Raw genomic sequence first — 144,179 nt, 5'->3', positions numbered from 1 at the left:
ATATCCAGCAATTAGTAGCATTGCTGGTCTGATGGGAATGGTGTAACATACGGATGAAAGAATTATTACGCAGTGCAAGTCGATATGAGAGTTCGTGCGGAGGCAGATCACTAAAGGTGTGGTCTGCAGTGTCATTAAAAGAAGAATGTGCTTGTATAGGAAGGTATACATGTAAAACATAGCTTAGGCATACAATCGTAAGACTCAGAAAAAACATGACAATTAAAGTAACGATACATCTACTTCGGAGATTCTTGCAATATTTCTGTTTCTTGATCTCCTGTCTATCTCTCTCACTATGGGGGTCTAGCTTGTACATGTCAGGAACCTGTCTAACCGCTTCACCCAGGGGGGGACTTAAACAATTAAACTGTCTGACTTACTAGACCTCAACTTTGATCGGTACTTCTGGGACGGAGTTTTCTCTACCAGGGGGAGTTTAGTATCAGTCTCTGGAATGTGAAAGTCCTGGGAATCTGTTTTTGGCGGAAGTCCATAGCACTTTTTTACGTGGCTCGAGTGGAGCCAGTTTTTTCTTCCTTCTAGCTTTACGGCGGTCCTCGTTGTCATCAGAACGATCTTCGGCTCCTTCCAGCGGGGCTCCAGAGGGCTCGACCGGTCAAAATTACGTATATATACAAAGTCACCAGGGACGATCTTGTGTGGCTTCACCTCGGTGTTGTCTGGAAAGGCTGCTGCGACCTGTGAACGACATGATTGTAGTGCAGACATCAAGGAAGCAAGGTAATCTGTCAGCATATTACTGTCAACATCGGTTAACTTACGGGGCAGAGGCGTCCCCCACATATTCGGTGGCCGGCCAAAAACCACCTCATACGGGGATAGCCCTGTCCTAGAATGGGCTACCATTCGCATATAGAAGAGAGCAACTGGAAGGGCTACTATCCAGTCTACCCCTTTTTCTGCACAGATCTTGGCAAGACGTGTTTTCAGAGTCTGATTGTGTCTTTCTACTAATCCAGCTGCTTCGGGATGCCGAACACAGTGGAACTTCCATTGATAACCTAACAGAAGGGAAACCTGCTTCATGAGCTCGGACGAGAATGGCTGTCCGTTATCTGAATACACGACACGAGGCAAACCATACCTCGGGAAAAATTCACGAACCAACTGCTTGGCAGTGGTCGGGGCAGTGTAATCTGGGACTGGATATGCTTCTGTCCATCGGGAAAGTGCACATACAACTACGAGGACGTACTTGAATCCTCGACAACGGTCCATCTGGATATAATCCATCTGGAGGACTTCAAAAGGGTGATCAGGAGGATGAAATCCACCTTGCTCGACGGGAATGCCTTTGCCTGGGTTGAACTGACAACAGATCATGCAAGTACGCACTTTCTGTTTTGCTGCTGCTCGTAAATGTTTATTGAACCAAAGGTTTTGAATACTGTCTAACATGGCCTTTTCTCCTAAATGTGCAGGACTATGTGCTGTGTTAATGATAACTTGAACCATAGAGTCGGGGAGAAACCAGGTGGCTTTTCCCTTCGTCATCCATCCCTGTTCTGTCTGGATCCCTCCTAGTTCTGTCCATTTCTTGATTTCATCTGGGGTAGCATGTGTCTGTATGTCAATTACATCTAGTGCGGGATCCCTAACTGTCATACAATGTGTTGGAACTACTGTCTTTGTCATATCAATCTGAGTATGAGTCTGAGCTGTATGTTTGGCTGTTCGATCTGCCCGGTCGTTACCCTGGGAAATGGTATCTGTGACTTTCGTATGTGCTTTACATTTCATGATGGCTATGGCTGTAGGCAAATGTATTGCTTCTAACAGAGCTTGAATGAGGGGACCGTGCTGTATCTTGGCCCCGTGTGAAGTTAAGAAACCTCTCTCTTGCCAGAGGACTCCGAAGTCGTGTACAACTCCGAATGCATAACGGGAATCTGTGTATATGTTAACTTTCAAGTTCTTGGCTCGAATACAGGCTTGGGTCAGAGCGATGAGCTCTGCTGCCTGGGCAGACAGGGTGTCAATACGATGTGTTTCTATGACTTCGGTTTCAGTGGTCACGGCATATGCGGCCACTAACTCTCCTGTACTTGTTCTCATTCATGAACCATCCACATAAAGTGTCAGGTCTGGATCTGGTAATGCGATATCTTTCAAGTCTTGTCTGGGCTTTGTCATAGTGTTAATGACTTCCACACAATCATGGGACAAAGGGTCTGTTGTACTTAACGGTAAGAGTGTAGCAGGATTCAATGTATTGCAACGTCTGATTTCTATGTGTGGCTGGAACAATGTCAATTCATAACCTGTCAGTCGTGCTATAGTCAAGTGCTGAGTCTGTGTACGGTTTAAAAGAACTTCCACGGAATGTGGAACCTGTACTGTCAAATGATGTCCTAATACTATGGAATCACTTTGTCTGATTGCTAGAGCTGTTGCTGCTACTGATTTCAAGCACGCAGGCAGAGCCTGGACCACTGGATCTAATGTACTGGAAAAATAAGCACATGGTTTGTGTGAACCAGCTTGATCTTGGGTGAGTACTGACAATGCAGTACCTTCGCGTTCTGTGACAAAAAGTGTAAAAGGCTTGCTGTAGCATGGTGTCGCTAAAACAGGTGCTTGACATAGGGCTTTCTTCAAGTCGTCAAAAGCTTGTGTATGTTCCTGAGTCCAAGGGAGGACAGTCGATAACGCTGCCTCCTGGGTTGTCAACTGTATAAGGGGCTTGGCTAGATATGCATACTGAGGGATCCATTGTCTACAGTAAGAGGTGAGGCCTATGAAGGCCCGTACCTCCTTTTGTGTCTTGGGCTGTGGCATGTGTACAATTAACTGGATGCGATCAGGTGTAAGCTGTCTCCCCCTCTTGGACAGCAAGTGACCAAGGTACACAACTTGCTGAACACAGAATTGCAGCTTCGAAGGAGACACTTTGTGTCCCTTGTCGGCCAGAAAATATAGGACTGTCAGAGAGGCATGTTCACATTCATGTTCACTTCGGGCGGTGATCAATAGATCATCGACGTACTGAAGTAGGGCAGTGTTAGCAGGCATGTGAATACTGTCAAGTTGTCTTTTCAATGCTTGGCTATAGATACTCGGGCTTTCCACGAACCCTTGAGGTGCACGTGCAAATTTAAAGCTTCGGCCATTTAAACTGAATCCGAAAAGATACTGGCTCTCCGGATCAATGGGAACACTAAAGAAGGCATTCTTGAGATCTATTACAGTGAAGAACACCGCTTCAGAATCAATAGCTGTCAATAGGGATGAAATATCTGGGACTACTGGAAACTGGGGTATGATACATTTGTTAAGCTCTCTGAGATCAATCACTAGACGATATACTGGAGGTGAATTTGGATCAGTATGTTTGAGAATCGGTATGATTGGAGAATTACAAATATTGGAGTCAGTTTCTACAACTACTCCTTGAGCAATAAGTTCGTCAATGATTTTCAATAAGGCTACTACAGCCTCAGGTGGCAATTTGTATTGTCGGATTCTGGGCAGAACAACTCCTGGCCTGAGTGTGACACGATATGGTGTAATATGCATGCAACCTACATCAGTTGGACCTTGTGCCCATAAATGCTGTGGTACATTCTGTAATCGGGGATCAAAATCTCTCAACACATAGTGACCCTTGAAGTCACGTAAAAACAATCTCACTCCTTCCGGAGAACAACATATTACAGCTCCTAGAGCCTTCAGCGTTTTAATACCTAACAGGTTTTCTGGACATGACTTCGTAAGCAATAAGTCTGTAGTACGGGACAATGGACCAACTGCAAGGGGAACTGGTTTCGATACTTCATTAACAATAGGTTTTCCTGAAAATCCAAGGGAAACATTCTGTGAGCCTGAGAGGGGTGCCCCTGGAACCTCGTCATGACTGATGGTAGTTCTGCTTGCCCCTGTATCAATCAAAAACTTTCTGTCTCTACCTAATACCTGACTGTGTACATAAGGACCTTCTTGATCTACAGGAATCTCGATGAGAGGCAAACCCACTTCCCTCTCTAGGCTATTTCATGAATACTGTTGGTAATCTGGATACTCTGACTGTGCATACTGGTACATCTGCTGTGTGACGTGTTGTGTGCGGCAATAGGTTGAGATTGCGGAACAGCTACTGTCTGTTGCTGTGCATGTTGTGGAGCAGGTTGCGGATTCTGTTGAATATTCTGTTGAACATATTCTGGTCTAGGCTGACGTGGTCTGTCTTTCGTTTTGCCTGTAGCAATATTGTGTTTCAGAACGGCACAATCACTAATAAAATGACCTGGCTGTTTGCAATAATTGCAATTTCCTTTAACAGGACCTGTAGGACGACTAGTCTGTGTGTTCTGCATGTTACCCCTCTTCTGACCATCTGCTGGAACAGACTGGGCAACTAATACTTTCATTTTCGTGTCTTTCATGCGACTTTGTTCATGATCGTGTTCCTCTCTGATTCTATTCTGGTGGTACTGTAACATCTGTAACATTTGGGAAGGAGTATTTGCTTGCCATGTACTCTCGACTTTCAATACTCTGTTCTTAACCTGGGGTAAGGAATTCTCAACTAATTTAGTTACAAAAAGATGTGGAAATGACTCGCTACTTGTTTTCAGGCCACTATTAATAATAAAACATTTCTCGAATCTAGAATAAAAATCACTGGTGTCTTCGTCTGGTTTCTGTTTGCAGGCTGAAATTGCATCCCAATCTTCCTTTTTAACTGTCAATAATCTGGGCAGAACTTGTACTAACAATCCTGGTAATGCTTTGGTTTTATCCCCAAGACCTAAACCTGGGGTACGTCCTTTTTCTTCGTCCTCTAATTCGGTCCACTTAATCTTTTTATCTCCCACCTCCCAATCCTTCTCTTTCAATTTCTCGTAAATCCCTGCTGGCAACAATACTTTTAACATTTTAAGAATGTCGGTATATGTGTAATCACCCATCAGTAACATGTCTTTTAATTCACGGTGAAACCCTGCAGGGTCTTTATCGTGACAAGGTACAATTTTCTTCATTTCCAATAATTCCATTTTAGTCAAGGGAGTGTATACGAATACACATTCAAGCGTATCATCTGGCTTTCGGATTGGATGTACTTCTCGTAAGGGATTCTGTCTGTCTGGGTGATATAGCTGTCGAACTGAAACGTGACGTGGAGTCAGGAATGTACTATATTTGTGGCGTTGTTCTAAAATGATATCAATCAAATCGGTACCTAGGCCTCTCCATCTTCTCAGGAGTAAGTCTTGCAGTAAATTATACAGCGGACCTGGATCAGACTGATTGTTTTCATACTGAATGATGAGATGTTGGGTCATATATATACCAGCTAATCGCTGTTCTTCTGGAGTAAGACTTAAAAACGTCTGCACTACTAGTTCATCTTTATATATACTGTCATCCTCGGCCCATTGGACTGCTGACCGGGCTAGTTCCTGATCACGTAAGGTAGTGAGTTCATGATAACCTACTCTTTCTTTCAGGACTTTATCAGTAACTTGGAAGATATGTTCAAGAGAACATAGCTCTGGTATCGGGGAAAGGTAACGTTTCTTACTTTCTGGGCGAATGGGTCTGTCAAAAGGATTACCTAGAGGGTACTGTTTAGGGAGTTTCGCTCTATCTACATACGCTATCGTCTCTTAAGTTGCTGCTGGATTCTCTGGTTCTTCCTCCTCTGAGGAGTCTTTATCGTCTGACTCTACTGCCCTATCGGCATTCTGTCGGGTATGCATGGCTACTATTTCTTTACGGATTTTTCTAGACATGGCCTCTATACACTTCTCTCTGTCATGCTTACAATCTGCAATATTCTGACTCCATTTTGTCAATACATTCATCTCTTCTGGATCAAAACCTGGTCGATCTCATTCTCTTATTTAACAATTAATCAAGAACCGTAATTTTAAAGCTTGTGTATCAACTTTCTGATATGCCATGGCTTCACGAACACATTCAGGGCCTTCTCCTGTTTGGATAAAATGATATATCCTGTCTAATTGTTCGGGCATTCCTGGTAGTGTAACCAAAAAGTCTGCTACACGTCTTAAACGTAACGAGGCTAACATCATGGGTCCTGTCTTGCCAGGTAGTGAATCATATCTACAATCTGTAAGATATTGTTTAAGCGTTTCAGAAGGGGTCGCTTTCGGGGTACGCAGTGTGGCTAATTCTCTCATTGTCAGTCGCTGTACTTGTGGCGGGGTGTGATGGGGACCTCCTGTGGCACCTCCTGAGGCGGAAGCATGGGCATGACCCAACGGTGGTGTAGCTGTGCCAAACGGATTATGCGGACCAGGAACAGGAAGAACAGTAGGGGAAGTGACAACAGGTGCGGGTAAATGCTGACGTGGAGGGGTCGTAGCTTGGGCCTGATCAGCAGGAATCTGCTGTGGCAGATTATTATTGGCAGGACGTACGGGAACATTGGTATATGCGGGAGCTATATCATCTAAATAGGAAGAAAGGAAAATATCTGCTGCGGTCTTATGGTGACGTACTTTAATCGGAACCAATGGTGGGGGCAAGTTACTGGGTACTTCCGGGGTCGCCCTAGGCAGGTCCTCGGCAAGAACTGGATACATGCCTGTAATAAGTGCATTTCTTTGACGGTCTAATTGTTCTGATCTGACCTGTTCTCCTTCTTCTAGTAACTCTTTTTCTTTGGCTTTTTCGGATTCTTCTCTACTTCTATCTGCTTTTCTGAGTGCTTTTTCTGTTCTTCTATGCGATTCTTTACGCCACAATTCTATGGCATCTTTCTGAGATTGTCTGGCTTTCTTTTTCCATAATGCTTCTTCTACTCTCATGATGCATTCAGCATCCCATGTCCCTGAGACAGGCCATCTAAACTTCTCTTCTAAGTGCTTGGTGTAGTCCACCCATAAATCTAAATACAACACAGCGTTTAGGCCGTGCTTTGTGGTACATAAAATATCCTGGAGTGTCCCTAGGCGGGACAGGAACTGCTTCTTCAAGTATCCCTTTCCTAGTTCCTATCTGACGTAATTTTGTGAATAATGGCATTATGACTTTGACTCGAACACGATAGACACAGCAATGAAAAGCAAACAGTCATTCATACCACGACATAAAACACATCAAAACATTTCGAATAGATGCTGTCTAGTACATAAAACACAATACTTGGAATTACGTAAAATGATGCTTGGAACTTGAATACTGAAACACTGAATCACTGAATTACTAGATGCACTGCTAAACAGTACAGACCGGTCCCATAAAGAGACACGTCATACCGCGCTCACCTAAGTGAACACGTACGGACCAGGACTGTGTACCCAGACCTGTCTTGACCGGACACAAGCTAATGCACCCGTCTAGATGCGTCCCTAGCAACGGTACTCACCGGGAGCAATACTTGAACTTGAACTTGAAGGCCTCGGACTGGACTGGACTTCTACTGGTACTGCTACTACGCATGCGCCTCGTCACATCGGAACAGGTAGGCCTCTGGATACCTCGGACACTGTTACTCTCGGCTGGGCTCTGATCGGGATCCTCCGCACTCCTCACCGCCTCGTCTGGATGTCGACCGCAGTCTCCGTCACCTCCGTAGGCCTGAGGGAGATACAGGAAAACCTGCAGATGCGCATGGATGTCCGTCACGGCTGTGGCAGGGGACAAGGCCTGCAACGCATCGCCGGCGCGTGGGGTGGGGGAGGGGTCCCTGTTCGGGCGCCAAATTATGTGGTAAATATTTTACCTAAACTATTTTTCCATATAATTATCATTACAAGACAGCTCATAAAAATAAGAGGCAGAGTCCGTGGTATCTGAGTCTTACGGGGTTTATTAGAAAAACCTCGAGGTTGGAGATCATGTTCCGTCACCACTAGGGTTCGGGAAGGGATAGTCAACGTTTTTATTAACATTACACATTATATATAGTCATTGAATCCAATACAGTAGGCGTAACAGGTGAAAAAGAGAAGATAAGAACACATGTGCGTAACAGGAGGCGTGAAAGAAGGTGTGTAATAGGCGTACACGGAGGCGTGCACTGTACATGTCAGAGAAACGTCACATGTAGACGGGTGCATAGAGAAAGTTGCAGAATCAGCAGAAAGTGCGGATGCGCGCGCAACTGGCATGACGTGACATGGATGTGTAACTGGGGAGAACTTTAACACTAGTAGAAGAGACAGAAGTCTGGGATGTCAGAACGACCTGGACCTATAGCATATCTGGGATCTTATGTTTGGAGGACGTATTATCTGGAGTAAAAGGTCTCTCGGGCAGAGGCTAATCTATACTGAATACTAGTGCGTGCATATGTATCTACGTGTCTACGTGCAGGGGCCATGAGCCTACTATGGCAACGGGAACTGTAAGTTACTTGCATGGAGACAGGAAGGCTTGCTCTTTGCTCTGCAGACGGGGAGATGTTTACCTAAATCACTAGACAGGAATGTATTTTCGAGGAGGCTGAACAGATAACTTGAAGGCAAAATACTGTCTTGGCAGGCAGGCCAGGTTGAGCCAGGCACCGCTTCGCTTGGCAGGAAGTAAGGCAGAGGTCAGGGATACGTGTCCATGCTGCAGCTTTCAGAGGCAGAAGGCAGAAAGGGCTCGGAGACAGAAATCAGGGCTTAGCTCGGCAGAGCAGGGAAAAACGTAAAAGTGTACCATGTAAAGACGTTGGCATGGTATGGTTAGGAACTGAATTATCGATCCATTCATGGTGGATCTGAAAGAGGACATGTTAACGTTGGACGCAAATGTATTTGCGTCTTCATATTTGGTCATGGAGGGAAATTACATGTACTTAAAGCACGTACATGGAGCCGTTGGGGTACACGATAGGGGACATACTTGACCATAAAATTTCAATTACCTCAGAGGCGTGGCTCCGGCGTAAGGGAGGTGTCAAGGGCCTGGGATATTGTGCGCATGACCTGTTGCCAATACCGAACAATGAATGGGCAATCCCACAGTGTATGTAACAACGTACCATCCTCCCCGCATCCCCTGAGACAGTGAGGGGTTTCAGCCCTATGTATTCTATGTAGGGTGGTTCTCGTGTAATATACTCTGTGCAGTATTTTTAACTGTATAAGCCTGAACCTGGCCGACACCCCTGCCTCCCTTGGAGACGCCATAGCAGCATTCCAATCCGTCTCATCCATAGCTCCTAACTCATTTTCCCACTTTTCTCGTAGTTTCTGCAGGGGATCCGGGAGGTTATTCAGCAGTTTGCGGTATGTGAGTGAGGTGGCACGTGTCTGTAGAAAGTCTGTAAGAAGCCGGTCTTCTAGGGGTGAGGACTCCGGGATGGTGGTCTCTGGTTCCAACACCGACAGCAGAGTGTGCCTTATCTGGATGTACCTATATGTTTCAGTGGGGCCTAGGGCATACTGTTGTTGTAGTTGCGAAAAGGGGAGCACCCCTGAAGACGTCCAGAGATCCCCCACCGTTGAAATGCCTATATTATCCCACTGGGTGAATCCCTTGCTGGACCTAAGGCAACCCAGTTTTTTGGTGTCCCAAAGCGGGGTGAGTTTCGTGATGACCCCCTTCCACTTCAGCCGAGTGAGCGCCCTGTACCATAAGGCAACAGTATGTTTAGTAGGGCCAATCAGTCCTTTAAGGAGACTCGGGTTATATAATGGGGCTAACAGACTTTGCGTCCCCAATTGGGCCCTATCAGCCAGATATGCCGGGTCATCATGTGGTGCGTGGAGCCATTGGTTAAGTACCTTAAGTTGAGATGCCCAGTAGTAAAGTTGTACATTCGGTAACGCTATTCCCCCATCGTACCAACCACGGTTAAGTTTAAGGTGGGAAATTCTCGGTGGACGCTCACCCCACAGCAGGGTAGTCACAACTGCGGTGACTTTACGGAAATAGGAGGGCGGAATTACATCTGGGGTGTTTTCCAGAACATACAGGAGGCGCGGAAGTGTCATCATTTTAAATAAGGCAGCGCGCCCCAATAGTGTGAGTGGCAGGGTTGTCCAATGTCGGGCGTCCGCCTTCAGACGAAGGAGGGGGGGCGCCAGGTTCCGATCGTAAAACATGGCCGTGTCGCCGGTGACATGGATGCCCAAGTATTTAAAGGAGACATCGGTCAGCACCAGAGGACAGTGTTCAGGGAGGACCGGCATAGGGCCCTTCAGGACATAAAGGACCGACTTCGTCCAGTTAATGGTATAGCCGGAGGCCGAGCCATGCTTATCGCATAGTGCCAGTAATATCGGGACACTCGATTCGGGAGCAGATAAGTAGACCAACATATCATCAGCATACAGTGATACTCTGTCTTCCCAGGCCTCCGTCCATTTAATACCTTTCAGTAGTGGTGTCCGTCTAATGATAATAGCGAGTGGTTCAAGGACCAGCGCGAACAGTAGCGGGGATAGGGGGCAGCCCTGACGAGTCCCACGCGCCAAAGGAATTGCTCGTGAGATGTGGCCATTGGCCGCCACGTGGGCTACCGGGTCCGTGTAGAGAAGTCGAACCCACGATAGAAATTTCGGTCCGAAACCCATCCGGGTCAGAACTGCAAACAGGTAGTGCCACTCTACCATATCAAAAGCCATTCTGGCGTCTAAAGACAAAATGGCCGCCGGCTCCTTCAGTAAGTGTGCTCGAGCCAGTGCGCCGTGCACCCTACGGAGATTCAGTGCCGTGCTCCTATGCGGCATAAAGCCCGATTGGTCCGGGTGGATCAATTGGGATAGATGCGGAGTCAGCCTATTTGCAATCAATTTCGCCAAAATCTTCGCCTCCGCGTTAATGAGCGAAATTGGGCGATAAGACGTACAGTCCTCAGGAGGCCTGCCGGGTTTTGGGATAGCCACTATCGTCGCCAAGCGCTGGTCTAAAGGCAACGTCCCGGCCCCTCGGCAGTTCTCAAACATGGCCAACATAGGTGGGCCCAATGCATCCGACATCGTTTGAAACCATTCGATCGGTATCCCGTTGGGGCCCAACGCTTTACCTGTACGCATCGCACCTATCGCCATACGGAGCTCCTCCACCGTGAGGTCTGCTTCCAGCTCAGTCACCGCCTCCGGCGACAGCGTCTCTACTTCTACATCCTGGAGAGCTAGCTCCGCCGCCTCTGCCGTGACCACCACCTCTGGGGTATAAACTTTCTGGAAGTGGTCCGCTAAGAGGTCAACAATTTTGGAAGGGTGCGTGTGACACGTCCCTTCTTGGTGCCGCAATTGTAGAATGTGCCTGCCACCGTCCTGTTTCTTGTCTAACCAGGCCAGTAATTTATTGGCCTTATCGCCCACATCATAAACCCTGCTCGCAGTCGACTCTATATGTTCTAATGTCCGTCGTCGGAGAAGGTCGTCATGCCTCTGCTGGCAGAGATGCAATGCGTGTCGAGTGTCGTCCGACGGTGCATCCATATGAGCTACGTTAGCCTGTTCTAACTGCAGTTCCAACTCTACCAGTTCCTGTTTTTGCTTACGTTTATGGTCGGTTATAGCCGCGATCGCCTGACCTCTCAACACTGTCTTATACGCCTCCCATAGTATCGTCGGGGAGGACACCGAGCCGGAATTCTCCTGGAAGTAGTGCTTGGTGGTTGTTTTAAGGGATTTTCGAACTGGGGGGAGTTTAAGATAACCAGGGTAAATAGGATAGAGCCGTTTGCGAGCCGCGGTTGTGCAGGACAGTGTAGCAGTCAGGGGGGAATGGTCCGATATACCCCGGGGCTTAATCTGCACGTCAGCAATCGTGAGTCTGCCACCCCCCAGTGTGAGAAAGTAGTCAATGCGAGATAGGCAGTCATGAGTGGATGAGTAGTAGGAATAGTGGCGATCAGTAGGGTGGAGCTGCCTCCAGATATCGACCAGACCCTGCGCCTCCAGAAAGTCCCCGAATTTCGTTGGGCCAGCGGGGGGGGGTGCGGACCGGGAATCTATCCATATCAGTATTGGCTAGTGCATTGAAATCTCCGCCCACCATCAGGTCCCCATCCGGGAGTTCCAGAAGAAATTTGCCCAGGTCCGGAAATGCCGATGAATGTAGCGCTGGCGGGATTTACACAGACACCACATTAATGGGCACACCTTCCCATTGCCCACACACTGCCGCGAAGCGGCCATGTTGGTCTGTTTTTGTGGAGTGTTGTATAAAGCGCGACGTTTTTTTCACCCAAACACCCGTCCCCCGGGACCCTGAAGTTAAGTCCGAATGTACTACCATGTGATAACCTCTCCTATCCAGAGCTTTAGTAGCCGCCCCCACCAAATGTGTTTCCTGAAGAAGGGCAATGTCGCAGTTCAGTCGCCTAATACATTGCAAAACCAGTCCCCTCTTCACTTTGTCCCCCAACCCCCGGACATTCCATGACATTATCTGTAGCGGCGGCACAGACCCCACCCCAGTGTCAGTTGTTACGTTATTTGGTCGTGGAAGGTCCGCCATTGTGTAAACGCATGTGTAAGTCGGTGTTCCATGGGATGGGACGGAGCTATGGTGGCTGAAGAACTTCCCTGCCCTGTGCAACCATTCGCATGTCGGTGTCTTCGTAGCGCTAGAAGATCAGAGGTGGCACACCTGGTACAAGGAATGCGGGCATGTGTGACTAGTAATGATTCCCAGACGATGAATAGAGCCAAACAATTCAAACAAGCAAACCAACGAAAACCCCCGTTCCCAAAACCCCCACCCGCCCTGCTTCCCTGCTACACGGACTCCAAACTGCCCGCCACCCCAATTTAGCAGAGTGCTTAGACCCATACGAAAGAAAACACACAGTTACTTGCTCGTTGGGGGTGAGGAGTACTCCGGAATTAGCGACCCCTCATACCCTCTGCAGAGGCCCTCGGCCCAGTGTCCATGGCGGTTCCAGCCGCAGTCCCAAACAATAATGTCTCGTGCCTGTCGAGTGTTCATGAGTCTACCTCCTGATTCAGGTCGCCATTGTCTCTTACTGGCGAGCTTCTGCCACTGTTCGTACCAGCTTCTCCAGTGTCGTCTCGGTCATTTTGATGTGAGCCATTCTTAGTCCGTCCAGGGCGGCGAGAGTGGGAGGCAGGACGCCAGCCGTCCAGCCAGTCTCGTGCGGTCTCAGGGTTATCGAAAAACCAGGTCCTGTTCTCCGCCACCACCCGGAGCCTGGCAGGAAAAATCATGGAGTAAGGGAGTTCTCGTTTCCTAAGTTCCTTTTTAATGTCCAGGAAGGTCTTCCGCCGCCTAACCACCTCCGCCGTATAATCCGGGAAGAACGCCACCGTAGAGTTGAGGATTTTCACCGGCGGTGAAACCCGCGCCGCTTGAAGGATGACATCCCGGTCGCGGTAATTAAACATTCTTGCTAGGATCGGCCTGGGCGAGGCCCCTGGCTTAGGTTGACCCCCCGGAACTCTTATGTGCCCGCTCGACTGAGAAGAAGGCCGACAGTCCTTTAGGTTGAAGGTGTGTTTTAATGAGGTCTTCCACGTACAAATCCATCGCTCTTGTGCCCTCCGACTCCGGAACACCAAGAATGCGTACATTGTTCCGCCTGGAACGGCCCTCCTGGTCGTCCAGCTTATCTTTCAGGAGTTTGTTTTCAGCCATAACCGCTTCCATGGCCGTCTGCAGTTCCGAGACATCCTCAACCAGCGATTTCGTGACCAGTTCCAATGAACCTACTTTTTCGGCCATCTTGTGGAGATCCGCTCTGATAAGGGTGATTTCGGTCGAGATTGAGCCCACCGTCGTTTGGACCTGCGAGAGAGCCTTCATAACATCATCCAGCGTCGCCTTCTTCGTCCCCGCAGGCTCGCCTGGTTTTGTGGAGGAATGTTTCCCATCCGCCGGAGGGGAAGCGGTTCTGTCATTCGTATATCGTTCGATACGAGTCTGGGTCGTACCGCCTTTAACACCTTTCCCGGCCATAGTTCGATCACGGAGATTATACAGTTCGCCGGCACAATGGGTCACCAGGAGTAACCACCGTCACAGCGCGGCTCTCAGTTTAGTTCAAAGAGGAGCTTTCGCAGCAATGAGGGAAACGCCCCGATGATCTTAATGGACCAGATGGCAGGACATTATTCTTATGGTTTTTCTGAAAGTCCTCGGGCACCTCCTTCGATTAACATCCGTCAGTTATGGCAAACATTCTGTCCCTAGACAGGGAACTCGCCCGCCGGCCGTCACTCGGGGTAGCCCCCCAGCACCGATTACTTCCTGTCTGTGGTAGCTGAACAGGATGCACTTCCGGTCGGCTTCACTCGCCAATAGAGTTCCCGGAGGTAGGCCTGTACTTCGATCGGATCAGCACTCGACGATAACTCCGTCATCCAGCCCTCGATTTCTGTCCGGGTACTTGCCGCCAGTTCCGCCCGGTCTCGGGCGTTCGGTGCCTCCGTCTGAGGTAAGAGTTAGCCACGGATTAACGTGCGGATAGATGGAGAGGCCGCTTCCCTGCCGGAGCTAGTCCTCTATGCTGCCGCCATGTTCGGACGCTAGCCACGCCCCCCCCCTGCTAGGAGATTTTTACTTCTATGACCCGGCCCCATCCTTTGACCCTGAGTATCAGGAGATGGGTGGCGAGGAGGATTGGGAGGGGTCTGAGGACCCTCTGGCACGTGAGTGCCAGCCTTATCAGGACTGGGCAGGTGAGCTTGGGGATGCCAGTGGTCTGGACACTTCGCCGGACGCTGGTTTTGTCTCCCCTCCTACCGTGGCTACGTGGCTTTCCTCCTGTTCCTTTCGTGATGCCTCAGTGGGACTTTAACCTTGTTCCGACTTATCTGATGTGTGCTCCTTTCGAGCCACTTCATAACTGTCCTCTTCGTCTCCTTACTCTCAAGACTGCATTCCTGGTTGCCATCACCTCTGCCAGGAGAGTGAGTGAGCTCCAGGCTCTTTCCTCTAAACCTCCTTTCCTTTCTCTCCATCCGGATAAAGTTGTGTTGCGGACACGACCCTCTTTCCTGCCAAGGTAGTCACAGCCTTCCACATCGGGCAGTCCATCACCTTGCCCACCTTCTTTCTGCCTCCGCATCCCTCAAAAGAGGAAGAGAGGCTCCACCGTCTTGACCCAAAACATGCGCTCTCATTCTATTTGCATCACACACGCGGCGCTAAGAAAGGTCGGGCGGTGCACAAGCGGACCATCTCTCGGTGGGTCATGTTGTGCATCAAGGTATGCTACTATTTAACTAAAAAAGAGCCTCCAGTTGAGCTGAGGGCCCATTCCACTAGGGCCACGGCGGCTACTACTGCCCTGGGTCGGGGAGTCCCCTTGCAGGACATCTGTCAGGTACATGGGCCTCGCTGCACATGTTCGCAAGATTAAGGTCATCCCCTTTCAGGACCCTAGTTTCATGGCACCAGTTTTGGTTTTTATCATGGCTCTGCGTTTCTGGCGCGGAAAGGCTATGTATAAGAACTGATGTCAGCGCGCGAGGGCGGCGTCTAAGTACTCCGACGACGTCATCCTGGCTCCAACGACGCCGACGACGGACGCGGAGCCGCAGGCGACACCTACCGACGCGCAGGGGTACTGCTACGCAATATTTTCCGGATCCAGTATGAGGCCTGGGGATATTCTAAGGTAAGGAATCTAATACTAACTACTGTTTCTTACAGATATATTGTTACCAAAGGTAAGTAACAGGTGCTTCCGGTTAAGAAACTAGACAGAACCAGAGCAAAAAATTTATTTTCTATGTTGATAAATGTGTTATGAGTTGTTTGTATCACTAAAACATTTGTATGTTATATAATGTTTAATGTTGTTGTGTCTTCAGTGTATGTTATATTTAAGGCTCCCTGTTTTCTGTTTTTACTGATTTTTACAGATAAATACAGACAAACAATGTGTTTTCCTTCTACATTTATTTTGAAAAGTGGATAAATACAGAAAATCATGCTTCTTTTAAGTGAATCTGTGCTGTCTTACATGAATTATAGGCCTGCAGCTGAACAGATGGACAGCATGGGAAATAAAAAAACAAGCATTTGCAATGCAATAGGTCTCGCATTAGGAAAGTGTGAGCTATTGGTATTGTAAATGACAATTGTTTTTAATATGTGTTGGCTTTGAAAATATATAAATTAATAGCATTGTTATTCACAAAGCCAATAGCTTACACTTTCCTAATGCGAGTCCTATTGACTATGGCAATGCTTGTTGGTAGCAAGCAAGGACAGTGCTGTTGTGTTGCTGAGTGATGATGTGGTTGGGCTGAGTGATGTGGTGGTGTATAAGAGTGATGTGGTGGTGTCCCAGAGTGATGTGGTGGTGTCCCAGAGTGATGTGGTGGTAGCCCCGAGTGATGTGGTGGTGTCCCTGAGTGATGTGGTGGTGTCCCCGAGTGATGTGGTGGTGTCCCCGAGTGATGTGGTGGTGTCCCCAAGTGATGTGGTGGTGTCCCCGAGTGATGTGGTGGTGTTCCTGAGTGATGTGGTGGTGTCCCTGAGTGATGTGGTGGTGTTCCTGAGTGATGTGGTGGTGTTCCTGAGTGATGTGGTGGTGTCTCTGAGTGATGTGGTGGTGTCCCTGAGTGATGTGGTGGTGCCCCTGAGTGATGTGGTGGTGTTCCTGAGTGATGTGGTGGTGTTCCTGAGTGATGTGGTGGTGTCCCAGAGTGATGTGGTGGTGTCCCCGAGTGATTTGGTGGTGCCCCGAGTGATGTGGTGGTGTCCCCGAGTGATGTGGTGGTGCCCCGAGTGATGTGGTGGTGTCCCTGAGTGATGTGGTGGTGCCCCTGAGTGATGTGGTGGTGCCCCTGAGTGATGTGGTGGTGTCCCTGAGTGATGTGGTGGTGTTCCTTAGTGATGTGGTGGTGTCTCCGAGGGACGTGGTGGTGTCCCTGAGTGATGTGGTGTTGCCCCTGAGTGATGTGGTGGTGTCCCAGAGTGATGTGGTGGTGTCCCTGAGTGATGTGGTGGTGTCCCTGAGTGATGTGGTGGTATCCCCAAGGGATGCGGTGGTGTCCCTTAGTGATGTGGTGGTGCCCCTGAGTGATGTGGTGGTGTTCCTGAGTGATGTGGTGGTGTTCCTGAGTGATGTGGTGGTGTCCCCGAGTGATGTGGTGGTGCCCCGAGTGATGTGGTGGTGAGCGAGTGATGTGGTGGTGTCCCCGAGTGATGTGTTGGTGCCCCGAGTGATGTGGTGGTGTCCCTGAGTGATGTGGTGGTGCCCCTGAGTGATGTGGTGGTGCCCCTGAGTGATGTGGTGGTGTCCCTGAGTGATGTGGTGGTGTTCCTTAGTGATGTGGTGGTGTCCCCGAGGGATGTGGTGGTGTCCCTGAGTGATGTGGTGTTGCCCCTGAGTTATGTGGTGGTGTCCCAGAGTGATGTGGTGGTGTCCCTGAGTGATGTGGTGGTGTCCCTGAGTGATGTGGTGGTGTCCCCGAGGGATGTGGTGGTGTCCCTTAGTGATGTGGTGGTGCCCCTGAGTGATGTGGTGGTGTCCCTGAGTGATGTGGTGGTGTTCCTTAGTGATGTGGTGATGACCCCGAGGGATGTGGTGGTGTCCCTGAGTGATGTGGTGGTGTCCCCGAGTGATGTGGTGGTGTCCCTGAGTGATGTGGTGGTGTCCCAGAGTGATGTGTTGGTGCCCAGAGTGATGTGGTGGTGTCCCTGAGTGATGTGGTGGTGCCCCTGAGTGATGTGGTGGTGTCCCCGAGTGATGTGGTGGTGTTCCTTAGTGATGTGGTGGTGTCCCCGAGGGATGTGGTGGTGTCCCCGAGGGATGTGGTGGTGTCCCTGAGTGATGTGGTGGTGCCTGCCCCCACAATAGTTGTGAATGTCTACATACTCATCATGAGACATTCATGTAGAATTCCTCCAATGGTTGCCAAAGTGGTGTCTGGGAGGCGGTAGAGCAGTGTTGTCTTCATCCAGGTGGGAGTCTACCAAGGCTTGCACTGTTGTTGCGGTTCGAAGTTAGTTTCTGGAAGGTAGTGTTCCTCTTTCTTTAAGAAGATGGCTGGGACCAACTTGTCTTTGCTTTTCTGGTGATGTGTTTGGAACGTTAGGTCTGTGTTGAGGGTAAATCTAAGGGAGTCCAAGGGGATCAGCTACCTCATGAGTAAGTATCATCCGCATATTTATGGATTTTGACCTCAGTGAGTATGGATCTGAAGGATTCAAATGTGTTCTGGGTAAAGGTTGAGGATGATGGGGTAGAGGATGGAACCCTGTGGTACTCCAGAGGGGGCAGATAGTTTCTGGAATCTTGCACTTCCTGTCTGTTCAAGTTGGTGTCAGATAATGAGGTAGGAGGTGAAAGCAAAGGTGGTAAACTTGTTGAATGGTCAATGTCACAGTTATTTTTGTATGTCTTCAAAAATGAGTATGTGCCAATAATTTTTCATTAGCCTTCATTTATTTTCAAAATCCACGTGCAATATATTGTGCATTGCAGTTTTGATTCCTACGTTAGATAAGGCTATTGAGGAATTACTTTGATTCACATCCGAATGCGGGCATTAATGCATTTCTAGGGGAGCTCTACCTCAGGGGCTACTTTCTGAACATTTGTGTGAAATAACAATTGTTGTAGAAGTCCATTCTTCTTTGTGCTCTAGCATCTCCGATGGCATGAGTGACACGTTCAGAGGAAGGAGGTAGACCGTTGTCTCAGAGAAACCTATGCGTGTGTCAGGGGAAGCGGGGGAGGTAATCAGTGCGTGATGGTCAACTGTGTCAAAGGTTGAGGAGAGATTGAGCTGAATCAGGTGGCAAGCACAGTTTGTGTCATTGGTCAGGAGGGCGTCATCTCCTTGCTGCAGCTCTGACTGAGGGCGGATTGGTAGTCCTGTAGAAGGCTGTTCTGGCTGATCTGTTACTGTGTCTGGATGAAGACTTGATGAAGACTTCCTTTTGGATAATCTTTGCTATGACGGATAAACTGGTAATGAGGCAGAAACTGGCCAGATAACCCAGGGCAGGCCCAGGGCCACTTTCTTCATCAGGAGGAGAAATTGTCCTGTCTTGAGGGCACCCGGTAAGATTCTTCCGATGAGTGAAGCACTGAAGATGTTGAGAAGGGATAAGACGTCATCTCCTCAAAGTGATTTGGCACAATGATGGTACTTTGCTGAGAAATAGAAAACCTAAAAGATGCAAATCAAGTTCGAAGGATAGAAATTTCCAAAAGAAATCTGATTTTAGGTGTCACATGTTATTGGAAAAACGAACTACAATGATTACAGATAAAAATAAGCTTTGTGTTGAAAGAAATGGATCGGTTCCTCAAATCAGCCACAGAAAGTATTTTCTTTATTTGGCGCTGCAGGGAAGCAGTGTACCTCCCAGCAGCTTCTTTTTGATAAATAAGGTGTATATAGAAACGATGTATTTAAAAAGAAAAAGTTCTGCTCACTTGCAGCAGAACTATCCAACTTCCTGGAAAATGTTCTTTCTTACAAAGTACATTGATGATAAGTCTTCAGATCTTCAGCATTGGCTGATCTCACTCAGGAAATGTTGGCTTCATGAAAGATGTCTAGAACTAGTCTGAACCCTAGTAGGTCTGTGGGGGCATAGGGCTGGCACAGAGATGCAGGCAGTGCTATAAGTGGGATGAAAAATGTAGAGAGTTCCTAAAATGGGCGTAGGCCAAGGAAGCATAACTAGGAGTTCTTTGTGAGAGGTGTGGCCTCTCTAATAGAGGTCCCGATTCACAGAACTAACTTAAGACAAAATCCTAAACTTACTACTTTTGGTATTCAGAAGTTAGGATTTTGTCTTAAGTTTGTCTTAAGACAGACTTAAGACAGACTTAAGTCAGGATTTTGTCTTAAGTCTGTCTTAAGACAGACTTAAGACAAAATCCTAACTTCTGTGAATCCTAAAAGTAGTAAGTTTGGGATTTTGTCTTAAATTAGTTCTGTGAATCAGGCCCTTAGGGTATAGCTTAACACGTGTAAACTAGAAACCTGTGTTTGATGCATCATGCCACCTACCCAGTACTTGGGTGCCTTTTTGAGAGTGCTATGTTGTTGCATCCAGACATATCACACAACAACAAACATTACACCTAAAAGAAGCCAGGCCTATTGACTTTGCCAATGCTTGTTATTAGTAACAGGTAAATGAGCAAAATCAGTGATATCGTTATGGATAAATAAAATTGATAAGGTTTCAATTCTGAAAATATGAGACTGGAAATTAAACATTACAACAATCTGTGGAAGAGTGGGTCTTGGGAGGGTCTCAATCACTCCTGGTCTTTCCTTATTACTACTTTCTTCTAAAATCTCACACTCTGTTAGACATGTGCTCCTACCACATCTGTATAAAACCCTCTATCTGCAGGTATCACATGTTATCTCCTTCCTCTCTATCAATTTATTTTCACTCTGTCCTTCTACATGTACTTTCTTGTGTCATCCCTTCACCAAATTCTATTCTTGTTTTACACAAACCATTTTGTTACCTTTGATTGCAGTCAATATTTCAACAGCTGCTTACACATTAAATAGTAATTGCAGTTGACACATGTGGCAAACTACTCCTCTGTGCACTCTGCTAAGAGGCCAAGAATTGGATGAGCATTTAGCATGAACACCTTTATGACTCACAGTCACTAATAAAACTCGCCTCAACTTCAGACCTTTCAATTGTCCCCCATCATGAGCACCCACCCCCAGCGTGAAGTCACCCTGGCATCTAGAGGCTACTCAATTCACAGTATGGACTATAAAGGAGCATATGCTACATCAAAACAAACCTACAGAAACACGCCACCTGCAAAAAAACAAATGCTCTTGGGGAATGCAAGAAGAAGTAAAATGTGGAAGGTAGAGAGGGACTGCCTCGATTACGTGGATTTCACATTAAGGGTTTTTACAGTAATTGTTGAGAAATTCTGCAGTTTTTTTTTGCCTGTAAAGTTTAGGGACTATATATAGGGCCTGATAGGAACCGGTTTTAAAGTCCGCTTTTAATTGCTTTCGAGTCTGAGCACTGGAAGAACCCACCCCACTTAAAGCCCTGGATGCAGGAATCAGCTGAGCCAGGCAGTAGCTATGCCACCTGGCTCTTTCATTTCTAGTGCCACTCTGAAGGGGAATTCTTAGCTAAGTACTAATAATGCTGGCACTTGGGCACTGGTGGGCGCATCAGCACATCCCCTCCGGGCGGATCTCAGGATCCTCAAGTCGGAGTTGGAGAGTGTCTTTCACTCCAATAGGGCCCGAACCCCCCAGAATGCTCCCCTGCCCCGCCCACCAAGTCAAGTGATACAACCCACAATCAAATTTAGTACTACCAGGAAGTGGGTGTAAAACGGCCATGTTTAATTTTCAACATTCATAAACATGACCAAAAACATTACATATTATATATTGACGAAATTAATATCACATTTTTAATATCGACATTCAAAATATCATAAACATCAATTATGAATAATTACTTTTATCCCAGCACCAAGGGGCCCTCTGGTTCGGAACTCCAAATATGATAACCCACGCAAGGGGCAACCCACCTGCGTCCTTGAGTGTTGGGCCCCAGCCCTCTGGTCCTTGTCCGCCATATTAGGGGCCCACCGCTCTACCACTAGGCTGCCCAGGAGGTTTGTAGGGAATACCAAAGGGCCGCTGCCCCCTGCCCGAATTCGTGACATGGCGCCCTTGCCTCCCCAGCCGGTGGCCCCATTCTCCCTGCGGAGAGCTTACTGTCTCTCCCCTCAGTGCTGGCCTATGGAGTACGTAAGGAGGACTCCTGTTAACCTTGTAAATCAATGTCAATGTTCTGTGGTCTCTTTTGCTCCAAAGACCCCCTCAACCATCAATCTAAGGGACGGGTGGGTAGGAGTCAGAATCACGAGGCGCAGTCTAGGGATCAGTCCGGTGCTGGAGTGAAAGAGACAGAGCCCAGGATTCCCGGGGCTAAAAATGCCTACGTCTCCGCCCTCTCCTGCACCGGACCTACGTCACTTCTGACCCGAAAGGACAATGCAGCCGGTCGCCCATTTGGCTAACCCGGCTGTAAAGAGTTGAAGGGGCGTGGCGAGGAGCCAGTGGGCGAGGCCCTCAGGGCGCGCTCTTCCAGCCTCGCGCTTTGCATAGGGCCCGAACCCCCCAGGATGCTCGCCCGCCAAGTCAAGTGATACAACCCACAATCAAATTTAGTACTACCAGAAAGTGGGTGTAAAACGGCCATGTTTAATTTTTAACATTCATAAACATGACAAAAAACATTACATATTGACGAAATTAATATCACATTTTTAATATCGATATTCAAAATATCATAAACATCAATTATGAATCAATACTTTTCACCCAGCACCAAGGGGCCCTCTGGTTGGCATCTCCAAATATGAGAGCCCACGCAAGGGGCAACCCACCTGTGTCCTTGAGTGGTGGGCCCCAGCCCTTTGGTCTTTGTCCGCTGTATTCAAGGCCCACCCCTCTACCATAGGCTGCCCAGGAGGCTCGTAGGGAATACCAAGGGGCCGCTGCCCTTTGCCCTAATTCGTGACCTGGCGCCCTTGCCTCCCCAGCCGGTGGCCCCATTCTCCCTGCGGAGAGTTTACCGTCTCTCCCCTCAGTGCTGGCCTAGGGAGTACGTAAGGACTCCCCCCGTTAACCATGTAAATCAATGCCAATGTTCTGTGGCCTCTTTTCCGCCACTAGGGTGACCAGGGCCCATAGGTCCTTCACCCTCCCCACCACAGAACAAGTTCTGCACGAAAGACCATATTCCTCTGATCCAAATATCTGTGCCAATGTCTGATAAATGCACACCATCCTGATGGAGCATCACATCTCGCGTGATCATCCGGTGCAGAATATGACACAAGCGGCCCTTCACTGAGCACAACTTGGCCAATTCCGCATTGAGCCGCCTGACTGAAACTTTCAAGGCTCGCGACCGTACTCGAGTATTCCATGTCCGGCGTGGGATCATGCAAGACCAAGCTATCCGAGCCTGTGGAAAGGCCCGTCCCAGCCATGCAAACTCTGTCAAGAGGGCTTCCTTGACCACCAGGTGTCCCGATCCACCATGCAGTTGCCGCCCAAGTGAAGAATGATTAAATCCGGGGACTTCTGTCCCACGTGCGCCCTAATCTCCTCCATGAGCGGCCGCAGCTGTCGAATTCGCAGGCCCCCGACACCCCGCCATAGAAACTCCGTCCCTTTCAAGCCTGGTGGTTTTTCACCCGCTGTTGCTGCAAACGCACTTTGGCGCGCCGTACAAACGAGTGCCCCAACACCCACACCACCTTCGCAGGCATACTAATGAACAGGAGAGAAATGGAAAAGTCAGGAACGGTCATGTCAAAATTGTGAGCATCTCTTCACAGTAACTCTGGCCATATGTAGCGTTTGAAACATTCTGATGACCAACGCCCCACCCTTTTCACTGTTTCAGCTGGTAAGCCCGCATCAGCTGCAAAGGTTGCCGCCCCGATTCCAAAAGAGTCTGATGAATAGCCAGCTGAATTCAATCCCAGTTTAGCCAATGCCAGCCCCAAGACTGCCCTGAATTGAAACTGCGACACGCAATCCCCCTGCTCATGTATGAACAGGACCTGCCCCATCCCTGCGGGGCGAATGGACAAGTATGACCGCATCAGATTTACCAGGCAGATTGTTATCCCAGGAGCAGGATGAAGGTGGATTGTTGCACCTTTTCCCAACTGGTCAGTTTTAGATTTCTTAAGGGTCACTACTAATCCCCCCGGTACCAGCTTGGTGTCACGAAATTGAAGGCCCCGCGACTGATCGGCTCTGGAGGTCCCTACCAATTCCCCCATTTGGAAAGCCCCATAAAAGGCAAGGGAAAACACAGCCCCAAATAATCTGCTCTCAAATTATGAGCAGCAGACCATAGGTAGTGACCGCAAAATGTCGCCCAGAGTCCTAACATCTAAGGGCCTCCTGCAATCCCTCTAGGCAGCTTCCAACCTGGCCCACCCAGACAAGGCTTTCTTAACCACACGTTCACTGTCACTATGATTGGGAATAACTCCAAGAAGACTATGTTTCTAGTCAAACCACTCTCATGCCACTCAGCCGGCCAATCGCCCCTGCACCATTGGGACCTTAGAATAGCTCCAAAGCCAATGCTACCTGCCGAGTCTGTGAGCAAGCCAAGTTCAGCACTGGACACCGGCGGCGCGGGCCAAACCACCTTACCATTGAAATCGCTCAAGATACTGCGCCACACTCTCAAATCCTCCCTCACCTCCGCCTGTAGGCGCACATGGTGATGCTTCTGAGTTAATCCTACCATTGCCCTAGCTATAGACCTTGAGAAGGGGTGCCCCATCAGGATGATACGAAGGGCGAAGTTCAGCTTGCCCACCAACACCTGTAATTGGTGTAGGGTAACTTTAGCCCCAGCCAATGCCGTGTCAATTGCTTGGGAAAAGGCCTGCACCTTGTCTAGTGGCAATCTGCATTCCCCAGCTACCGTGTCAATCTGAAGTCCCAAAAAGAACATGCATGTGTCAGGGCCTACAGTCTTGCCCGGCGCCAAAGATACTTTAAATTCATTAAACATAGCTACTAGTTGCGCCAGTGCCTGCGCACACGCATCTGATGCTGCTGGGCCCATGACCATAAAGTCATCCAAGTAATGTACCACTTCTCTGCAACCTGTCCTGAATGTAAACAACCACTGCAGCATAGAACGAAACGTCTCAAAGTATCTGCATGAAACTGCACAACCCATTGGCATGCACATGTCATAGTAGAACTGGTGATTCAACTGGAAGCCCAGCAAATGATAATCTTCCGGGTGCACCGGCAAGAGGCGAAAGGCTGATTTGATGTCTGTCTTTGCCATATTGGCATTTGGCCCAAGGTCACGCAGTTTCTGCAGTGCCATGTCAAAGGAGGAGTAAGTCACAGAGCACAAGGCTGGGTCAATGGCATCGTTCACTGATGCCCCCTTTGGCGCAGACACGTTGTGGATCATCCTGAACTGACCTGGCTCCTTCTTAGGAACCACCCCCAGTGGTGAACACACATAACCCGGCAACGAGGGAGCAGGGAAAGGGCCAGCCACCCGACCCAGAGCCCACTCCTTCCAAACCTTCTGAGACACTACAGTGGGATGCATGCGTGCTGATAGCAAGTTATTGCAGCAATCCACAGGGGGAACCCCTAGAGCTGGTATGCGAAAACCACTAGCAAAACCCTGATATAAAGTCCTGGCTGCTGCCCTGTCTGGGTACTGATTCAGCCAAAAAATCAGTCTCCCAACATTTACTGGCGTGGGCAACTTATGGCTGAGGAGGTTTGTTCTCTCTTTTGATTTTTTATGGCACTTGAACTCAGGGTGGGAGGAATAACCACAGTATGCACAGGCGTGTTTGAATTTACATTGACATTTAGGCCAGTTACAGGCTTTTTTGTTAAATGCCCAACAAGTTCCCCTCTTCTCCCCGGGTCCACCTTGGGAGGTCCGAAAGGGCTGCTTCGTGTGGTGTGTCTGATATTATCGTTTTTCAGCTACACATTGACCTCTGTCTGATCCCACCCAATATCTGGGTCCTCCACTTTTTCCCATCTGAAGTCCCTGTCATAGTCTAACAATTCAGTGCCCCCATGTGATGTGTGGACCCTCAGAATCTTATTAGCGTAATATACCAAAGGTATTGCCAATTCTGGTTTCTTCTCTTGCATCACAGTTGTGAAAACATGGAAACCAAACAACCAATTAGTAATAGGCTCTTCGACCCTTGGTCTCCTATCTCTGAAAGAACCTTCCTTCCCGTCCTTCTCCCTAAATTCAACATCTCTCCTCTTTGGCCTGATCAGCGAGAAAATATCCACAAACTCTCCCTTCCAAATCTTTTCTTTTGTGTCAAGAGAGACATGCGTTGCCAGTTTTCCAGGTTAAGATAACAGTGTATCGTGAACCTCCACCGCTTTAGATTCACCTTCTAAGTCCTTGTTTAAGGTCCCTACCGCCTTTCCTGCTGTGGTCACTGATGCCTCTGATGAGGCGGCGGCCGTTTGACCCACCGCCTGACTGGCGGTGCTTGACTTTTTGTCCAGAATTTTTTCCAGCAGCGCTACCTGACTGATAATTTGACTAAGCGCGCTCTTAGCCACTGGTTGCGGTGCCCATGGTGCCACTGCCCCGCCACTGGGCTGATTCCCCCATGATGGATCCCCTAGCTCTGCCAAGAGGGTAGCAACTGAGGCCAGGATACTAGCTGTGGGGTCCTGGGATCCTCCCGCTGGTGCCTCAGGTTGCGGAGGAGCGGGAGGCATTACTGCAGCTGGTGCCACCACCTGCGCAGGCAACACTCCCCCCTGCCCCACTGGTATGGGAGTCACTATGGCTGGGACCGCTTCCGGTATTGTAGGGGTATTAGGCGCAGGTACTTACGCCTTCAAGGCTTCCCTAATCTCCGCTAATATAGCCCCCACATCATTCCCTGATTCTGGTTGTGGTGGGGTAGGAACTGGCAGGGGTAATGGCTGAGGGGGCCCTACAGGCACTGCGGGTATGCTAGGGACAGGAGGTGCAGAAGGAACTGGCTGGGGGGGCAACGCAGGTAATGAGAGTACCGGCACGTTAGGGTCCAGGACTACTGGTTCTGACCGGCGGGTAAACCGCTGAGGGTAGAGAGGCCTCCGGCACTACAGGCTGCCCCTCCTTTCCTGTTCCTTTTTGCCCCACTATTGCTCTCGCCCTTTCCTTTCCGTGACTGCGTCCTAGGCCTCTTAACCAGAGGAGGGAAAGCAGCTTTGGGAGAAACACCATTTCTACGAGGGTGGTCCCCTAACCCTGTCTCTGGGGCCTGATCTTTGTCAGATTCTGGGGTCTGCCCCCCTGATAATCCTCGCTCTCCTCTTCCTCTCTGCTAAGTTTTGCCAACACCAATTTGAGCAACTGCGTGATCTCAGGGTCCTTGTCCTTCTTCTTGTGGCTGCATCCCCTTGCTGGCATCCTGTAGCCTAATGCACACTATCAGCTCCCTCTGCTTGGTACTGGGTACACTTGCTGTCCTTCGTTTAAAGATTGTGCACAGATTTAAAGCAATTCCCTTAACCCCTTCGCCGCGGGGCTAATTCCCCCGCGGTGCGGGGGGAGGGGGACCACGCACATCGCCGCGGTGCTGATGACGAGCCCAGGCTCGTCATGCAGCACCGTGCTCGTGTGCTGGTGACGAGCCTGGGGTTGTTATGAACCGGCCAGCGCAATGGAACGCTCAGCACAGCGGGGGAATTAGCCCCACGTGTGAGCGTTCCACGGCTCATGACGAGCCCAGGCTCGTCACCAGCACACGAGCACCGTGCTGCATGACGAGCCTGGGCTCTTCATTAGCACAGAAGGGGTTAATAGCCACCACACGCTATGCCTTTGAACTTGCAATCTGCCAACCATGCAATGCCAGCTGAGAACCCTCTTTTAACCTGACCACACGATGTGCAAATCCTAAGCCACTCTATAGCCAGCAGGTAATCCTCCCCAAAAAAACGGGTTTATAACATTGAGGCTCACTCAGTAATAAGGCTCACACAATATTGCTGAAGATGGGGGTGAAAATAACGCAGAGCTCGATGAGAGGAAACCTGCCCACTGTATTGTGTTTTTATCTAGGAACCTGAATCAATATTACCATTTTATGCCCTTACACGGCTATAATCAATAAATATCCCTATAATGGCATAAGAAACAGATCCATATTTCAGTAAATCGCCCTTGCAGCCCGGGGCATGGTAAAAGCTACTTCCTTAGATTCCTAGAAAGCACAACTAGTTCTTTCAACACACCAAACCTCCAGCAACCTGGGAAATCCCCGCTTGCTTTGTTTTGATTTGTAATAGAACTCCTGCGAGCCCTGTAAGAACGGCCAGTTCTTAGTGACATCTTTATTGACGTCTTATGTCCAAACCTTACGTCAAACTCGGCACCTTTCATGTATAAATATACCAACGTTGCCTTAAGCAAACACACTGTGGTGGTTTTGGAGTAGAGCAGCTAATCTACTTGCCGAGAGCCCAGCAGACGCGGAGAGCCCACGGACGCTGCCCCTCCTCTTTGACGCGCTGAGAAAGACGCTGTCTTTTCTCCTGCCGAGAAAATCCAGCTCCGGCGTTTCCAGCCTACCCTTGCGGGTGACTGGGATATCGAGTCCTGAGAGAGAGATACCAGACCTCCTACATTGTATTCCCAAGGTACAGTGCTGACTAAACCCTTGGAGAGAATTCTTGAGTCAGATTCTTGGCAAAAACCTACTTAACTTAAACTGCTACTTACTTACTCCTTCCCACGTATTAGGCTTAGGTCAGGTACACCGGGGTAGGCGTATTTTAGAAGCACCAGTTGAGCACGTTAGCCTATGTATATATATTTTATCCATTTTAAAGTATCTTATGGCTAAGAAACCATATCAATGCTTTTACAGTATTATTTCATAATACTCCTTTTACCGTACATACTTTACTTTACAATAAGTATTGCGATTGTGGTAATTCATTTCTCTTGCATGAGAAGGAAGACTGCTCAATAAATAATACCTTTTATTGAAAACGCCCGTCTCTCTATTCTCTGCACTCTGGTGAAACTAAGAATGCACATCTGACTGAGTGAAATAGCTGTCTATTGTTTTCACACGACTCTAGAGATTTACTCTTATTCTGAGGGAGTAAAGTTGTCATGTTTATGCGGTTGTCGGAAGCTGAATCCCTTCTTGTCTGAGCCAGGGAAGCTGATCCCTTCCTATTCAGTCAAGAAAGTTTCCAGTGACCTCCGAGCTATCTGGCGCAAACCTAAATTAAGTCTAACATAGTCAGTAGAGACCTAGATGACCCCATTCCTACGTCTACACTGCTGTTTATGTTATTCCAATGCGCAGAGCCTATTGGAAAATAGAACTACAACACAAATGTCCTCACACCGTCTTTAACGTTCCCGCCTTCCCCCGAGCTCTGAGTCAAAAGTTAACACCTTGGCTGCTTGGGAGATTCTTCTGCTTGTCGTGTTCTATCTAGGACCCCGATCAATATTGTGATCTTATGCACCTAATTCGGCTATAATCAATCCATACCCCTATAATGGCATAAACGATCAGAGCCATATTTCAGAAACTCGCCTCTGCAGCTCATTACAGTATATGACACAGCAGAAGCCACTATCTAAGATTCCTAGATTACACACCGAGTTCTTTCAACAGATAAAAGCCCCAGCAACCTGGGAATGCCCCGCTTGCTATGTTTTGATTAGTAATAGAACTCTAATGAGCACTGTAAGAACTACTGGTTCTTAGTGACATCTTTATTGACGTCTTATGTCCAAAAACTTACGTCAAAGAAGGCACCTTCCAGGTATAAATAATACCAACGTTGCCTTAAGCAAACACAGCGGTGGTGATAGAGAATACAGGAGCAGAACAGCTGTCCCTTGCAGAGCCCAGCAGATGCGAGAAGCCCACGGACGCTGCCCCTCCTCCTTGGCGTGCTGAGAAAGATGCTGTCTTTTCTCCTGCTGAGAAAATCCAGCTCCGGCGTTTCCAGCCTACCCTTGCGGGTGACTGGGATATCGAGTCCTGAGAGGAGATACAAGACCTCTAACATTCTATTCCAGAGGTACAGTGTTGACTAAACCCTTAAAGAGAATTCTTGCAGCAAACTCTTGGCAAAACCAACTTAACTTAAACTGCTACTTACTTACTCCCACGTATTAGGCTTAGGTCAGGCACACTGGGGTAGGCGTAGTTAGAAGCACCAGTTGAGTACGTTAGCTAAATGTATATATTAATGTATATATTTTATTCATTTTAACTATTGTATGGCTAAGAAACCATATCAATGCTTTTACAGTATTATTTCGCAATCCTCCTTTTACTGTACGCACTCTTTATAATAACAAGTCTTGCAATTGTGGCAATTCATTTCTCTTGCATGAGAAGAAAGACTGTTCAATAAATAATACCTTTTATTGAAAACGCCCCTCTCTCTATTCTCTGCATCCTGTGAAAGTAATTCTTGCACAACTGACTGAGTGAAATAGCTGTCTATTGTTTCACACGACTCTAGAGATTGACTCTTATTCTAAGGAGCAAAGTTGTCATGTTTATGCGGTTGTTGGAAAACTGAATCCCTTCTTGTCTGAGCCAGGGGAGCTGATCACTTCCTATTCGGTCAGGAAAGTTTCCAGTGACCTCTGAGCTAGTTGGTACAAACCCAATTAAGTTTAGCATAGTCAGTAGAGACCTGGAAGACCGCACTTCTACGTATACACTGCTGTTCATGTTATTCCAATGCGCAGGGCCTATAGGGAAAATAGGAACTACACTACATGCTGTACTGGACCTTAATGAAAATGGGTGTGGTTATGACAAGCTCAGCTCATCATGAGCACACGAGCACCGTGCCTCATGATGAGCTCAGCTCGTCATGAGCACAGACGGGGTTAAAGCGCCGGTGCCCCGATTTGCGCTAAGAACCGCGAGACAACCCCTGGCAGTCACGGGTAGCTGGAGGTCCCCTAGCAACAGCAGCCTATTTCCCTGCCGCTCCCCTCCTCCAACGGCTGCCCAAGGACCCTCAGGACACCCGACACCTCAACTCCCGAGCCAGCCGCTCACCAACTGCTTCTGCCCCTGCGCGATTATCCTCCGACCCGGGTCCCTAAAATAAAATTAAATCCGGCAAAACGCTGCTCCTTCGACCGAATCTGCTCCGACTGCCTTGACTCCAACGTAGGTCCCGGACTCCGCCGTGTCGATCCAGGTAAAGCTCCCAGCTGCAAGGATCCCGCCAAAATTTCCGGCCAACCGCTCCACAGCTCGACAGTCAGGATCAGAAGTCAGAATCACAAGGCGCAGTCCAGGGGTCAGTCCGGTGCAGGAGAGAAAGAGACCGAGCCCAGGTTTCCTGAGCCTAAATAGGTCTCCGTCTCTGCCCCCTCCTGCACCGGACCTACGTCACTGCTGACCCGGAAGGACAACGCAGCCGGTTGCCCATTGGGCTAACCCGGCCGCCAAGAGTTGAAGGGGCGTGGTGAGGAGATGAGGGCCGGGCCCTAAGGGCACGCTCTTCCAGCCTTGCGCTTTGTAGACTCTGAACAGCAAAGACATGAGCCAAGGACTCGCCCACTGAGTCTAGGGGGCTCTCCCACTGTGTCTGGACTGGGCTCTCCCACAGAGTCTGGAGTGGACTCTCTCACTAAATCTGTAGTGGTCATCAGAGCGTCCCGAAGGGTAAGGCTCTGCAAGTCTTAGTAAAATGGTGGCTTTTCTCCTCTGTGACCCCCATCTGATTCAAATGACAGCAAATACTGTGAACAGCCGTGCCCTAACACTAAAAAACATTTACAGGCTTAGGTTCCACCCTGACCCTTTCGCCCATCGTCCATGGATATCTAATCCATCGGGTTCACGGAGTGCAGACTCCACGCCAGCCCTCCGCAGCCCTGACAAGGGGACCGAGCACAGCTCAGAAGTCAGAAGGGCGTGTTCTAAGAGGGACTCTGTAGACCTGTTCGTGGACACCTTACATGAGACCCTCAGGGGGCCAGATGAGGCTGGAGCCACAGCTGGGCTACATCTTGACCCTTCCCGGGACCCCCCCGCAGCTCTCATGGAAAACGATTATTCTTTCTTATTCCGGAGGTGGAAGTCCTGAATTATCTCTGCACTTTAGAAATGGGGTATGGGCGCTTTGTGGCCCCCGATAGCAGCCTCTGGCCCACAGTCAGAAGTTTTACTGCGTGCCCCACCTGGCAGGACCTGCCATAAGCCACACATGTATTTTGTGAGCCAGCACACACACAGAACACCCTGTTGACGCTATAGAACCAAACGTCACACCTTTGCCTAAAAGAACAGAAATGTTAACAGCAGTGAGTCTAAAAAAATCCGGTTAACGGGTTACTGGGCAAAAAATGCGTCTTCGGCATTGTCCTAAGTACCATGAGATGAGAATGCGAACTCGGTACAAACGCAGGGAATTGCAAGTCCTGGCGCGGGTCCCAAATGCTCTGTCTGGATACACGTGTCTGTGAATGGAACAAGTCTGGAGCTCGCAGGCCCCTGTATGTGTGCACCTTGGAACGGTGGAAATATTACAAAAACCATAACCCAGCCTGGACTGGACCACGGCGTTGCCTGGCAGATGGAAGAGGGGAGTCTAGAAAATGAAATGAAATTTGATTTGTAGAGCGCATGGCTGCCCGAAAGCGTCCCAGCGCTTGCTTAGAGAACCCGTCATGGTATTCCCCTGCAAGATAACCCAGTACTGGGCATCCCCAAGGTGAAAGCCAGGCATCCCACTGCGAGGGGCCGTGTGGAGATTAAGCAAGCTATTGCCCAGAGTTACAGAGTGGGACTCTATGATTGGAATAGGCACCGAGGCGAGAATTGTCAGGTTCGGGGAAATTTGAGCCCAAGACCCGCCGAGGCAGGGAATTGAACCCTGGTCCGGGCCAGACCTCTGCATCAGGGTCTGCCGCTCCAACCACTTGAGCCACACTTCTCCGAAAGGTTGAAATCTTCAGATGGAAGAAATAGCTCCTGGAGACCTTGGAGAATGATGTTCAAGAGAAGAGTCTGAAAAGATGCCAGGGCTTCTCGCAGGATTAGTAGGGACCAGGCGCGGCTCTAATGCAGAGCGAACAGAACGGACACAAACGTTTGCAGTAGAAGCTACAAGACTTTCTGTATCCAGTGTTTGGATGACCTGTTTGGGATCGAAGCGCTATACAAATAACGATACATTCAATAGACCCACAGACAGCTGGAATTCATTCCAGGAGAGAACAGGAAAGAAGCACCTAGCCTCAGCGTGAGACAGGTCGCCACCTTTAAAGAGGCTCATTACGGGCCCTGCGCTCCATTTAAGACCCCTCTGGAAGCTGTAAACGGCCCTGCGCCATCCATCAGCCGGCGCACCTGCGCTTTATAGCGGCTGGCTGTCTCTCACGAGGCCCCTGGGACTGGGAGAAGAAGGGAAGGGGCTTGGCAGGCTGCCTCGGGTTCTTGCACACGTCCGAGCAGCCATACACGCATCAAAAACGTGGGTCACTATCTTCCAGTCGTGGGCATTCATTTACAGGCCTAATACATTCTGGAATTTGTAGAACTGATTCACTTCAACTGAACCTGTTGAACTAAAGTACAAAAGTACCATGTTTTGTAGAAGCAGGACCCGAACTAGAATATAGGGGGATATATACAAGAACATTTTGGCGCGCAATGTAACGCCAAATTTGGTAACGCTGCACTCCAACATTTTCAAAACGCAGGGATGCGTCGTATTTGCAAGCCTACCGCTGGTGCTAAAACATCTGCCAAGCGGCAGTGCAGGTGTTCTCTTGCGTCATGTTGCTGGGTTGCTAGTGCTGCAGGGGCGATTGTTTATGTGCAGGAAGGGACACTTTAAAGGCGATTTGCTGTTTGTATGTGTGGGCTGCACACATAGAAAGAGCAAAATGCGAGAAGAAATGAATAATTTCTCCTCATATCGCCATCGTAAGACGAGGTTATACCTGACCTTAGTTTTTGGCGCTGCCCCATCCTTGTAAATATGGGGCAGCATCAAAAAGCAATGGGTGTTGCGGTGGAACCCCCACTGCAATCCTCATTGCCTGATCCTTTGTTGCAGCGGACTGCTGCGGAAAGGGGCATATTGACAAGGTGGTATAGCCACGTTAAGTGGCTTAACGCCACTTTGCAAATATGGGGTATGGAGCAACGCCACCGGTGTGTCCCAACAAGTGACACTCGGCTGGTGTTAAGGGTATGTAAATATGCCCCATAGTATCACCGAGGACATAATGTGATCCGGTAACCTTGCATGTATCAGAGTGGCCAGATAGCTGCCTTGCAACAGAGAGGTTTTATGGCCTGGGCTGAATGGGACATTTCCGCCATCTCTTCCCCTTGTTCTGTGGTCACTCTACAGGCAATAGTGATGTGCAGAAAAAAACACATTAATTTTTTTGTAAATGCTGGCATGGACGTCAATTCAGCAAAATGGCAGGGGCAGCTGACGTAACATAACACATCCTATGACCTTAATGGCATCACAGGAAGTGACATCATATAACCTCAACTCAATCCGGATGACATCGCAATAACTAACATGGGTGAAGTGCTATAATACCTGCGTAATTAATATAACCACACAAAACCAACAAACTTCTGCTTTGGATACCACTTCCATTAGGATGCTGACATGATCTCTGAAGTTGGTGGGATGTAATTTCTACCCTGAAGTGTAGCAAGTGAAGGACAAATAAGTCAGACCTCTTCTAGGGGATATCAGGGTGGTTGGGGTATTATATTCTGTATCTGTGTGTGGGTCGATGTGGTGATGGTCTGTTTGTGCATGGCTGAGCGAAGGGATAGGAATGGGGGGCTTCATGTGTCAATGTTGGTGTTTAACTGTGTGGTCGTTGGTGGCTCGGAATGGATACTGCAGTGGCCTCTTTTTATCTTGTGGATCTTCATACCCTCCTGAAAGCCTTATTGTTCACATTAATTAACGAAGATTATTCAGTATTGGGGTATCTTTTATAGACTCACATGCTTGAATCATTCCCCGTCGTCGAAGTGGGAGTCCCACAGTACATATAATAAAGTAGTAAATAGTAAATGTAGGAAGATGGATATCTGACTATGGTTACCCCCAACTTTTTGCCTAGTGTTTTGCTGGTTTTCGACATAGTTGGCCTGGGAACCTGCTATCCAGGACCCCAGGTTTCCTGCCCTCTCTGTTAAAATGGACTCCATGTACCTTAGGTACATATCTAATTGGATATTGAGTCACCTTATCAGCCCCTGTACAGTGTACCTTAGGTACCCAGGGCATAGGTGCACCCAGGGCCTACCAGGGGCTGCAGCATGTATTATGCCACCCCTGGCTGGCCATCCAGATCTGACACAACTGGCTGATCAATCAGCTGGGGCAAGGTGGTGTAATCACCATTTGCTTTAGATATAGTATACCTATATCTAAACCTAAAATGGACACATATACCCCTATAAGTCACTCCTTTGGCATACCTTAACAATCCTGGAGGCAGAGTGCTTGGAATTATGTGAGATGGTGCTCTAACATGAGCTGAGCCTGTCTGCAGCTTTCGGAACCAAGTCCTTTAGCTGTTTCCATGATAACGATATACCATATACTCTTAAGTGAATTATAACCTCGCGGTTATTGCTAACTTTGGCATAGCATTATCAAAACATGTCGAGTAAGGTGTCGTACGAATTGGAATACTACCCCCTCACCAGTTCTGGCGACGGGGGTAGCAGTCCACCCTTCTAGGGGGACACAACATGTATGTAACTGTGAACCCTGGTTAAAGTTAACTCGAGCCTCAGCATCACAAAATGGATGCTGCCACCAATGACACAAGTCTGACCTCCTGCTGCTGGGAGTCCTTCCAGCGAGGGAGGCCTGGACAAAGGGTTTCCTGCCTTGGGAGGTGCTAGCACCACCCCAGACAGGATTTTGTGTATTAGGTAGGACAGGGCTGAAAGGAATGAGACATGCCTGGCGCACACAAGGTGCCCTGCGCATACACCGGCTCAAACCATTTGCTGGGGCACTCCAGCCCCAGCTCTGGCGCGAAACCGATCAAAGGATAGGGGGTGTAACCACCCCCCTTCCCTTCCTGGTCCCACCCATGGGAGGGACCTAGTGATAGTGCAGCCCCCTTTAGCAGGATAAAGGTAGGAGCTGGTCCCATTCCAAATCAGATTAATCCTGACTTGAAAACTTTAGAAGAAGAAACTCTGGACTTCGACATTCTGCTACAGAAGACTGAAGAAATCTCCCTTGTGGGCAAGGAGTGTCCACCCTGCACCAGCAGGCACCATCAAGCGTCCAGCAGCTTCACTTTTTCATCTTCCCTCGAGGATCCAGACTTCAGAGCCCGACGAGACCCGGATTCCCAGACCTCTCCGACCTCAACTCACATCTGCAGCACAGCTGAGATCCGTGGGTGCGACGAGACACGTGGGACCGGCCATCTTGGAGAAACTGCACTTCGCTTCCAGCACGACTTCTGAGCTAACCTCGACGAAGTGCTTTGGGGATTAAGAAGCCCCCAGCCTCGAGCAGCTCCTGCACCGAAGCCCAGCCCTCCAGCATCCACGAGATCTGCGTGGGGCCCTTCTGCCTGTTTGCTGCTCGATGCGTTGTCTGGTCACTTGCCGGCTGGCTAGTGGCCTCCTAGACGACGATCCACGACATCAACACCGCTGGTCTGATTGCTCAAGACTGGCCCTTACTTCCCTGCAAAGGAGAAGCAACCCGGACCCTCCTGGTCCGCACCAGACGCCTTTTCCACTCACCGCGTGGGTTGCCTTTGCCAAGGCCTGTCGACATCGAATCTGGAACCAACACCGCCGACAGCGAGAGCCTGCGTGGGACAGCTCGTGCCTCCATCCTGGTCGTCGAAGACTCCACCTGGTCCATGTGGGAAACAACAGTTACAACGCAACTGTTACAACGGACTACTTTTACAACGCAACTACTACAACGCAGGATCCTTTACAACGCATGCCTTTAGAACGCATGACATTACATAGCAGATGCTATTACAACGCATGCCATTACAATGTAAGTATAGGTAAGTTTATCTTTTTTAAAACATTTATTTAATTTGGGTTTTGGGGTACAGGGGTATTTTTAGGGTTCAGGGCTAGGTTTGGGTTATGGGGTACAGGGGTATTTTTAGGGTTCAGGGCTATGTTTGGGTTTTGGGGTACAGGGGTATTTTTAGGGTTCAGGGCTAGGTTTGGGTTATGGGGTACAGGGGTATTTTTAGGGTTCAGGGCTAGGTTTGGGTTATGGGGTACAGGGGTATTTTTAGGGTTCAGGGCTAGGTTTGGGTTATGGGGTACAGGGGTATTTTTAGGGTTCAGGGCTAGGTTTGGGTTTTGGGATACAGGGGTATTTTTAGGGTTCAGGGCTAGGTTTGGGTTATGGGGTACAGGGGTATTTTTAGGGATTTGGGATAGGTTTTGGGTACAGAGGTACAGGGTATTTTAGGGTTCAGTTTTTAAAAAAACTACTTTAAATAAATTAAATAAATTAAATATTTATTATTTACAATTTAAAAAAAAAAGATATACTTACCTATACTTACGTTGTAATGGCATGCGTTGTAATAGCATCTGCTATGTAATGACATGCGTTGTAAAGGCATTCGTTGTAAAGGATCCTGCGTTGTAAAAATCGCGCTGTAATGGTATGCGATGTAAAAGTATGCGTTTTAACGTTATACATCCGGTCCACGTGGCTGCAGAGTCAAGCGTCCACTCTTCACCTGATCGCGACGACAGCATCTGCTTCCTTCCTGGTTCCACTCCAGTCACTGGCTAGTGACTTTGAACATTGTCCCCTCTGCTTTCAGGTCTTCAGCATTCCTGATCCACCCTTGGATCACACCGGACATCTTCCTCCTGGCCGCCTGCAGAATCTTTTCATTCAGGCTCCATAGACTTCAATGCAGAAACCCGACACGACTTCGCACCTATGCACCCGCAGCCCGTGGGTGAGGTAAGAGCATTTTGGTGCTCAAGGGTAGATTGACTCTCCTAGTGTCCAGATTCACAGTCGTTTTAGTCCTATCTAGTCAGGATTGTCCGTACTCACCTTTTTCTTGAACTGCACTGTCCATAGACGTTGTTACGCATCTCGCGTGTGAGTTCACACTCTGCACACGTGTTCCGTGGGCCTCCTATTACTTACCTAAAGTTAGGGTTGTGTAGTCCCAGTGATCCTACAGCCTCTGGACAGCTCCATTCCTTGCCCCAGCTGATTGATCAGCCAGTTGTGTCAGATTTGGATGGCCAGCCAGTGGTGGCATAATTCATGCTGCAGCCCTTGGTAGGCACTGGGTGCACCTATGCCCTGGGTTCCTAAGGTACACTGTACAGGGGCTGATAAGGTGACTCTGTATCCAATTAGATATGTACCTAAGGTACATGGAGTCCATTTTAACAGAGAGAGCAGGGAACCTGGGGTCCTGGATAGCAGGATCCCAGGCCAACTATGTCGAAAACCAGCAAAACACTAGGCAAAAAGTTGGGGTTAACCATAGTCAGATATCCACCTTCCTACACAACCCCCCCCCCCCCCAAACGAAAGGAGATAAGGCTATCCTTGACCAGGTAAGCCTATTTTGCCTGAGTGGCCATATGAGGACGTGCAAGCACTGGCATGGGTAACCCCTATCTCATGGTCCACTAAGCAATCCCTCACCCTAAGGGTAACTGAAGGTCTCCACCATAGGGAATCTCTGCCTGTGGTGTGTTTTGGCAAAGTAAAAGGCTGGTGCTGGGATGGAGTACTGAAGTGAGGCTCCACTAATGTTGGGGTCAACTTCCTCCAATCACTATCCACCATATATCCCTTTCTTTCCAGGACTGAGTTGAAGTGTGCTCTCAGGGTCAACCTCTGGCTACCTAAAGCTGGAGGCTGGGTCCCTCTGTTTGGCTTACTGGTGGGACAGGTCAGGTTTGGGGCCATTGTCAGTGGTCAATGGTCAGTGTCCATCTGTGGGAGGTCCCTAACTAAGTTTAAGGGGGATCCCTCAGGAGTTTGTTTTATTTTCACTTGGCTAGGTCTGCTAGATTCAGTGCCCTTAATCTGTTGATTAGGGGGTTCTCTTGGACAGGGGGCCCTTTGGGGTCCACCACTGGCCTCCCTGACCTCTACAGCCCTGGGCTGACTGAGGCAGGGTAGAGAGAGGAAGGTGACCTGCTCCAGACTGGGTCCCACCTTGGAAGGGTCCACTGACATCAGGGGTTCTGCCAGGCTAGGCCTGACTACCTCTGGGGCAGTTTCTTCACACTGCCCCAGATCAGTCCCTGAGGAGGCTGATCCTTTCCTAAAGTCTGGTGGGAGGGAGATTTCTCTTCCTCCTCAATTTTCTCTGTTTGAGTGGAGTGATCCATAGTTTCAGGCTTCACCACACTATTATCTGTCTGAGTTTGGGCTGTGGCCATCACAGCCCCACCAACCTTTTCAGGAAGGGACTCAGTTTGGGTATGGGCTGTTACCATCACAGTCCTGCTAACCTTTTCAGGGAAGGAATCTGTCTGAGATTGGGCTGAGACTGGCACAGCCCTCCTGACCTGTTCAGGGAAGACATCTTGGACTGGGGCTGTGGCCAGCACAGCCCCACTAACCTTACCATGGAGATTTACCATTTTAAAATGGGTTTCTTGCTCTACCTCAGCCCAGGCTGAGATCTCTAAATCATTCCCCAGTAGACAATCTACAGGTAAGTTTGATGACACTGCCACTCTCTTGGGACCAGTGATACCTCCCCAGCTGAGATTTACCACTGCCATGGGATGATCTCTCTGTACTCCATCAATGTTGGTCACCTGGTATGTGGCACCAGGTAAAAGTTGCCTTGAGGGGACTAGGCTCTCAGTCACCATAGTGATGCTAGCCCCTGTGTCTCTATAGGCCTCAACTTTCAGACCATTGATGAGGGGCTCCTGTTTGTACTTGTCCAAAGTGTTGGGACAAGCAGTGATGTTGGCAAACCCCATGCCATTTTCAAAAACAGGGGTATCTGTGGTAGGGGACCTGGTTAGGCCAGTGTCCACCTGATTTCCTCAAGTATACCCAACCAATTTCTTGGGGGCACTCCAACCACCTGGGGAATTACTACTAGTAGTAACAGGAGGTGTTGGAGTATTACCTGGAGGAATATTTTCCTTATTGTTGGCCTTTGGGCAACTGCTGTCAGTTTTCCAATGGCCTACCTGTTTGAAGGCATGGCAATAAGGTTTCTTTTTGGGTATTGGAAGGATTCTGGGACCCACCCCTTCAGAGGATTTTTGGGGCCCTTTTGTGGTTTGATATGTAGATTTATTCCCACACTTCTCTTGAGGTTTGGTTGATTCTTTCTTTTGGTCACCACCCTGGTCCATAGGCCTAATCCTGGTTCTGACCCATTTGTCTGCCCTCTTACCCAATTCTTGTGGAGAGGTCAGATCAGAGTCTACCAGGTGCTGGTGTAATAACTGGTTCTGACAATTATTTAAGACTTGCACTCTCATAATTATATTATACAATCCTGTGTAATCAGTAACTTTACTTCCCAGTAACCAGCCTTCCAAAGCCTTAGTGGCAGAATCAACAAAGTCAGTCCAATCCTGAGCCTGAGTTTTCTGGGTGTCCCTGAACATCAACCTGTACTGTTCAGTTGTTAAGCCAAACCCATCAATCAGTGCAGTTTTCAGGACTTGGTAATCATTAGCATCCTCATCTCTAACAGTGAGGAGCTTATCTCTACCTTCTCCTTCAAAGGAGAGAGCCACAATATAACTGCCCACTGACTCTGGGGTACCTGCTCTACTTTGCAGGCTCTCTCCAAAGCAGTCATCCTTTTGTGGATGTCATCCCCTACCTTAAACGGGGGCACTATTTTACTCAGGTGTCTATTATCAAAACTCCTGTCTTTATCTCTAGGGATAATGCTGCCACCAGTGGGGTCTAACCCACTCAATTTCTGCTCTCTGGCAAAGGCAAGTTTCTCTTTGGCAAGGAAGTTCTTCCCTCTCAATCTTCAGATTCACTTCCCTCATCTTCTCTGAGGGGATGCCATCCCTCTCTGAGAAGAGGCCTGAGAGACATGGGTGTGAATAGATCTGTAGGAGCCCCTGGAGTGAGGCCTAACTCGTCTATTCCCAAGTTTAGGCCTGCTTGAGGATGGGTTTGGGGCTCCCCCAGTTCCATCCTCATGTAGGCTTAAGTTGGCCCTGGTAAGTCTGCTGACTGTAACTGGACCATTGTCTACCTCTCCTTCAGATGATTCTCCATCCTCCTCCTCCACATCTTCTGTCTCAGGGAGGTTAGAGTCATCTTCTACTGGGGGTATGCTTTTACCAAAGGTGTTTGTTAGTTAATACATATCTTGTTTATTTTCATAACTACCTGTGTGGTGTCCTTTCATTTGGTATTCACGGGGTTATATGTGGTAAAACAGCTGGCTTCACATGCCAAAAGAGTTTAGCCTAAGACTGCTTTGTCCATGCTACCATTAGGATAGCTGGTCTATAAGGTTGACTTACAATCAATCACCATAAGGGTTGTTTGGACTGATACAAGGTGATCACTAGAATTAGTGAGCATCATATATCAGGCCAACTTCTCACTGTAAATTCCTCAGACTATCATGGAGGTAACCATACACTCAATATCCCATCAACCTCCTTTTATAAAAAGGACCAAAATCAAAAAACAACCAATCAGCAAACAGCACCCTCTAGAACTTTCCCAAGAGAGGCTGAATCCCTCAGATTTTCACCGCAAGTAGTGTGTGAAGGGAGTCTCCCTGAGCTCTGCTCAGTTTCTTCAGCTATTACTTCTTTTTGGATCATCCAAGATTATACTTCATGTTTCATTTCTCTGACACTGGCACTAATATGGCAGTAATATATCAGAGTGGCAGAAAACAAGGTAATGGACTACAAAATATGTCTAAACATTTCCTCAAAAACTCTCACGTTCTGCGAGATGAGACTATTATTGGGACTACTGAAACTTAAATCTATCACTTCTGATGAGGATACCTTTACCTCATAGGAGATGTCAAAGGGCGAGGTCGCGCCAAAAGTCTCCAGAGGGCCGCAGGAAAGCCATAAAAAAGACTTACCATGAGACTTGATAAGGCATCTCTCACAGAGAGAGGCAATGGGAAAAATCTACCTCAGAGGCAGATCCTACAACTCCCTCTTTATCCCTGACACTACATCAGGGAAATCCTCATAACCTGACAATGAGGAGTCTTTAACAAAACTCCATGCCTACTATTATGGCCTCACCAATATTGACCTCATCTACAACGCTCTCGTCTATGATGGCCTTATCTACGATGGCCTCATCTACGACAGCCTCATCTACGACAGTCGTCTACGATGGTCGTCTACGACAGCCTCATCTATGACGGTCGTCGACGACGGCCTCATCTACGACGGTCGTCGACGACGGCCTCATCTATGGCGGTCGTCTACAACAGTTGTCGACAAAGCCCTAATCTATGCTTGTCGTCGGCGATGGCCTCTTCTACGACAGTCGTCGACGACGGCCTCATCTACGACAGTCGTCGATGATGGCCTCATCTATGACGGTTGTCAATGACGGCCTCATGTACGATGGTCGTCTACGGTGGTCGTCGGTGACAGCCCTTTATCTATGGTGATCGTCTACGATGGCCTCATCTACAACGGTTGTCGACGAAGGCCTCATCTATGACGGTCATCGGCGATGGCCTCTTCTATGACAGTTTTCGACGACGGCCTCATCTACCACTGTTGTTGACGACGACCTCTTCTACGGCGGTCGTCGTCGATGGCCTCATCTATGACGGTCGTCTATGACGACCTCATGTATGACGGTCGTCTACGATGTTCGTCGGCGATTGCCTCAACTAAGGTGATTGTCTACGGTGGCCTCATCTATGGTGATCATCTACCACGGCCTCGTCTACAACAGTTGTCTATGACTGCCTCGTCTATGACAGTCAATCACTCAATCAATCTATTTGTAGAGCGCGCTATTTACCCGTATGGGTCTCAAGGCGCTGAGGGAGGGTGGAAGCTTCGCTACTGTTCGAAGAGCCAGGTCTTGAGGAGTCTTCTGAAAGCGAGTAGGACTTCGGTCTGCCGTAGGTGGGTAGGAAGGGTGTTCCAGGCCTTGGCGGCGAGGTAGGAGAAGGATCTGCCACCTGAGGTTGTTCGTTTGATGCGGGGGACGGCGGCGAGGGCGAGGCTGGCGGAGCAGAGCTGGCGGCGAGGGGTGTGGAAGCTGAGTCTGCTGTTCAGGTAGGCTGGTCCGGTGTTGTGGAGTGCTTTGTGTGCGTGGGTGAGGAGTTTGAAGGTGATCCTCTTGTCGACGGGGAGCCATTGTAGGTTTCTTAGGTAGGGGTGATGTGGCTGCGGCGGGGGACGTTGATGATCAGTCGGGCGGAGGCATTTTGGATGCGCTGTAGTCGTCATAGGTGTTTGGATGGGATTCCGGCGTAGAGTGCGTTGCCATAGTCCAGCCTGCTGCTGACGAGGGCCTGCGTCACTGTTCTTCTTGTTTCGGTCGGGATCCACTTGTAGATCCTGCTGAGCATGCAGAGGGTGTTGTAGCAGGAGGAGGAGACGGTGTTGACCTGTTTGGACATGGAGAGGGAGGAGTCGAGGATGAATCCAAGATTGCATGCGTGGTCGGTGGGTGTTGGTGCTGTCCCCAGAGTGGTTGACCAGCAGGAATCGTCCCAGGCTGAGGGGTTTGGTCCGAGGATGAGGACCTCCGTCTTGTCTGAGTTCAGTTTCAGACGGCTGCTCCTCGTCCAGTCGGCGATGGCCTTCATTCTGTCGTGGATGTTGGTTTTGGCGGTGCGTGCGTCCTTGGTGAGGGAGAGGATGAGCTGAGTGTCGTCAGCGTAGGAGATGATGTTGAGGTTGTGGTGGCGGGCCACTTGTGCGAAGGGGGGCCATGTAGATGTTGAACAGTGTCGGGCTGAGGGTGGAGCCCTGGGGGACGCCGCAGATGATGTCGATGGCTTCGGATCGGAAAGGTCGGAGGCGGACGCTCTGAGATCTGTCGGAGAGGAAGGAAGTGGTTCGGTCGAGGGCCTTCTCTTGGATACCGGCTTCTTGGAGGCGTGTTTTTATTGTGCGATGGCAGACCGTGTCGAAGGCGGCCGAGAGGTCCAGGAGGATGAGGGCAGATGTTTTGCCGTTGTCTAAGTGGCGCCTGATGTCGTCTGTGGCAGCGATGAGAGCTGTCTCGGTGCTGTGGTTTCATCTGAAACCGGATTGGGACGGGTCCAGGATGTTGTTGTCTTCGTGGTTGCGGGTCAGTTGCATGTTAACGATTTTCTCGATGACCTTCGCCGGGAACGGGAGCAGGGAGTTGGGCCAGAAGTTCTTGAAGTCCTTGGGGTCCGCCATGGGCTTTTTGAGGAGGGCGTTGATTTCGGCATGCTTCCAGCTTTCCGGGAATGTCGCTGTTTTGAAGGAGATGTTGATGATCTTCCGTAGTTGGGGTGCGATGGCAGCGTCTGCCTTGTTAAATATGTGGTGTGGGCACGGGTCTGTCGGTGATCCTGAGTGGATGGAGTTCATGACCTTGCGTGTCTCGATGTCGCTGAGGTTGGACCAGGAAGTCAGGCGGTTGGTGCTGTTGGTGTTCGGGAGAGGGGTGGAGTCTGGCGTGGAGTCTGGCGTGGTCGGGTCGGTCGTGGTGTTGAAGCTTTCGTGGATGTCGGCGATCTTGTGGTTGAAGAAGATGGCCAATGAGTCGCACAGTTCCTGTGAGGGCGGGATGTCGTTGGTGTTGGCGCTGGGGTTGGAGAGTTCTTTTACAATGCGGAAGAGCTCTTTGCTGTCGTGTGCGTTGTTATCCCGGCGGTTTTTGAAGGAGGATCTCTTGGCTGATCTGATGAGATGGTGGTGTCTGCGGGTGGCGTCCTTGAGGGCTGCGTGGTTGTCCGGTGTGCGTTCGTGGAGCCATTTCTTCTCCAGTTTCCAGCGTGCGCACTTGGAGGCCAGGAGCTCGTCGGTGAACCAGGTGGCTCTCTTGCTGGTGTGGTTGTTGGAGGGTTTCTTCAGTGGGGCGAGGGTGTTGACACAGTCCTTGATCCACTGTCTGAGGTTGCGGGCTGCGGCGTCTGGGTTGGTGGGGTTGGTGGGGTTGGTGGGTGGGTTCATGGAGAGGGTGGTGTTCAGCTGATCTTCGGTGACTTTGCTCCAGCAGCCGTGAGACAGCTGTTGGGTGCAATGGTGCATGGTTGGTTTTTTGAAGGTGAAGTGAATGCAGCGGTGGTCGTTCGGTTGTGTGGTCAAAGGTGACGTGGGTGCTTGTGGAGAAGATGGCGTCCAGTGTGTGGCCAGCGGCGTGGGTGGGCGCGGTGACGAGTTGTCTGAGGCCGAGGTTGTCGATCAGCGTGGAGGAGTTGGTGTCGTTGTTGTTCTCGAGGTGGAAGTTCAGGTCCCCGAGGAGGATGTAGTCCATGAAGGCGAGTGCGTGGGTGCTGGCGAGGTCGGCGATGGAGTCGCTGAAGCGGGCCCGGGGGGTCTTTAGATGAGAGTTCCTCTGAGGGTGGTGTTGGGGTCGGTGTGGATCCAGAAGTGCAGGTGTTCGGCGGTGTTGAGGGAGTCGTCTGCGTGGGTGGTGACCTTGAGGGTGGACTTGTGGACGATGGCTATTCCTCCTCCGATGCCGTTGGCGCGGTCCCTGCTGGTGATCTTGTATCCGTCTGGGATGGCTATGGCAATGTCTGGTGCAGAGGAGTCGTTCCACCACGTCTCGGTCAGGAAGGCTACATCCGGGCCTGTGGTGTCGAGCAGGTCCCAGACCTCAATGGCGTGTTTGCGTGCGGAGCGGGTGTTGGGTGGTTGGGTCTGGTTCTTGGTGGTTTGATGGTTCTGTCGCAGGTGAATCTGCAGCTGTGGCAGGAGAAGGGTCCATGGGTGTGTTTCGGGGCTGCCTGGTTGCAGCGTTGGTCTCGGCCGGTGTTGAGAGCGTGGAGGGAGTCGGCGTCGTAGCTGAGTCTGGGTCGGGTGCGGTGGGGGGCGCGGGGGCCAGGGGTTCTGGCGCTGGGCACGGTCAAGGCGCGGACGGGCGCAGACAGGCTTGCCTTAGGTGTGCCAGCGGCGCCCCCGCTGTTCGCGGCCGCTATGCGGCCGCTGCGCGGCTTCCATATGAGGGGATGTGTGAGGGAGGAGCAGCTGGGGGGCGGGAGCGGGCGGCGAATGGGATTGCAGGTGGGCGGGGCCGCAGCGATGCAGCGGCGGGAAAAACGGGCGGGGGCCGCGGGAGAACTGGGCACAGGAAGGAAAAACAAGTTTAGGCAAGAAAACAAGTACAGTCACAGAGGAATAAAAACAAGTCTAGGCAAGAGAGCAGGTTAGGCACAGGGGAATAAAAACAAGTCTGGGCATGAAAGCAAGTACAGGCACAGGGGAATAAAAACAAGTCTGGCCAAGAAAGCAAGTACAGGCATAGGGGAATAAAAACAAGTCCGGGCAAAAAACCAAGTACAGGCACAGGGGAATAAAAACAAGTCTGGGCAAGAAAGCAAGTACAGGCACAGGAGAATAAAAAGAAGTCTGGGCAAGAAAGCAAGTTAGGCGCAGGGGAAAAATACAAGATTAGGCAAAAACAATGCAGGCAGAGCCGTGCAGCAGCGTGGGGAGCGACCTGCCTGCGAGCAGGGTCATAGGTCATCGGCGATGGTCGTTTACGAACATCTATGATGGTCGTCGACAGCCTCATCTATGATGGCCATCTACAACAGCCTTGTCTATGACAGTTGTCTATGACAGCCTCATCTAAGATGACTGCATCCTGTACAACAGCCTCGTCGATGACAAAAATTGTCAACATCAGCCTAGTCGTCTAGGTCTACCTAGTCAACTATTATATCAATGAAAATACACCATAGTCATCAACAAGTACAAAAAACACTTAGTCCAAAATAACTTAATGACACAAATTAAGAGAACTAATATGAGTAAGCCTACAGGAGAGGCAATATGTGGATCAAATTCACCACTTTGCTCCGCCTCCAACTTCACAGCATAGGTCAGATCTATGTAGCTCTAGTGCTAGACCAATAAGCTGTGTAACAGGATTACTACTAACACTTTCCAGAGACTGCAAGGTCACATTGTGCCCGATATGTCCGCATACTCCGATGCTCCTGCCACAAGAAAGAGTGTTCAGAGGTTAAAAAAAAGTATGTTTCTTCCCGGGAACAACCTATTTATAGCTGGTGATGATAGGGAGAAGGCCCACAACTGCTTGATTCCCTACCAGATGATTTTTTATGCTTACCAGACCATTAAGGAATGTTCAGCCAAACGCTTCTAACTTTTAAAAGCAAATAAGAAATGGTTGTTCTACTTCTGATTTTAAATTGAAAAGCTGTGAGACCTATTCCAATTGTTGATTTATCCAGGAGAAATTGCAATCATGGATACCCTGTCACGTATAAGCCCGCATTACCAGCAAGGAGACAATCTCAACTATGCCTGGTGCTACTGTACGGGTGCCCAATCACTGGCAATATGGGGCTGATACAATTACTATATGTAGTTCAACATTGCCACATACATAGAATTATTTCTGCCGGAAGACCGATAGGGCAAAAATTACTATAAAAAGAAAGAATATATATATATATATATATATATATATATATATATATATATATATATATATATATATATATATATATATATATATATACAGAACATCCAGCTCCCACAAAGAAGAACTCTGCGGAAGAAGGCACAGGCACAGGTGGCTTCAGGAAACGGCATCACTTTATTCAATGATGTCGCCCCCAATCCCACGTACAAGAAACGTTTCAGCCTACACAGAGGCCTTTTTCAATCTAGTTTGGCGCCGTTAATTAAGAACGTTATATAGCTCATCCCACTGGACCTAGGAATGGAAATGGAAAATGCATTCTGGTATAACCATTCGTCCCATAGCCCAACAAATGCATGTGTGTGTAACTGTGTAATACAGCTAAAGGTCTGACACATGCCAGGTCCAACATAACGTAATGATAAAATCACGAAATATGTGCACATGACTGGTAAACTGTCATAATGGAGCAGACAGATTGAATAACACTTATGCAAAGGGTTACGTCACAATGGGAATATTATTGGCAAATAAAGTCAGCAACCAAACTATAATCCTGTAAAGTCTGTAAACTTAAAATGTATAAGAAGATCCGTGCTGCTATATATTATATATATATCGATGACAGAACCCCATTTGGGTGAGGCCACACAAACAATAAAATCACCTCACGTTTCTTTAATGAAAGTTTGCCAGCAAGCCCTGTCTGGAGGCAAGGCACAGACATCCATAAAATCTTCTGCCAGACGCGTTTCAGGAATCACCTTTCTTCAGTGGCATTAGTCTGTAACAGAGCTGCTGCTCATGCACCATTCTTAAATCACCTGCTTCAGTGGGCGTGGCTGCAAAGCCTCTTGGTAATTGTAGTGTGCAGAAATTCAATCCCAGTGGATGCGCTGTTCAACTAAAAATAAAAACTCAATCTTGGATGAAAACGTCCTTCAGAGGGCCAGACCCGCTTTATGAGGATGGAAAACTATATCCTTTTATCTGTTTAGCAATTTCACTTAATTCCTTTATTATATTTTTTGTATCAATTACACGCAGTAGCATATATGAGTTAGAACAGAGGCCCTGAAGAAAGCCTAGGGTCCCTTTCCCATTTAGGCTGAAACATGTTGGCCCCCATGCAGGTATTTGGTTGAACTGCAGACACATATATTATTGCACTGTTCTTGGTTTTAACAGGAAGAGGACCTGCTCAATAAAGTTCTTTGTGGTTTCTCTATCCTATACATTCACCACTTTTCTTATTTTGTTGCACTGCACTTGATCCCATCAGATCAGAGTCACTTGGTCCTAAAGTGATTGTGGGTCGGAATCCCGGCTGGATAAAGGGTACGATCAAGGTCTCAATGATCTAGAGACTTAAGACCCTTAAGGATAACCAAGTGATAATATTGATCATCACTAGAATTTTTGATGGGAATCCTAAATGAAATTTCTCTACAATCACTGGTGGTCCTTTGTTGGCATTTCATTTCCCATATGAATTAATTAGTCCTGACTTTATCTTGATGCATTATTGTAAACATTAAGATGATTGGTCTAGAGGTTATCTAATACCCTCTTCTTTAGACCCCCTAGGTTTGTATGTTGTACATTAAGTTTTCTGAAGGCTTGGTCTGTAAACATCCCTCTGGCCCTCCCTAAAGTTTTTGTTGTTTATATCAATTAGCTTCTGGACATTATGTCCTCAGCTATCAATATGAGCCCCCTTGCGCACCTGAAAATTAGACTCTTACAGGAACAGCTACAAAACAAAAGATTCAATCTAAAGAATCGTTCAGGGCCTGGTGATCTTTGCAAATGTATGTTGAAAACTCTGAACTGGTGGTCCCAGATCTCCCACCTATTAGAGGACCTCACGTTCTTAGCCTAAATACTTCACTTCGTAATGACTATGGATGCCTCCCTGGAGAGCTAGGGTGGTCATCTACAGACCCTAAAAATTCAAGGAAAGTGGTCTCCGCTCCAAAAGAGCATTCATATCAATCGCCTGGAGCTCAAATCCATCTAACTCTGTCTCCAAGCTTTCCTGCCAATGATAGCAGAGTCTTCTGTGTTAGTTCGCACGGGCAATATCACCAGCATGCAATGAAGCAGCCTCTACAAATAAAAGTTTGATTGGTCGGCACCAAATATGATCTTCTCTTCCTGGGACAAACTGGCTCTAGATTTGTTTGCAACAAACGAAACACAGAAATGTCAATTCTATGGAACTTGTCATCCACATCCAGGATCATGAAGGAAAACTTTTCAACACATGGTCGGGGATCTCTGGTTAACTTTCCCCCTGATACCTTTAATACATAAGGTTCTCAGCTACAGGAAAGCGGAGTGGAGTCTTCTCATCTTGATAGCCGCCACTGATTTCATGCGTGGCTCCTGAATTCTATCAATTTAGGGATTTGACTAGTAGTATAAAGAATTATTATCAGGTATTGTGGGGATAGCACCAACAAGACTTACAGTCTGAAATGTAAGCAATTCTGTCTCTAGAGCAATCCAAACAACGTGCATACGTGTATCTCTGATCCAGAGCAAATCCTACCATACCTTCTGCCCTCGGCAAAATTAGGACTAGTATATTCTTCAATTACAGTACATCTAGCAGCTATATCTCGATATAGACGCACTCCTAAATGCCTGTCTCTTTGTTCTACCAGAATTGTACAGCAATTCATGAAAGGCTTGTTTCACACTTATCCACCTGTTAAGGCTCCACCTCCCGAGTGGCACTTGAATATAGTCCTGTCGCAATTGATGAAGCAACCCTTTGAACAAATCTATAGGGCTGACATCAAATACCTGACGAGTAAAGTGGCTCTTCTACTCGCCCTAACATCAACCAGAAGGGTTAGTGAAAATCAAGCGTTCCCGATAAAACATCCTTTTCTTCTTTTTTCAAATAAATGGTTAGCCTCAGGATGAATCGAATCCCAGATTCATCCCTAGGGTTCCTTCACAGTTCCATTTAAATAAACCTGTCATTCTCAGAACTGTCTTTTCTGCTCCTGCTACACCTGCGTAGTGTACTTTACAAACTCAAGACATCAAGAGGTGTCGTAAATTCTAGCTACGAAAGACTGAGGCTGTCTGTAAAACAGATCAACTGGTTGTAGCCTATGGGCAAGGTCGTCAGGGCACTGTTTCTAAATCTACCATCGTAAGATGGATAGCAGCCAATATTCAGTTTTGCCACAACAAGGCAGGCAAGCTTTTGACAAATTAAGAAACAAAACCTGTGCACACACAATACAATTAATAACAAATAATATGTTTGTTAGTGTTTTTAGAAACAATGAAGAAGCGCAGTCGGTGTACGTTGCACTTGTTGTATTTATTGCGCCAGCCAACACGTGTTTCATTGGAGTGCAGTACACTCCAAATCTTCGGGGCTAAATCCTAATGGATAGTACAGTTAATCCCCCACGACTGGTCATAATTCCGACCCAGTCAGGGTGTCGGTGGATTATTCGGCAAAGATGGCCAGGAGAGTCAAAGGCGCACTGTGGCGTTATTCAGCGGTGAATGGTCTATGCCGGAAGTTTGGCTAGGGCAGACGAAGGAGGAACTTCAAGTGTAAGCTTGTTTTGAATTAGACTTAAATAATATGTGCTGTCATAGTGTCCAACGGCACTGCGATACTCTATGCCGAGAAATTATCGCTCCAACTATCAGTGGTGGAACCGCTGCCTCAATCGGAGCTGTTTTCCAAAACGTTTCCTCAATGTCTGTCCCGCTGATTCTAACGGCGTCCTAAGTGTGGCAATGGGTGCATCTACCTAGTGAGAGCGCACTCCACAAGAGCAGCCTCTACATTGACTGCTATGTTCGCAGGGGTGCCACTGCCAAAAATCTGCAGAGTTGTGACATGGAAAACAACACATACGTTCACGCAGCATTACTGTCTGAAGTCAACGCAATGTGCTGATGCAGCAGTGGGACAGGCAGTGCTACGTCATTTGTTTCAGTACGGTGAGCCTCTTTAATTAGAGGATTTCTTTTCTGTTTACAACATTAAGCTACATTTTAAAATGTGCCATAATTGTTTATAGAAGATGGTATACATGTTTAAGCTTATGGTAGAAATGTTTATTCTACATGTCCATGCATTTATATGCATATAGTTAGACCGCGTACGAAAAACAGGAGTGAAAACCCATCAACCTTGTTGGGATTGGGGTAGGGAGATATATACAGAAAACAATATCCCAACTGGTATTATTTTTGGACAAGTATAAAGGATATCTATACAGTATAATCCATCAAAGATCAAGGAAACTCATTTTGGTTTTCATATGTGCCCAAGGCATCATTTTATCAGCATTTGTCCGCAAAAATAGGGCAATTGTGGTTACAGTTTATATCAGCACTGTAATTAGTAAATAACAAATAACAGCCCAAAGATGTACAAGGTGCACGAGTGCAAAAGGTGAGTGACACTACGGCGACACAAGTGACAGTGAAAGCAGCGTGAACGGCGCAAGGTGTGTGGTGAAAAATTATGTACAGTGATTAAAAACAGAGTGGTTTATCAAACAGTTAAAGTTTGTTTTACAGTTTTGACAATTCTTTCAAAAACCACTAAGTACGGGTCGTCTAATGTCTTGCTGGAGAGTCGACTGCATTTCGATCCATATGAATAAGGATCATCATCAGGACTGAGGGGCTGTAAACAGTGCGTTGAAAACAACTGATTGGAAGCAACGCTGGGGTTCAGGCGGTTGGAGAGGTCTCAAGGGACGTCTCAAGGCTGGTTAACTATCATGCCCAGAAAGTCATCCAAGTGTTTGGGAGCACAGAGTGAAATCAACGTAGTCCGGATCCATAAAGGTCCGATCGGGGAAGGAAGATGGTCTCAGGGAAGGAGAGGTCGAATGAATCTGTACTCGAACAGAGGAGCGTTGTCCGGGGGTTTCTGAAATGCTCGGAACCTCGGTTAGGGTAGAGCACAGGTCTCGGGGTGGGAAGTAAGTCGAGGTGAATAAATCTGTCCTTAGGAAATTAAGTCTAGCGAGTGAAACGCTGACCGGGAGGCGAGTGAAGCGCGGTCCAGGGGTTGCGCTTTCACAGAACATTCCTTTCTGTGAATACATTTTTATATGCTCATGGTACTACCCACCATTCATTAAGGGTACATGTTTTAGATTACTGCTTGTTACTCTGATTCAAGCATGTGAATCTATGAAAGATACCCCAATACTGGATAAGAAACAATGTACTTGCCTTTAACTTCAGTTATCCAGTATTGGTATATTTTATTGATTCACATGCAACCCACCCTCCTCCCCGGAGAGGCTCCTCTGGCATTATAGTACTACTAACTACACTTGTGCTGGAAAATCTGAGGGATTCAGCCTCTCTTGGGAAGGTTCTAGAGGGTGCTGGTTGCTGATTGGTCGTGTTTTGAGTTTGGTCCTTTTTATAAAAGGAGTTTGATAGGCTATTGAGTGCATGGTTACAACCATGATAGCCTATGGAATTTACTATTTCATGCTTTATTATATGTACTGTGGGAATCCTACTTCGACGATGGGGAATAATTCAAGCATGTGAATATATGAAAGATACAAATACTGGATAACTGCAGTTACAGATAAGTAACTTATTTCTTGACCATCCCGTCTAAAGAGTGTGTCATTCCCTTGAGGGGTTCTCCCATAAGAACATCTATATAAATAAAAACGTAAATGTTTGTTTATTCAAAATCTCAAATCTCCGAAAGTTCTTCACTGATTGCTTTGAAATTTTGACACAACGTTGGATTCGAATACGCGCATGTCGAATACGCGAGTGTTTTTAATCGAGAGCACAAACAGACATAAAAATGTCAATGTGCGTTTGATAAAAATCTTAAATCTACGAAAGTCCTTCACCGATTGATTTGAAATTTTGACACAACGTTGAATTCAAATAAGCACGTGTTTATATATACACAACGTTGGATTCGAATATGCATGTGTCAAATACTCGCATGTTTTTGATCTAAAGGACGAACAGACCCTATCGATTGGGTTGCTGCACAACAACTACAATAGATGCATAGAGACAATAGTCTACATATATTAGGATGGACAGTTGGTTCAGAATGGCAGACCGGGAAGTGGGTGGAGGGAGGGGGAGGAGTTGGTTCACTTGGCAAAATTAAGAAAGGACGCATAGAGACAATAGTCTACATATATAAGGATGGACAGTTGGTGTCAGGATGGCAGACTGGGTATTGGGTGGAGGAGTTGGTTCTCTTTGCAACATTAGCACATGTTTATATATACATAACCTTGGTTTTGAATATGTGCGTGTCCAATACGCGCATGTTTTTAATTGAAAGGCCAAACAGACCCTTTCGATATGGTTGCTGTGCAACAAGTACAAGGGACGCATATAGACAATAGTCTGCTTATATAAGGATGGACAGTTGGTGTCAGGATGGCAGACCGGGAAGTGGGTGGAGGGAGGGGGGAGGAGTTGGTTCACTTTGCAACCCGAACAGACCCTATCGATTTCGTTGCTGCGCAACAAACACAAGGGACGCATATAGACAATGGTCTACTTATATTAGGATGGACAGTTGATGTCAGGATGGCAGACCGGGAAGTGGGTGGAGGGAGGGGGAAGGAGTTGGTTCACTTTGTAACATTAAGAAAGGACACATAGAGACAATAGTCAAAATAGATTAGGATGGACAGTTGGTGTCAGGATGGCAGACCGGGAAGTGGGTGGAGGGAGGGGGGTGGAGTTGGTTCACTTTGCAACATTAGCGCGTCAGACCTGGTAGTGGGTGGAGGGAGGGGGGAGGAGTTTGTTCACTTGGCAACATTAAGAAAGGACACATAGAGACAATAGTCTACTTATATTAAGATGAACAATTGGTGTCAGGTGGCAGACCAGGAAGTGGGTGGAGGGAGAGGAGAGGAGTTGGTTCACTTTGCAACATTAGCGCGTGTTTATATATACATAACCTTGGTTTCGAATATGTGCGTGTCCAATACGCGCGTGTTTTTAATCAAAAGGCCGAACAGACCCTTTCGATTTGGTTGCTGCGCAACAAGTACAAGGGACGCATATAGACAATAGTCTGCTTATATAAGGATGGACTGTTGGTGTCAGGATGGCAGACCGGGAAGTGGGTGGAGGGAGGGGGGAGGAGTTGGTTCACTTTGCAACCCGAACAGACCGTATCGATTTGGTTGCTGCGCAACAAACACAAGGGACGCATATAGACAATGGTCTACTTATATTAGGATGGACAGTTGATGTCAGGATGGCAGACCGGGAAGTGGGTGGAGGGAGGGGGAAGGAGTTGGTTCACTTTGTAACATTAAGAAAGGACACATAGTGACAATAGTCAAAATAGATTAGGATGGACAGTTGGTGTCAGGATGGCAGACCGGGAAGTGGGTGGAGGGGGGGGGTGGAGTTGGTTCACTTTGCAACATTAGCGCGTCAGACCTGGTAGTGGGTGGAGGGAGGGGGGAGGAGTTTGTTCACTTGGCAACATTAAGAAAGGACACATAAAAACAATAGTCTACTTATATTAAGATGAACAATTGGTGTCAGGTGGCAGACCAGGAAGTGGGTGGAGGGAGAGGGGAGGAGTTGGTTCACTTTGCAACATTAGCGCGTGTTTATATATACATAACCTTGGTTTCGAATATGTGCGTGTCCAATACGCGCGTGTTTTTAATCGAAAGGCCGAACAGACCCTTTCGATTTGGTTGCTGCGCAACAAGTACAAGGGACGCATATAGACAATAGTCTGCTTATATAAGGATGGACAGTTGGTGTCAGGATGGCAGACCGGGAAGTGGGTGGAAGGAGGGGGGAGGAGTTGGTTCACTTTGCAACTCGAACAGACCCTATCGATTTGGTTGCTGCACAACAAATACGAGGGACGCATATAGACAATGGTCTACATATATTAGGATGGACAGTTGATGTCAGGATGGCAGACCGGGAAGTGGGTGGAGGGAGGGGGAAGGAGTTGGTTCACTTTGCAACATTGAGAAAGGAACCATAGAGACAATAGTCTAAATAGATTAGGATGGACAGTTGGTGTCAGGATGGCAGACCGGGAAGAATGTGGAGGGAGGGGGGACGAGTTGGTTCATTTTGCAAAATTAGCGCGTCCGACCGGGTAGTGGGTGGAGGGAGGGGGGAGGAGTTTGTCCACTTGGCAACATTAAGAAAGGACGCATAGAGACAATAGTCTACTTATATTAAGATGAACAATTGGTGTCAGGATGGCAGACCGGGAAGTGGGTGGAGGGAGAGGGGAGGAGTTGGTTCACTTTGCAACATTAGCGCGTGTTTATATATACACAATCTTGGTTTCGAATATCTGCGTGTCCAATACGCGTCTGTTTTTAATCGAAAGGCCTAACAGACCCTTTCGATTTGGTTGCTGCGCAGCAAGTACAAGGGACCCATATAGACAATAGTCCACTTATATAAGGATGGACAGTTGGTGTCAGGATGGCAGACCGGAAAGTGGGTGGAGAGAGGGGGGAGGAGTTGATTCACTTTGCAACATTAAGAAAGGACGCATAAAGACAATAGTCTAAATAGATTAGGATGGACAGTTGGTGTCAGGATGGCAGACCGGGAAGAGGGTGGAGGGAGGGGGGAGGAGTTGGTTCACTTTGCAACATTAGCCTGTCAGACCGGGTAGTGGGTGGAGGGAGGGGGGAGGAGTTTGTTCACTTGGCAACATTAAGAAAGGACGCACAGAGACAATAGTCTACATATATTAAGATGGACAGTTGGTGGACAAAAACATATGGTATACCCACAAGCATTGTGAAATTAAACGTATTAGAAACTTGCGCTTACACTTTTCTTTCTCTTCCATTTAGCCGGACTGAGCCACAGAAACGCGTGGCCGGGTACAGCTAGCTTTGAATAAAATTGCGTTATAGTACATTTTAAAGCATCATTTTCACATCAATGGGCTAAGAAGCCGTAATCTCTGAAAGGGCACTCATTAAATATTCAATATTTCATGGTAAACCAAGCCCGGAGTTGACCCAATTTTTTATAAAAATGTGCTATGGGTGGCCCCATATATCAGAAATGACCTCCTTTGTGCCAGTACTAGCATATTGTCATGTGTATCCTTCATATGCTGCTAGTATCCCTCATGCCAAAACTTACAAGCAACACTCCAGTATTTTGCCATTAATGCTGTCCATATACCATGGGTGACCCTTATATCAAAAATTACCTCTGGTATGTCAGGGACAGCATTTTGTTTTGGTTGCCCCATCGCATATGCTACAGTTATCTAGCATTAAGAATGACCTCAAATGTGCTACCAGCATTTTATCACAGGTGCCCACCAATGTTCCCTCCAATTTTCTTTTTGCTGTGCGGCAATGGAGTGTCAATGTGAACACTTTTCTGAGCTGTGTGCGCAACTGAGTCATAACAGGACTCACTACGTGAGTGAGCGTGCCACTTCTAAAAAAAGTGAAAGGCAACACTTCTCTTTCATTTTGGGATAAAATTGGAGGAGGTGTGCAGGTCTAAATGTTTCTTTTTAAATAAGTGCTATGATACCGCCATCGTTGGTAACATTATATCTCTCATTTGCAACATGGACAGCAAGAGGCGTGAGGGCGGGAGCAAGCAGGAATACAGACATCAGTAAAGGATAAGCCCGAACACAGAAAGCATTTGGGGGCAAGCAGGTAGCAGCACAGAGAGTGGGAGGTAGCAAGTAACAATACAGATAGCAGGAGGGAAGTGGCAGAGGGCAAGCTACAACATGGGGGCGGACAAGCAACAAGATAGACAGCAGGAGGGAGAGAAATACATGAGGGAGCTAGATGTAAAAGACCCACTCTGTTAGATTGCTTAAACCTATAGAAAAAAGTAGCACCCAATAAAATGAGCAGTGGAAGTAATACATCATTCTCCAGTATTACATCTTTCATAGATTCACATGCTTGTATCTTCCCCGTCGTCATGGTGGGAGTCTCACGGTAACAGAATGACCAAGCAGTATCATAGAGAAGAAAAACTGCATAGACAATCCCCATAGGGGCTGTATTATTTGGTAACCAGACCATTTCTTTGTTTTGGTCCAAAAGCCAGCCAATCACCATTGCTGCCCTGCCCTCACACTCCCCAGCAGCAGCTTCCTGCCTCAGATTTCCAACCGCCTTCGTGTGAGAAAGGAGTCTCCCTGAGCTCTGCTCAGTTTTCTTCTGTTCCTGTGTGAACTTTAGACCCTTTGGAATCTTGTTTCCTGTCTTCTAAATTGAGGTATTGTGTGTACTTATTTTCCTTATGATGGCTGAAAGCTCTAAAAAGAGGCTGTTCCAGCCATGCAGATCCTGTGGGAAGGCCAGACTTTTCTCTGAGGACCCACATGAGGACTGCCTTTACTGTCTCTACCCTAAACACCTGGTGAAAGACTGTAAACTCTGTAGAAAATTAATACATCATTTCTTCAGGGGAGAGACAAACAAACGAAGAGGAAGGAAACTTACGGCAGCTGACCAATAAGAGGCAAGCAAAGGTGAGTGACATTGAAGCCAACCATTGGTAAGTAATAATTGGCCTCCAAGCCTACTGTATATAAAACAAAAGATCTTGCATGCGCTGTCCTAGGCAAAACCTAAAATAACGGGTAACATTTTCTGGTGCTCATATACACCCCTCCAAGGTCCTTGCACCAGATTTGCACTATATAGAATTGTGGAATGAAAATTGTTTACTGGTGTGTTAGCTTAAATGGATCAACCCATAAAAACCAAGAGTGCAACTCCTAGACTGCAATGGTTGTCAAAATAAAATCCAACTTTCAGCATTTGAATGGAATTGAAAACAGTGGGCATTGAAGCCAGAAAGGTCTAACAAGAACAAGGGCCAGATATGAAAAAGAGTTTTGTGCTCACAAAAGGTCTGATTTGCAATATCAGACTAATTGCGACCTTAAAAAATACCTTTTGGTATGTAGCAAATCCAAATTGCAGTACAGTAACAAGTTATCAAATCGCAATTTGGGTTTCCGACTAAATACCAAATCAGTATTTGCAAGTGGCATGTTTTGGGCGTCCCTTTCAAATACCAATTTAAAATGGGATGGAATATTTTTTTGCAGCCGAAATCAGGTTTAAAACATTAATATTTTACTGACTAGATAAATGTCATGGTAACCCTTTGTGAATGTTGAGAAAAACTGTTCTTAGATATGCAGTGATACCCTTCCTTCTCTTGAAAACATTTTACTTGAACTTTTCTTTTATTATGTGTTTTTCTAAATTGAATCAGTTTTCCTTTCAAGAAAATGGCCTGCATTAAAAAAATATATTGCTTTATTTAAAATCAATTACAGTCATGGTGATCGGCTGACCAAAGCAGGCCACTCTCCTTGTGATTGTATCTTCCAGATACAATCAGGAAAACACTGGTCCAGGCCCTGGTGCTCAGTCGCCTGGACTATTGCAATGGACTGTTGGTATCGGCAAACGCTGGTGTACTTAGCAGGCTTCAGGTGGTGCAAAACACTGCTGCAAGGCTTGTCCTGAATGCCCCACCTAGATCTCCATCACGCCCTTTGCTAGAAAAACTACACTGGTTGCCGATTCGCCAACGGATCAAATTCAAGACCTGCTGTGTGGTCCATAAGGGTATACATGGCCTAGGCCTTTCATATCTGGCAGAAAAGTTTATTACCCAACTTGTACCCCCCGTTCTAGCAACCAGTCCTTTCTTCAAGTTCCTATTATTAAAAAGGCAAGACAGGGTGGAAAAGCCTTGTCCTTTCTTGGCCCTGGCCTTTGGAATAAACTCCCCGATTCTCTTAGGCAATGTATGGACCATTTGACCTTTAGGAAACAGCTAAAAACTTTTTTGTTCCAGGCTCAGTGCCCCCTCTAGATTATCGGCTCTTCCATCTTCATCTTTCATGTTGCGTTGTGTGCAGAGAAACTCCTCTGGGAGTCGATTCTAGCGCGGTACAAACTCACAAATAAATGGCTGCGAATCATAGTTGGTCGCATTTTGTATTAGTATTCATAAGGTAGGTTGAATTGTGACCCAATGCAGTTTGGCATTTTGCGAACCAACCTATTAATATATAGGTCGGTTCTCAAAATAGCACAATGTTTGCAAAAAATACTGCAAAGTGCAAAGTATATATTGCAAAGTGCGACCATTGTTTTGTGACCAGTGGTTCGTACATCTGGACCAACATATTTAGTACAATTACATTTTGGTTGTAATTTAACTTCCATCACTTGTGCCTAGCGCAGTGCTTCTCAAACATTTTAGAACCACAACCCACCTTTTAGTACGACAAACTTTCGCAGCCCACCTAGCTCTAATAGACATGATGTGGGCATTTTTTAATGCAACTTAAGGATGGTGTGTTAGCGCATTGTCATTTACAGAGCACAGATTTCCATTTAAATGGTCACTTAATTTACACAGACATACAGTTTTAAACTATATTGTACATAAATGATAATGTATGGAAATCGGGTTTCAGTGAATATGTTTTATTTGTGCATCACTGAGTAAAAGATCTTGATTTGTTCTAATGCTATTAAAATCTTTGTTTCAATTACTCTTCAGAATTATACAGTAATGTGCTTCATTTTTGCTTTCCTAACTACTGAATTTTATACAGTTTATTTACAATGTCGGCCGGCATGACTCATGAGTGGTGGAGTGGGGTGCGGGCGGGCATCATGGGCGTGAGGTAGTTTAATGAAAAACAAACAAACATAAATATTACAACACGTACCTTGCCACCGGTTCTGCTGCAGCGTCTCTGCTCCTTGCTCCTACTCTCGTCGTGGGACAGGAAGCCAGGCTCCCCTGACCAATCACAATGCTGCAATGCAGCATTATGATTGTTTTTGAGCATCCTGGTGGGACGCTCAACCAAGGAATAGGAGCCTGGGCTTGTTCTCCATGCAGGCTGAAATGCAGCCTACATGGAGAACAGGAAAGGGCACATGATTAGTCATTGCGCACTTAGTAGTGGGCAAGCCACTCATCTCCTGCCCAGCATGAGCAGAGAAGCCCTGACCACCCGCCTGCCTGCAAAGGAAGAAAACATAAAATGATATTAACTAAAAGTTACTATAATTTTATATTTCCTTTCCTTAACACTGCTCAAAGCAATGGGGCGACTCTCCTCTGCCATAGTGGAGGAAGCGCCACTGTTTATTTACAGGTATTCACATGCTTGTTTTGTGCTATGAACAAATTACACCCTACAGCCTTTACATTTTTCACACTTCATGTTCCCCAGCAAGATTGGCACATAGTTCACTTTGCATTTCTTTCTCCAACTGCAAAGTTAAAGGAGTTTGAAAACACCAGTTCTGTGTTTAAAAAAAACACATAAGCAGCAGATGAACATAACCTGACTTTTGACCTACTTGTTTGAAGCATGCAGCAAACATGACAAGATAAACACAGAATTTAAATACATATTTATTTATAGGTTGGGTGTATCACTATAAATTATGGTCCGGGAAACACTGGGCTAGAGCTTAAATTAAAGGAGTGTCTGTATACTGTAAAATGTAGAGAGGTAGAAATAGAATATAGTTTCTGCTGAAATAAGTAACTCTTTGTAATATGTTTATAGTTTTAATTTACAGTGTTTTGCTTATTCAATTCCTAGTGATTTCTGTAGCACAACAGACAAATGTCCCAACATTTGGAGGCTGATCAAGTAATCTGCCTCCAAAGGGGTCAAATATGGTTCATTCTGCTGTGCTTTAACTATAGAGAGACAGTTATGCCTTGCCTTACGTTGTTTTCTTTTTATTGTGGATACCCCTCTTTTTGTTTGTTTTCAGATGCCCATAAAGAGCTCTCCTGCTAATCAGCAGAAGGACCCTTTGCAGGGCGAGCTCTGGAGGCCTCCTGCGTGGCCATAAATGACCATGCGACGGCCGCCATGTGCGCACTCTAGAGGGAACTTTGTTGCCTGCTATGCCAAGGGTTTCCTAAAGTATACCAGCACCAGAATTCTACCATATATGCCCCATATGCCAAGAATACCCTCTTGTTTGTCAGTATCAATATCTTTCTACATGTGTGCATTATGCCAAAAATTAACTCAGGTATACTTGTGCGTGTATTTTGACACACTCGTCTGTCATGCTAAGAATTGCCTTCTGTATGACACACCAGTTTTTTGGCATGGGTGCCTCTATAAGCCAAGAATAACCTTCTGTATGCCAGGGCCAACAGAAAACGTGCACATTTACCATATTGTTATATCTTATGCTAAGCTGAATTCACTCACTCACACTATTTCTCACGCACTCTCATTAATTCCTGTTCACGTGCCCTCATTCAGTCTCACTCACTCTCTTGCACTCACTCTTACTAATTCTCACTCCACACTCACTCTCACTCATACTTACACTCACTCAAATATTCTTATCCATACTCACTTCTGGGGTTAAGACCACATTCACCTTCAGGGTTAGCTCTAGGAACTGTTCTATGTCTTTCTTAAGCGTATCCAGTCACGGGAAGGTTGGAAACATGTGCACCACATCTGCCCTTGAGGCTTGGCAACGAGGGCAGCTGATACCCACTGATCCCCCCACTTTGCTATTTTGTCTGGTATATAGTACAAATCTCAAATCGTTTTAAAGTGCTTTGTCTGTAGTTTTGATGAACATAGTATATTGTGTCCCTTATCTAAGAAATCAAGGAACCAAGGTCCTTTTATCCCAAACCTTTGGTCCCATTTATGGGCCTGTTTCTCTAGGTCGTCTAGCTGTATGGCAATCAACGCGCTATAAATTCTACTGATAGTACACCCTTCTTCATCCCTTAGCCTATAAATCATGGTATTCTTAGCTATCCCTTTTGGCCCCCTGTTGTCTTCCCCCAGTAACTACGTACCTGTAAGTATTTAAAAAAATCTTTCCTATCTACCCCATATCTATCTCATATCTCTGAAATGATCTTAATCCAGTTACATCAACTAAATCCCCAATCAAGTCTATACCTAACCCCTTCCACCGTCTCATTATATCAGATCACTGACAAAATATCGACCTACAAAATATCGACCTACAGGAACATCGATGCAAAAATATCGAAGGCAAGAATATCGACATCCTATCTACAACATAGTAAGTACAAAAATATCGAAAATAAAATATAGATGTTAAAAATATCGTTTTTTTTCTGTAAAAATATAAATGTAAAAAAAAATAAATGACACTAATAAATAAAATCAACATAGTTAAAAATATATAATAATGTTTAAAATTAATAAATAATACATATATAATAATACATTAATTAAACATATACAGAAAATATATAATATTACTTAACAATAAGTTGTAATAATTATTTTAATAGTTTATGAATTAATAACAAATATTATAAATTACAAATACATTTACAAACATAAAACAAAAACATAAATAAAAAGTAAAGAATTATGTTTAATAAATTAAAAAAATTAAATATACTTTTAATATTTTTAAAATTAATTATATAAAACATTGGATAGCGTAGGGGTAAAAATTACTATTCCAACTCCAGAGAGTGCAACAGTAGGAAAAGCGTTGGATAGCGTTGGGGTAAAAATTACTATTCCAAGTCCAGAGAGTGCAACAGTAGGGAAAACGTTGGATAGCATAGAGATAAAAATTACTATTCCCACTCCAGAGAGTGCAACAGTAGGGAAAGCGTAATGGTAAAAATTACTATTCCAACTCCAGAGAGTGCAACAGTAGGGAAAACGTTGGATAGCGTAGGGGTAAAAATTACTATTCCAACTCCAGAGAGTGCAACAGTAGGGAAAGCGTTGCATAGCATAGGGGTAAAAATTACTATTCCCACTCCAGAGAGTGCAACAGTAAGAAAAGCATTGATTAGCGTAGGGGTAAAAATTACTATTCCCACTCCAGAGAGTGCAACAGTAGGGAAAGCGTTGGATAGCGTAGGGGTAAAAATTACTATTCCAACTCCAGAGAGTGCAACAGTAGGGAAAGCGTTGCATAGCATAGGGGTAAAAATTACTATTCCCACTCCAGAGAGTGCAACAGTAAGAAAAGCATTGATTAGCGTAGGGGTAAAAATTACTATTCCCACTCCAGAGAGTGCAACAGTAGGGAAAGCGTTGGATAGCGTAGGGGTAAAAATTACTATTCCCACTCCAGAGAATGCAACAGTAGGGAAAGAGTTGGATAGCGTAGGGGTAAAAATTACTATTCCCACTCCAGAGAGTGCAACAGTAGGGAAAGCGTTGGATAGCGTAGGAGTAAAAATTACTATTCCCACTCCAGAGAGTGCAACAGTAGGGAAAGCGTTGGATAGCGTAGGGGTAAAAATTACTATTCCCACTCCAGAGAGTGCAACAGTAGGGAAAGCGTTGGATAGTGTAGAAGTTAAATATACCATACTTATAAATAATTGTTCTAAATAAAATAATTAACATTTTTATTTTTAAATAACTACATCATTTGCAAATCCTCATTGATAATGACTAAAAACATGATTACAATTAAATAATTAATTAACAATAAATTAACAATAAATAACAATAAATATTAATTAATAAATATAAATAACCAAATAATATTGAACACTAAAATATTTTTCTAAACAAAATACATATTAATAATTAAAAATTGATTAACAATTAAAAAATGGTGGGGGGCGTGGCTTGGACGCCGATCGGGATGGTGGCGTGAGCTTGCAGCTCCGCGCAGGGTCCCGCTATTTCTCCTGAAACTACACCCGGGGAGATCCCTGATCGGCGTAACTTGTCTGTGAAGTATTGGTGAACCATCGGAGAGAAGCTGAGAGCTCCTGGGAGACCGAATGTACCGCCGAGACCCTAACGAAGAAGTCCGAGGTGCTGCCCGAAGCGAGAAGAAAATGGCGGCGGAGTGGGACGGTGGTCTCTGAGCCGAAGCCGAGGTGTACTGGCATCGGACTGCGGGGTGAACCGCCTTCGGCGAGATTGGTGTTACGGGGGCGCACCCGCACGGACCTGTGGGGTGAAGCTGGAGGTCTGGAGGTCAGTGTTGGACTGGTGTACAGTTTGTACGCACCCGTTTATACCTCCCCCCTTCCCCCCCTGTCCTGGCCCTGGCGACAGTGGAGCGGGCGGCCCTGGGACTCCTGGTTATTTGAGTTGCCGGCACGGCAGAGGTGCTCCCCCACAATAACTGTTGGTGCGCACTTTCCCCAGGCAGAGGATATCGGGATTTGGAGAAGACCGGGAGTGTCCATGTGACGACGCCAGAGGCACCTAAGATGGCGGCTGCAGGCGGGGCAGCCATTACGGAGCAGGGCCGGGAGGACCCAACCGCGCTATCCCATGTAGGTGAGGCCCGAGCTTCCCCGCTGATGATGGAGCAGGAGCAGCGGTTGAACCAGCGCCTGGATACTATTCTAGAGGCCATAACCTCGACTAAGGAGGCATTGCAACAGGACATTGCGCAGGTCGCCACGGGCTGGGTCTCCTGAGGGCGGATCATGCTAAGCTGGCGGACAAAGTAAAGGACCATGAGCAGCTGCTTCTAGACCTGAAACCGGCGGTAGTGACTGCGGAACATAAAATTACGGACATCCTCACCGTTTGGACACGTTGGAGAGACGAGCGGAGGATGCCGAAAGCCGTAATCGACGGAACAACGTACGGGTTGTAGGCCTGCCGGGGAAAATCGAAGGGGATGATGCAGTGGCTTACATGGAGAACTGGTTTTGGATGGTGGTGGCACCGGAGGGCCTCTCATCCTTCTTCTCGTTGGAACGGGCACATAGGGTGCCAGCTCGCCCACCGGTGCTCGGTCGCCCACCTAGACCGATGGTGGTGAAGCTCCTACACTATAAAGATCGGGACCTGTTAATCCAGAGGGCTCGAGCATTGGGCCCATTTGAGGTGGAAAATAGCCGAGTCACGATCTTCCCGGACTATACGCAAGAAGTTCAAAAGAACAGGGCATCCTTCCTGGCGGTGAAAAAGGATCTGAGGGAGGAGGGCATCCAGTACTCATTGCTCTTCCCGGCTAAGCTGCGAGTAATCATGGATGGGAACACTCAATTTTTCCAGACTCCTGATGAAGCGTTGTCGTGGCTAGAATTGTATCGTGCCGGCACGGACAGGACTGGTAAAAGTCAGAGAGAGAGGCCTAAACCGCTTCAGGTCCGGAAATCCCAACGGATTCGCTCACGCAACAAGCTTTAGAGAGCGAAACGGGAAGCTCAAATAGCTGCAGACAAAAGAGGTGCGCTGGCAGCGACGGCGAGCATCACACGGTCGCATCAGGAGAGTGACCTGGTTGTATCGGACTCTGGCGAGGACGGAGGCAGGACCGGAGAAGAACTATCGGAGGCGGAGAGCTCGAAGGGCCCGGCGGTCACCCCACAGACGTCTGACGGGATCTTTAATGGATGACTCGTATATGGGACTTGTGACACTGTACTTCTCGCAGAGAAATATTCAGTTGGTACTAGAAGGGCTGGCAGGTAGGGTGTGGCATTAGCACTGCGGGATGGAAGGCGCGGGCGCGGGCTCCGCCTGCCCTGGGTCGGCGATAATTCACCCCCTTGGGGCCCTTAAGGCCTTCTGTGGTGGCGACCACAGATTAGACTGATGTGTGTTAAGTTTAAGGTTTGGATCAGGGCTGAAACTGGGTTTTTAGGCTCTGTCCTGGGGAGTGGGGTTTGGGGAGTTTTTTCTACAATTCTTTTGGGGGGGAGCAACTGCTGCGATGTGGGTAATGACTGGCTGCACCTGAACTGGATCGTTATGGATTATCATGGGGACGTTACCTAACTTGAAATGCCTAACATGGAATGTCCGAGGACTGCGAACTATGATCAAACGCCACAAAGTGCATGCTTATTTGGTGAGGCGGGGTGTTAAGATTGCAATGTTGCAGGAGACTCATTTAACTAAACAGGAATGCACTGCGCTACAGAAGAGATGGCGAGGGGTCAGGTCTTTGGAACCACTTATTCCGCGTTCGCTAGAGGGGTCCTGGTATGGGTTCGAGCGGGAGTACCGCTCCAGATGTTGAACCAGCTCTTGGATCCTGAGGGTAGATATGTGGCGGTGGAGGGGAGGTTATATGGCCGGGATGTGGTTTTGTGCTGTGTGTATGCCCCGAATGTTGACCAGGCTCGCTTCTTTGATGGCCTATCGTGCTCACTGGCCTCTTTCTTGGCGGGTCCTGTGATTCTGGGAGGGGACTTTAACTCAATCACTGATGTGGCATTGGATAGGTCGCACCCACCACTGGTTGATTCCCCAGTACGTAGACTAGCTGCACACAGGAAGGATTGGCAGGAAAGGTGGGGACTGCTGGATGTATGGCGGGAGCAACATCAAGATAGTAGGGATTATTCCTTTTTCTCGGCCCTCCATGCTCTACACGTCAGGATCGATTCGGTCCTGTGCAGTGGTTCCCTGGCTACAATGGTCACCCATACGGAGTACCTGACCAGGACCATCTCGGATCATAATCCTTTGTTGGTGCACGTACAATGGCAACGTGCGAGATCCGCGATTCCAACATGGTGGCTTCGGCCCGACACCTTGGAAGATTCGGTGTTTAGTGACGCGGTCCAACAAGGCATAGACCAATACTTTGGCAAAAATGAGGCTAATAGTAGGTCCACTGAATGGGATGCGATGAAAGTGGTGGTGAGAGGAGTGTGTATGGGTAGGTTTTCGAATGCCCAAACGTCGGTGTTGAATGCGCTTGCTAGAGCGGAAGAGAGGTTGAGGGGTCTGGAACAGCGTAGACCGGACCGACCGGACTTATTGGAAGCCAAGGAGGTAGTGGCGACTGAAACGGAACGGCTACGGAGCTATGATTATAGGCAATATGCCATCAAAGCACATGCTGAAAGGGATAAGGTAGGCACGCTCCTGGCTAGGCTTGCTAATCCTGAAATCAGAGGCTGCCCAATCTTGAGCATAAAAACTGCATCGGGGGAGATGGTTTATTCGCAGACAGCGGTGATGGAGTGTTTTCGGACCTATTATGCGAAGTTGTATGAGTGCCAACTGGGGGTGGAGGCCCGGGAGATCAGTGATTACTTGGAATCGATGCAGCTTCCGGTGCTGGATGACGACGATGCGAAGGACTTGGGAGTTTGGCGCCTAGATTACTGGTGGTGTACGGGGAAGCTAGCAGGTTGGGGTGTCTGCCCAGATCGATGAGGGAGGCGTTGATAGTACCATTGCTGAAACCCGGCAGAGAGGCATCAGATGTAAGGTCATATAGGCCGTTGTCCATGTTGACGGTAGACTACAAGATATTGAGCCGTATTCTAGCCACCAGGTTGGCTCCACATATGACCAGGTTGGTGCACAGGGACCTAGCGGGGTTTATCCCTACGAGGAACACGGAGCTTAATATTCGTCGTCTAATTGGGATATTGGACGGCACGACGGACGCAGACGGTGACCCGGCAGTGTTATCTGTGGATATTGAGAAAGCCTTTGATAGCCTGGAATGGGTCTACTTAGAAGAAGTCCTGGTGAAGTTTGGCCTTGGCGAGGGGTTTCGTAGATGGACGAAGGTGTTGTATTCTTCGGCCACAGCGAGGGTACGCCTGGGCACTCTTGTATCCGCGGATTATTCAGTTTGTAGAGGGACGAGACAGGGGTGTTCGCTATACCCATTGCTGTTTGCACTAGCGATGGAACCGTTAGCAGCGCGCGCCAGGTCAGGAGTCATGTACGCGGGGATCGAAAGAGGTGAGCAATCGCACTATATATCTTTATATGCAGACGACTTGCTGCTGTATATGGCGGATGCAGAGCAGGCTCTGGAGGGGGCGATGGATATGTTATCCGAGTTTGGTCGGTTGTCGGGCCTCATGGTTAATTGGACAAAGACTTGCATCTTTCCGCTTAGGGCGGACACACCGTGCCCCCCTCGTGCTATAGGGGTGGTCTGGGAGCCATCTTGCTTCACTTATTTAGGAGTCCACATCTACCATGAGGTCGCGAATCTGTTGGAGGGTAATATTGGGCGATGTATAAGAGCACTGAGAGGCTGTATATCCTTTTGGGCCTCCCTCCCTTTGTCAGTATTGGGTAGAGTAGCTCTATTGAAGATGGTGGCGCTTCCAAGATTACTTTATTATTTCCGCACGCTACCCATTTGGATTCCTCAGAGGATCTTTAAGGACCTGCGGACGATGATAATCGACTTCCTCTGGGGGCACGGTCGACGTAGAGTAGCATTGAACACCTTGCTTCAACCCAAGCTTGAGGGGGGGGTGGCAGTCCCCGATTTTGAGTTGTACTATTTGGCTGCGCAGCTTCAGGTTCTCACGCAGCACGTAGCTAGGGTATTCAGAGGGCCGGAACACGAACGAGGGCATGGTATACAACGTCATGTCCTGGCTTAAGTTATCATGCAGCAGAAACTAGAGTTACGAGGCCTCACTATGGAGGAAAAGACGCTCAGGTTGTGTTGGCATAGGAGTTTGAAGAGAGCGAAGGCGTCCCGACCTTATGCACCGGAGATACCGTTGGGAATGTTGACCGCGCTGCCGCATGGTGGCGATTGGTCTCCGCTACTGGAATGGGAGGAGCTGGGATTGCAAATGGTGGGTGATCTGTATATCGATGGAACGTTGGTCCCCTTCCAGATGCTGCAGGAACAGTTTGGGCTGCCGGAGGGGAGCTTCCTCTTGCATGCGGCTGTGGTGGCGGCAATGCAGAAGCACTGGAAAGGGGGGCTCCTTGAACCGGAAACGACTATGGCTTGTCAGTATGTCGTGATGGCCGCAGGTACATTTAAAGCGGTGACCTGCCTCCATAATAGGATGTTGCATGAGGGGTTGGATCCGCTCCTAGGCCTGAAATCGAAATGGGAACTTAGCATAGGTAGGCCCATTCCGGACACGGTGTGGGGTCATATCCTGAAGCGCACGTGGATGGGAACAAGGAATGCACGCTTTCAGCAGGTACACTTTTACGTCCTGCATAAGGCTTACCTGACCCCGGAGAAGATTAAACTGTATTTCCGGGTGCAGGAGGCGCGATGTCCGAGGTGCCTGGCACTGGAGGTTGATATAGATCATTTGTTGTGGGGCTGTCCAAAGCTGGAGACTTACTGGGTGGAGGTTGGGGAACTCCTAAATGCAGGGACCGATCGGGAGGTGGATTTTGACATGGCGGCATGTTTGTTGCTCTGGTTCCCACACACGAAGAATACAAAGGTGACAAGTAAATTCATTGATCTGGGGCTTATACTGGCGCAGAGGGAAATCACTTGGCATTGGAAGTCCAGGGAGGGACCGTCAGTGAGGAGATGGGTGAATGAACTGTTGAGATGGTCTGAATGTGAGAGTGTGCTCCGTATGAGACAGGCAGTCAAGATTGACAATGAAAAGAGCCTAGAAATGGCGAGAGCGTGGGAGATGATAGTCCAGGCGTTGCGTGATTCCATGGTGGAGGACGAAGACTGAATTATTTGTGTATGCGGGCTCCATGAGGCTTATGAGTATAACGGTATCGATCGATCTGTAGCGAGACCCATCGTAGCGTTAGGAACATGGCCCACATCGTTAGCGGTTGCAGGGGGGAGGGGGGAAGGGGGTTGTTTTGGGGTTGTTGGGGGTGGGTTTAGGCACCGAGGCCCAGGTCGAGAGGCAGCAGTTATTCCCGGGGTTGGATGTCCCCAACGTGACAGGAGAGCCCAGATAGGCAGTGGAGAAGGGACAGGGACACATGAGACTGACATGATAGGGGCCCACCATTGGATAGACTGGGGTTCAGGATTACGAGTATCGCTTGCGTAACTGGAATGTTAGTGACTGCTAGATGGTGTTGGGGGAGGGTTAGGTGTTTAGGGGGGTAAAACGCAGATACACAAAGCTGTTATTGACCAATTGTCTCTCAGGGATGCTCACTGTGATGTTCTTGCTGGAAGTATGGATTACCACGCCGCCCGGCCTCCGGGATACGGGCTGAATGGCTGTGTACGATCTATGGTTTATTTTATCCATGCGGGGGGACACCATGAGTGTGCTGGTTGATTTATTATATGCAATGGTTTCTAATTCTGCAATAAAAAAAAAAATAAAAAAAATGGTAAACAAGAAATTTATTTTTGAATAAATAGTATTTTTTATAAAAAATTATTTACCAATTAATAAAATTAATTTCCAATTAATAAAAATGTATTAACAATAAAAAATATTATTTACCAATTTCAAAAAATGTATTACCAATACAAAAATTAATTGCCAATTAAAAATGTAATTACCAATTACAAACCTTAATTACCAATTAATAAAATGAATTGCCAATTAAAATAATTAATAACCAATTAATAATTAATTAGAAATAAAATAATTATCAATACCAATCAAAAATAAATAATTATTTAATTACAATTAAATTACTTCCCACCCAATTCCCCTATAAACCCACAACCCGCTACAAAACTTAAACGCAAAAATTAATGAAAGTTAATTTACAATTACTAAAAATGTATAATTTATTTAATATAATTACATTACTTCCCACCCTATTCCCATATAAACCCACAACCCGCTCCAGTACTAAAACATAAAATTAAATTAAAAATGATTTTTTAATATATAATAAATAGTACACATATAATTTAAAACAAATAAAATACTTAACAAAAACATGTAAAACATACATATAAAATACATAATAAAATACATAACAACAAACAAATATCGATATTTGTAACATCGAAACTAGTGACATCGATATAATTGATATTGATATTACTAACTTCGATATTACTTACATCGATATAAAAAATCGATATTACTTACCTGAGGGTGGATATTCTGTCCAACGATATTCTTGACCTCGATATTCTTCACCTTCAATATTTACAACTCGATATTACTGTAGGTCGATATTAGGGAATCAATATTTTGACTGTGCACCCAATAAATTATCATGAAAGACTATTGGTAGTGCTGGGTTGATGAATAGGGAGTATAGTAATTTATTCTCCCTGTCCCTATATTTTTTTTGTCGTCTTCCAAACCGGATCTGCTGCTAATAAAGTCTTAAACCTCACCTTCTTGTAGTTACTAGGGTCAGTAAACCTTAGGAAAAGGTTTTTGGCTTCTTTCCCAATCAGTAGCTCATAAATATCCGGGTCCTCCGCTGATTCCAGAGATCGAAGGGGTTGTCCGCACATATATTGCAGAGCTGATGCTAGGTGATATAGTCTGAAATCTGGAACCCACAATCCTGTTCTCTCCCTAGGGAGAGACAAAAACGTCAGGCTCCGCCTTGTTTTCCCGTATGCCCATATGAATCTATTACCACCATGCTGTCTCGAATATCAGAGGTATTGATCTAAATAGGATAATATTCTAGGCAAAAAGATCATTTTTACCACATTTCAGCCTCCTATTAATGATAAGTGGAGGTTAATATGACGGTCAAAATCCTGTGATCCCTTCTGAATGACAGGGGCTAGATTCAACTCCACGATTTGCCCTATTTTGGATGGAATATTTACCCCTAAATATGTTGCTGACTGAGCTACCCGAGGGTTGTTCAGCCCGAGATATTGATTGATTATAATTTGGGTTTTATGTTGATTGAGTGAGTACCCTGATATTTTTCCCGAAGGCTAGTGTTTCTGTCGTTATTTCAACCAATGCTGACTCCGATTGTGCTGTAGTAACCGCTAGGTCATCTTCATACCCTAAAATCTTGGTTTCAAACCTATGAGAGCATATTGGTTTTATCCCAGAGTTGGCATCAACTCTACGAATTAAGGGGTCGATATAACAGGCGCACAACAATGGAGAACAAGGGCAGCCCAGCCTGGTCCCACTTTGTATCTGAAATTTCTCTGTTTGTACTCTCGTCAATATGAATCTAGCTGTAGTAGAAGCATACAATATGCGTAGGGCTGTAATAAAATCCATTCCACCTCCCCAACCTTTCAAGTACTCCCCACAGAAAGCCCCAGGAGACCCCAAATGCTTTGGCTGCATCTAATAACATAAGTGACATAGGGTCTTCTGTGACTGCCACAGCATCGAAAATCGGTATGACTCTTCTAACATGATCTGTGGTATCTCTCCCCGGTATGAATCCGTGCTGTCTGGACAAGATGACTCGTATGATGATCAGGCTCCAGCGATTCACCAGCACTTTGGAATGTATTTTGGTGTCCCTATTTATCAGCGTATTTGGTCAGTATATGCTTTGGTCTATGGCTAGCTTGCCCTTCTTCAAGAATACCACTATAATGGCTTGTGCCCAAGATTCTGGGGGGGGGAGGGGTCCCCCATTTGTATCTGACAGAGCATGTTTGAAAAGTCAGCCCTAAGAGAGGACCAAAAAACTTCATAAAACTCAAGCAGGATCCGGTCTGGCCCAGTGGCTTTTCCTGCTGCTGCTGCTCACTAAACGCTCGGAGTATTTCATCAGGTAAAAAAGTGGCTACCAGAACTTCCTGTTTCTCCGAAAATAATTTCTCAAACTGACAGTAGCTAGATATTCACTAATTGCATTCTCCCACTGTCCTCGCTGTCCTTCACAGAATCATATAATTTAATGTAAAACCTGTAAAATTCCTCTCGGATTCCCGGAGCTGTGGTGACCAGACTCCCATTCTCGTTCTGAATTGCTATTATCTCACTCCGCACATTTTTCTATCTGGTACACATTACCAGTATATGTCCTGCCCTGCTCAGTGACCTTGGCTATAACTACATCACCTATCTCCGCGTGAGCTAGTGCGAGCCTGTTCAATATACCCTCCATATTCTCTCCAGCCTCTATCGCTTTAACTAGTTCTTCTTCAATTATTCTTAATCTTTGGTATAGTTTGATTAATTGATGATGTTGTTCTTTGGAGCCGTATAAACTAAAACTTAGGGCCCCAAAGCCCGCCCGCCATACTATCGGAAATCGGGACTGCCCGCCCTAAGGGCGGAGGTCCCGCACGCAGCATTAGGATGTGCCCACCACTGTGGCGGGCACAGCCTGTATTTTTAGTATTGTGGCGGGCGGAGCTCTGTGCTCCACCCGCCACAATACTAAAAATGCTGTGCAGCATTTACATAATCAAAGCGGCAGGCACCGCACGGTGCCTACCGCTTTGATTATGTAAATGCAGGGGGGTACCGCAGGTACCCCCCGTGTGCCACACCCTTTGGCCTTCACTCTGGGGGCCCATAGGGGTCCCCCAGAGTGAACACCACATGCCTTTCTGTGGCGGCAATGCCGCCACGGAAAGGCATTGTAAAATGCCCATTGTAATAATGCAGGCGGTGTCTGACAGACACCGCCTGCATGTTACTCGTTTTCCGCTCGGCCGCAAGGCGACCGGGGCGGAAAAGTGGTGGGCGGTGTTTTGCTTCGCCGTGGTCCCCCCGCCATTCTAATATGGCGGGGGGAATACAGGGAAGGATGGCGGGCGGATTTCCCCCGCCAGGCTGGCGGTGGCTACCGCCAGCCTGGCGGGGGCAATCCGCCCGCCATCCTAATGGGGCCCTTAATGTCTATCCTCGGATGCCTGTCTTCAGAGCATCCCAAACCATACCAATGCGGGCACTCCCTCTATTAAGTACCAGGAACTCTTCTATCTATTTTTTCATGAGGGCAATATACCCCTCGTCCACTAACAACCCTCTATCAAAAGACCAGTTCTGTCGTGCCCTCTTCCCCCACCCCCCCAACCCCCCGATTTGCAATATCTCTAGAACTAGGGGATTGTGGTCTGACATCCCTCGGGGAAAGGTTTCAATATTGCATTTCCCAGTTAGACCCTGAGAGACAAAAAGTAATCCAATGGGGCAATTGTTTTGTGAGGAGATCAAAATGTAAGTACTTTCAGAATTGGGGTTTACCAGTTTTAGATTTCTCCATGCATCTTGTAGCCTGTTTCCTTCCACTAAGTGGGACAGAGCCCAGTAGACCCTAGGTTTCCGGACTTTATATGATCCCAGGCTGCCGCCCTATCGTACACTGATCCCATTAATATTCAGATCCCCACACATTATGATCAGGGTTGGCCAGCCTGCTAGTTCCAAGTTCAAGAACTCAGCATAGTATATCGAGCATAGAGTAAATGAGAATGTAAAAATATGTAACTCTATAATAACCCAGCACCCATATTTGTCGGCCAGTTGTTTCTTACAGACAATCTCTTTTCCTCGAGTTAGGATAGCCACCCTTCTGGTTCTGGGGCCCTGTGTGGTGTGTGGTATGGACTATCTGGACTAATCCATTTTATCGGCACCCATGATATGCGTCTCCTAGAGACATACCATGCCAGACTGCAGCATTTTCAAATCTTCTGTGACCCTACGTCGTTTTTCCAGGGTTGGTTAAGCCACAAATGTTAACCGAGGCTATCCTTATATTTGTCCCAATAATCTTTTTTCTATTTCCAATAAAAGCTCCATAAAGCCCCCTATCCTTGCTCTTCCATTCCCAGAGCCTGATTTGTACTCTTATCTGAAATCTCCCTAGTGCTTGATGTGCCCCATTTCCTCCCTTAACTACCTCTGCCCAATCCCCATCTCTCATCACCCCCTTCTCCCTCTCCAAAGATCCTCCCTTCCATCTCCCTGTTTCCCCCCCCCACCCAATTAGTGAGACAAACAGATATTGTGAGGTCTAGATGATGGTGTCTGTGTCCCATTCCCCCACCACTCGGTGCACCCTTCAATTCCAACCCATGTGTCTAGTGATGTCTAGGCAAGACCTATCTTCGACACTCCATCTTGCTTCTTAATTATACTAATGATAAATCTATTTCATCACTCTTATTCTGTTCCTACTTCCATATTTCGTCCAAATATTGCTTTGCCTTTATTTCGGATGTAAAGACTCTCACTTTGCTGTTGTAGATTATTTTCAGACGGGCTGGATTTAACAAATACGCCTCTGCCCCTTGTGCTTGACAGGATTGAATCAGTTGTCTCAGGCGCCAGCGTCTTTCCATAGTCACACATGGCAAAAGTTAGGTCAAATGAAAAATGACTGTCCTTCATATGATCGTTTGGAGTCTGGACGAGCTTTGAGGAATACTGCTTCACGCAATAGATAATTTCTGAAATAAACGGATAGCTCCTGGTTTTAGCATACCCCCTGGGCGAGCCTGCCTGGGGTTTTTAAGCATGAGGGGATGGCGGTGGGCCCGTTGATCTTCTGTGTCCAGTTCCACTGTTGGCACTCCGAAAAAAGCCCAGATTTAGGACATAGGCTCTGATGTCTCCTCCCTGTCTGCCTTCTTCTATACCCAAGATCCCTGAATTATTGCGTCTTCTGTTTGGTCCTGTCCTTTTGCCACTTCATTTTCGAAACTGGCCATCTGTTCCTCTACCACTGTAATCCTTTCACCAATTTCGGTGCAGGATTTCGCAACCTTTCGGACCACCCCATGTAGCTGCTTTGTTGCCAGGCGTTTTTTTTTTGCTGTCTTGTCATGTCTCTTCCTGATGTTGTTTGATTGAGTCGTATATCAGTCTCAAGGTCGGCTCCTCAGGATCTTGGCTACTGTGCGCCTTTCTGTACGCCATATAAGGATGTTCATATGCTTTTTGCGTGGCAGGGTAGTCACACTTTAAGGCGAGGTTTCCGTGTTTCCTCGGGTTCTCCTTGCCCTGGCCCTGGGACATAAGCTCCTTGCTCCGCCTGAGATATTTCTTTCTGCAGACTTCCGACCCCAGTAGCCCTTCCAGCTGGCTACTGCGGTTGGAACTGGAGGATATAGACACACTCTCTGTGGAGTCCCAAGGTACTATGGTCGCGCTCCGACGGACTCTGAGAGGCGCGAACCGCCGCTCGCGCATGTGCACTGGCGCACGCTTTTGCCAGCGTGTGTTGCGTCACACGCATACCGGAGTCGGCTAGTGCGCTGACACCACATATCTCCTCCTTTTACACAACAGAATATTTACTGTTCAGTGTTCAATGTTCTCTCATTCAAAGTCTCTGAGGTGTGCAGGCCTGACTATCACTCTCCCAGCACGCGTGCGTCTTACCGGAGTGGAGGCTTCGTGGACACCCTCGGGCACTGGGCTCCCTACCTTTTCTCTCCCTTGACCATGTTCATTTCTCCTGGGTGTCGCTTCTTCTTTTGCTGATGTCTCCCTCACACTCGGCCCAACTAGCTCTTCACTCACTATACACGCATCTCCTTCTCCCTGGCTTTCGCCGCCTGACGCTCTTTCTTCCGCTTCTCTTTCTTGTCTTTGGACAGGAGTGCTGTTTCCTTTCTCCTCCGGCCACTGCACGATTTTATTTATCTTCGCCATGCGATCTTGGGACCACACTTTTCCATCGCTAAGAAGTGCTGCTCTGCTGTACACTTCCTCCACTTGTAGGGGTGGGCTGTACTTGCTTTCTCCCTTCTTCCTCAGTACTGCCTGCTTGACTCTCACCCACTCCCCTTTTTCCAAGATCGAGTCTTTCACTTTCCTTCTCCGGTTGTAGTGTTCCGTGTACACTCTCTGGGCCTTCTCCAAATTGTGCTGGACTACGGCAGGCGACCACTTACTGGTGATGGGCTTGTCTCTCCATACTACATTGTCTTTCGTGAACGGATGCCTGCCCCTTAGGATCTGGAAGGGACTATATCCTGTAGAGGTGGGGGTGATCCTGTACGCCCACATCATTCTCTGAATTTCTGCCTCCCAGTCTTTCCCTTAAATGATGGCCGCTTGAATGGACCCCATGAGGACTCGGTTAAATCTTTCCACCTGTCCATTGCTGGCTGGATGGTACACTGAGGTGTGTTTAGATTTGATTCCGTTCCTCTTGGTGTATCGGTGCCACTTATCAGATGTAAATTGCGGGCCATTGTCTGTCAATATTGCCTTCCCTTAGGAAAACTGAGGTGAGGAATTTGATAACTACTTCTGAGTCCATTTCTTCCTGCACATGCACTTCTGGCCATTTGGAATACTTGTCCACTAACACACACAAATATTTGGCTGTACCTTATCCAATATCGGTCCTAGGATGTCAACCGCAAGGTCCTCCCAGGGATCACGGGGTTGCTCAAATCTCCCCAACGCCGGTCTCAAGGGCTTGAGTACTTTGTCTGACTCCTGGCATTGGTTGCAGTCTCTAACATGTCTCTCGACCTGGATGTCCATTCCTGGCCACCAGTACATCTGTTTCACTCTTGACTTGGTCTTTACGATGCCGAGGTGGCCATCATGCAGTTGGTTCAGCAGATTTGGGACTAGCTTTTCTGGCGGTACCACCTTGTCACCACGATACAGAAAGGTTCCTGAGTCACTCACAGATAATTCCTCCCGCACCTCATACAGTTTCCTAGGCACCTCTCCTAACCTTTTCTTTTCAGGCCACCCACTGACGAGGTACTTCTTAACCTCTTCCAAGTTCTCATCCTCTTCGTATGCGTGTTCCAACTCTCGTATGCTGATAGCTCTTTCCATGTCTTCCATCACTGCTACCATTTCTTTGTTCTGTTCTACAGGCGTGGGCGCATCCTCCATGGCTGAGGCCCTGCTAAGGTAGTCAGCCACTTTGTTGGTGTCCCCGGGATGTACTCCACATCGTACGTGTACTCTAGGAGTTTGAGAGTCATCTTCGCAATCCGCGGGGTGGCAGTGGCATGCCCACTTGAGGTGAGCACCTTGACAAACGGCTTGTGGTCAGTTTGTAGGCGAAACCTCGTGCCCTACAGGAACTGCCGGAACTTTCCCATGGCCCACACGACAGCCAGCATCTCTTTCTCTATTACGCTGAACTTTTGTTCAGTGTGCGACAACGCCCTGGACGCGAAGCTGAGTGTTTCAACTGTGTTGTCATACCTTTCTTGTGCAAGGACCGCCCCCAGGCCTTTTCACTGGCGTCAGTGGTGAGAATGGTGACTCCTGCTGGGTCATGTCCGTGGAAGGGCACAGCTTGGCTAATGTTCCCTTTCAGCTCCTCAAACTCTCTCTGAGCCTCGTCATCCCACTGGAATGATGCCTTGTCTCTCTTATGAGTTGCCGTAACTTGTGCGTCTTCGTGGCAAAATGTTGGACAAATTTACTGTAGTACTCGGCCATTCCAAGGATGACTGTACCTCGTCCTTGTTGGTGGGGCCCTGGCCTCGCAGATTGCTTTCACGTTGTCCTTCTTGGGAGTGATCCCTTGTCCGCTGATCTCGTGCCCCAGGTAGGTGACGGATGTCATGCCAAACCTACATTTCTCGCATTCCGCTGTTAGCCCTTTCTCCTGTAGTACTCCTAGCACCTTGTTCAGCTTGGTATTGTGGTCCTTTCGGTCCTTCCCCATAATTAGGATGTCATCCTGGAAATACTGGATGCCTTCGACGTCTTTGAACAGGCGGTGCATGAGTTTTTGGAACACCGCTGCGGCGGACGCTAGCCCGAAGGGCATCCTGCGGAACTGATAAAAACCATACGGGGTGAGAAGGACGTCAGTTTCCTGCTGGACGGGTGTAGGTCAATTTGATGGTATGCTGACGTGAGGTCTACTGTGGAGAACCATTTTACTCCTCTGGTTTCCGCCAACATTTCCTCGATCCTGGGGAGCGGAAATTTCTCCACAACCAAACACTTGTTCAACTCGCACAGGTCCACACACAGGCGCACCTTGCCGTTGGGTTTCCTGGCAACCACCAAGGGAGCCAACCACTCCGAGCTATCAATTGGCTTGATGAGATAGGCATACGGGGGACGGTGTTCGACTGGTTTTCTTCCTTTCTTGCCGGCCGCCGGCAAACGATCTGGGCCCCGCCTGATTCCGCCGTGATGCCGCCTCTGGGAGTTGGGGTCCCTCAGGGCTCTATTTTGAGCCCGACCCTCTTTAACATCATTATGACCCCGTTGGCGGCACTGGTGGAGTCGCATGGTGCCCAGATCGTATCCTACGCGGATGACACCCAGCTCCTCTTCTCTTGTACGAGAGGTGGCGACTTTGATGGGGAGAGTATTCGGGATTGCCTTGGGGCTGTTTTTCATTGGTTCCATCTAAACAGCCTTAAGGGCAATTCCGACAAGTCCGAAGTACTTTTCTTTGGGTGTGACACCGAGCCTGACTGGCAGACTTGGTGGCCACGGGATATGTTCCCTCCATCCTGCTCCTCTCAGGTTGCAAAGAATCTAGGGGTGAAGTTGGATAACAGGTTAACCCTGAAATCTCAGATCCTGGGGGTGTCGGGCATGTGCTTTGGCATCCTTAGGATGCTGCGGAGGTTCCTTCCTTTGTTATCCGTGGAACATAGGACGCTGACAGTTCAGGCTCTGATTGGGTCCAGGTTGGATTATTCCAACATTCTCTACCTGGGCCTTCCAGAGTACTTGCTGCAGCGCCTTCAAGTGGTGCAGAACGCCGCGGCCAGGGCAATCTTCGGCCTTAGTAGGCGCTCCAGTGCCTCGGGCTTGCTGGTAACGTTACATTGGTTGCCCATCCGCAAGAGGATCGCCTTTAAGGCTCTAACCTTGGTTTACAAAGCTCTTCACAAGGGGGGAGCTAAGTACCTCCAAAAAAGACTGGTCTTTTATCATCCGACCAGGTCTCTGAGGTCGGAATCCCTGCACCTGGCTGTTGTCCCTCGGGTAAAGAAAGCGCGCCTTGGCGGACGCTCTTTTGGATTGCTGGCATCTCAGCTATGGAACTCTTTGCCGCTGGCCCTGCGGGGAGCCACTAGCTTGCTGGCTTTTAGGAAAGGCCTTAAAACGTGGCTTTTTACTCAGTAGCCGTTCTCTCTTGAATTCCTGGCTCACTGCTCTTTTTAGTCTTTCATTTGGTGTTATGTTATTATGTTGCAGCTTCTTTGCCTTCTCCAATAAAAGCGCCGGGACACTCTTTTTGAGTAGCCGTGCGCTATAAAAATGAACAAATAACATAACATGAACAAATAACATGATCCCTTGCTCTTCCAGCCGAGACAGTTCTCGTTGCACTGCTTCCCTCACTGCTATGGGCACATTTCGGACCTTGTGAGACACTGGCTGAGAGTCTTCTTTGGGTATGATTTTGTGCATGAACTTCTCCAGTTTCCCGATCTTGCCTCCAAAGACTTTGGGGAACTCTCTCCTCACTCTCTCCAGGTCTGGCCAGTGCTCTATGTCTGTCAGCAGTACTTGTTCTTTGCCTTCTGGGTCTAGTTTGATTCCAAGGTCTCCCTGGTCTCTCCATCCCAGAACTGAGGGGCCTTTCTCTGCCACGTACAACTTGCATGTGGCTGTCCTCCCTCTGAATTCGAACTTCAGGCTCCGGTATCCTACCATTGGAATCGGGTTGCTCGTGTATGACACCGGCCTTATGTCCGGTGGTTCTAGTTGGGGACCGTGGCTGGGTTTGAATTCCTCTTCCCATACCGACCTCTGCACGATGGTGTACGGGGACCCTGAGTCAATTGAGATTCTGATTTTGACTCCCCCTATCAACATGTCCCCTCGCGGTTTGTCAGAGCGCTGAGTGTCGATGCCTAGTACTTGCTCTTCAATGCACAACACTCTGTCGTCTTCATCTGATTCCTCGTCGGCACCTTCCTCATGTTGCTGGTGCGCTATGTATTTCACCATTGATTTCTTCTCTTTCCTCCGACACACTTTCTCGTAGTGGCCTACCAGGCCACAGAACATGCACTTTGCGCGAAAAGCAGGGCAGCGTTTGTCATGGGCTGCGTGGTTCGCACTTCCACATCTATAGCACGTGGACTTGGTGTACGAGGGCTGTTTCCCTGCCTGTCCGGGTCTTCCCACCCATTTGCCGGTTCCTCTGTTGTCTCCAGGCGCCATCTTGTGCCTTCCCGATGGTTCCGCGTCGTCTACCTTGTTGACCATGATTCTTTGCGCGCTCTCTTTTTTCGCGGCTTCAGCACATCGCTTGGAAAGTTCCGCTTTTTTCACCATCACGATTACTTCTTTTAGCGTTGCTTCACCGTGAGTCCACAGTTTGTCTTGCACATTCCTGTTAGTGGTGTGCATTACGATCTGGTCTTTGATAAAGTCTTCTTCCAGTGCCCCGTACTTGCACGTGACTGCTAGTGCTAACAAAATAACCATCGACCAGATCTCCTCATCGCTCCTTCTAAACACCCCAGCCCACTCTTCTAACCCAGACCAAGCCGCCACCAACTTCACCCTATGGTTATCCAACAGCGCCGACATCCTAACACCATTGAAAAAACGTCAAAGCAAACCCGGCAGCAAAAAGTCCTCATGGTTCAACGATGATCTTAAGAAGTCCAAGAAACTCTGCCGCTCCCTTGAGAAGGCCTGGAAAAAAGACCCAACCACCAGCACCAAGGACGCCTTCAAAAACGCCACCCGCACACACCACCAACTAATCCGAAAGGTCAAGAAAACAGCATTCAAGGATCGACTAGACAACAACGCCCACAACAGCAAGGAACTTTTCAACATCGTCAAGGAATTTACCAATCCCTCGGCCAACTCCAACGACATCACCCCCTCTCAAGCCCTCTGCGACTCCCTGGCTTTATTCTTCCACAACAAAATTGCAGACATCCACAACAGCTTCGACAACCAACCCGGAGACCAACCCACCCAACCATATGCTGAACATTCTCCCCCCTTGAACACCCTTTACGACTGGAACCCAATCTCCACTGAGGACACCATCCGCCTGATGAACTCCATCCACTCAGGATCCCCCACAGACCCATGTCCTCACCACATCTTCAACAAAGCAGACTCCGTCATAGCACCGCACCTCCGAGACGTCATCAACTGCTCCGTCAACTCCGCCACCTTCCCGGAAAGCTGGAAACACGCTGAACTCACCGCCCTGCTGAAAAAACCCACAGAGGATCCCACCAAACTGAAAAATTACCGCCCCATCTCGCTCCTTCCTTTCCCGGCCAAAGTCATCGAGAAAGCTGTCAACAACCAGCTCGCCGCCTTCCTCGAAGCCAACAAATCCCTCGACTCCTCACAGTCTGGCTTCCGAGCAAAACACAGCACTGAGACCGCCCTCATCGCAGCAACAGACGACATTCGAACTCTACTGGACAATGGAGACACAGTCGCCCTCATCCTCCTCGACCTCTCTGCAGCCTTCGACACAGTCTGCCACAGCACCCTTTTACAACGCCTCAGAAACATCGGAATACAAGGAAAAGCACTTGAATGGATCACCTCGTTCCTCACCGGAAGAACCCAGAGAGTCCGCCTTCCACCATTCAAGTCCGAGGCCACTGAAGTCATCTGTGGCGTACCACAAGGATCCTCACTCAGTCCCACCCTCTTCAACGTATACATGAGCCCCCTCGCGGCCATCGCCCGCCAACACAACCTCAACATCATCTCTTACGCGGATGACACTCAACTGATCCTTTCTCTCACCAATGACCCCAGCACCGCCAAAACCAACCTACACGAAGGAATGAAAGAAGTTGCCGAATGGATGAAACATAGCCGTCTGAAACTGAACTCAGATAAAACAGAAGTCCTCATCTTAGGTACATCCCCCTCTGCATGGGACGACTCTTGGTGGCCGGAAGCCCTTGGAAAAGCACCCATCCCGACAGACCACGCACGGAACCTAGGCGTTATCCTGGATTCCTCACTTTCAATGAACAGACAAGTCAGCGCCGTCTCCTCATCCTGCTTCAACATTCTCCGCATGCTCAAAAAAACATTTCGCTGGATCCCCACCGAAACAAGAAAAACAGTCACCCATGCTCTGGTCACGAGCCGACTGGACTACGGAAACACCCTCTACGCAGGTACTACCGCTAAACTCCAGAAAAACTCCAACGAATCCAAAACGCCTCAGCCAGGATCATATTAGACATCCCGCTTAACGAACACATCTCTGGTCACCTGAAAAACCTCCACTGGCTACCCGTCAATAAGAGGATCACTTTCCGACTTCTAACCCACGCACACAAATCACTCCACGATATCGGACCAGAATGTCTCAACTCACGACTGTCCTTCTACACCCCCTCCCGCCAACTACGCTCTTCCAGCCAAGCCCTCGCCACTGTACCTCGCATCAACAAGACCACCATGGGAGGTAGATCCTTCTCATACCTAGCAGCTAAAACATGGAACTCACTCCCCACTTACCTTCGCCTTACCCAGAACCACCTAACATTCAGAAAGCAACTTAAAACGTGGTTATTTGACAAGTAATCCTCCTTCCCTCCCCTAGCGACTTGAGACCCTCTGGGTATGTAGTGCGCTATATAAATTCTTTGACTTGACTTGACTTGACTAGTCTCCTCAGGGCTGCTACGTATTCGTCAACTGACTCTCCTTCCCCTTGTTTCCTCTGCTGAAAGTTGAACCTATCAATGGAGACACAAACCGCCAGGCGGTAGTGGGCGTCTAGATCTTCTAGGGCTTGTTTGAAGACGTCTGCATCGGCTGCTTGTCACGGTGTCGTAGCTAAGTTCGTGAACACCTTTATGCCCTCTGGGCCCAGGTTGTGCAGCAGTATACGTTTCCTTGTTGCAGGGGTGAACTCTTCAGTGGATTCGTCCTCTAGGGCTTCTAAGTAGTTCTTGAAGTATTCCCTCCAGTCCTCCCACTTCATCTGGGGCTCGCCTAGCTTGGGTAAAAACGGGATCAGTGCCGTGAGTGAGGATGCCTGGTTACTCATTCTGGCCCGTCTCTCTGGCTCGTCTTCCTGATTCCTGGGGCTGCCGGGCGCGCTGTTGTTCCCTCCCCGATTCCTGGGGCTGCCTGGTGTGCTGGCGCTTTCTGCTTGCGACGTGTTGGGGCTGGGTTTGCTTCTTCCCCCTTCCGCGTGGTCACCCTTTTCCGCCAGGGCCTTGGTGGAGGCGCTTGCGTGCTCCTACCGTGCTTCTGTGCAGGTTGTGGTGTCTCTTGACTCCCCGGCACTCAGTGTGCTTGTGTGGGTCTCTGCGCCTCTGCCACGCTCTTCCCGTAGATCCTGTGGCGATTTCGCGCCTTACTCCTTCTTCTGCAGGTGGGTGATATCGGTGGGTGTGTCCTGGGTCTTTCTGTCTCTCCACTGCTCTTGGTTTTATAAGACAACATTTTTTTCCTGTGTGAGTGGACAGATCCCACTCCTCGTCGCCACTGTGGAGTCCCAAGTTACCCTCCCAAATGATCACTCTGGAGGCCAGTCAAGTCAAGTCAAAAAGGCTTTATTTCGATAAAAATTTATCATAAAAGCTGCACATAAATCACAAATACATCAAGTTTAAAAGCAAAAGCAAACATGAACATATGGCAAAAGTTTAGCCCAATAAAGAAAGTTGGTTAAAAAGTTACAAATTTTTGAAAAAAGTTCATTTAGCAGTCTGTTTAAAAAGAGAATTAAACAGTTAATTTTAGCCTTTTAGTTCTGATGGACCAAGCCCATGATAAAAATTTGGCTAGGGCGCAAGCATAGATGGCACGACTGTCAGACATTAATATCCGAATTGCGTCCATGTGGCTCCTAGTGCCCAGCTGACGGCATAGATTTTTGAGCCAAACCCTCCTAGGAAGGGCATACTCTCCGCATTCAAACGTGAAATGTGCCACTGTCTCCGGTTTATCTAGGCATACTGGGCAAAGCTCTGTAGTCTGTGCAGGGGATATCCATCGTGAGGTAAAAGAATACAAAGGAAGAGTTCCTGCTCTAAATTTAAAATACAAAGCCCTATCAAAGGGTTTTTCGATAGTATCAAGATACACTTCCCGTTTTGGTTGGTCCTTGAACCTCAAGAAGTCCTCCGTAAGTCTGCCCGTGGTAGTACTAGTGTTCCTTTGTAGCAAAATCCAGTCCCAATAAAGTTTCTTGAGAGTTGACTTCGGGGGTGAGGATCTGTTTGCCCACGCATCGTTTAAGCCCAGATTTAGTAACAATGTTTTCATATCTCTCAACCATTTGATTTTATGCCACCCTGGTAATGACATGATTTCTGCTAGACCTTGCGCATATTTACCAAGTTCCTCCACTCGCCACAGTCGAGCCCATAGCAAAAGTGGGCGGAATCTTGCAAGATCGTCAATTGGGCGACAACCTAGGTCCAACATTAGCGGGACCGTGGGAGTGCCCTGAGGGAGTGACATAATCGCTCTGCAAAATTTCTTCTCTGATCTTGGTAAATCGTTAGTGATGGATGAACCCCAAAGTTCTGCCCCGTAGAGAGCAGAACTAACCCCTTTGGCCGAATAGATTTCAAGGACAACAGCTATTGGTCTTATTATGCAGGAGCGTTGTTCTTTCAGGAGAGCTCCTGTTATCCTCTTGTGGGTTAAGAGCATTTTGTCCAGATGTGGGGTCCATTCCATTTTATGTGATAAGCGGATACCAAGATAGTCGAAGACTTCTACCCTCTCCAGGGGTTCACTCTGGAGGCAGGATGAAGGAGGCTATACTTATTTATTAATTATACAGTTACTGGGGAAGAGCGCCGGGCGTCTTACTATAGTCGCGCTCCGATGTACTCTGAGAGGCGCGAACCGCCGCTCGCACATGCGCACGCTCTTGCCAGCGCGTGTTTCGTCACACGCACACCGGCGTCGGCTAGAGCGCTGACACCACACTCTCCCCCTCAGATATTGCCGCACTTGTATCAGAGCCATCCGTCAGGGAATATAACTTGTCTTCTAAATTTAGGGATTCTTCGAGGGACCTGCAACTTGCAACCTCCTTTATTAGCGCCTCTGTCTCTGTCCCGGCCCTGGTGCAGGATGGAGGGCATGAGACCTCTAGCGTAATCTCGTGGCACTCAATGGTCTGAGGCACTTCCTCCAGTTGAATGACATTCTGCCCTTCCCATAGCCCTGGATATTTATGGATTAGGGCTGTTGGCGCAATCTCTTTCCCTGGATTGTGTACCAATTGTTCTGACCCGAGCCTATCCCTCTTATTATTAGCGCCGTCATTGAGGTTCAGCTCTTCACAATGAATTATGGATTGCCCCCCCCCCCATCACCTCCTACCTCACTGGTGACGCTCTGTCGTCCTCCGGGGACCAACTTTGTGGGAGTGAAGCACTCAGTGATTGACTGCTGCATGGGGAGTCTGCTTTTGCCCCTGTACCCTTCTTATCTTCACTGGCACTGATCTTATTAGGATTAAACTCCAATCCCTTGCTTCCTTTGGGGGCATTCTTAGGACCACAGGGAACAGTGGATTTTAATCCCTTGGAGCGTGGTTCATATCACTGTTGTAACAGCTGGTGGAGTAGGCTGCCCGTCTTCTCCGCTCCAATCCCGGGCAGAGCAGGCAGATTTTGGAAGGCATTCCGACTTTGGCGCTTTCCATGCCGAGAGCCACCTGGGCAGTACTGCGAGCACAGCCAGGAGTTCAGCAGTGGATCAGGCGGAGAAAGTGATCCGCTTGTGCGATGCCCCCAGCGCTTTTAGGACGGCTACGGAGCCGCTTCCTTGTCCCAGGTAAGCGCTCCACAAGTTGTACTCCTTCCAAGGGGTGTTTGTGATGCTTTCAAAACCCGGCACCACTACAATCGGCAGCACCAAGTGGCGAGGGATCAGGAGACCGCTACAGTCTTTCACATAGTCGGCATCTAGTTCCCTTCAATACCTCTTCTTATAATCGCCTTTCTACCTCACCGCTTTCTCTATCCTTCTCTCACTCTTGTCTCCCAGTCTAACTATAGCTCGCCCTTTGCATCCTTATAGCTCACCACTCTTTCGGTTTTGCTTTTCCTTCTCTCAACCTTACCCCTCAGTGTATCCCACACTTATTACTTTCTCTACATTTCCTACTCTCTCTTTTTCAAGTTATCTCTATAGCTCTCTTAAACCTTTCTTATCTTTCCACCTCTGATTTTTCTACCTACCTGTCCTTTTCCCACCGCTGATTAATATTTTGTGCCTAATGAACATTTCTCTCTATCTCTCTAGCTCCTCTCTAACTTTCTTCTCCTCCTGCCTTACCTCCCTTGTTATACCGTTCTCTTTAACACTCTGTTCTTCTCCTGTCTCATGCCCCTCATGATGTTCCTTACTTGCTAGAACTGGAGCTACCTGCCTAGCCAGAGAAGTGCACACTTGTAGTGCCAGAGGCACTCCCATGTATTGAGGCCACGTGATGACCTTTGACTACCATTGTTTTAATTGACTTTAGGTGTTTTCTTGAATGTACGACATCATGTTTCCTGCATGTACCTTTTTCCCTGAAGATTTCTTTTGTGTCTCCTTGTAGCTGTACAGGGGGAGTGCTTTTTAAAGACTTGCCGAAACAGAAACATGTGGGATTGGCATCTGTGAGCATGAGAGACAGAAAGGTGCTGAATGTACTTCTCAGTCTCGGATTGTAGTGTTATATGCAGTGGTACTCAAACGTACATTATGTTGTATATTGGGAGATGAAGTGTGTAGTGCTATAGGCAGTAGTGCTCAAATGTGTACTGTGTTGACCATTGGGAAGTATTACTTCCCAATGGTCTTTACTTACTATTGGCTTTGACATGCCCTCATGCCATCTTGAATTCTGACTCTGTCTAGCTTGAGCTTTGTGCACACAGGCAGGCCCCCAGATCACTCAAGTTGTTTAGGCTATTCACGTTCAAGGTTGTTTTTTGTACTTTTGGAGACTTTCTTAAGCTTCACTATTGGGATGCGTGCTTGGTACCTTTCAGAGCAGAGATTGTTGTTGCCAAAGAAACGTGTGGAATGTACTGCTGTGTCTCAGAGTCAAAATACAGTGGCCTGGCCAGCTTCTGTCTTGACCCTGACACAGACCAGTACTGTCAGCTCGTTTTTCGTAGCAGAAGAAAGGGTGTGAGGTTTCTAGAAACTTCTCCTCAGGTTGAGTAAAAGGTATTAAAGGCGGGAAATCATTGCGCCCAGACGGGAGCTCGCTGTGGAGCAGACGTGTTGCCACAGGTAGCCTGGTCCCGATCGAGTATTCTGCCTGTCTGTCAAGGGCTCCTCCAGCAGAGTTGGCAAGAATGCAGAGAAAGAAAGATTGGTGATGTATTTTTGTTTGATTATTGGCATTGTGATGTGTGAGTGTGGTGTCTGTATGCACATTCAGGTCTCCAGTGGTTATAATCATCTGATGTGTTATTTTTCACTATTGGCATTGTGATGTGTGAATGTCTGTTTGCACATTCAAGTCTCCAGTGGTTATAATCATCTGTATAATCATGATGTATTTAGTGTATATATCTTTCTGATTATTTGCATTTAACAGTGTTTATTTATTGCAGTGGATGTCCAGTTTTATTACCATTATTAACTGCGTGTATTTTAATTCCATGCATTTAACAGTTGCATTTGCTTACTTATAAGTGTGTTATTATTGCTTGCACATATATAGCTCTATACATAGATACTTTTATATGTTGTTTTCATATGACATCTGGGAAGGCCTTTTTGTTAAAGAGTGTTGCACAAATAAAACCCCATGCTTTGTCCTGAAAACTGTCTTTTGATGTGCCTCATTTTATGAGAGTGAAATCACTTTCCAGGTGTTTTTATTGCTTCGCCTTGTTTTTGCCTCCGTGTGGGAGGTATTTTCTATTATTTGGGAGGATGAAGCAATACATTTTGGCGTCACTTTGCAGGATACCAAATTAAAAGGAGAAAATGTTTCCTAAAATGTTAATATTTTCAGTTGCAGATTCCCAGATGCCAACTGAGTTATTGGGGTGGCAAGCTACCTCCAATGCTTGTTTAACAGACGAGGGGCAAGCACAGATACTTAAATGTTTGCAAAATGTTTTTATTGAAGAGGAAAACATCTTGGTATTTCAGAGAGAGAGCGTTGTCTCATTTTGACCGCTGTGTCAGCATGTATGAAAAATGTGTGCAAATAGAAAAAGAACTTAATGAAATACAAAAATAGAGTTGGTTAAAGCTAAAGAAAATTATGATCTATTATTGTATGAAAATAGATCATTAAAAAAAAGAGTTGCAGATGTACCAGGCAGCGCAGGATCGACAAACTGTTTATGACGCTGTTTATATTACCAGACTGCTTAGACAGTCCGAGTGAATTGCCGACAAAGAATGAGAAAAAGGAGAGATGCAGGTTAATTTACAATGCTCACATGAGGTTTTAATGAATACTTTGGAGGACTTTCCTCTGCTAGAAATTAATGGTACTTTGAACAGATTTCAGCAGAATCCAGAGGAGGATTTGATAAAATGACTGGGTTATGGCATCTGACAGAATGCGCGGGAGCGTCTGTACGTTTTCCACCCACCCATTTGCCTCGCTGCTTAGGAGCCAGTAATCGAGTCTAGACCAGCTGTTAAAAGCCAGAGTGACATGTGTGCCTTCCAGAACATCCACATTGCGAGATCTCCAAACATCTATAAGCCCCGCCTCCAGCATCAGTTCTCTTATACACTGCGCCACGTTGACCATGCGCGCGCCAGCGGGATTGGACTTGTCAATTAGGGGGTCTAGATGTGTATTTAAGTCCTCTCCACAAATAATCTCGGCCTCTGGCCAAGTACGCAGCACATTAAACAATTGCAAGAAAGAGGTTGGGTCATCGACCACTGATCCATAAATATTTACTATTGTAACCTTCACCACTCCCAGCTTACAATGTACCGTGGCCAATCTACCTTCAGTGTCTGTGCATGGCTCAATAGTTTGGGCGGGGACCCCTCTTTTCATAAGAATGAGAACCTCCCTGGCGTATGTGGAGTAGGAAGAGGCCAACTTGAATGCCGACCAGCTGCGTGCTACAGACCCCTCTGTGTGTTTGCTCAATTGTGTCTCCTGGAGCAAGGCGATCTGCAAGTCCTGACGTTCCAACTGCGCTACCACTTGCTGTAGGAGAGTAGGGTCTGCAATCCTATGATCACCCAGATTTTTTGCTTTTGTTTCACTGGTTTACGACTTTCTCTGGCTGTGGGCCTGTCAATCAGACCCACAGCCTGGCTGTTCTCTTTCTAGATTACCTCATGTACCCTAGGTGCATCTACCAATTGGTACTGGGCCACCTTATCAGACACTGTAACTCAGGGCATAGGTGTACCCAGGGCTGCCAGGGGCTGCAGCATGTATTATGCCACCCCTGGCTGGCCTCCTAAATTTGACACAACTGGCTGCATGACAGCTGGGGCAAAGTCGTGTAATCACCCTTTGCTGTAGGTGTAGTATACCTATACCTAACCCTAAAATGGACACACAGATTCCTATCAGTCACTCCTATGGCAGGCCTTAACAATCCTGAAGGCAGAGTGCTTGGAATCGTGTGAGATGGTGCTCTGGCATGAGCTGAGCCTGTCTGCAGCTTGCGGAATCAAGTCCTAATAGCTGTTCCATGATATCGCATACCATATACTCTTAAGTGCATTATAATCCTCGCGGTTAAATGCTATCTTTGGTATTGCTTTATCAAAACATGTCGAGTAAGGTGTCATACGACTTGGAATACTAACCCCTCGCCAATTCTGGCGACGGGGTTAGCATTCCACCCTTCTAGAGGGACACGACATGTATGTAACTGTGAACCCCGGTTAAAGTTAACTGAAGCCTCAGCTCCACAAAATGGATGCTGCCACCACAGACACGAGTCTGACCTCCTGCTGCTGGGAGTCCTTCCAGCGAGGGAGGCCTGGACAAAGGGTTTCCTGTCCGGGGCGGTGCTAGCACCGTCCCAGACATGGTTTTGTGTATCCTGGGTAGGCAGGGCTTTTCAGGAAGGTGACTGCTGAGTGGCACCCCGGTGCTCACTACGCATAGGCCAGTCAGAACCAGTTCCAGGGGCACACCAGCCCCTGGCCTGGGGAAGTCCGGCAGGGGAGAGGGGTGTAACCACCCCCCTCCTGGTCCCACCCATAGGCAGGACCTAGTCACCGGGTCAGCCCCCTTTTTTAGTATAAAGATAGGAGCGGGCCCCCTGTTCAAATTAGATCATCTTTGGAATCAAGATACCACTTTCTTCGAAAGGACTTCACAATTTCTTCTTCAAGATTCTCCCTTGTGGCTAAGGAGTAGTCACCCTGCATCAAGCGGGCACCATCCTAAAGAACACTGCGGTCTGCTGCAAGTCCTTCATCACGAATCCGACGACCCAGCTCGACGAGACCCGGCTTCCCTGGCACCTCTGACCTCTACTCACCTCTACAGCAAAGCTGAGAACCGTGAGTGCGGCGAGACCTCGAGGGACCGACGATCGCCAAGACTGCACGACATCTTTACTGCAAGCCCACCGTGTCCTCCACTGGTGAGTGCTTTGGGGTCCGAGAAGCCCCGACCCTGCGCAGCTCCAGCCCCCAAGGTCAGCCTCCCTGCATCTCCACGATCTGCGTGGGGCCCTTCTGCTGTTTGCTGTGCACCGCGTTGTTTGGCTACTAGCCGGCTGGCTTGTGGCCTTCTGAACGACGCCCGACGACATCACTGCTGCTGGTCTGGTTGCTCCAGATTGGCCCTTGCTTCCTTCTTGAAGAGAAGCACCCCGGACCCTCCTGGTCCACTCCAGATGCCATTTCAGGTCCACCGCGTGGGCTTGAATTTGCCAAGGCTTTGTTGCCCAATCCTGGGTCCAGCGACGCCGACAGCTTCTATCTTCGTGGGACAGCTCGATCCTCCATCCTGGTCGCCGACAACGCCTCCTGGTCCGTGAGATCTTCGAGCTCAAGCGTCACCCACTCACCTTGTCGAGGTGGCTACCATCCGGTGCCCTCCTGGTGCCCACTGACTACTGGCTAGTAGTCTCGAACTTGGTCCCCTCTGCTTTCAGGTGTCATCTATCTTCGAGATCCAGGCTTGGATCCAACTGAACTTTCTTCACTGGTCACCGGCCAGCATCTTTTCTTCCGGCTCCTGGTCCGTCAACGAGGATTCCCGACGTCTTTTGAGTCCTATGCAGCTGCAGCCCCTGGGCTAGGTAACTTCGGCATTTCGGTGCCCCAGCATAGCCTCACTATCCAAGGGTCCGAATCCACTTTCGTTTTCCTCCTACCAGGTCGGGTTCGCCCGAGAACACTAACTTTGCAATTTCTAGCTACCATAGACTTTGTCCCGCATCTCGCGTGAGAGTGCACACACTGCACCCGAGTCCCCTGGGTCTCCTAGAAGTAATCTAACGATTCTATAGTCAAGTCCTAGCGATTCCAAAGTCTAGTAGTACTGTACTTACCTGCTAGTAATTTCGCATTCCACTTTTCAAGTATATGGTTTTCCGTGCCCCTCGGGCATTTGTATATACTGTGCTAACTTAAGTATTTTTGTAAGAGTTTTGGTTTGTGCTTAGTACCCTGTCCTCCTAAAGAGTACAGGGCTGTTGTGATTCTTAATAAATAACTGTTTATTTTCATAACACTTGTGTGGTGTCCTTTCACTTGGTGTTCAAGGGGTATATGTGGTATAACAGCTGGCTTAACACGCCCTCTCGAGTCTTTAGCCTTAGACTGCTCGTATCCACGCTACTAGGATAGCTGGTCTATAAGGTTGACTTACAACCAATCATCAATAAGGGTTGCTGGACTGATACATAGTGTTCACTAGAATAGTGAGCACTGCATATCAGGCCACCTTCTCACATTGGTGAGCAGCGGTTGGGATTTGAGCTTGCTGTTGTTTTACCACACGTATCCTAAGAATATCTTGTTGAAAGATCACATAAGTACTGTTAGGTACATATAACTAAAGCTTAGAATACTCTGAGTTCTACTGAACCAGCTGTTGTAGCTCCTCAAGGCTTAGCACACCTTGGCTGCAACTCTAGCAAGGGATCAGTAGGTAACACATAGTGTAGGTAGGTGCATCACTTACACCACACTAGAAACAGTATGTCAGACAAAGGTGGAAACACTGAGTCTCCCCTTGTGTCAGTTGACCCTCCACAGGTCATCCCTTCAAGATATACTGTGCTTAGCTTCCATGAGTTACGACAAGTATGTACCTCTAGGAAGATTAAGCAGGGGTCTAACCCCACAACTGCCTTTCTGATTGGTCTCTTAGAGACTTATGATGCAAGGAGGGCTGGTAACCCAGACCCTTCTACTTCAGAAGGCAATATGCCCTCCCTACAGGGACCCTTTGATAGCCAGGACCATCCCCTTCAGGAAGCATATGATGCTGATGATGAGGATGATGACTTGGTGTCTGGGGGTGAGGCAGATCAGGGACAGGTAGAAGTCGGTAGACTAACCAGGACCAACTTAAGCAGACATGAGATGGATTCTAGGGGAGCCCTGGGGCCCCTCTCAGGTCAGCTTAACATTGGGAATGGACGAGCTAAGTCTCTATCCAGAGACTCTGGCAGGTCCCTTCATACCAATGGCTCTCAACGTTCCTCTCAGAGGGGAATGACATCTCCCCAGAGGAGAATGTATGTAGCTAAGGAAAAGGCAGCCAATCTGAGGATTGAAAGGGAAGAACTTGCCCTAGCCAAAGAAAGGCTTGCCTTTGCTAGAGAGCAACAGTTGAGTGGGGCAGTCCCCACTGGTGGCAGCATTGTACCTAGCAATAGGGAAAGGAGTTTTGATACAAAACACCTTGGTAAGATAGTGCCCCCCTTTAAACAAGGGGATGACATCCACAAATGGATTACTGCTTTGGAGAGGGCCTGCACTGTGCAAGGTGTTCCCCCAAGTCAGTGGGCAGCTATCTTGTGGCTCTCCTTTGAAGGTAAAGGAAGAGACAAGCTCCTCACCACAAGGGTAGAGGATGCTAATGATTACCAAGTCTTGAAAAATGAACTGGTTGATGGGTTTGGCCTAACCACTGAGCAGTACAGGGTGCTGTTCAGGGATACCCAGAAAACTCAGTCTCAAGATTGGGCTGACTTTGTAGATTGTGCCACTAAGGCTTTTGAGGGCTGGTTGCTGGGCAGTAAGGTTACTGATTATAAAGGATTGTACAATTTGATGATGAGAGAACAAATTTTAAACAATTGTCAGAACCAGTTGTTGCATCAGCATCTTGTTGACTCAGATCTGACCTCTCCCCAAGAATTGGGAAAGAAGGCAGACAGATGGGTTAGAACAAGAGTTAAACAGAACCAGGGCCAGAATCAAGGTGGTCAGAAGAAAGCAGACCAGAAGGGTAAAGATTCTAAGGGGGAACAAAATGACCAGAAGTCTTCGACAGGTCCCCAACAACCCAAAGAGGGTGGGGGTCAGGCTCCCCAAAAGAAGAAAGAAGGCCAATCTAAAAGGTGGTGCCAATACTGTAAAAGTAAAACTCACTGGTTTAGTGAGTGCACCAAGAAAGGAGGAGGGCAGACTCCTGCCACTGCAGCCCCTAAGGCACCTGTGCCCTCTAGTACAGCCAGCAGTGGTAGTGCACCTCCCAAGGGTTTAGTAGGGTTAACCCTGGGTTCTGAGGGGAGTGACAACTTAGTTGGCACCCTTACTCAGGCTGTCCTTGTCAGTACAGGGGATATGGATATGTCCCCTGACATCAGTCCCAATACTTTGGGCAAATACAGACAGACACCTTTCATTAATGGAAAAATGGCTCAGGCCTATAGGGACACTTGTGCCAGTGTCACAATGGTGACACCTAGCTTTGTGGACCCTGGACAGATCATGCCAGGTACAGAATTCCTGGTGACCAATGCAAGCAATGTCACTACCAATCACAGTATGGCAATTGTAGCTTTCTCCTGGGGAGGGGTAACTGGCCAAAAGAAGGTTGTAGTTAGCTCAGACCTCCCAGTGGATTGTTTGTTGGGCAATGATTTGGAGTCATCACAATGGTCAGAAGTGGAGCAGAGGACTCACCTGGAAATGTTAGGCTTGCCAGCACATGTGTTTGCTGTGACCAGGTCACAGGCCAGGAAATGCCCCACTGAACAGGTGCTGGATCCTGGAACAATGGACCAGACACCTTCCAAGAAAAAGAGCAGTAGGGTTAAGGCTGTGCCTTCCCCCTTGCCCCAGGTTGTGGATCAAGTCTCAGAGGAGGCTGACCTACAGGAATTGAGGGAAACTGAGCCTAGAGAGTTTGAACTTGATCAAGTTGAATTCTTGGGTTCAGGGGGACCCTCAAGGGAAGACCTGGTGAAGGACCAGTTAGACTGCCCTTCTCTTGAACCCCTCAGACAGCAGGCTGCTGCTGAGGCTGCTGGGAACGCCACAGGTACCCACAAGGTATACTGGGAAGATGGACTCCTGTACACTGAGTCAAGAGACCCCAAGCCTGGCATGACCAGGAGGCTGGTTGTACCCTTGTCTCAGAGAGGTTTCCTACTTACCTTGGCCCATGAGATTCCCTTAGCAGGTCACTTAGGCCAGACAAAGACTTGGGACAGGCTTGTCTCACACTTTCACTGGCCTCACATGAATGAGGATACCAAGGAGTTTTGTCGCTCCTGTGTCACTTGCCAAGCCAGTGGTAAGTCAGGTGGCACAACAAAGGCCCCCCTTATACCAATGCCTGTGGTGGGGGTGCCCTTTGAAAGAGTGGGGATTGACATTGTTGGTCCAATGGAACCCCAGACAGCATCAGGGCACAAGTTTATACTGGTGGTAGTGGATCATGCCACCAGGTATCCTGAAGCTATTCCACTTAGGACCACCACAGCACCTGTGGTGGCAAGGGCCCTAGTTGGAGTGTTCTCCAGAGTGGGCTTCCCTAAGGAGGTTGTCTCTGACAGAGGTGCAAACTTCATGTCAAGCTACTTAACTGCTATGTGGAAGGAGTGTGGTGTCAATTACAAATTCACTACACCCTATCACCCACAATGCAATGGGCTTGTTGAAAGGTTCAATAGGACCCTAAAAGGGATGATTCATGGACTACCTGAAACCCTCAGGCGTAGATGGGATGTCCTGATGCCCTGCCTTCTGTTTGCTTACAGAGAGGTCCCACAAAAGGGGGTTGGCTACAGCCCTTTTGAACTTTTGTATGGGCATCCTGTGAGAGGCCCCTTGTGTTTGGTGAAGGAAGGATGGGAGAGACCTCTCAAAAAGCCTGCAACCAACATAATGGACTATGTACTTGGTCTCCGCTCCAGGATGGCTGAGTATATGGAGAAGGCATCTGAAAACCTTAAGGCCAGTCAAGAACTTCAAAAAGCTTGGCATGACCAAAAGGCTGTCCTGACTGTTTACCAGCCTGGACAGAAGGTGTGGGTGTTGGAGCCAGTGGCCCCAGCAGCACTCAAAGACAAATGGTCTGGGCCCCACACAATTCTTGAGCAAAAGGGAGAGGTCACCTACCTGGTGGACCTTGGAACTCCCAGGAGTCCCCACAGGGTACTCCATGTTAACAGGCTCAAAGCATATGTCGACAGGAAGGACATGAGCTTGCTCATGGCCATAGATGAGGGACAGGAGGAAGAGAGTGACCCTCTCCCAGACCTGCTCACTCAGAATCCTGATGATGGGTCAGTAGATGGTGTTGTCTTTTGTGGCAGCCTCTCTGAACATCAGCAGAAAGACTGTAAACAGGTTCTTCAGTCTTTCAGACATATGTTCTCTCTGACACCCAGTCAGACCAATTGGTGCACCCATGAGGTTGACACTGGTGACAGTCTGCCAGTCAAGAGTAAAATCTACAGGCAGCCTGATCATGTTAGAGACTGCATAAAAACTGAAGTGCAGAAAATGTTGGAATTGGGAGTCATTGAACCCTCAGATAGCCCTTGGGCTAGTCCAGTAGTTCTAGTGCCAAAGCCTCACACCCAAGATGGTAAGAGAGAGATGAGGTTTTGCGTAGACTACAGGGGTCTCAATGCAGTCACTAAGACTGATGCCCATCCAATACCAAGGGCAGATGAACTTATAGATAGATTGGCTTCTGCCAACTACTTAAGTACATTTGACTTAACAGCTGGGTATTGGCAAATCAGGTTAGCTGAGGATGCCAAGCCCAAGACAGCATTTTCAACCCCTGGTGGGCATTATCAATTTGTGGTAATGCCCTTTGGTCTGAAAAATGCACCTGCCACCTTCCAAAGGTTGGTGAATCAAGTCCTTACTGGGCTGGATGACTTCTGTGCAGCATATCTAGATGATATTGCTGTCTTTAGCTCCACCTGGGAGGATCACCTGGTCCACCTGAGGAAAGTGTTAGAGGCTCTGCAAGCAGCAGGCCTCACTATCAAGGCCACTAAGTGCCAGATAGGGCAGACACAGGTTGTATACCTGGGCCACCTTGTAGGTGGAGGCCAGGTTCAGCCACTGGAGAGCAAAATACAGTCAATCAGGGACTGGGCTCCTCCAACCACCCAGACTCAGGTTCGAGCTTTCTTGGGCCTGACTGGATACTACAGAAAGTTTGTCAGGAACTATGGTTCCATTGTGACACCATTAAATGAACTGACAAGTAAGAAAATGCCAAAAAAGGTTCAGTGGACAGCAGGCTGTCAAAAAGCATTCGATGACCTAAAGCAGGCCATGTGCACAGCACCTATCCTTAAGAGTCCAGACTACTCCAAACCATTCATTGTCCAGACAGATGCTTCTGAGTTGGGTGTGGGAGCTGTTCTTTCTCAACTGAATTTTGATGGTCAGGATCAGCCCATTGCTTTTATAAGCAGAAGGCTGACCCCCAGAGAGAAGAATTGGTCAGCTATTGAGAGGGAGGCCTTTGCTGTGGTTTGGGCCCTGAAGAAGCTGAGGCCATACTTGTTTGGCACTCACTTCAAGATTCAGACCGACCACAAGCCCCTCTTGTGGCTAAATCAGATGAAGGGTGAAAACCCCAAACTGCTTAGGTGGTCCATTTCCCTACAGGGGATGGACTTTACAGTGGAACATAGACCTGGTACTGATCATGGCAATGCCGATGGGCTCTCCAGATATTTCCACTTAGAACAAGAAGACTCACCTGGTCAAGGTTAGTTTATTGTCCCAAAGTTTGGGGGGGGTCATGTAGGAGAGTAGGGTCTGCAATCCTATGATCACCCAGATTCTTTGCTTTTGTTTCACTGGTTTACGACTTTCTCTGGCTGTGGGCCTGTCAATCAGACCCACAGCCTGGCTGTTCTCTTTCTAGATTACCTCATGTACCCTAGGTGCATCTACCAATTGGTACTGGGCCACCTTATCAGACACTGTAACTCAGGGCATAGGTGTACCCAGGGCTGCCAGGGGCTGCAGCATGTATTATGCCACCCCTGGCTGGCCTCCTAAATTTGACACAACTGGCTGCATGACAGCTGGGGCAAAGTCGTGTAATCACCCTTTGCTGTAGGTGTAGTATACCTATACCTAACCCTAAAATGGACACACAGATTCCTATCAGTCACTCCTATGGCAGGCCTTAACAATCCTGAAGGCAGAGTGCTTGGAATCGTGTGAGATGGTGCTCTGGCATGAGCTGAGCCTGTCTGCAGCTTGCGGAATCAAGTCCTAATAGCTGTTCCATGATATCGCATACCATATACTCTTAAGTGCATTATAATCCTCGCGGTTAAATGCTATCTTTGGTATTGCTTTATCAAAACATGTCGAGTAAGGTGTCATACGACTTGGAATACTAACCCCTCGCCAATTCTGGCGACGGGGTTAGCATTCCACCCTTCTAGAGGGACACGACATGTATGTAACTGTGAACCCCGGGTAAAGTTAACTGAAGCCTCAGCTCCACAAAATGGATGCTGCCACCACAGACACGAGTCTGACCTCCTGCTGCTGGGAGTCCTTCCAGCGAGGGAGGCCTGGACAAAGGGTTTCCTGTCCGGGGCGGTGCTAGCACCGTCCCAGACATGGTTTTGTGTATCCTGGGTAGGCAGGGCTTTTCAGGAAGGTGACTGCTGAGTGGCACCCCGGTGCTCACTACGCATAGGCCAGTCAGAACCAGTTCCAGGGGCACACCAGCCCCTGGCCTGGGGAAGTCCGGCAGGGGAGAGGGGTGTAACCACCCCCCTCCTGGTCCCACCCATAGGCAGGACCTAGTCACCGGGTCAGCCCCCTTTTTTAGTATAAAGATAGGAGCGGGCCCCCTGTTCAAATTAGATCATCTTTGGAATCAAGATACCACTTTCTTCGAAAGGACTTCACGATTTCTTCTTCAAGATTCTCCCTTGTGGCTAAGGAGTAGTCACCCTGCATCAAGCGGGCACCATCCTAAAGAACACTGCGGTCTGCTGCAAGTCCTTCATCACGAATCCGACGACCCAGCTCGACGAGACCCGGCTTCCCTGGCACCTCTGACCTCTACTCACCTCTACAGCAAAGCTGAGAACCGTGAGTGCGACGAGACCTCGAGGGACCGACGATCGCCAAGACTGCACGACATCTTTACTGCAAGCCCACCGTGTCCTCCACTGGTGAGTGCTTTGGGGTCCGAGAAGCCCCGACCCTGCGCAGCTCCAGCACCCAAGGTCAGCCTCCCTGCATCTCCACGATCTGCGTGGGGCCCTTCTGCTGTTTGCTGTGCACCGCGTTGTTTGGCTACTAGCCGGCTGGCTTGTGGCCTTCTGAACGACGCCCGACGACATCACTGCTGCTGGTCTGGTTGCTCCAGATTGGCCCTTGCTTCCTTCTTGAAGAGAAGCACCCCGGACCCTCCTGGTCCACTCCAGACGCCATTTCAGGTCCACCGCGTGGGCTTGAATTTGCCAAGGCTTTGTTGCCCAATCCTGGGTCCAGCGACGCCGACAGCTTCTATCTTCGTGGGACAGCTCGATCCTCCATCCTGGTCGCCGACAACGCCTCCTGGTCCGTGAGATCTTCGAGCTCAAGCGTCACCCACTCACCTTGTCGAGGTGGCTACCATCCGGTGCCCTCCTGGTGCCCACTGACCACTGGCTAGTAGTCTCGAACTTGGTCCCCTCTGCTTTCAGGTGTCATCTATCTTCGAGATCCAGGCTTGGATCCAACTGAACTTTCTTCACTGGTCACCGGCCAGCATCTTTTCTTCCGGCTCCTGGTCCGTCAACGAGGATTCCCGACGTCTTTTGAGTCCTATGCAGCTGCAGCCCCTGGGCTAGGTAACTTCGGCATTTCGGTGCCCTAGCATAGCCTCACTATCCAAGGGTCCGAATCCACTTTCGTTTTCCTCCTACCAGGTCGGGTTCGCCCGAGAACACTAACTTTGCAATTTCTAGCTACCATAGACTTTGTCCCGCATCTCGCGTGAGAGTGCACACACTGCACCCGAGTCCCCTGGGTCTCCTAGAAGTAATCTAACGATTCTATAGTCAAGTCCTAGCGATTCCAAAGTCTAGTAGTACTGTACTTACCTGCTAGTAATTTCGCATTCCACTTTTCAAGTATATGGTTTTCCGTGCCCCTCGGGCATTTGTATATACTGTGCTAACTTAAGTATTTTTGTAAGAGTTTTGGTTTGTGCTTAGTACCCTGTCCTCCTAAAGAGTACAGGGCTGTTGTGATTCTTAATAAATAACTGTTTATTTTCATAACACTTGTGTGGTGTCCTTTCACTTGGTGTTCAAGGGGTATATGTGGTATAACAGCTGGCTTAACACGCCCTCTCGAGTCTTTAGCCTTAGACTGCTCGTATCCACGCTACTAGGATAGCTGGTCTATAAGGTTGACTTACAACCAATCATCAATAAGGGTTGCTGGACTGATACATAGTGTTCACTAGAATAGTGAGCACTGCATATCAGGCCACCTTCTCACACTTGCCTTGTCTTTTTAGGAGAATTTAGCCCACGGACATTCCACGTTATGCATTTGTACAGTGCTCCCTTCATTAGCAAGTAAACATTAAACATATGAACCAAGCCATCAGTTCAGAGTGTGAAGACATTTTTGTATACCATTCCTCTATGTCAACATACCAGCAGTTGTAGAACCTGTGTCTGAAGACTAAGTAAAACCAACTCCCCCCACCCCCACCCACTTCGGCAGCCCAACATTGCCAAAGACTTGAGCCCAAAACAGTAACCCACTCAACCATAACAAATTATGAAAATACCACTGTTGGGAAATACCCATAGGGGGGCGTAGCGGCAAATTCTGCTCCCCAATCGAGTAGGGAGGAGGCTGCCAATTTACATTCTCGACCCCACCAGTAAATTCTGCACTCCATTATGTATGTGAGATTCAGAAAAACTACTAACGGCAGCCATATAATACAGAAGAAAGAGCAAGGGAATGTGCCTCGTTTCTACCGACTGAGTGCGGACACTCCAGCTCCCCTCCAGAAAAGGACGCAAAACCCAGCCCGCAAGGACAGGCAGTGGCGATCAGTGTTGTATCTATGCAACGTGTAACAGAATATATTAAAGATTGCATCAACCATGTTAGTCCATCAGTCACATCTTTGAACTGTTGCTACTCACAGTACCGGAAGTACACCCATATACCATACAGGAGTTCATATACTCCCAATTATTCATTCATCAACATCAGATGTGCCCATGCCACATAGGTTAACATGGCAATAGGTTATTAACTAATAACTCCTGATAGGGGTAGGATGGAACTTCCATTTAAAGACTTGTGGTCAGGGTAGTGATAAATCCAACAATATGATATAGTTGAATTTCTCCTAAAATATACAGACAAGAAGTTATAAGACTTTCTTGTTTGTAGGTCCAGATTCAGCCTTCCAGTGGTCTGTCCTGATTGGTCAGAGTTAAGTGGATTAGCCATGCTGCCTTGAAGAGGTCGATAAAGAGCCCCTGGGGTTAACCAGCTCTGCTGGGAGGACAGTGTGCAATAAGGCGACTAACATAGTCTATGGACCCAGATACTCTTGCCATTAAAGGATTCTCTCCCCCTGCGTTTTGTGACTTTAGAACTGTAGGGGGAGGAGAGGAGAGTTTGGTCATCACCAAATACTCACTCCACTACTGAGAAGTTAGTTCAGGGGTTCCTTATTAATGTTACATCCCTGATCAAAAACAATGTTGCTTTTAAAGATTTAGTTTTACAACGAAATCCGGACTGGGTGTTCATAACTGAAACGTGATTGCTCATGCCATGGCCTTGTAGAGGTTATCCCTTCGGGATATTGTCTTGCAAAATTGGGTAGAATAGGTAGACGAGGGGGGGACTGGGCATTTTGTTCAAGGATAATTTTACATGTCGCGCTGAACCACTCACCTCACCTAACGATCATCTCTATAAACACTCATCCCACTGAAAGCTTTTCTGGAGTGCTCTGTTATTGTCAACCTGGGCCTGGGGCATCCTTTAGTCAGGATTTTTGTAATTTTCTGGAGCCCTATCTAGAAAGAACTAACTTCACACTTCTTGGTGACTTTACCTTTCACGTAGAGAATTATGCCAGTCACGATACTCGAATTGAGTTTAAGACTCTGTGCATAGCCTACAAAATTTTAAAACATGATACCACACAAATTTTGATTGATCTTCTTCTACCTTATATTCCCATGCGATCACTTCGATCCATAGGACAATGTTTGGTAGTGATCCCTCGGGTGAGAAGGGTCCATGCTGGCGGCCACTCTTTTCGTAATAGAGCCGCCATTCTGTGAAATTCTCTGTCGGTCCATACTCGAGGGCTCACGAACTATCTTCACTTCAGAAAAGCTATTAAAACATTTTTTTTCCCTTCTTTGTAGGCCTCCTGTGCTTTTTGTGCATGCTATTTTCTTGTTGCTTAACACCAGGACGCCTCTTAGCTGGGACAGCTGTTGCGCTTTACAACATTTTTAACATAACATGGGATTTTTTCTAACGATCACCGTATTAGGGTGGGAGAGCCCCTTCCGCTAGCTTGGTCAGATCATTTTGCCATTCCCTTTAGTTTAAGGTTTTCGGCTTCTGCGAACACACGACCTGAAAATAGGAAAATGGCTGACAAACGGAATCTTAAGTTGATTAGTAATGAGGACGTCGCAAATGCTTTGACAAATTTTCAGATTCCACGTCATCTAAGTGCTAATTTAGCTGCAGTCGAGCTATCCAAAAAATTATTAGCATTTATGGAGTGTAGGAGGCAGGAAAGATTATGGCGCATTGACTTAACATCGTCAGGCAAAGAATTGCATAAACAATGCTTGAAAGTATATAAAGCAGCTTTTTTGGAGGAGAAGGGAAGGTTCGTTGTTAAAATTTCTAAGTCGATTAAATCCTTTAATATTGTTAATTCCCTTATCTCTCTTCCAATTATTGAGCCTGTGGAGGCTTCACAGGAGCTCTGCAATAGGCTTTCGGCTTTCTTTGCACTAAGATTTTAGACATATATGCCCAGCTGGAAGCTTTAAACCTTAATAAGGACCTAGATGCCCAGTCTGAAATCCATCCTGGGGAAAGCTCCAGCAATAATGCGACCCCCAGTTTACTCTCCTTTCCGAGTTTGTCACCAGAGATTACAGACCGCTTATTAGAAGGAATTAAATCTGGGTCTCCAATGGACTCTTGCCCCCTGAAAGTCTTAAAAAGTGCAAAAGGTGCCTTTCAACTGCATCTTACTACTGTCCCTAACTTAGCCAATTCGGATGGGCAATACCCCCTGGCCTGGAAGGCGGCAGTAGTTAGGCCACTCTTAAAAAAGCCCTCTTTGGACCCGATCGAACTGAAAAATTATCGTCCCATCTCCCTCCTGTGGGTTCCAGCAAAGATTTTGGAATCTCATTTGAATTCCCATCTGAGTGGCTACTTGAGGGACCATCAAATTCTTGACGGTTCTCAACACGGGTTCAGAAGCAGTCATAGCACTGAAACTGCACTCACCGCGGTGCTCGATAACATCCGTCCACAGGTGGATGCAGGTCATACCACCTTGCTAATCTTACTCGATCTCACCACAGCTTTTGATACCCTATCACCACTGAGACTTGTGGAACAGCTCAGGGAGATAGGTGTTGGGGGCTTAGCTCTAGGACTTCTAGCCTCTTTCCTCAGTGAGCTGACACAAACAGTGAAATTGGGCAATTTCTACTCAGATTCAACCCCCCTTTTATGCGGTGTGCCTCAGGGCTCTTCCTTGAGCCCCATGTTGTTTAATATCTATGTTGCCCTGCTGGCAAAGGTGGTAAAATCTTTTGGTCTGGATGTTCGAAGGTGTTGAAGCCTGTGCCTTATTGGCTCTGAGTGTGGTTCCAGTGACACAGTGGGCAGGGACCTGCACTTTGGAAGGCCACAGACTTTATTGGAACTGCTGCCAAGGCCGGATCCTGTGGATGAATGGAGTCGGTCTCATACCTGCCAACTTACAAATTAATGCCACTGTGTGAGGAGGGGCGGGCCTTGGAGGGGTTGGGCCTCGTGCCAAGAGCTACTTAAGAGGCACACTGCCCCTCACCATGCCCCCCACACCCCTCCCAAAAAGTTTAAAACAATGGGTCATTGAGGCTGTCACTCGTTTCCTGGGGTGTTTTCACACCTCTTAACGTGTATCAGCTAGCTACTGTCTCAGAAAATGAGCTGAAAATGTACTGTTTACAGTGGTTTTCAGCCCATTTTCCCTGCCACTGTGTGATTTCGGCTCCTCAGTGGATGACTGTGTAAAGGGAGCCAAAATCGTGGGCACCATGTGAGTTTCAGGTCTGTAATCGATTTCGGGGCCAGAAACAGCAAACCCAAAGGAGTAGGCTCACACTTGAACATTGGCCCTGAGTGTAACATGACCATCATGAAGAGATGTACCATGGCGTTCCGGGAAGCCTAGACCGGCCAATGGAGTTGGGAGTTCCAATGTTCTCTTTTTCAGCAGTAGAATCTGCTCTGACCACTAGAAAGAGCCCAATATCTTGGAATGGTTCAGAGACTCCGAGTGAGCCCAAGACGGGGACCATCCTGCATTGATGAAGTGTGGAGAGACAGGATTTGACATTAACATGCCCTATGAGAACCTTGTATGCTCTGATATTATCACATCCAGAGTGGGTAGATTTGCAGATAAATGTGCAACTCACTTCTTGGTGACACTTGAGTGCTACTGCAGAGTGAGAAGGTTTCAAGGACCAGTCTGGTGCCTGTAGGATGTTCGTAAGGTGAAGAATTTGCAGGAACGAGTATCCATCAGAAGCAAAACCCTACTATTTTTACCTTGTAGCCTCTCAAGTTGATGTTCTTGGGGTATTGCCCTTCTGTCTGAGGGCACCTCATTGAGTTGTGTTCTGGTGGGCGGTGGGGGTGAGGGTGAGGATGGAGAGCTTTACACTTCCATCTTGTTTCTGAATTGCAGTGGTACACTTCTTGGAGGTTAGCATCGGGCAGCAGCGACAGCATGCAGGATTTTCCATTTCTGAACTCTCCCCTCCCGGATAGTGATGAGAAAAGTATCACACTGATTGGAAAGACCGCACTTTCTTAGTTTGCCTAGATTTCCACTTTCGCTAATATACGCACTAATACAGTTTTCCCACCAAACCCCCATATACTGCCTTGTGGATAATACTTTATTATTATTTTTTTTTAAACAATTTTTATTTCCATTTCATCAATGTACAATTACAAACCAATCAAGTACAGTCTCTCAATTACAGTAATCGATTAAATAGGATCCGGCAGTTTTTACTCAGCGAGGTTTAGGGGCGTAACCACCCCCTTAAGTATCCATCCCGCCTCCCCCCTTCCATCTCATCAGTACGGATTCCCCTCTGCTACCTCGAGGACCTCCCCTTTTCATGGACTGTTTTCATTTGTCAGTTCTGCGCATGGTGGCTCACACAAGTTTCCCCGGGATTCATTCCATTTCCCCCAGACTCGCAGCCACTTCTTGGGGCACCCCCTATGCGTGTAGACCGCTTTCTCCGCTACCATAGCGATGTCCATATCATTTTCCCATTGTGATTGTGTGGGTGTCAACCCAGATCCCCAGTTCCGTGCTATATTTCGCTTAACGATGGCCATTCCCAATGTAGCCCACGCTTTCTGCGCCACATTGAGATCTGTTGGCTGCCATATGTTTAGGATACAACACTTAGGGTCTGCCAGGACTTCCACCCCGCTCACATCCGAGAGTTGGTCCCAAACTTGTACCCAATATGATTTTATTCTGGGGCAATACCATATGGTATGGTAATATGTGCCGGTTTGTCCGCACCCCCGTAGGCAAAGTGGGTCGGGCGCTCGCACTAGTTTGTGGACCGTTGTTCGAGAGTAATATACCCTATGCATGGTACTGTGATGGCACAATATCTACGCAACACTTGTGCACCGACTGGATTAATCGTCACTAACAGCCCTAGGTTGTCCCTGAAGGATAAAGAGTTCTTAAAAAGCTGGTCACTCATCGCTTGGCGATGCACCAGGGACTGGCTTATACTCATTATCCAAACCTCCAAGAGAATTGCAGACACTATATTGGTTGAGATTCAACTTTTAGAGTCCCAAATTAGAACTACCCTCTCCAGCAAAGCCTTCCAAAAAAATCAAGATGAAACGAACAAAAATAATACAGAATTCAGAGAGTTCACTTTGTCAGTTAAAATTGAAAAATTTAGGAAAGATCTGGATAAATTCAAGTTTGACAAAGTATACCCGTACACAAGTGAGACGTATGTCCCACCAGATTTCACTGCCAGTGGGCGAAAGAATGGATCCAACTACGGTACCTCAAGTTCTGAGGATAACACATCAGGCAGTGACACCGGGTCCACTAATCAGGGTCCAAGAGCAAGAGGCCGAGGAAGGAAACATTTTCGTAACAACTGGAGGGGTAATCAATAAAATCAAAAACCAGTTTGGTGCCCACCCAATTCCTGGCAATTCAGTGACCCGTCTTTTCCTCCACAAATGGGTCCACAACATATGGTCCCCTTTCAACCACACATGGGGCCGTTCCCACCTCAATATCCAACTAACTTTGCTGGGCAGCCTTTTTTAGGTGTTGGTCAGGGACGATCCCGAGGCAAAAGAAGAGGTCAGCAGCAACCACAGGTGCACTACAGCCCTCCGACCTCTTCAACGAGGAACCTGAGGAGCACGACAACGAAGAACAAAGATCAGGCGACAACCAGCTTGGAACCGGGCTCGTGATCAACTTGAGCCAACATGTGTTGACACAAACTGAAGAGAAGGCACTGAACAGAGGCTTAGGCTTTGTCCCCACACACCGAAACGATCATTTTGAAACTTGTTTGGAGTTAGCTAAATTCCTTCGCAAAGTTAGACTGCACTTCTTCTTTGCCAACAAACAGGGATCTGAAATGCAAGAGACTAGGGAAACAAACACAGGGCTGAAAAGGAAGTCTACCTTTAATCCCCCTTCCCACACTATGCCCCCCAAAGTACTTGCTTTCGAACAAGCCATCGAGAAAAGCATCGAAGACTTGTTTACACAACAGGAGGATGTGTTTCATAATTTTCCAAAGGATGAACAACTGGCTTTAAAAAAACTGTCTGCAGACAACAAATTAACCATCAAATCAGTGGACAAAGGTGGGGCTATTGTCCTTTTGGACACCAGCACCTACTGTGCGGAATGTCTTCGCCAATTGAGTGATGTGAGATCTTACCGCCCCTTGGATGTTGATCCAACTGAGGAACTCAAGACGATTATCTCCACCATGACTGAGGAAGCATTATCTGAAGGGTGGATCACGCCACAAGAAGCTGCTTTTCTGTGTACCACACACCCTGTGATCCCATATTTTTATGCCCTGCCAAAGGTGCATAAAAAACAAAGACCGCCTCCTGGCTGCCCCATAATATCGGGCATTGGTTCAGTTCTTGAGCCTTTATCAACCTTTGTGGATTTCTTCTTGCGCCCCATGGTACAAGAGATGCCAACTTATTTAAAAGACACAACTGATGTGCTACGCCTCTTGCCTGAAATAGATTTTGACATTACCACTGATCTCCTTGTGTCATTTGATGTGGAGGCCCTTTATACATCAATACCACAGGATGAAACTCTCGAAGTAATCCAGCTTCTATTACAATCTAGAACACTGGACAGTATTACTCCAGTTAGTTTTATCATGGCCTGTGCCACCTTGGCTATGAAGCATAACTTCTCCAAATTTGAGGACACTATATACCTTCAGGTATCAGGTACCAGTATGAGGAGCGTTTACGCTCCCAGTCTGGCAAATCTATATGTTCATTCCTTTGAACAGAAACACGTACTGGCAACCACAAATCCATTTCTTGAGTGTATTAAAATTTGGAGAAGGAACATCGATGATGTCCTAGTGATCTGGCGGGGCACGAGTGAAAGGTGTCATGAATTCTTGAATTGGTTGAATAACAGGAACGATTTCCTTCATTTTACGATTGAAATAGGGGGAGACAAACTAGCCTTCCTAGATCTGCTCATTACATCAACTCCAGAGGGTTTACAATCTGAACTCTATAGGAAACCTCTGGCAAATCTAGAACCTCTAGATCTAGAACCTCTTGTGCTTCGATAGTCATCATCCCAAGTCTCTACGGGAAAATTTACCATTTGGGCAATTCCTTAGAGTCCAGAGGAATTGTTCGAATGCTGTGTCTTTTAGAACTCATTCCATGGCCCTTAAAGAACAATTGGTTTCAAGGAAGTATCCACCTAGACTAGTGCAACGCTCCCCCAAACGGGCGAGAAACAACAATCGGTTGGCTCTTTTAGAACCTTCTGCCCCTAAGACCCCTTTGGGCAGGCTTACTTTTGTCACCACGTTTGGGACACTATCTCACAGAATACAGACAGTGGTCAAAAGACACTGGTCTATCCTTAACTCCGATTAAACTTCAATTCAGACCCCTCTTTTTCTTTTAAAAGGGGACCTAACCTCAGGGATCGTTTGATCCATAAAAGACCACGTGCAGTAGAACCCAGGGCTCTGGGTTCACTCTGGGACCTTCCCCCAGTTACAGGCCATCATCCCTGTGGCTCGTGCTATTCCTGTCCACAGACCAAGAAATCAACTGAAATAGACATAGGCACCACGAGACCGTGGATGCAAACTAAATTCACAAATTGTAACAGCTATAACCTTGTCTATCTCATCACATGTCCTTGTGGGCTTAAATATATAGGGATGACAACCCGCAAAATCAGGGTCAGAATATCGGAGCATAAGAGCACCATTAGGTGTAAAAGACAAGCTACAAAACTAACCAATCACTTTTTGGAGGAACGCCATCCATCCACAGCGTTCCAGTGGACAGTGTTAGAAAAACCTTACATTCCTGCACATATCACTGACGTGTCCAAATACCTCCTACTTAAAGAACAGAAGTGGGTTTTCAAAATGGGAACAAATTGTGTGGGCCTTAATGATGACATACCCTGGTCTACTCTCTAAATTTGATGAATAGTATTCAGCCCTCTTGTGACTAATGCAAATGGGTCTGACCATGAGCATAATAGCAGAAATGAAGGATGGCGTTGGCCTATCATGGTCAGTGCACTACAGATTGCCTCCACATTAATGTGGTTGATAACATCTATTTTTCTTCTCATATTTTTCTTCTCATATGCTCTTTATATATGTGATTGTTATCTAAATGGCAGTACCCCATTCCCGCTTGTTAATAAGATTTACAATGCTACAATATATTGTCTGCACCAAACGAACATGTTTTGGACCCACAGAAGATTAACACCCCCTTATATTCGTCTGACAATTTGTGCCTCGTGAGACCCGAATGTTCAAATGGTTTTCTTCTTAACAATAACTTACAAAGAACATGTAGTGTTTACAAAACTGGGGCGTTAAAGTTTTTGTCAAAGTTTTTGTCAATATCTCATAAAAAAACCTCCACGGAGAGCACTTTGTTGTGATTGCGATGTGTAACCAATCGAAGGGCGAGAATCAACTTTCGCGCTCCCTGACTGGCTGAGTCGCCAGCCTATTGAATACCTTGTATGAGAGCTTGAGGGCCACGTGATTAGCACCTGGCAAATGACACGTCGCGTCATATACCAGAGACGGTGCCTGTCCCGGTACCTCCCCGATCGGCTTGGAATCCGATTTTTGAAGTACCGACGGACAGGTAGGGCACTATCATGGTAGCGCGAATATCCCGGGTTGGTTTAGGACTCTAATGCTCCATCAGGTGGGAAGACAGAGGCTTTTGCTTTTGAAAATCGATGCATTGTTGAGACATTAGCACATAAATGCACAGTGCTATGTGTGTATATGAGATTGACACCTATTACTGGGATTGCTAAATTTACACCTGGTAGATCATCATGAACTGAGCTTGTGAACGTGGTGTTTATTGACAATACACCCATTTTGATTTCAATGTTTTCACTATTCCTAGAATATTCCAATGACTTGGAAGAGTGGAAAAAACGATACGGACACCTAGTGGACTCAGGTGATCTCTGTATCAGTTTCATTTTTCTTGGTTTTGAGCACTGTTTTGTTCCATTATCACTTAGTTGCAGTAGCTATCAGTATATTTGGTCCTGAAGAAAGCAATGACATAACACGTCGCTAATTGCTGAAACATGTTGACCTCACAGTACATCTAGAGAGTCCATAAACATTGTAATTGTCACTGACTACTTTTTAATGTTGGGAGAGCAGGTAGCATCAGAACAAAATTCATTTTCAGTACCCCCTCATCCAATTTTAGCACACACTTTTTCTTATTTTCACACTCACTATTTTGTGCACTGCGACATCAGCCCCCCCCTCCTTTGCTGTATCATCCTCTCAATTGAGTAGTAAGACCACAGTAAGACCTGTCTGACCGGGTGAGGGCTGTCTTATAATCTGGGCCATCCCCCTGAAAGCGAAGTGGCACCCTTGATGGTGGTCTTAAAGGAAGCCCAAATGATGAAGGGCGGTTCCGTGTAGTGACTGATGGGCATCCTTGCCTGACCATCAGATGGGTCAGTTGTAGGGGTGACCTTGGATACATATACACATGGTATGGTTTTCTTGTTAGTTCACAGTTGCGTTCGCGACTCAGTTGTGCTAGACCCTCCGATATTGTTGTTGTTTAATGTATGTATAGGGCGTATTGGAGCTGGGTCTTAAAAATCCCTGTTTGACCCTAATAAAGTAGTTGTTGTTTGGACTTTGAGCTGTACCAGTTTCAAGCGGGATGGGATCGCCGCTTCTCTGGCTGACGCTGTAGTGTAGTTCCTATATTCCCAATAGGCTCTGCGCGTTGGAATAACATAAACGACAGTGTAGACGTAGGACTGAGCTCGACTAGGTCTCTATTGAATATGTTAGACTTAATTATGTGTGCCAGCTAGCTCAGAGGTCACTAGAAACTTTCTCGAGTAAACAAGAAGGTGTTAACTTTCCTGGATAGACAAGAAGGGATTAGTTTCTGACAACCGCATAAACATGACAACTTTGCTCCCCCAGAATAAGGAGTATATCTTCAGAGTCGCGGAAACAATAGATAGCTATTTCACTCAGTCAATCGTGCATGCTTAGTTTCTCCAGAAGTGCAGAGAAATAGAGAGACAGGCGTTTTCAATAAAAGTGGTTATTTATTGAGCAGTCTACTTTCTCATGTAAGAGAAGTGAATTGCCACAATTGCAATACTTGTCATAAAGTAGAGTGCGTACAGTAAAATGAGTATTATGAGATAATACTGTAAAAGCATTTATATGGTTTCTAAGCCATAAGATACTTAAAATGGATAAAATACATACAACGATAAAATAATGACTAAACGTACTCAACTGGTGTTTCTAATATACGCCTACCCCGGTGTACCTAACCTAAGCCTAGTACAGGGAAGGAGTAGATGAGTTATAGTTTTTGCCAAGAATCTGAATCAAGAATTCTGTGGGTCTAATCAGCTCCGTACCTTGGTTATGGAATGAAAGAGGTCTTGTATCTCTTTCTCAGGACTCGATCTCCCAGCAACCCGCAAGAGTGACCGGAAAACACTGGAGCTGGATTTCTCGGCAGGAGAAAAGACAGCGTCTCTCTCAGTGCGTCAATGGGAGGGTCGGCTTCCTTCGGCACTCGCATCAGCAGGGCGTCGGGCAAGTAGATAGCTGATCTGCTCCAAACCACCTTGTGTTGCTTAAGGCAGATGCTGGTATATTTATACCTGGAAGGTGCCGAGTTTGACGTAAGGTTGGACATAAGACGTCACCAAGAACTCGCAGTTCTTTCAGGACTCCAGGAGTTCTAGGACAAATCAATACAGAAGCAGGGGGAATTCCCGGGCTGCTGGAGGCTCGGTTTGTTTAAGAACACGTTGTGCTTTCTAGGAGTCTATGGGAGTAGCCTTGCCGTTTTTGGACTGCATTGGCTATGTCTTAATATGGGTATGATTCTTATGCCTGTATAAGGGTATGATTTGATATAACTACATAAGGGCGTGAAATCGGGAATATTAACTAGAGTCCTAGAATCATCTACGGCACCCACTCCACGTATAATGTATAAGCATATCTAAGCATGTGTTTACCATCCCACCCCAAAATACATAAATTGCATTTGAAATGGTATATACACGAACAATTAGTATTGTACTGTACATTTTCAAGCAGTGGTATCATTCAGATAATGCATATATTGTACATTTAGAATGTTGACTGAATGATTCACAAATTTACATTTATGAAATGGCTCTTAATACAGAAGAGAAGGTCGAGACCATTTCATCACATATTTATACAAGACTGTACATATGCTAGAGACTAAGAAAATATTGTCTCTAGAGTTTCTAAAAATAGAAATCTTGTTCTCTAAGAATAGTTCTACTTTAAGCAGAGTATCATGTGCCAAAAAAGGGTAAATATTTTGGGAACTGGAAAAAATCAATTTCGCTCTCTTGGGGAAAATAACAATTGTTTCAAAGCTTTTAGGTTCTGTTTACCAAAACTGAAGGCCGAATACAGAGTTCAGGGAACGCTGTGTGCTCGTATTTTCAAAAGTTATTCTCGTTGTAAGGAGAGAACAACAATTCAGATAGGCTGGTAAAAAATTTGTCTACAACAGTGAAAGAAAAAGTGGAAATAGTGGAAATAGTGCATATGTGAGATGCATTACCGTCAGCGTTATCTGGATCAGCAATGTTCACAGAAGGTTGTACCTGTGTGCCGCTTTCATCTCGTACCTCACCGCCACATAATCGTAATGGTGAGGTCTCAACGAATGCCGTCATCAGAATGGGTAGCTGCTGGGGACAACACGTTGCATGAGCCGTTACCGAACCAAGCAAAGTATCGACATCCATAGGTACTGCTGATGGAAGTGTGAGACAGACGTCTAACACACATTCTTCTCCGCATAGCAGACATCGTAGAACAGGTAAGATGCAATCTTGCCAGATTGGTCTGAATGAAAGAAACCAGGTAGTATTCAGATCTCTTAGCCGAGCCAAGCCGAGGACTTTAGTAATCCGCTCTCGGTATTGTATTGCTAGGATCGTGTCTTTCATTGTAGCCTGAGTTTTGTCTGTGACTTGACTTGCCATATCGGAGCAGAAGGAACAAAAATAAGATTCCTGCTACGAGTCCCAAGATGAGAGGCAGGCCGCCGAACACAGAGTGCACGAAATTCGGTAAGATGCTCAGGACTGCTTCAAAGGGTGCTAACAGTCGCGAAAAAATTGTCTTAAATGCATGTGCGATGCCGCTGGTATCAGACATGTTTAAGATTTGGCTTAACATTTCTACAAAATGTACGGGGCAATTTGTCGATAATAATGTATGTATCTCTGCTGCTGTCCTTGTAACTTGCAGGTCATACGTTTCTCTAGACGAGGTTAAAGGCACAGTTGTTTGTAAAAGAATAGACTTCATTCTGCTTAAAGTATCAATTTGAATAGAAGAGATATTCAAAGAAGGCCATATTGCCGCCTCCATGTCTAGCTTGTTGATTGGATACAATACTTGCATACAACAAGTGACCCTGAAAGTAACGCTCACGAGATAGGCCGTTCCTGGTACCATGCCACAACAGCTGTGGTCACTTATTAGAACGTAACTGCGGTTGGAGAGCTGTCTGAAAAAAGGCTCTATCTGTGTAGCAGGGGTGCCGTGCAGGTGGCATGAAAGGTTATTTGATTAACCTTCGCAGGCTCCGTGTAAGTTAATTCCTTGACACAGAAGTGTACCGCTTAGTGAATTTTTACAGTTGTTACCACTAAGGAATACTTCTTTCTTGCCCCCACTCCAACATCTATGTGTGTAAGGTAAATTCCAGGTTGACTTGATGTACCCTTTACCCAACCTTTCATACAGGCCTGCTGGTATATACTTTTGGCAATAATGAAACTGAAAAGTTGTTATCGGAATTGTAATGGTGCCATGTATTGTCCATTCAATGACAGGTCTTTCGGAGACTGTCAATGGTAATCTTTCTAGTTTTTCAATGCTCAGCACCGTATAGTCTGCCCCTCTTTGTGCCAAAGAGATTTTTTTATCAGTAAGGTTATAGATAGAAAAAATGACGTTGTGTTTATCAGACGCCATGGCACGTAGCCTGAACGCAGATTTTGTAACGTCCAGCCTAACTGTACAATGGAACGTACTTGGGACTGGCCATGTTGTAACATTTTATGTTATAGAGAACAGTGGTCCCTATTCAGGGGGAATACAATGTGATAGATAACCATACACTAGAATAGAATGTATGTCTTTTGTCCAGCCGGACAAGAATTTATTTTCATAGTATTTTCCAAAAGTAGTATCAAATAAAACATTCAAATGACAAGTGGGCACAGCCGTGACCCACAGAACACAAGACAGAACAATGAACACAGAATTGGCCAAAAGGCAAGCCAAAATGGGTCCGTACACTTGTACTTAGTATAGACAGACAAAAATTAATCATTTAACACCGTTGCACAATGTGTTATAGCTTGAGTCTGGTGCATAGGGTGTTTGGGTGTCGTCGACGTTTCGATGCCAACATTAAATTTAGGGCATCATCTTCAGGACAAACAAATAATGCATTGCTGTCTTGATAATAATGTATCACACCTTTTTAACAATTCTTTACATACAAAAAAGGAAGAAGGGGAGAAAAAAGGGGGGATAGAAATGAAAAGGAAGAATTTTAACCACATTTGACAACAATATACTAGGCATGTTGTGCTTGGATTTGCGTGATCAGTGTGGACTGAATTTCATGCAGAAGTGGTGACATTTCTCTAGTTTATACTGAGTGAGGATTGAAATGCGTGTCGCAGTGACGACGTTAAAAAGGAGTTGGTTGAATTGATGCCGATTCATGGTGCTTAGTACAGTTTCGTCATGACATAGTGAATTATTGCAGTGATTCAACGGAGAAAAGACAAGTGAGTATGATAAAACCAGTCAGCATATTAAAAGACGACGAACCGGCGCAGTGCCTGATCATGAGCAAGGTGTTCCCAGTGAGTCAGGAGGAACAAAAAACGGCGCGGTGCGAGAGTGAAAGAAATATTCTCCTGGGTAAACCCAGAGGTCATTTGTTGAATGGTGTCATTCAGGAACATTCAGGCAGATGCATCAAAGAAAATACCGGGAGCAAACGGGCAGATTCTCAGATTTATCAGGCTGTTTGCTACCGGTATTTTTGCATTTGGGATGCATCATCCCAAATGCAGAAATCGCAATTTAAGGAATCTCTAAATAGCGAATCCTTAAATTGCTCTTGCATTTAAGGAATCCCAAAATGATATTCCTTAAATGCAATGCATGAAATCCAAAAAAATAGCGATTTCCCTAATAGGGGGAGCAAATTACCATGAAGTTGAACTTCGTGGTAATTTGCTAAAACTTTGAAAAATGCACTTTTGTGCATTTTTCAAAGTTACATGTTGTGCACACACATGCCCTTAGGCATGTGTGTGTAACATTTTTGCACAGGTCCATTTCAGGGTTGCAAAAGGGTGTCCTTTGGACACCCAGGCACCCTTGAAATAGCGGAACATTAGCGATTCGGTAATAGCTAATCGCTAATAAGGAATGGCTTTCCTATTCATTCCTATGGGCCTTTAGGCCCATAGGAATGAATAAGAAAGCCATTCCTTATTAGCGATTAGCTATTACCGAATCGTAAATAAGGAATCTGTAGGAATCGCTAATAACATTGCGATTCCTACATGCATCCCGTTTTGCGAGTCTTTAATAGCGATTCCTTAAAATTCGCTATTAAGGACTCGCAAAACATAACTTTGATGCATCTGACAGATTATTTGTTCTGGGATCATGCAGGCTCTGAATAATGATTCTAAACCTTGTACCTGACATTCTTTTGTACCCCAAACTGTTTTTGTCTCAATGTTGTTTTTCCAAAATTCAAAACCAAACGTAGACATTTTTTCATAAACTTTTTCAGAGTATATCAGTTTAGTATTTGTCAACATGTTTTTCATTCCTGTCTTATTCATAATTTTAAAATAAAACGTTTCTGGATCAGTGATGTTAAACCCTGAAAAGTATGGGAATTTTTCATAAAATGTTTTTGAGCTGCCTTTTGGCGGAGTTGGACAATGTTCCTATTGATTATACATAAAAACATTTCTAGGATTTGCTGATTTATGCAAATAGTGATGCCCATAATGATTATAGCAATACATTTCTTCATAATTTGATGAACCTTGTAAATAATCATGTTCTGTATATTTAGCTGACATTTCTAAATCTGACATCATATTGTTAATATTTTCAAAGTCCCAATCATCAGAGAAAGTACTAGGTGATACAAAGTCACTTAAAGAAATCTTGAATTGATGTGGATATTTCAAGAGTTCAGCCGGGCCATAGATGTCGTAATCAGTAGTGTCCCACGCTACACCACCCGGTATAGGAATGGCTGTGATGTTCACTGATGATAGTTCTCTTTTTTCAATGCGAGGCGATCTGTGAGGTTTTAGAACCAAGTTGATGTTCCGACTTGCTGTGTCCATTGTACTATATTTTCCATCAATCATTCTTCCCAAGCTTAGAATTAAAATGAGCCAGAGCAGGAGGAAAAGTACACCTAACACAATCTACAATTCAATCCACGGTGAAATCAGATATGTTTCCCCAAGTTTATGAAAGTGTTCTGTAATTTTGTCTTTGAAAGTTTTGTTTGCTGGCTTGTCTTAATGTTCACTTGGAACATCAGAAAAGTCATCGAAATTGATGAAGTAGCCAGATGCAGTTCTGTCAATTGTTTGGATGGCATCAGGATTGGTATTAATCTTTGTAGTTGCTTCTTCCTTTTTTATATTGGTATAGTCCGAGGCTACATCACTGTAGACAGGTGTTCTTGACGAACTGTTGCAATTTGGGTTTCAAGAGGCACAAGTTCCATGGCTTTATTGCATAGTCCTTTTTTATTCTCTGCAGGTTTATCAAATGTGATTAGTCTCTCAGTTTGAACCTCTTGGATTGTAGCAAGGTTTGGTCTTCTGCTACTTCTTGGGAGTCCACTGGGCCTACTACTTATTATTGGCCACATGGTTGTGGTTTTACCAGGTCGATTGATACAATTCTGTTTTCCCTTTTACCAGCAAAGGGCAGTAGTACGACTGATCTTGTTCCGCTGATAGCTAAGACAGGTACTGATTTTCTGTAAGAAGGCCCAAATTCCTTCTTTACCGCGATCTTTTCTCTGACCAGAAATCCAGACAGGTCTTGCTGACACAGGTGGTTTCTCTTCAGTGGCCGTTGGTTTTAGCTTTGTGTTACTTAAACTTCTTCTCGTTTCATTCAGGTCCTGTAAAACAGCCAAACGATCTTTGATATCAAAAGCTTTTTGTTCCACCACTGAAGTCTGACAATCGAGATCTTCGATTATCATTCTTGTACCAAACAAAAGTTCATACGGAGTGACTCCACCCAGAGAATTTCTTGGCAGATTATTAAGACTAAGTTGGGCACTTATTAGATGTTTGACCCACCCATCACCCGAACCTAATACTCTCGCTGTTATAGATTGCTTTATGTCACGGTTTTTTCTTTCCACTACCGCATTTCCCTCAGGATTGAATGGACTAGAGTACCGCAATGCAATGCCCAAGCTTGTCATGGCCTCCTTGTAAGCTCGAGAGCTAAACGCTGGACTCTGGTCAGAATGTAGCATGCCAATTGCGTATGTGCCGATAAAGACTCGCAAATCATTTATAACAGTTCTGGCTTCAGCCGAGCGCTGGGGCCACATCCAAATGAATCTCGTCTTAATATTTATGGGATCGCATTTGTCCGCTCGGACGCCTGCGTGTAGATAGTCTAATGCTGTCTAATAGAGGTGTCTGGGCTGGTCTTACTGTGTTAGAGTCAGATATCTGGTCCGGTTCATAACTGCGATCTCTATTGCAGTCCTGACAATCCATTGCAAAGTTATAAACTTGCACGCTCATTCCCAGCCACCAGTATCTTGATTGCAATTCTATTAGAGATTTCAGGATCTCTTGGTGCCTCAGACCCATTCCCATGTGTGCTTCTTGTATCAAGAAGACTCTCCGGTTCGTGTTTGGAATTACTCTATCCCCCACTCCAGGGATTAGAGCAAAAGGAACAGAGTTCGCATAAATTATGTATGTATTTCCGAGTGGATAATTCAGAGGTAACGCCGCATAATTGCCTTCCATAGAGGCTTTTACTGCAAGTAGCGTTTCACCATCTATTTGTTTTTTAGAACGCTTTTTAGTAGCTACGGAAGCCGGTTGACCAGCTGCCGCTGTGGCTTTATTAGCCAATGAATTCCCTGCAACGTGAACGCCATCACGTTGAAGACTCTGCGTATGTATCACGTGAGTCTTTTGTAGTTCTTTCTGTTCTTGTTCTTGTTCCCAAAGCTTTTTATGCTTTACTAGCAGCCCGTCCCGACGCTGTCCGGGTATGAATTGCTTCCGGCCAGTAGTATATTGTTTTGTAGGATTTAGTTTTGATAGCATTTCTTATCTGTGACAGGCCTGTGAAACGCTCCGATTCACGGTGCACTGCTGATGCACTTAAGAGTGAGCGTTCAGTAGTGTGTGAACTCGAGTTTCCCTACTTTATTTTTCCTTGCAATATTATATAGCGCAAACTCGACAACATGGCATGAGCACAATTTACATTACAGAAGAACACATTAATTTGTGGAAGGCACGGGGAGACAAAGCGATTTGCCTGGAATCACAGGATGTTGAGCTGATGCCGAGATTCGAACGTAGCTCCCCAGCTCTAAAATTTGCAATTCTAGAACTTGTGGCGGGAGGTGTGTCTAAAAGTGTATGTCGGTGCTGGCCATCAATGAGAGAGACCTGTACATTTTTCAAATGGGTGGTGAAAAAATATGAGTATGTTGCTGGAGATGTGGGCCGCCGTGCCACCAATTTACTTACCGGGGGAGGGTAACCACCCATTATTCCGCAACTTTCTTTCCGCATACCATCACTTCGCATACTTTTATTACGAAAGTACCATGACTCCGCAATGCCATTATAACGCATGGCATTACATTTTATATGCTTTTACCACGCATACATTTACAACGAACTTCGTTGTAAATGCATGAATGGTAAAAGCATGTTTTTTTTAAAAATGTTTGGATAAGGTAAGTATGGGTATAGGGGTATATGTTTTGGGGTACTGAGGTATATGTTTTGGGGTGTTTGGGTATTTTAAGGGGTCAGATATAGTTTTGGGTTATGGGGTACAGGGGTAGTTTTAGGGTTTAGGGATAGGTATGGGTTTTGGGGTACAGGGGTATTTTTAGGGTTCAGGGCTAGGTTTGGGTTTTGGGGTATAGGGGTATTTTTAGGGTTCAGGGGTAGGTTTGGGTTTTGGGGTACAGGGGTATTTTAAGGGTTCAGGGCTAGGTTTGGGTTTTGGGGTGCAGGGGTATTTTTAGGGTTCAGGGCTAGGTTTGGGTTTTGGGTTACAGGGGTATTTTAGGGTTCAGGGGTAGGTTTGGGTTTTGGGGTACAGGGCTATTTTTAGGGTTCTGGGCTAGGTTTGGGTTTTGGGGTACAGGGGTATTTTTAGGGTTCAGGGGTAGGTTTGGGTTTTGGGGTATACAGGCATTTTAAGGGTTCAGGGCTAGGTTTGGGTTTTGGGGTACAGGGGTATTTTAGGGTTCAGGGGTAGGTTTGGGGTTTGGGGTACAGTGGTATTTTTAGGGTTCAGGTGTTGGGGTATTTTAAGGAGTAAGGGTGGGTTATGATTATGGGGTGCAGGGGTATTTAAAGGGAGCAGGGTGGGATTAGCACACACTTTGAGACATGGCATGAAGGGCGGAACGTACCACATGCCCCCAGTGTTTGTCACGCCCCCAGCACACGCCCCAGCACAACGCAGACATGCCCACAAGGGACTACTTTGCTGGCACGGTTCTTTTACCTTTTAAATGTATATGGTGGGCGTCTGCATAGCCTATGTCCTTCTGCTGCAACTGCCCTTTCCAACGCTGCATTGGGTGTTGTGATTGGTGCTGTGGTTCCTGAGATTACCCGCCTCAAAGGTTTGGGCTCTCTCTTTATTATATTAGTATAGATTGTGCCACCTCTTTCATCTTTGTAACCATTTTCAATCCAGGTCTGCATGGAATTATTATAAGATTCGACGCAGTAATGTGAATCGCACACTATTAGTGTGGGGAATTCGTGATCTGCATTTTCAAGCGCCATCTTAAAAGCATGTAGTTCAGCTCGCTGAGCTGTACAGTCTCCGAGTGATTGAATTTTTGTGACAATAGGTCGGAATTTACCTTCGCACCAGCGACCTTTTACAATTGCGCACGCAGCACTATAGGCTTGTTTACCCCCAATTACGGGCTGTGCTGATCCGTCTGTATATATTATACAGCCGTAATGTTCCAGAGGCAGAATTTCAGCTGGTAGAGGACATTCGTATTCGTATTGGAGAAATTCTTGTGTTTTCAAGTTAGGATCAAATTTGTAAACTACGTCTGATGCAGCAGGAGAATTAACCCATTGTATCCATCTCGGATGTAATGCTTTAGCATTCGGAATGCTTGCTCTTGTTACTGCTTCTAGGGCAGGTATTTGTGTTACGATTATTATGCGTTTACCTTGTGCCAGGGCTCTTTCTTTTGCTACAGCAGTTTGTACCACAGTTAGAATTTTTTCAGTGGAACTGAATTTAATTTCAGCTTGTGTGTACATGTGTGATTTGTAAGCTATTGGTACCTTTCTTCCCTCATTAGAGGTCAGGTATGTAAATCCGCATCTTACTGGGATGACTCAGATTACATAGTTTCGTTCGTTCGTGCATGTTTGCAGTTTTGTTTTAGTTAACATGTCTGTTTATAATGATCGCAAGATTTCTGTGTGTTTCTGAGTCCAATTAATTAATTTGAAATCAGGTTTTATTAGTTCGTATAGAGGTTTAACCCTCTCTGCATAATTTAGAATGTAAGTTCTTCCGAAATTCAGGAAACCTAGAATTGATTGTAAGTTTTTCAGCGTTTTTAGGGCTTGAGTACTGCACACTTCTCTAAGAAGTTGTCTGCTAGGGTTTTGCCTTCACTTGATAACTGATATCCTAAAAATAGGACAGTGAGGTGGGCAATTCGTGACTTTTTAAAGTTAAATTTGTACCCTTCAGATGCGAACCCCAGTATTATGGTGTTCACTCTTTTCAAGTGTGTCTCCAGGTCATCGTCTGTTAGATAGAAATCGTCGACATAGGATAATGCCTCATCATCATACATTTGTAGTAACTCTGTTACTCTGGCGGAAAATAATCCTGGGCTGTTCTTGAATCCCTGTGGGAGACGACAAAATTGCTTTTGGGCCCCCATACTGGAGTAAGCGGTCAAATACCTGCTTTCTGGTGCAATGTTTTGACAGAAGAAACCAATTGAAATATCTAATGTTGTTTTATATTTTTTGCGCACGATGTTATTCATCAGTGCTGCACTGTGTGAATTTTGTACTGCAAATGTTTTGCAACGGGAATTTAAGTGTCTGTAGTCCAATACTAGACGATATGAATTGTCTGGTTTGGATACAGGAAACAAAGGATTGTTAATTTTCTGAGGTGCATGTTTCAATCACCCCTGGTACTCAAGTTGATCTAAGATCTCCCTGACTTGTTTTTTAGCTTCTTGCTTCACAGGATACTGCCTTTGTGCAGTAGGTTGATTTTTTAACTGGATTTTATGTTGAGGAGACTCCTCATCCCATCCTACATGATTTTTATATAATGCAGGGGCTTGGGCTACTGCCCATTTTCTAGCATATGTGTATGTTTTATGAATTGGAATGTGATTTGAGAAGGCAGGCATAATCATTTCTTCGCCATGTGGGCACTCCCTGACAAACTCTGTTGGCCAGTCCTTTTCTGCTAGAAGGATATCATAACCTTTAGATAGGTTCTCCCAGAAGAGACCTCTTATTTTCCTAGTTTTGTCCCCCTCTATATGTAATGTTATTTCATATAATTTATGAGGCACACTGACTCTGGTGTCTGCAGTTTCCACTTGAATGTATTCATTCGTGTCCACTGTCTCCAGAAGATTCATCAGGATCTTGCGAGCTATGGTCACTTCTGCTGCGCTGTCTAGCATTGCAAACAAAACAGGTGATGGACCGAATGTGGATCAATGTCACACATTCAACCCAGTCCAAAGATCTGGGCCCAAATCCATCGTTTTTTTGCACTCCACACCACCCTGGGTTAGACAATGGCGATATGCAAATCAGCTCTGACCCTGTGCCCCATGGGAACAGTCCAGTCCGAACTACAAAAGCCATGTCCTTCCCAGAACGGAATCAAGCATCCGAGGACCGGACCGGTTTCGAGGTAACACCTCTCATCAGCCCGGCTAGCTTGACTCCAGTGGTGTGGAGTGCCTGGGACCCACGTCTGGGCATCCCCAGCGCACTTATGGCGGCAATTGCAAACAAAACAGGTGATGGACCGAATGTGGATCAATGTCACACATTCAACCCAGTCCAAAGATCTGGGCCCAAATCCATCGTTTTTTTGCACTCCACACCACCCTGGGTTAGACAATGGCGATATGTAAATCAGCTCTGACCCTGTGCCCCATGGGAACAGTCCAGTCCGAACTACAAAAGCCATGTCCTTCCCAGAACGGAATCAAGCATCCGAGGACCGGACCGGTTTCGAGGTAACACCTCTCATCAGCCCGGCTAGCTTGACTCCAGTGGTGTGGAGTGCCTGGGACCCACGTCTGGGCATCCCCAGCGCACTTATGGCGGCAATTGCAAACAAAACAGGTGATGGACCGAATGTGGATCAATGTCACACATTCAACCCAGTCCAAAGATCTGGGCCCAAATCCATCGTTTTTTTGCACTCCACACCACCCTGGGTTAGACAATGGCGATATGCAAATCAGCTCTGACCCTGTGCCCCATGGGAACAGTCCAGTCCGAACTACAAAAGCCATGTCCTTCCCAGAACGGAATCAAGCATCCGAGGACCGGACCGGTTTCGAGGTAACACCTCTCATCAGCCCGGCTAGCTTGACTCCAGTGGTGTGGAGTGCCTGGGACCCACGTCTGGGCATCCCCAGCGCACTTATGGCGGCAATTGCAAACAAAACAGGTGATGGACCGAATGTGGATCAATGTCACACATTCAACCCAGTCCAAAGATCTGGGCCCAAATCCATCGTTTTTTTGCACTCCACACCACCCTGGGTTAGACAATGGCGATATGCAAATCAGCTCTGACCCTGTGCCCCATGGGAACAGTCCAGTCCGAACTACAAAAGCCATGTCCTTCCCAGAACGGAATCAAGCATCCGAGGACCGGACCGGTTTCGAGGTAACACCTCTCATCAGCCCGGCTAGCTTGACTCCAGTGGTGTGGAGTGCCTGGGACCCACGTCTGGGCATCCCCAGCGCACTTATGGCTGCAATTGCAAACAAAACAGGTGATGGACCAAATGTGGATCAATGTCACACATTCAACCCAGTCCAAAGATCTGGGCCCAAATCCATCGTTTTTTTGCACTCCACACCACCCTGGGTTAGACAATGGCGATATGCAAATCAGCTCTGACCCTGTGCCCCATGGGAACAGTCCAGTCCGAACTACAAAAGCCATGTCCTTCCCAGAACGGAATCAAGCATCCGAGGACCGGACCGGTTTCGAGGTAACACCTCTCATCAGCCCGGCTAGCTTGACTCCAGTGGTGTGGAGTGCCTGGGACCCACGTCTGGGCATCCCCAGCGCACTTATGGCGGCAATTGCAAACAAAACAGGTGATGGACCGAATGTGGATCAATGTCACACATTCAACCCAGTCCAAAGATCTGGGCCCAAATCCATCGTTTTTTGCACTCCACACCACCCTGGGTTAGACAATGGCGATATGCAAATCAGCTCTGACCCTGTGCCCCATGGGAACAGTCCAGTCCGAACTACAAAAGCCATGTCCTTCCCAGAACGGAATCAAGCATCCGAGGACCGGACCGGTTTCGAGGTAACACCTCTCATCAGCCCGGCTAGCTTGACTCCAGTGGTGTGGAGTGCCTGGGACCCACGTCTGGGCATCCCCAGCGCACTTATGGCGGCAATTGCAAACAAAACAGGTGATGGACCGAATGTGAATCAATGTCACACATTCAACCCAGTCCAAAGATCTGGGCCCAAATCCATCGTTTTTTTGCACTCCACACCACCCTGGGTTAGACAATGGCGATATGCAAATCAGCTCTGACCCTGTGCCCCATGGGAACAGTCCAGTCCGAACTACAAAAGACATGTCCTTCCCAGAACGGACTCAAGCATCCGAGGACCGGACCGGTTTCGAGGTAACACCTCTCATCAGCCCGGCTAGCTTGACTCCAGTGGTGTGGAGTGCCTGGGACCCACATCTGGGCATCCCCAGCGCACTTATGGCGGCAATTGCAAACAAAACAGGTGATGGACCGAATGTGGATCAATGTCACACATTCAACCCAGTCCAAAGATCTGGGCCCAAATCCATCGTTTTTTTGCACTCCACACCACCCTGGGTTAGACAATGGCGATATGCAAATCAGCTCTGACCCTGTGCCCCATGGGAACAGTCCAGTCCGAACTACAAAAGCCATGTCCTTCCCAGAACGGAATCAAGCATCCGAGGACCGGACCGGTTTCGAGGTAACACCTCTCATCAGCCCGGCTAGCTTGACTCCAGTGGTGGACTGGGGTGAATGTGTGACATTGATCCACATTCTGTCCATCACCTGTTTTGTTTGCGCTGTCTAGCATTGTCTGGGCCCATTCTCCGTTCTTGAGTTGTGTCCTCAGAATCCTCGGCATGGTTTACTTTAATACTGGCTACTTTCTTTTTGGGAAATTGTAATTTTTTACTTTGATGAGCAGGTTCTTTGTCTTTGGACTTGACGCGCTCTTCTTTATGTTCTGAACGTCCTCTTCTTTCCGATTTCTGTGAGGAAGTCTGAAAAGATCGAGAGGGACGTATATCAATATCTTGATATCTGTCAGGTTTTCTCAAAATTTCCCTATTTCTAAGCTTATATCTTTTCTCAGAGGGCTCCCGTTGTGGAGACCTACCCCCCCCCCGGTCTGGAGATCTATCTCTCCGCTGGGGAGACCTTCCTCTGGTCGGAAACTGTTTTTCTCTGGAAGTGGTTTGCCTATTACCCTCCCACTTCTTTTTAGGAGTTATTAAATTATTTTTAATGAAAGTCTTTTCAGGATTTTCTGTTAGTTGTGGTTTTAGTGGTTTACCACCCAAACTATCTCTACCTAATTCTTCATAGGATTTTTCAATTATTCTGGCAAGTTCAAAAGGTTGTTCTCCTATATCTGTTTCTTTGAATTTTTGACGGATTGCCACGGATGCTGCTTCTCCTTTTATGTTGGCTAGTAGTGTAGCCGAGACTTGCTTAAAGTCTTTCAGTCATTTCATACCTAGATTTAAAGCAGGCTCTGGACCGTATTCATTTTGAATCTGTCTTAGTACATCTGGTATAACCGCCATAGACGGAACACCATGTGTTTTTGTGTAGATTGAAGCAAAGACTGTTCCACAAGTGTCACAGTCCTCCACATGTGGTGCAATCCCCATTGGTAGGCAGATTTTCAGAATTCTGTGTTTTTCATGAGGGGTAGTATCAGGAAATACTGCCTCTATTTGAGTCATTTTTTTGAGCTAACCAGAACGGAATTTGTTCCCGTTTTGGGGTAATTTACCAATGACTGATTGTATGGTCTGTGGTGTAATTTTCTTGGTGTAATTTTCTTAGTGTTCCCCTGGTGAGGGGTGTGCTGTGGAATTTTTACAGCAGGTTGGACTGTTAAAGTCCGCATGACATATTGTACTAATTGTCTACTATGTATTTTAATTAATTGTTTTAGTTGAACTAAAAGTTCTCTGTCTGACATTTCTTCAGTGTCAGGATGTGGTGTATAGCTGGCTAGAACCGGGCTTGTGGCTCCTGGTCTACCTAGTGGACCGAGCCTGGTAATGTGATTTTGATGTTTTAGGGGGCGATTAAACCAGAGCTCATGCTCTTGGTAAGTTAGTGGAATTTCAACGTCCTCAAAAGGAACGTATCCAGCTGGAGGTTCCCCTGCTTTGTAGTAGTGGAACTTGTGTGTTACAGCATTTGCTGCTGGAAAATTTATCCAAGAATAGAATACCTCTGTCTGCCGACATTCATGTGCCTCTACCACAAATATGACTGTACCACCTCTCGATGATACACCATTTTTTAATAAGTTTTATAGTTACACTTTTCCATACATTTACCGGGATGAGCTTCGCATCAGGGACGTCATTTTATTGGAGACTTGTGTCTTCCGTCAAAAGTTGAGCTACTAGTCTAGCTCTCTCCCTTTCGTCGTCACTCTCTGTCATTTTGCTGACAGAAAGTTTGCAGAGCAAGTTTCACGGAAACAAAGATTAGGTGCATAATGTTTTGGAACATTGTATCCTTCAACGTTAATTAAACCAAAAACTAATACATAGGAATCTCTTCCTACTAAGTTCTGGCGGATATTAACCTTTTTACCCACTCCAGACTTCTACCGGAGTTTTCGCAGGAAAAAAGGGGTCTGTGTGAAAAGCACGACTGCGTTACTCTAGTATCTAGCGTTACATTTATTGCCTTACCAAACGTTGGGCGCCATGTAGTGTAGTTCCTATATTCCTAATAGGCTCTGCGCATTGGAATAACATAAACGACAGTGTAGACGTAGGACTGAGGTCGACCAGGTCTCTATTGAATATGTTAGACTTAATTATGTGTGCCAGCTAGCTCAGAGGTCACTAGAAACTTTCTCGAGTAAACAAGAAGGTGTTAACTTTCCTGGATAGACAAGAAGGGGTTAGTTTCTGACAACCGCATAAACATGACAACTTTGCTCCCCCAGAATAAGGAGTATATCTCCAGAGTCGCGGAAACAATAGATAGCTATTTCACTCAGTCAATCGTGCATATTTAGTTTCACCAGAAGTGCAGAGAAATAGAGAGACAGGCGTTTTCAATAAAAGTGGTTATTTATTGAGCAGTCTACTTTCTCATGTAAGAGAAGTGAATTGCCACAATTGCAATACTTGTCATAAAGTAGAGTGCGTACAGTAAAATGAGTATTATGAGATAATACTGTAAAAGCATTTATATGGTTTCTAAGCCATAAGATACTTAAAATGGATAAAATACATACAACGATAAAATAATGACTAAACGTACTCAACTGGTGTTTCTAAGATACGCCTACCCCGGTGTACCTAACCTAAGCCTAGTACAGGGAAGGAGTACCTTGGTTATAGAATGAAGGAGGTCTTGTATCTCTTTCTAAGGACTCGATCTCCCAGCAACCCACAAGGGTGACCGGAAAACACTGGAGCTGGATTTCTCAGCAGGAGAAAAGACAGCGTCTCTCTCAGTGTGTCAATGGGAGGGTCGGCTTCCTTTGGCACTCGCATCAGCAGGGCGTCGGTCAAGTAGATAGCCGATCTGCTCCAAACCACCGTGTGTTGCTTAAGGCAGATGCTGGTATATTTATACCTGGAAGGTGGCGAGTTTGACGTAAGGTTGTACATAAGACGTCACTAAGAACTCGCAGTTCTTTCAGGACTTCAGGAGTTCAGGACAAATCAATACAGAAGCAGGGGGAATTCCCCGGCTGATGGAGGCTTGGTTTGTTTAAGAACACGTTGTGCTTTCTAGGAGTTTATGGGAGTAGCCTTGCCGTATTTGGACTGTATTGGCTATGTCTTAATATGGGTATGATTCTTATGCCTGTGTAATGGTATGATTTGATATAACCACATAAGGGCATGAAATCGGGAATATTAACTAGAGTCCTAGAATCATCTACAACAACGCTAGTGCCTCCATCCAGTCCGCGTAATTTATGTCCCCTAGTTCCACCTCGCACTTGTTGCGCAGCACTGCAGTGGGGTCAGGGAGGTTGTTGATCAATTTTCTGTATACTAGTGAGATAGCTTTTTTGTCTAGGTGGTCTGTGAGGAGCCGATCCTCAAGTGGCGAGGCGTCTGTCAATGTAGTTCCCAGGGGGATAGCGCTTTGGAGTGAGTGTCGAATCTGGGTGTATCGGTATACTTCCATGTCTGCCATTCCGTACTTTTCTTTGAGAGCGGGAAATGACATAATTTCTCCCCTTACCCATAAGTCTCCAATATTGGTAATACCTATTAGGTCCCAGTTCCTGAACCCCTTAGTGTTTGCTAATGTGCCCAACCGTCTTGTCTCCCAGAGTGGAGTAGCCAGCGTAAGCACTCCTTCCCAACCTAGTGCTTTCTGGGCTGTGTGCCATATTTTGATTGTGTGGGCTGTGGGGCCTGTCAATGCTTGGCGCCTCTTGGTTGCGTACAGGGCTCTCATCAGGCGATCAGCCGGCAGTACCTCCCTGTCTAACCGGTAAGCTGGGTCATCATGTGGTGTGTGTAGCCACTGATTAATAATTACTAGCTGTGTCGCCCAGTAGTACAATTTGATGCTTGGTAGCGCTATTCCACCACCATACCAGCTGCGCGTCAACTTAGTATATGAGCCGGCTTTCCGTCCCAGAGCAGAGCAGCTACTTCGTCATTAATGGCCTGAAAATAGGAGAGTGGAACTGGGAAAGGTGTGTTCTGCAGTGCGTAAAGGAACCCAGGGAGTACTAACATTTTGAAGAGAGCTGCCCTACCCAGCAGAGTGAGCGGGAGGGACCGCCAGTGGGAAACATCGGATTTTAGTTTGTGTAGTGGCTTCATTAGATTTTCCTCTGTAAAGGTGGCGGCCTGGGGTGTGATATAGATTCCCAGGTACTTGAATCCTCTGGTCACTATTTGTACTGGACAGTCTGGGGGCAAGGTTGGTGCCGGGCCGTGTAGTAAGTAGAGTAGTGATTTTGTCCAGTTGATCGTATAGCCGGATTCTCCCCATAACCTGTAAGGATGACCAGTAGGGCCCGCAGAGACTCTGTCCGGGACGTCATGTATATGAGCACATCATCGGCATATAAGGAGATACGGTCTTCCCAACCCGACTCCCATACTATCCCCCGAAACAGTGGTGTTGTGCGAATTCAGGCTGCCAAAGGCTCCAGGACCAGGGCGAAGAGGAGCGGCGAGAGCGGGCAGCCCTGTCGTGTCCCCCTGCCCAGCGCAAACGCCCTCGAGATATGACCATTAGTGACCACATGTACCGGGGTGCCATGTATAGTAGCCGAATCCAGCCACAGAACTTTGGACCGAAACCCATAAATGTCGTATACTTGTAAAGCGTACAGCTGCCCCAGCAAAGGGGCGTCCCGTCGCTGTATACCGCTGGGGAACCCGTCCTGGCTTTCCCTGTGGGATGGTCTCTACTGGGAATCCCCAAGGTGGAGCCAGGCATCCCCGGCCTTGATGGGGCCGTTGTGGAGATTAGGCAAGCTAATGCCCAGAGTTGCCGAGTGGGACCCCAGGTTAGAGTAGGCACCGAGGCGAGAATTGTCAAGTCCGCTGACCCTGGTCCACGACCCTGCCGCGTTGGGAATTGAACCCTGGTCCCGGGCTGTCTTCTGCTCCCGGGTCTGCTGCCTCTAACCAGTGAGCCACACCACTCCACCATAAGACGGCAAACAGAAATGGCCATTCCAGCCATCGTAGCGTCCAGGTAGAGGATGGCCGCATCACATCGGAGTAGGTGGGTGCGAGCCAACACCCTGTGTAAGCGCCTCAAATTGAGGGAGGTGTTGCGGCCGGGCATGAAACCCGACTAACGTTTCTGTATCCTCCTCCTGCAGCGTCGGTAGTGGTATATTGTCTAATAACTGCCGACATTCTTCCTCTGTTGCTTGTGCTCAGGTCGTGTAAACCTTCTCATAGTATGTGGCCAGCTCTTCTACAATCAACTGAGAGTCCGGTGTCAGTGTGCCATCCGCTAGTGTCAGTTGTGCTATCCACCTACTTGCCCTTTCCATCTTTTCTATCCATGCGAGCATTTTTCCTGTTTTGTCACCTAATTCATATATTCTGTGCATTGTGTCCATATTTCTCTCTTTAGCCACTACCTCAGCATATGTCCTAAACTCCTGCCCTGTTAATGTCAATGTCTGTGCTGTGGTGACGTTGGGGTCTAGTGCGTGTGCCTTTTCCGCCTGTAGTGCGGATGCCTCTAGGGAGTCCATGATTTGGTGCTGTTCCCACCTGTGTCGGGTGATCGTTGAGATTGCGAGCCCCCTAATGACTGATTTATATGCCTCCCAGAGTGTGCATGGGAATCTACTGAGTCAGTATTGTCAGCAAAGTAAAGGTCTGTGGCTGTCACTAGGGCCTTTGCGATCTTACGGTTCTGGAGGAAGCCGGGGTATAAAGGGTAGATGCGCTGTCGCCATGAGCGATGAGTAGTGTAAGTACCACAGGTGTACGATGCCCGACCCAGCCCCCACAGGCATGATGAGAGCCTCATTTCTGCGCCGCACCGAGCCCCTCGTTCTTGAATCTGGTGGGAGCATGGTCCGCGATGGCAAGAATGGATAGAAGATTTTGAGGACTTCATGAAAGCGTCCAAGGTGACAGACCTCAAATAGCAACTGTTTGCTCTTAAGAACCTGATTGGCAGGGAAGGTGGACAAATCATAAAAGAACTGCCAGATGAGTCATAGAAGGTTGTCTCTCCGAACCACTGAGACGCAAACTGCTCAAGAGAAGCTACGCGGTGAAAGAAATAGAAGAGATGACGAGAGTAGATGAACAAGCCGATGAACATGCGAAGAAAATGGAAGCGGGGAAAGGTGAGAGACGGGAACAAGTATTCAGGATGCAGTCTCGACAAGTGCACGGACGATCCCCACCACAGGTGCGTTCCTCCAGATCCAAGAAACATCACCACCAGACAAGCAAAGGACACAAAGGCATGAGTCACAATAGGGGACGATCAGACAGACGACTCAAATGCTACAGATGCGGATACGACTTCCCACACGCAGATGCATGCCCAGCACTAGGACAACAATGCTGGAAGTATGGTAGAGACAACCACTTTGAAAGCATGTGCGGGGTAGTACCAAGGAGTGATCAAAGGGGAAAGCACCGGCAACACCAGCCTTCAAACAGTCGCCACCATGTCAGAGCAGTCCAGGATAGACGAGACTCATCCACTGGGTCGTCACAATTCAGCTGCCACTCTTGCAGGACATGTCAATCTTGGCGGTCGTCATCAAGAGAATCCCGATCCCCATCACCCATCTCTCAAGACCGAAAGGAATACATTTATTGTGTAACTGACCCAGATCGGCTGAAGGAGTACCAGCGGCTAGACATCAGAGTTGGCTCTCACCCCACCAAGTTCGTGCTAGATAGTGGGGCATCGCTAAACTACTTACCTGTGACAGAATACCAATGCATGAAACCACTGTCAAGGCTAGCTAATGCCCATATGCAAGTGTATACGTGGATGTCCAGGAAGCCACTAACGTGTCTTGGGAAGTTTGCGACCGAACTGTCGTATCAAGATCGCACAATATCAGCCTACATCCATGTCATCGAGGGGCCTGAGGCTGACTTCCTCTTGAGCCTGGCCACTGCAGAACGATTGAAATTGGTGGACATCTTATTCAGAGTCACTGACAAACCAGGTCTCATCCTGAAGTTTCCCAAGCTCTTTCAAGGCCTGGGACAAATGAAGAACTGCCAAATAAAACTGCATATAAATGAACAAATCACACCAGTGGCACAACACCACCGAAAAATCCAGTTTCACCTACAAGAAGCCGTGGAGAAGGAGCTCCAAGACCTGCTAGAAGCCGATATCATCGAGAGAACAGATGGACCAACCCCATGGGTCTCCCCAGTCATGGTAGTCCCAAAGAAAGGAGAAACCAGCTGAGTCCGTCTGAGAGAGAGAGAGAGACATCCAGGCCCTCACATCAGTGACATGATCACTTCACTCACCGGAGCAAAAGTGTTTTCAAAACTAGACCTCAACAAAGGATACCACCAGCTAGAACTGCATGAAAGGTCAATATATATTACGACATTCTCGACGCACCTTGGATACAAAAGACTAAGTTTTGGGGTGTCCTCGGCAGCGGAAATATTCCAAGAGGCGATCAGGAGAACAATTCATCACATTCCGCAGGTCCTAAACTATAGCGATGACATCCTAGTATATGGAGCAACCACTCAAGAACACGACGAGGCACTAAATCAGGTCTGTTATGCACTAACAGAAGCCAACCTCACACTCAACCAAGACAAGTGTGAATTCCACAAACCAACGCTGACATTTTTTGGCTACATATTCTCTGGAAGTGGCATGAAACCAGACCCGGAAAAGGTAGCAGCGCTAAACGACACACCAAGCCCAGATGACGTGGGCGATGTACGATCGTTCCTAGGCATGGCCAGCTACTGTTCCAGATATATACCTGACTACGCCACTTTAAGTTACCCCCTGAGGATGCTCACCAAACAAGGACAGCCATTTCAGTGGTCCACCCAATGTGAAGGGGCGTTCAGAGAGATAAAAAAAACTGTAGAGTCGGCCAAACATTTGGCTTACTTCAATCCAAAAAAGAAAACAGAGATAACAGTAGACACCAGTCCCATGGGACTAGGAGCCATCCTAGCACAATATGATAGGGAATAAGACCAACGACACATAGTAGCATACGCCAGCAGAAGTCTAACAGACACGGAGAGAGCGTACTCACAGCCAGAAAAAGAAAGCCTGGCTGTTGTCTGGGCGTGTGAACACTTCCACATCTTCATTTTTGGAAAGCACTTCACCTTAGTGACCGACCATCAAGCCTTGACCACAATTTTTGGAAGCCCGCGAGCAAAAATGCCACCACGAATAGAGCCATGGGGCCTCCGGCTCCAGGAATACACATACACCATCATTCACAAGCCAGGAAAAGCTGCAAACCCCGCAGACTACATGTCTCGGCACCCCACTAGATCCAGCAAATCAGAACAATCAATTGCGGACGAATACATTCACTTCGTAGTAGCCCAAGCCAGGCCCCCGGGTGTTCCATTGGAAGCCATCTGTGAAGTGACGCAAGCTGATGCCACCCTACAAGAAGTGAAACGTCTGATCCAAACCAACAGCTGGGGACACACACAAAGCAGTGAACAAAACGACCAAGAGATGGCGGCATTCAAACATGTCCACGACGAACTGTCACTAGCAGCAAATGGTCTCATCTTACGAGACACCCGATTAGTGATCCCGCGACAATTGAGACAAGGGGTCATCAATTTAGCACATGAAGGACACCTGGGCATAGTAGCCACAAAGAGAGCACTCCGTGAAAGAGTCTGGTTCCCAACACTAGACCTGATGGTAGAGACAACTCTGAAGGACTGCCCGCAATGTCAACTGGTGAGCCATCCGGATCCTCCCGCACCACTACAAATGTCTCCATTACCTGAGGGTGTCTGGCAACACATTGCCATTGACTTCTTTTGGCCAGTCAAATCGAGCCAATATGTCCTGGTCATCATGGACGAATACTCTAGATTCCCCATCTCACAACTGTGCACATCCACGAAGGCATCCAGCATCATACCGATCTTAGAGGAAGTCTTTGCCGCATGAGTCTTTGCCGCATTGTGAATCCTCCTAGTGGTGAAGTCAGACAATGGGCCTCCATTCAACAGCCATGAATTCGCTAATTTTGCTCAGCACCTCAACTTCAAGCACCGGAAGATCACACCACTATGGCCTCAGGCAAACGGAAGGATCGAACATTTCATGTCCACGATCAAGAAGGCCGTTCAACAAGCAGAACTCACCGGAAAGAGCCTTCAGATGGCACTTGACTAGGTACTGCGAGCATACCGAAACACGCCTCATTCCACCACAGGCAAATGTCCTGCCACCCTTATCCTGGGACGCCCAGTGCGCACAAGACTACCAATGATGAGCGCCTCGGTGAATGAACAATATCCCGACTCTGACAATGAGGAGATCGCATCCAGAGACAAGATAAAGAAAGAAAAAATGAAAGACTATGCCGATGAACTGCGACATGCCGTTTCCCCTCAAATCCACGAAGGAGACTGGGTGCTGGCGCGACAAGAGAAGCACCGGAAGACGGACTGCAGGTATCATGAGGTCCCGCTGAAGCTGATACAACAAAAGGGAACTATGATCACTGCAGAAACCGACGGAAGGAGAATTACCCATAAAATGAGGTACTTTAAAAAGTGCGGACCCAATGTCAAGGAACTGCTGACCGAACTGAAAGTGGAGAAAAGAGAACCAGAGACACTACCTACTCGCAGTCAGGCACTGATGGAAATTGCCGACGAGAACGAGCGTGACAGTCCTGGCCTCCAGTCACGCCCCAGACGGATCATTACAAAACCGTCTCGCCTCATTGAAGATCTGTAAGCAGAGACAGTCAATGACATGAATCAAAGGGGATGTAGATAGTCTGCTGTGTTGCTTATAATTTGTCTTTTGTTTACAGAGGGGGGAGATGTAATGGTGCCCATACGTGCAGGGCACTAGGACAGGTCCGAGTGGGGACGAGGGCGGGTGGAAAGGGAGGAGCCGAGGGCTAGGGACGGCAGTTAGCCGTTAGCCCCAGGAGGAAGAAGCACAAAGAATAAAGACCTGTGACCTGCAATCCGTGTCTGTGTGTATTTTGTATAACGCGGGACACTACACCGAGTAATACGTGTATTGCTGTTCCGTGGGATGCTTAAGTCTCCACATGTCAGTCAGACCCACGGCCCCAATAAATTCTCTGAGGAGTTTACTGGGTTTATTAGTGTCCCTGGTCGGGTTGCGGTCGACCTTAGTGTCATATACAGCATTTAGATCTCCAGCTAGGATCAATTCGCCCTCAGGTAAGTCTAGTAGAAATCTACCGAGATCCTGGAGTGTTGCTTATGAAGTGTTGGGGGGAATGTATACAGAGACCATATTGTAACTGCGCCCCTCCCATTGACAGGTGAGTGCTGTAAACCTCCATTGATCATCCGTCCATGTTTTTTTAACCATTAGTGGGGAGCTCTTGTGTATTAATACGCCCACTTCCCTGGATCCGGAGGAGAACTCCACATGGGCGGCCATTTTAAATCCCAGCGGTTGAGTGCCTTACACGCCGTTCCCGCCAAGTGTGTCTCCTGAAGTAGAACCACTGTGGGGGCCTTCCGCTTCAAATATTGCAGGACTAGACCCCGCTTGATTTTGTGACCCAACCCATTGACATTCCACGACATTACCGTCAAGGGGGGTGATCAGTCGAGGTATTTGGGGAGTACTACCCATCAGGTCGGTGCTCTGCATATTTGTGGAGTAGAGTGTCGTGAACGATGCCGCTGCTAGTGTACTTTCGTTTTCTATGTGCCCCCTGAGTCCCCTGCCATCTCCCTAGTGGTTTGAGAAGAGACTGCGTAACCATAACCTGAGAACAAATGCGTAGAAACTTGCATAACTTTGAACCCCCTACCCCCCACCCTGCCCTGCGGATCCAAACCTGTCCACCTCCCCAACTGAGCAGAGTGCTTACATTCCCTCATAACCTGCATAACTCGGGAGGATGAGACCTCGTCGACCCTATGAAGTCCCCCATTCGGATTTAGTCCCATTAGTGCGTATTAGGTCCGATAACTCCTACCTCTCGCCGTCTTCTCAGAGTGTTCGACTGCTTCCGCCCAGGTTCGTGGCCAACTTCAATTGAACATTAAAACATAAGATGGAAGGTGCACACAATCAGAGTCCAAAGGAAGGATAGTGTATTGTATATCTTCTTCTTTATTTAACAGTTTTTTTCAAATACAGGCACAGCCAACGCGTTTCGTTCCATTAGCCTTGTGGAACTTCGTCAGGGCAAATTGATTCAGTTTTGGAGTTTTTGTCAATCTATTTAGACACACAATGTGGATCAGACAGCAACTGGCACTGGGACTTCAAGGCATGTAACCTTCTTATATTCAAAGATGATGTTCAAACTGGAAACGAGTAGAATAACGCGGTGGTCGTAGTAATGACCACCGAGCACCTGTAGTCGGGTGCTCGGATTCAGTATGAAGTCTCGTGGCGGCGTCCCGGGACGCCGCCACGAGACTTCATACTGAATCCGAGCACCCGACTACAGGTGCTCGGTGGTCATTACTACGACCACCGCCTTATTCTACGGACCGGTGTCCTCCACAGCTTCAATCTATGCCAGTACCGGAGTTGGACATTAGAAATAGAAGAAAGAAACTTTCCTTGCGAAAATTAGACTCCCCGACGAACGTTCACACCACCTTGAATAATCTTTATACTTGGTCCTCCAATATTCTGAACCCTGCTGGATACAGCATTTGAATACTCACTGGGCCTACCTACTCGTTTCCAGTTTGAACATCATCTTTGAATATAAGAAGGTTACATGCCTTGAAGTCCCAGTGCCAGTTGCTGTCTGATCCACATTGTGTGTCTAAATAGATTGACAAAAACTCCAAAACTGAATCAATTCGCCCTGACGAAGTTCCACAAGGCTAATGGAACGAAACGCGTTGGCTGTGCCTGTATTTGAAAAAAACTGTTAAATAAAGAAGAAGATATACAATACACTATCCTTCCTTTGGACTCTGATTGTGTGCACCTTCCATCTTATGTTTTTGTATCCTTGACCTTAACACCTATTGGTAGCAGGTGTAGGAAGAAGTTTGCACCACCCGAAATTTAGAAATATAGAACCAGTAGTGCTTGACCTAGGTCTGCTGCCTTGACCCTTTTGGAATTCTTCAATTGAACATTGTACCTCCCCCCACCCCTGTTATTGCCTGTCCATCCATCGCAGACTGCAGTATTGACAATGAAGCTAGGATCACCAGTTCCGTTTTAGTCTCTTGGTCATGTTGCAGTCTTTCAGGGTGACCTCTTTCAGTGTTCCTCCGGCGGACGCTGGCTGCCTTCATCCGGTTGTCCGCGGGCTTGTGGATAATACTTGACCTTGAAAATGTATGGCCCTTTTCTGGTGAGCTAACTTTAAAATTGTTTCCTCATGACTCTGAAACTGCATGGTTGTGGATATTCATTCGTATTCGTAAAAGTTTGAAAGGGCCTCCAGACACCTGGTTTTCATGAGAAAACTCACGTGCTGAAAACTTAAATTTCACAAAATATGGCTAGAATTTGTAGTTTGAGAGAACTATGCAAAGTTCTTGACAAAAATAAAATTGCACACCTCTACTTATGAGCCTTGATGCTTCCTCTGCCTACTCAACCTCCACCAAGGTCTCCAATTTTTTGAACCATTTTTCTCTTCTCCTTGACCACCGGTTCATCCATGGTACCCTCATGCTCCCTGGTACATCCAGGAAAGGCCATCTAAGGGATTAGTGGCTTACTCATCTTGTACAAACCGCCCGCCATCCGAAGCCCTGGCTTCTGCATGCCTTGATTAATCAATCAATCAGGGTTAATAAAACACGGCTAATCACCCGATAGGTTGTCTGTGAGTGTTGTTTTAGTTATAGTATAGCGTCCATACAGCATGATGACGCCATTTTAGTGCATGCGTTTCTTTATTAATGGTACAGCACACAGTTAATGTAAAGCCTTAGTATTCTCTTAAAGCTCATGGATTTATGATATTTTATTCCTAATCTATTTATCCATGTGTATTTTCCTCGTCGTACTGGCATTATACCATATTTAGTTTTGATGGTCAGTGAAAATATTATATTCCTATAGTTATAACAGGTATGTGGGGTTGTAGAGCTCAACACAGCCATGTCCCAGAAGGGTTGACAAGGTTGACAACATTCACATTTTAGTGTTAACACATGCACACACTTTTAGGTATTTCAGCTGCAGTTGGAAAGCTCATTTTTTCATTTCTACTCCCTCAGCTGTAATTATGCACAGCTGTTGACTAGAAGTCATGACCGAAGGCATAGAGAGAAACCTAAAAGAATGCTTACTTTCACTCTTTATTGTGTTTACAAACATAAATTTGGAAACAAACTGTTTTCTGTTGGTACTTCTGTGTAAAAAGTAATAAAACTGGGTTTTAGATTGGTTTACGCAATAGTCTTTCTTGAAGTTGGTGATGAGGGCCAGAAGCATGCAGTGTATCTGCTAGAAGGCTGTAGATCTGTCTGTGGTGGGCTAGAAGCATGCAGTGTATCTCATAGAAGGCTGTAGATCTGTCTGTGGTGGTCCAGAAGCATGCAGTGTATATCATAGAAGGCTGTAGATCTGTCTGTGGTGGGCTAGAACCATGCATTGTATCTCATAGAAGGCTGTAGATCTGTCTGTGGTGGGCCAGACACATGCAGTGTATATCATAGAAGGCTGTGGATCTGTCTGTGGTGGGCTAGAAGCATGCAGTGTATCTCACAGAAGGCTGTAGATCTGTCTGTGGTGGGCCAGAAGCATGCAGTGTATCTCATAGAAGGCTGCAGATCTGTCTGTGGTGGGCCATAAGCATGCAGTGTATCTCATAGAAGGCTGTAGATCTGTCAGTGGTGGACCAGGAGCATGCAGTGTGTCTCACAGAAGGCTGTAGATCTGTCTGTGGTGGGCCAGAAGCATGCAGTGTATCTCATAGAAGGCTGCAGATCTGTCTGTCGCGGGCCATTAGCATGCAGTGTATCTCAGAGAAGGCTTCATATCTGTCTGTGGTGGGCCAGAAGCATGCAGTGTAACTCATAGAAGGCTGTAGATCTGTCTGTTGTGGGCTAGAAGCATGGAGTGGGGCTGATGCCGCCGACGCGCAGCAGACATTAACCTAGTGCCTGCAGTGAGGTTGTGATGCTGCCTTTCTCTTTTTATATGCACTAATTCTCCAATACTTTGTGGTTCTGAGGCTCATGGTGAACTAGCTACTTGGGGGTTTGTGTTCCTAGTGCTACACCTTATATGACTTTTTATGATATTTCTTTGTTTGACCTGTTTTTTAAGTGACGCTCCCGTTTTTAACCTGCCTCTCAGTACCGGCGCTCCTTGGTCCACCGCGGCTGTTGTGCTGATTTCGTGGAAGGGGCTAGTCCGGGCTACCAACTGCTCTCATGATTCTCCTCACTTCCTGGTTCTCATTGGGCCATCTGTAAGGGCCATTTTGGGTCGGGTTACATTCTAGTGGTGGAAATTGCCTAACGAGCCTGCCTATTTCCGGGGCTGATGGAGCCGAAGCGCAGCGGACGCGTGTAGCGGGCGGGCCGGAGGTGCGCCAAAGGCAAGTCCTTCTGCGCCCATCCGCACCTGGACGTCGCCAGATGCCAGAGATGCTGCCAGTGGCGTTAGGGGTGTGGTTCTGATCCCTTAGTAAACCTTTTCCCCTAATTCCTGCGCCGTCGCCCAATAATGCTATTAAAATTTTGAGTTTCAACTGCCGGTCTCTGGCTAAACACTATTTGAATGTGTATCATCTTATACAGGATGAAGCGCTAGATGTCTTTCTTTTAACGGAAACCTGGCACTCTGAAGACATGGTTTAGCAATTCTACCTGGTTACAGAATTATGACCCTTAATAGGATATCTAGAGGAGGAAGCATCCTGGTCATTTTTAAATACGGCTATGACTGCAAGTTTGTTAAAGAGCCAGTGGCTGGCTGTGAATGTGCTCACTTTGCGATCTCCCTTAGTGCAAACTACACTTTATCTGGACTGCTGATCTACCGCCCTCCTTGTCATTCTAAGGAGTCTACATTTACCCTTATTGAGGCCGCTAGTGTTAGGGCTATGACATCCGCCAACTTCACTATTTTTGGGGACCTGAATTTACATTTTGACAATCTTACAGAGACTGACATCCGTAGCTTTCTGGCAGACCTTGCAGCTTGTCAGTTAAATCAACTAGTCTCTATTCCCACTCATACTGCGGGCCAATTACTAGACCCCGTTTTTTCCAATATTCCTCCTTGTCTGTTAGCCCCCCTAGCACAGTCTGTTGGTCCAATCACTTCTTGATTTTGGTGTCCCTTCCGGTTCCGGTACCCCTGACTACTGGCACCCAGAAATCCCTATATATACGCCTTTGGTGTAAACTGAATACCAAGCAATTCCAAAGAATTCTTGCCTTAAAATCACCCAAGTTACCTATGGATCCAGATGCGGGCTATTAAATCTTACGCAACTGGATTCTTCAAGTACTGGACTCTCTTATTCCTGCCAATAGGTCCAAGTGCCGCACTTCTCACGCCAATCCTTGGTTCTTTGATAGCTTGTTTGCTATGCGTAAAGCCTGTAAAAAGCTAGAACGGGAGTGGAGCAGCCTCTGTTATCGTGTCTAACCAGCATCGTGAGGACCTAGCCACCTTCTTTGTAAAAAAAGTAGAGACCATATAGAAGTCCTTCCTGCCGACCCCTGCTTATCCTAGTCCTGTTCCCAGACCCCCTCTCCGCCCATGTTCTCATGGCCTTTCCTTATGTAGATCAGGATGATCTACGTCTGCTTTGCTGTAAAATTAAATCTGGCTCCCCAGCAGATCCTCTTCAGCTGGATCAGTTTCTGAAATCTCTGCCTGTGATTTTGGCGCCTTTGTGTCAGTTGATTAATACCTCGTTGTCTACGGCAACGGTTCCAAGGCAGTGGAAACAGGCTATGGTGGTTCCCCTCCTCAAAAAGCTGTCATTGGATCCAGTAAAACCAGAAAACTTTTGCCCAATTTCTTTGCTACCATAGGCAGCTAAAATTACTGAGGCACATATCAACACCTGCCTCACAACATTTTTAAACACCAATGGATCCTACGCAGAACGGGTTCCTCCCAGGGCACAGCACGGAGACAGCTCTCCTTACTGTGACTGAACATCTGCGGATTAAGGAAACAACATATAATTTTTGATTGAACTAGGACTATCACACAAGGCTGCTGATTTAAACAGGGGAGCCTGTGTTTCTTACCTGTGACAGCCTGCTGTATCCACAACTGCTGCTACGGAGCAGGGGGCCTTCTGGTCCACCACTGGGCCATGCTGATGCCTGGAGCGGCCAGGGGACTTTATCCCCCACTGTCCTTTGCTGCGTGCACGCTGCGCACCGCGTTCTGGAGCGCCAGGAGGCGGTAAAAGGGGGCCAGGGCTCCCGCAGCGTGGGAGCCCGTGTTTCTTACCCGCAACATCCTGCTGTATCCACGACTGCTGCCACGGAGCCGGGGTCCTTTTGTCCACCACAGGGCCACGCTGATGCCCGGAGAAGCCAGGGGACTTCATCCCCCACTGTCCTTTATGGCCCGCACGCCGCGCACCGCATTCTCGAGCGCCAGGAGGTGCTGAAAAGGGAGCCAGGAGCCGAGCCCATGTTTCTTACCTGCGACATTTTGCTGTATCCACGACTGCTGCCATGGAGCCGGGGGCCTTCTTGTTCACCGCAGGGCCATGCTGATGCCCGGAGCGGTAAGGGGACTTCACCCTCACTGTTCTTTGCAACGCGCACGCCGTGCACCATGAGGCGCTGAAAAGGGGGCCAAGTCTCCCACAGCACGGGCTTTGCGCGGTCGCGCCCGGGCAAAGCCCGGGCCAAGGGCGGACCCATCATAGCCCGGAAGAGGCTGGGCTGGGCAAATTCCCTAACATCTTGCCACTGGAAACCACGGATCGGACATCTGCTGACACAGGAAGGTACTGTGCAATGGGGATCCCCAAGATACTGTAGCCCTGTTCCCTGTTTTCCCTTGTCTGTACAGATTAATAACTGAGTTATAATAGGGAATGGAGAAGCCCAAGGGAGCAGTGGGGACACTGGATGCCTTCTTGGGAAGGGCAGAGTCATTATTGATCCATGAGATCGTATTAACTGAGCGACGACTATCTTTGGACTCATTAACGCAAAGAGACACTCATGTAGTTGGCATTGGTATGGGTATAAGTGTAAATCATGGTCTGTCGACTAATTCCCCTATTATTTCCTCGTCTCCATTATGCTCTCCTCCTACTGTTTCAACTCAGGAACCGACGCCAGAAGTGGCAGTGGGTAGAGCTGCCAGGACTAAGGCTCAGAAAAATGTGATAGCACGGAAAAATGAAGCCTTGACTGCAAAAAGGAAACGGGGAGCATTTGTAAGAAAACCCAAATCTGTGATGGCCTCTGAAGTAACGGATAGGTCAGATATAGAACATGACCCAAATAGATGCCAAATTAAAACCACTTCCGTTGGCACACAGACAGATAATGCCCATGTATTCCCTCATTCTGGCTGGGGCAATGCTAAGGAAGCTGCGACAGAAACTGACGCCACTGTTTGTGATGGAGCTGTAGATGTAATGGCTAATGATGTACAAGGTTTTTTTAACAAGGGCTTCACACAGCTTTGGGACAAATTGAATAATTTAGAAATAGCAATAAAGAATGTAGGCAACAACAATGAGGGCATAATGGTTGAAGAGCAAAATGGGGGAAATAATGAGAGGGTGGACACAACTACACACAGAACTACACAGCAAACTATGGAAATAAATGGTGGTAATACTATTCGGACTATGCCGGTTAGCATGGGAGATAAGCCCCAGGAGGCATTAATTGGTCCCAAACTTTTAGATATACAGAGAAATTGCATAGCATGCCCTAATGTAGACAGGAGGCGTGATGTACGGAGTTTTATGATGATCCATAATTCTAGTAGAACTGCCCACTCGGACATCTGAAACCTGCCCCTGCTTCATGCCCATATACGCTAATACTAGCTGGTGTCCCTGCCCTTAGAATGACTGAGAGAGAAAGCTGGGAAGACCTATGGAATAAAACCATAGATTGGCTAGCTACATATAAAAGCTTTTAACTAGCTGACACTAAGGAAATATTAATCGTCCGTAGGGTAGGTTGGATAGGTCATTCCAGTAAAAATATAGATAGAGATTGTATAGTGGTCAATTTTCGTAGGCTACAGTTGGTCCCCTACATTCTGAATAAAAATGAGGTAACACACTTGCCGAATACCAACATTTGTACACTTCCGTTGTTTTTTTTTATAGACCACAGTCTAAATGCTAGACAGTACCCAGCGCCATTGACAAATAGATACCATGCTTTGTCAGACTTGGATGCCCAACACTGACAATTATTTACATCTCAGGCATTGGAATCATTGGCAGTTGAGCTGCAACCTCAAGAGGAAAGGTTTACCACCGCTACTGTTACTAATTTAAATACTGATCCAGTAGACCCAGCTAACAATAACAGTAGGGACATTAGAACTAATTGTGCTAAGCATATTTCTAGTACAAACAAGCATTTGCAATGCAATAGGTCTTGCATTAGGAGAGTTTGAGCTATTGGTATTGTAAAGGACAATTTTTTTTATTTATGTGTTGGTTTTGAAAATAGCTAAATTAAAAGCTTTGTCATTTACAATGCCAATAGTTATAACTTTAGCAAATGTGACACCTATATCATTTGTAATGCAATATGGGTTGTATTTACGTGACTTAGATGTATTGATATTACAAATAACAATGGCTGCTGTTTGGGGAGCCTAAAATGCCGAAGAGCTGTCCATCCAGCTCGAATCAGTCACCAGGGCCAATGAAGCCAGAACCTCTCCCCTCTCACTTTGGCTCGCCGAGGGAGTTGGGCCCCCCGCCATACCATGCCGGCCCACTCTCTGCCAAGCCGGGGAGCGGGAACGGTGACGTCTTCCCGGGGAGGCGCTGGCGCCAGCCGACGCAGCCTCCTCCTACATACCCAGAAGTTCCCTGGCGGCTGCCAAAGATCTCACTTGCACCAGCCTGTTCTGCCACCGAAAGATGAGCCGAAAGGGGTGACCCCAGGAGTAGGACACCCCGTACTCCTGCAGGAAAGCCGTGATTGGGCGGAAGTCCCGCCGCTTCTGCAATGTGGAAGCCGCCAGGTCCTGAAAGAGCTGAGGGCTGTGTCCTCGAAACTGTAGGTTGTTGGTATCCCTGGCTTTTCGTAGGATCCTCTCTTTCAATTGGAAATCGTGGACACAGACTAGAATGTACAGCGGTGGTGAGCGCGCGCCACGCGGCAGCCCAACCCGATGCACTCTGTCCATGCGGATCTCCGAGAGGTCCTCCTCCGCCAGAATCTGCAGAAACAGGGCCTCCACATATTCCCGCAAACTCTCACCTTCCCCTTCCCAGGGTACCGCTCGGATTCGAATGTTATTACGGCGGGACCGGTTTTCCAAATCTTCGCAGTGGGTCTGAAGGTCTAAGTTTTGCTCTCGGAGCTGGAGCATGTCCTGCTGTAGCTGATGGACGTCCCCAGTGAGGCCTAGATCGTGGTCCTCCAGGGTCGCCACCCGTTCTCCGATGCCATCCACATCTCGGAGGACCTCGCGCAAAT

Source organism: Lissotriton vulgaris, chromosome 3_1 (genome assembly GCF_964263255.1).
Source record: "Lissotriton vulgaris chromosome 3_1, aLisVul1.2, whole genome shotgun sequence".
NCBI lineage: Eukaryota > Metazoa > Chordata > Amphibia > Caudata > Salamandridae > Lissotriton > Lissotriton vulgaris.
Note: the sequence above shows the minus strand (reverse complement) of the source record.